The sequence below is a fragment of the Lichenostomus cassidix genome, chromosome 20 (assembly GCF_008360975.1).
Source record: "Lichenostomus cassidix isolate B80296 chromosome 20, HeHo_3.0, whole genome shotgun sequence".
NCBI classification, from domain to species: Eukaryota; Metazoa; Chordata; class Aves; order Passeriformes; family Meliphagidae; genus Lichenostomus; species Lichenostomus cassidix.
In genome coordinates this window covers 11,534,450-11,655,152 of record NC_139500.1, presented here as the reverse complement: position 1 = coordinate 11,655,152, position 120,703 = coordinate 11,534,450, and the positions used below count along the sequence as shown (strand labels likewise).

The 120,703-nt window shown below is 53.3% G+C and overlaps 3 protein-coding genes across 8 annotated transcripts; 1 reads left to right on the top strand and 2 right to left on the bottom strand.

The window, feature by feature from the left end:
• Nucleotides 1-12,011: 12,011 nt before the first annotated feature.
• On the top strand, nt 12,012-22,451 carry GSS (glutathione synthetase). 3 transcript variants are annotated; one of them, XM_085078970.1, is made up of 13 exons: nt 12,012-12,123; nt 12,554-12,689; nt 13,644-13,789; nt 15,012-15,087; nt 15,885-16,024; nt 16,140-16,256; nt 16,390-16,470; nt 16,753-16,830; nt 18,430-18,496; nt 19,066-19,260; nt 19,647-19,728; nt 20,041-20,230; nt 20,890-22,451. In XM_085078970.1, exons 2-13 carry the CDS (start codon nt 12,561-12,563, stop codon nt 21,011-21,013), a joined length of 1,425 nt encoding a protein of 474 aa, XP_084935096.1. In that variant the 5' UTR covers nt 12,012-12,123; nt 12,554-12,560; the 3' UTR covers nt 21,014-22,451. The 3 variants fall into 3 exon arrangements, with proteins under 3 accessions (XP_084935096.1, XP_084935098.1, XP_084935097.1); XM_085078971.1 differs by lacking the exon at nt 12,012-12,123 and adding an exon at nt 12,178-12,262; XM_085078972.1 differs by lacking the exon at nt 16,753-16,830.
• A 418-nt stretch (nt 22,452-22,869) lies between these two features.
• On the bottom strand, nt 22,870-54,014 carry ACSS2 (acyl-CoA synthetase short chain family member 2). Of its 2 annotated transcripts, XM_085079606.1 has the most exons (19): nt 53,812-54,014; nt 53,323-53,518; nt 36,910-37,001; nt 36,317-36,420; nt 35,984-36,056; nt 35,133-35,208; nt 34,111-34,225; nt 32,521-32,559; nt 30,624-30,761; nt 30,203-30,373; nt 29,269-29,402; nt 28,910-29,042; nt 28,422-28,478; nt 28,060-28,140; nt 27,407-27,515; nt 27,198-27,266; nt 25,918-26,094; nt 25,117-25,191; nt 22,870-24,621 (listed from the first exon to the last, which is right to left on the bottom strand). In XM_085079606.1, exons 1-19 carry the CDS (start codon nt 53,933-53,935, stop codon nt 24,494-24,496), a joined length of 2,091 nt encoding a protein of 696 aa, XP_084935732.1. In that variant the 5' UTR covers nt 53,936-54,014; the 3' UTR covers nt 22,870-24,493. The 2 variants fall into 2 exon arrangements, with proteins under 2 accessions (XP_084935732.1, XP_084935733.1); XM_085079607.1 differs by lacking the exon at nt 32,521-32,559 and having other exon boundaries at nt 53,812-54,013.
• Nucleotides 54,015-60,039: 6,025 nt separating this feature from the next.
• MTCL2 (microtubule crosslinking factor 2) lies at nt 60,040-89,714 on the bottom strand. Of its 3 annotated transcripts, none has more exons than XM_085079554.1 (16): nt 88,933-89,714; nt 81,024-81,248; nt 79,345-79,503; nt 76,771-76,833; nt 72,875-74,107; nt 71,759-71,878; nt 71,461-71,586; nt 70,905-71,135; nt 70,650-70,757; nt 70,199-70,366; nt 68,946-69,197; nt 68,768-68,839; nt 68,318-68,388; nt 66,647-68,096; nt 66,410-66,551; nt 60,040-65,466 (listed from the first exon to the last, which is right to left on the bottom strand). In XM_085079554.1, the coding sequence occupies exons 1-16, from the start codon at nt 89,656-89,658 to the stop codon at nt 65,438-65,440; spliced, it is 5,175 nt and encodes a 1,724-aa protein (XP_084935680.1). In that variant the 5' UTR covers nt 89,659-89,714; the 3' UTR covers nt 60,040-65,437. The 3 variants fall into 3 exon arrangements, with proteins under 3 accessions (XP_084935680.1, XP_084935682.1, XP_084935681.1); XM_085079556.1 differs by having other exon boundaries at nt 68,768-68,833; XM_085079555.1 differs by having other exon boundaries at nt 71,759-71,875.
• Nucleotides 89,715-120,703: the final 30,989 nt, after the last annotated feature.

Sequence of the window (120,703 nt, the reverse complement as noted above, 5' to 3'; positions counted from 1 at the left end):
CACAGATCATGGCTGCAGGGTTTGATATTCCCCATCCAGTACCACTCAGACCCCAGAGTAAATTGGCGGTGCTGAATCCTCCTGAGAGTGGGGGAAACTGAGGCAGGGAGTGGTTCAGGATCAGCTGTGCAGTGCTGTGCCCAGGCTGGATGTGGCACAGCCTTTGTCACAGCCAGAATAGCAGCACCAGAGGCTGCTTTGGGCGTGTGGCTTCAGCCTGGGCACACAGCCCAGGTTGCAGAGAGATTTTTGCAGCCCCAGCACCTGCCCTGGATCCCAGCCCCAGCCATGGTCAGACTTTCCATGCAGCACACAGCTTTGCTGCTACACCCTCCAGTCTGGCTTCCCAGTGCTGTCATCTCTGCACCTCCCTGACAGAAAGGTTCCCTGCCCTCCCAGCCTGCTCTGGAGTGAAGTCTGGGAGGTTCATGGGGTGGAGGAGGACTGCAGACCCATCCCCTGTGGCTCAAGCCCCAGCAGGGAGGATGGCTGGGCTCGCGGATGGCTTGATGTTGCCTTCACTGGCTGTGCAGTGCAATGCCAGCTCTTTGCAGGTGCCAGACTCCTCATGAATTGAAATGCTGCCATGCAGGGGAACCTGGAGCAGGAATAAGGACTTTGGGTACATCAGGATAAAATGGGATGCAGACCCCCATCTCCATGTCCCACATGGGCACTTCTCACCAGGTCAGTGTTCAGGAGTGCAGCTCCTCACCTGGATTTGTGAGCAGCTGGTGCAGAGCTGCAACCCCCTGGGGAGACCACGGGGACACCAGTCCTTAGGTCCCTCTTGACCACAGCATGACAGAGGTGCTCGGTCTTGCCAAGATGGCAGAGTTCCAGCATCCTGAAGAGCCACAGCCACCTCAGGTGGACCTCTGAGGTTACCCTGGTGGTCTTCTGCCTCTCTGTCCTGGGCTGGGAGTCAGGTTTCCACCCACTCCCTGGAGAGACCCAAGGCTCTGGTGGGTCCTGTGCCAAGTACCTTTGCCACAAGCGCCCTGGCAGTGGGATGAGCCCTTGGCCCAGACCCACCAGCTGGCCCAGCCTCACACATTCTTCTCAGGGCATGTACTCGCCCCACACTCTGCTCACCCCCTCCTCTGCCTTATCTTTAAAGCGATTTTATTTTTGGAGATTCCTCCTGCAGTTCCTTCTGTTCGCCCTGGTTTCTGTCCCTCTTTGAAGAGGTTCCAGCAGGGTCCATCAAAGGCCCAGCAGAGCTGTAGAAGGGGCAATGTGGAATGGTCACTCCAGCAGCTGCTGAAAGGCTCTTCCGCCAGGTTTGGGTGGTTTTGGCGCTGGTGTTTGTGATGTGGTTTTCTGGATGGTGGGGAGTTCATCCTCGTATGGCTGGCAAGGCCTGAGCTGTGCCCTGCACAGCAGGTGGGACAGGGCATTCCCAGTGGGGCAGTAGGATCCTCTGGACCTCCCACAAAATCCCATGGGCACAACAAGGAGCTCGTGCCTTCAGCCTGAGCAGAGGGGAGTTTTCTTCAGGTGGCTTTTGCCCAGAGTGAAGTCTGCCCAAATGATCCACCAGCCCTGAACGTCCATCCTCAGCAGTGGGATCATCTCCTCTGACCACTGAGACACCCCTGTTCTTCCCCCTGGGCTCTGTGCATGGTGTTGGTGTCCCATGATCTGATGGAAAAGGATGGGCTGGACAAGCCTCTCTCCATGGGACAGGACAGCACCAGCACCAGCCAGCAGAGCTGCCCCTTCGGTGAGTGTTTTGTGGTCACACCAGCTCCTGCCCAGCCTTGGAGAGCCAGGAGGGTGCCAGGGGCTCAGCCAGCCTCTCCAGAGAAATCCCCTGGCTGCTCCCTGACCCCCAGGAGGAATGTTTCCCATTAGCAGGCTCTGATAAGTGGCAGGAAGGAGAATTACTCTCCGTGTCGGGCAGTTTGCAAGAGGTTTCCACACTTATCCTCTCCCCACTATCAGCTCCCTGAAATGCTCTGGAGGGGGGTGCAAAGGTGGCTGATTAGATAAAGACAATCTGCAGAGGAGCTATTTCAGGCATATTTCCATGGAGTGAGAATGTCTGCTTGCAGCGAGGCAGGAGGTGACAGGCCAGTGCTGCCAGACTGTCACATCCCTCTGGCTCAGCCTGGCTGTGCAAGGCCTCCCTCAGGGTGACAGAGACAGCAGCCACCAGCCCAGCCCAGCTTTCCATGCCCCCTCCAAGTGAGCAGCAATGCTGCTGCTGGGATCCCGAAGTTAAGGTGCTCCTGTGGGGTTTAGGATGGGATGAGCTCTGAATCCCCTCATCCCACAGCTCCCTGGGCATGAGCACTGCCTGCATGTCCCACCCTGGGGACAGTGCTGGACCCACCCTGGGCTGGCTGTCCTTTGGCTGGGGGTGAAGTGCTGCCTCTCTAACCCGTTGTAACACACAAAAAGCTGCTGCTGCCATGAGCACCTTCAGGCAGTGGTTCACACCTTGCCATGCATGAGCCTCGGGCAGCACAGGTGTGTTGGTGGCTGACCCTCCACGTAGGAAGCTTCCAAAATGAGTATCAGGGATGAAGAAGTACCTGGAAGAGACATGGCATGAGAAATTCGTGTCCAGAGTTGGCAAGCAAGCTCACACACAGGCAAGGAGAGACTGAGGTCACCTGGAGACTGGGAAAAGTGGACAGGTTTTGTTTGTTTGTTTGTTTGTTTGCCTTGAATTTTCCAGATTTGAGATTCAAGGGGTTTTCTTCTGGGGATTGCCATGATAAAGCATCTGAGTAAGAATGAAAGTTGTACTGAACACTGCAAAATTACAGGAATGTAACCTTTGGTGAAGAGGCTTGAGGTTTTTGGCAATGCACTTCAAAACCATGAGAGTAAAGAGAATCTTGCCCTGTTCATTTGAATACTTAATAACACCTTAATTGCAGCTGGCCTGCCAGGACAGACCCTGGAACACTGCAGCCTTTGGAACTATGACCAGCTGCTGCCTTTGAGGCTGCAAGGGAGGGGTAGAGGCTGATCAGAGCAGAGCTGGGCTGCAGTTCTGACACTGTGGGCACAGTCTGCCCCTGAAGTGCTCCAGCTGCTCTGGTTTTGCACCAGTTTTCATCTGCTGAGAGATTTGGGGGAAGAGTTGGGAGATTTTTGGAGGAGGTTGGGTGGGTGTTGTCCTGTACAGACACACCAAGGCCACACAGCCAGCTGCCTGCAGAGCATCAGTCCCTGGGATGATCCCATTCCAGCCCCCTGCTCTCTGCATTCCTCACTCCATGGGAAGCCTCCCCCCTGCTCTGGGTCATCAAGCCTCCTGTGAGATTGAGCTCAGTCCATCTCATGGTAGAAGACAATTGTTCAAGGTGAAGTTGCAATAGGCAAAGGTGTTCTTCATGGGATATGCTCAGCTTGGACCACTCCCAAAACCCAGGAGGGAGCAATATTCTGCACATTGTCATATCATGACAAGAGATCTTCTCACCTCACTATGGCCCATCAGACAAGATGGGCTTTTCTGTCTCAAAACTGCAGCGAATGTGTGGCTCCAGGTATCCAGTCTCTAGTCTGGACTGCAGACAGCAGCTTTCCCCTACAAGCTGTCCCCTGTCCCTAAACAAGGCTCTGTCCCATAGCTTTTGTGCTCAGGGGCTTCCTGAGCACCCCAGCTGAGCAGAACACACAGAGTCGGTGCTTGTGGGTATGGTAAATGAAATAACCTTCCCTAGAAGTCTGCAACTTTCTCCTGAAAGGCAGTAGGGGGGCAGGCATGGATCTCTGCTCCCTGTGACAGGGACAGGACCCAGGGAACGGCTGGAGCTGTGTCAGGGGAGGGCCAGGGTGGAGATCAGGGAAAGGTTCTTCCCCCAGAGGGTGCTGGCACTGCCCAGGCTCCCCAGGCAATGGGCACAGCCTGAGGCTGCCAGAGCTCCAGGAGTGTTTGGACAGCACTGCCAGGGATGCACAGAGTGGGACTGTTGGGGTGTCTGTGCAGGGCCAGGAGTTTGTTTGATAAACCCAGTTTGTTAGATGCACCCTTCCAGCTCAGGGTATTCTCAGCGTGATGCTGAAATCTCCCCAGGAAGTAAGCCCTGGTGTTGGTGGGGATCTGGTCCCAGGGACCAGCTGCTGGGGCTGTGCCTGCAGGGAGCTGCTCCCCACCGGCAGAAGGGGATCAGCATCCCTGGTTGCTCCCCACCGGTGCTGCAGAGGCCTGGGCACAGCTCAGAGAAGCCAAGGTGCAGCTCAGCTCATCAGCTCCGTGTGCCACCAGCCAGTCCTGCCGCCCCTGTCACAGCCAGGCTCGGGTTATTTATACCTCACTCCACGGCCACTTCACGGTGCAGAAGGGTCTGCTGGAAAAGCCAAGGAAGTGAAATTACTTTGGGGAAGAAATGACACTAGCCGTTTATAAATAAACCCGGGTTTCATTGATCTTTTAGATGCTCTCTTGGCAGAGAGTCCAATGTCACCGCTCCAGCAATGCAGACAATACTCAGGCATTGTTTTATTCTCAGTTACAGGGAAAAGGACAGCACCAGCTGCCGATCTATGTTTAGCCCATGAGAGCACCCTTCAATTGTTCTGCACTTCAAACAATAGCCACACGTGGGGGGGAGGAGGATTGCTGGCTTTACCAGACCATTTTGCATGGAAATACAGCCTTAGAGACAATAGATTTCTGTCACGCCCTGGCTGAAGCTGGTGTTTATACCGCAGGCACTCAGGGTTCCAAAGTTCTGTCTTGTTTTTCTTGTGGATGATGGGCCAGCAAGAGGTTTTGCTCCCTGAGGAAACCTCTGAACTCTTTTCCATGAAAAAACCCTATTGTTCTGTCTTTTGTGTCTGGTGCTTGGCATCACATCATCCCCTCCACCCGTGCTGGAGTGGGTGGCTTTGGTACCACTCTATTGCAAACACTGCTTTCTGCATGGATGCCCAAATATCCTCAGGTACTCAGACTGGGCTAAATTGGTTTCTTTGCAGCTGGAAAAGCAAAGGAGAACTGGGATTTGGGTTTTTTCCTCATTAGAGGGTACCAGGGCAGCGAGTGTGCGAGTGATGAGCAGCTCCTCGGAGGCGTGCAGGGGCAGCCAGCACCCAGCTCTGCACCCTCCGGCAGCTGCAGGGTATCAAATGCCCGTGTGAAGCTCAGCACTGCTGTGGGCAAACGAGCTGCTGCCTCTCTGATGGCCCTGAGAGTGCCCACGGTGCCCGGCTGCCCCTGCCCAGCACGGCTGGGGGAGTTGGGATGTGCCACGGGCATCCCGGGTGAGGGATGAGGCTGCCTGGGGTATGTACCTGCTGCAGAGCTGCCATTCGGGCTGGGATGAGTGAGGAGAGCAGGGTCACGGCACAGCTATTCATTCCCCCCACCCCGTTGCGGCTGATGTTGTCTCGAGTTTCAATTGTCTGAGCCTTTGAAAGGGGATGCGACAGCCCAAAGCCTCAAAGCCCATCTTTGAAGGCTCTTCAACAGGGAGAGGAGAGGTTTACAAATACAAAGCGCTTTTCTTTAAACTTTGCGGGACTCTATTTTTAGCAATTAAAGATAATGGCCCAGTTGCTGTTGTTCATCTTTTGTTGCACGGAACATGCCAAATACTTACCATGTCTGCCATATTTTTTTATGATTCAACCTCCTCGGAGCTGCATCGCAGCTCTCTGACCCTGGAGCAGAGATTACAGGCAATCTGCACGTACAAATCCTCCCCGGGCTACTGGATTACTCTGAAAAAAAATCTCGTTCTCCAGACTGAATTGGGAAAAGAGACTGAAAAGGCAAGTCACAGCTCTGTATAAAAGTCTTCTCCCATTCTGAGCAGGGTACATTCATTCCAGGATCTCCCAAGGAAAGGGTGAGGTTTTTCTCCAGCTTTTTGCAATGAACTTGGACCATTTTTGAAATGTTTTGCCTAGAAACTGAAGCATTTTATGTCTTTCTCAGACTCTCAGAGCAAACAGCAGGGAGGGGAGACTCAGGACCCTGACAGGATTGAGGACTGAGAAGGAAAATGCTTCTGTTTGAGAAAACTTTGTCCTTCTGCATCCTTATTAAAACCTTAGACTTTGTTCCTCACTTCCATCCCTTGATCCGCACGTGGGCAAACAGCCCTTGCCCCATGGTAGGGTCTCGGCTGGATCCTGGCCCAGGGCAGTTTTCCACTGAGATAAAACTGGATTACCAATCCACTGCCCAATCCACAGCCTGGATCTGTATTAATTAAGGTTTGAATCCACAGTTACTGACGGATGGGACAGCAGAGAGGAAAAAGAAAGAGTAGGATTCCTGTGATCAGAAAGGAAACAAGGTGGGTGTTTATAGAATCATCAAATGGTTTGGATTGGGAGGGACCTTAAAGCTCATCTCATTCCATGTCTATGTCCCTTCCAATACCCCAGGTTGCTCCAAGCCCTGTCCAGCCTGGCCTGGAACACATCCAGGGATCCAGGGGCAGCCACAGATTCTCTGTGCCAGGGCCTCCCCACCCTCACAGGGAACTCCTTCCCAATATCCCATCTAACCCTGCCCTCTGGCAGTGGGAAGCCATTCCCTCTTGTCCTGTCACTCCAGTCCTTGTCCCAAGCCCCTCTCCAGCTCTCCTGGAGCCTCTTTAGGCACTGGCAGGGGCTCTGAGGTCTCCCAAGAACCTTCTCTTCTCCAGGTGAACACCCTCAGCTCTCCCAGCCTGGCTCCAGTGCAGAGCTGCTCCAGCCCTTGGAGCATCTTCACAGCCCTGCTCCAGAGCTACAGCTACAGAGCTTCACTTTGGTGGTAGATCCCTCAGAACAGAGCTAAGAGGCTTGAAATGACCTGGACAACTCCTGGCACTGGTAATAGGATAAAGAACCAGTCATGTCCCAGTAAAGGAGCTCTCTGTGGAGGGTGACCAAAGGTAAATGTAACAACAGGCACTGTCCAACTTGCCAGAGGCATGTCCCAGGGTCAGGGCTGCCTTTGCACCCTCCTCTTAGTGCATCCTACAGCGAGCTCCCCTCCTGGGATTTTCCTTTGCTGCCCAGAATGTTATCCTCAATCCACCCACAGCCTCTCTGTAGGTGAGATGGGTCAGAGACCCTCCTATACAGACAGGTTTGGGGCAAAGGGTTTTCTGTGGGGCTTGGCACTGGTGCAGTGCAGACTTGGTGCTGCTTTTGCTGCTGGATAACAGCAGTTCTTAGGACAGCTGGGACACCCAGGCAAAGGATAGAGTCACTGGCCCAAGGTCATCAGCAAGTCAGTGGCCAACTGAGGAAAGGACTCATCCTCCTAGGCAGGCCAAGGACACATCCTACAGCTCTGGGACAGGTCACCCAGGAGATGTCTCCATCTGAGGAGATTCTTGAGGCTTGGATAAATAAAGCCATGGCCGCTCTGTTCTTGTTCTAGGGATGGTCCCACTGGGAGCAGGAGGTTGGGTGAGAGACTAGCCACCTCCCTGACAGCAGGAAATGTCTGAGCTAATCCCTGCTGGTAGAGCAGACAGAAAAAAATAGTATCAAATGTCAGCGCCCCAGACTCAATTAAGTAATTAAAAATTTCTCAGTATTGTGACTGCAGGATCTGAGCATCATAAGTGGCTTTACTCATCCCACTCCCAAAGCTGCATTAGTAAAAACTGAAGCCCAAAGATACAGATGTGAGGCTGGTGTCCAGCTGTTTTCCCTTGGCTACACACAAGCATCACACACCCGTCTCCTCACCAGTCATCGATGGTTTCAAACATTCCTAACACAATTCCAAAGGCTGTCACGGGCTGAGCAGAGTTAATAAGGTCCTGCTTATGCATTCCCTCTCAGGATTGGGCACGAGTTATTTGTAAAATAACTTAACAAAATTGCAAAACCGCTGAGGAGGCTGTGAGCAAAGTGGCAATGGGCTCGGAGTAAAGCAGTGCGAGCAGGAGGGTTTTGGTGCTGGAGCAGCCGGAGGAGCAGGGAACCCCAGGGGCCGGGTGTGTGCGATCCGCAGGTGCGCAGCGGCGCGGGCAGGGCGGGGAAGGGCTGCGGAGTCGGAGCAGGAAGGCACTGTGTGCTCATCCCTCGGCTCTGGCGGCGCAGGGAGCGAACGAATGTCGTGCCGGAGCTGCTCGGCAGGGCAGCGGGCAGCGCAGCGGGCGGGCAGGGCTGGCGCTAACGCAGCCCCTCGGTGCTCGCCCGCTGCCGCTGCCGCTGTCCCCGGAGCCCCGCTGACCCAAGGTGCTGCTGCTCTGGGCAGGGGCTGCCCGCGGAGCTCCGTGCCTGCCTCGGCCGTGCTCGGGGAGCGCGGGGCTCTGCGGGGCAGCTGCGTGGGCAGGGGCTGAGCTCGGGCACCTGTTGGCCCACGGGCTTGTTGGAGTGGCCTCGGCTCCTGTGGCAATCCCCACCATGCCGCAGCCCTGCCCCTGCCAGCATCGCATCCCGCCGGGACTCTGTGCCAGCAGCCAGCGCTCCCCACAGCAACCCCGCAGCCACCTCCAGGCACCCACGGGGCCCAAAGCCCCCCAGCAGCAGCACCCATGGAGCCCAAAGCCCCCCAGCAGCAACACCCACGGGGCCCAAAGCCCCCCAGCCCCTGCCCAGCACAGCCTGAGCTGTCCCCTCCAGCCGTCACCCGCGTGGGGCACAGGGCCAGTGGCCGCTGCAGGCCAGCAGCAGGAACCCGGGCAGGGCGAGGATCCCCTGGCTTGGCTTTGCTCTCTGCAGCAATCCGGGCACAGGGCGATGCAATGCAGCGCGGAGGGGGAAGCAACGGCTGCAGCCTTTGGAGGCTCCAAGCCTTAACCATCAACGCCTGCAGCTGCTGAAGCTGCTCCCCACATCCTGGCTCCAGCAATTCCCAAGGCTGTCATGGCCTTCAGAACATGAACTGGGATTTTGCATCCCTGTGGCCTGATGCCGGCTCTGCGCCCAGCAGTCCCTTTGGCTCCAGCAGGAAGGGTGGCAGGAGGTTTCCTGCCTGCTTTGGTGGCGTTGTTGCAGGGGCCGCTCCTGTCAGAGCCCCCTCTCTGCCGGTGACAGCTCTGCTCTTGGGGACACGGCTCTGCAGCAGCCCAGGAACGCGAGCAGGGCCCAGTGCTGGCAGCGGCGTCAGTGGGACCTCCCTGTGCACAGGGACCCCCAGCCCCAGGGCGGCCATGCCAGCACCCACAGGGACCTCCAGCCCCGGGAAGCTGGAGCAAGTGGAAACCACAGGTGTGCAAACGCTGCCTGTGCCCAAAGGAATGGCAAGGAGACCCGGGCTGTGACAAGCAAGGACAATTCATTTACAGAAGAGCAGTAGAAACAATAAATGTATTTTCATTGTAAGAATCTTTATAACAACAACAATCTATAGAATGTATAGAATGGAGGTCTAAGAAATAACAATCTTCAAAATGTATTTACATAAGGGGTGAAAAAAAGAACAATCTTCCACACATATTTACAGAGGGGTCTATTAAAGAACAATCTTCATAATATATTTACAGAAAACTATCAAGGAAGACCCTATAAAATGTATGTACAAAATGAACATTCCTGCAGCCACCATGTCCGTCAGTCCTGGAAGAGAAGGAAGCAGCACAGTCACTCCCCTGCGGCCCTGAGGGCTGTTCCCCGTGCCCCCAGGCTGGCACACGCTGGCACAGCGGCACTCTGCCGCCAGCACTGAGCCTGGCTGGGAGCTGGGAGCTGGGCTCAGGCGCTGGGACGGGGCTGGTGTGGCCCAAAGCAAGGGCAGGGCAGGCCGGGGGTGGTGCTTGTGCCACCAGAATCCAGGGATCCCCTGGGCCACCGTGTCCCTGTGCGGTGCCACCCAGGCCAGCCCCAGCCTGGCGGCAGGGGAGCCACTGTGCCTGTGGGCAGGGCATGGGGAGCACCTGCCTGTCCTGCTGCTGGGGTCGGTCTTCATCCCAGGATCATGGGCTCCTCCTCATCCTCCTCATCCACCTCATCCACTTATATCTCCTCAGTGTCATCCTGTACATCAACCTCCATCTCCTCAACAAACTCTTCCACATCCACCTCCATAATTTCTTCATTATCTACCACCATATCTACCACCATATCTACTTCTATCTCCTCTTCTTGATCTCAGGTTGCATCAGGAAGCCCAAACTCAGAATGGAGTCCCTGTCCCTCACCATCCCCACAGGCCTGCAGCCTGCCCAGGCAGTCAGGGGGTGCCCAGCTCCCTGGAATAGCTCTGTACCTTTACTGGGACAGGAGTGCACATCCTGCTGGGATTAGTGCAGACAGCAGGAAAAGTCTAGGCAGCAGGTAGAACTCAGGACTGATGGGCTTCTCAGGGAGCAGGGGACAAGTGACCACTGGCAGCAGGTGAAGGGTGCATTGTGCTGGTTTCCAGTTCTTAGCCGTGCCATCTCGAACACTCTGGGAGCTGTGATATCACCAGAGTTCCAGGGCCACTCCGCAGTGGTGGACAGGGATCACAGAATGATCAAATCCTTAAATGATTTCAGCTGGAAGGACCCTAAAGATCATCTGGCTCCAACCTGAGCAACCTCCCACCTGACCAGGATCCTCAGGGCCCCATCCAATCTGCACTTCAACGTTCCCAGGGAGGGGGCATCCGCAGTCTGTGCCAGGGCCCACCACCCTCACAGTAAAGAAATGACATCAAATCTAAACCTATTCTCTTTTACTTTGATCCCATTCCCCTTTGTCCTGTCACTACAGTTCCCAACAAGGAGAGTCACTCTCCCAGCTTCCCTGTAGCCCCTTCACCCCCTGGAAAGGTGCTGCTCTTGCTCCCTTGGCTGCACATGAGCATCACAGCCCTGTCTCCTCACCAGCCATCCATGGCTTCAAACATTCCTAAACACAAGTCACAAAACAACTCCAGCCCTGCTGCTTTTTTTGGAGCCTCAGAGTTCTATCATAAACGTGCTGTGAAAATGCTCAAGTCCTTCTGTTACTCCACTAACAAATGTTTGCTTGTGATGACAACAAATATTTTTTCTTTTTACACTGTTGTGTTGAAGTACCAACATAGTACCCACTTACTCAGAGGGCAGAGGAAGTTAGGCCTAACAGTTCCTTTGTATATTTAAACAAAAAAAGTAGAAAGGACCTGCTTGGGTTTGATTTATTTACATCTAAATTTTGACTATTCCAAATAGAGAAATAACCCTCTTGATTTCCCACGCCGCCATTTCAAGCCCTGTTGCTGGAAGTGGAATGTCCTGCAAGTTCATGAAAGAACATGAAAGGGTTCTGAGGTCTGGTATTTCCCAGGTGCCCCCAGGCAAGGAGGCCCGAAGTGCCCCAGCCTTGGCCCTGTGTGACACGAGGGCAGAGAGCAGTCCTGTCCCCTCAGGAACCGTGGCAGAGGGAGGGCAAGTCCCCAGTGACAGGGGTAGAAAAATCTCGGCTTGTGCTGTGCGCCAGGGCAGCCCAGACACTGCCGAGCACCTGGGAGCACCTTCCTGCCCGGCACAGGGCCAGGGACATTCCCTGGGGCCACCAGGAGCACTGCACAGCTCCGTGGGGACAACAGGGGCCATCAGCCTCGTGGCTGCCCCGCGGCACCCTCAGCCCGCCCTTCCCAGGCCCTGGCGGTGCGTGAGGGAGCAGGCTGAGGAAATGGAATCATAACGGTATTTCAAATTCCTTTCACTCCCCACGGCAGGTTTGCACTTCCTCTGTCTCCCCCTGCCTGCCAGGGGTGAATTTGAGCTCCCACGAGGGCAGCAGACAATGCAGAGCGAGTGCATGGGTGTCACTGAGTTAACTGGGGGTTTTCACGGAATCACACAGCCGCTGATGTGGAAAGGGCCTAGGATCACTGAGCAGCCATGGCCATCGCTCTGCGCCCCCAGCAGCTGTGCCCCTGCATGCGGCGCTTGGATTTCATGAGCTGCATCCCCACACGGCCGACCAGCCCCAGAGCCTTGTCGCCCGCTTGATGTCGCGACATGACGTCACAGTCCCGTGACAGCGACTCGGCGCGTGCGCGCTGCGCGCTCCCGACGCGGCTCCTCCTCCTCCCATCCCCGCTGCGCGGCATCGCACACCCGCCGCGCTTTTCCCGCGCTGATTGGTTCGTTGAGCTGCCAATCCGGGCCAGAGGCGGGGCGAAGGGCGCGGCCCGTCCAATCACGGCGCGGTCCGCAACGCCTGCACCGAGTGGCCGGAGCGTGTCCGGGCGGCGGAAGCGGAGGCGCCGAGACGGACCGGGGGACGGTGGTCAGTGAGGGGCCGGGAAGGAACCGGGGAGGAACCGGGGTCAGTGAGGGGCTGGGGGCCGGGACGGACCGAAGGACGGTGGTCAGTGAGGGGCTAGGCACGGGGAGCGCCTGGAGGGACCGGGGTCAGCGGCGGGCTGGTGAGCGGGGAGGGACCGGCAGCGTCGGGGACCGCGGGTGGAGGAGGGACCGGGGGTGATGGGTCAGTGGAGGTCTGGGGGCCGGAGAGGGACTGAGGGGTGGGGGGTCAGAGGACAGCGATGGGCCGGGGGTCAGGAACTGGGTGGGGGGGGCGGGCAGGGGTCAGGGACCGGGGTTAGAGCGCAGTGACAGTCTGGGGACCGGGGCTAGGGGGTCGGGGGCTGGGAGGGGGTCAGGGCTCGGGGGTGCGGGACAGCGCTGGTGACCCCGCTGCCGTGCTGTGCCCGCAGCGCTGCCATGGCCGCGCCCTGGCAGGACGTGGTGCGGGACGCGGCGGCCGTGCGGGAGGCGGCGGCGGTGGCGGTGGACGCGGCGCTGCTGGCGGGAGTGCTGATGCGGACCGGGGAGCAGCCCAACGGCTCGGATGTGAGTGCGCGGCGCGGGGACGAGCCCTGCCGTGCCGGGGGTCCCTGAGCCCTTGGCAGGGAGCAGCTCCCGGCTGGAGCACGGCCGAGCTGGGCGCTGCAGCTCTCAGCCATGCCGCCGATGAGTCCCCGAGGGACAGCCCCCCGTACAGCTCCCCTTTGCCAAGGAGAGGGAGGGATTTGGAAAGGCTTAGGAAGCTGGCAGTTCTGGTGCTGGGAGTTAATCCTTCTCCCAGCCTCTCACAACCCGTATGAACCTTTGAACCAGAGGAGAGTCTCACAGAGGGGCCTCTGCTTTTGGCATGTTCCCAGCTACAATCAGCCTTTGCCCCATACCTGGGAGAAGGTGACGGGGTGAAGGTGGCTGGTGTGTGGGATTTACCTCTGGGCAATTCCTGGTGGCTGGCTGGGGTGGAGGGCTCAGCGTGTTGGAGCAGGATGCCATGAGGAATCCCAGAGGAAGAAGTAGTGCATGAGGGGTAGGACACCCTTGGGGACAGGTCCCTGAAGAGCCTGGGGGCAAGCAGGCAGAGGTGTGAGGAGGGAGATCTTCACCACAGCACTGCTCCCAGATGTCAGGTCAGGGCTCTGAGGGATCTCAGAGGGTGAGAGGAAGAGGTAGCCTGGGAGGAAGGGTCAAACATACTGCTAGCATCCCTTGTTTCATGTAAAAATCCACCTTTTCTTTGCCACTGAGATGTTCTGGGATCAGTGCTCCCCAGTTCAGGTGGAGACAGGAGGAAGCAGTCAGCCCAGCCCGAGCTCTGGAGCAGCAGTGTCCCATGGGTAGTTCATACAGCAGAGCCCTCAAAAGTCAGGGATCAGCAGGGTCAAAGCCATGTGTGTACCCAGGAAGAGTGAGGGTAGCTTCAGCCTTCACACAAGAGAGGAGGCATCTTTGTAGTTCCTCTTCAGCTGCCTAGCCCTGACTGCTCTGTTGCATCTCTGCTGGCAGGTGGTGAATTATGCACCCTTCACACTGCTCCCATCTGCAGTGCCACGGGCCTTGTTTGAACAAGCCTACGCTGTCCAGCAGGATTTTAATCTGCTGGTGGATGCCATCAGTCAAAACAAAGAATTCCTGGCGCAAACTCTGGCTAGGTAATGTTTTTACATGTTACATTTTAATGAAACATTTTAGATGTAAAGCGTTTATCCCCTTTGAGGCATTCCTACCTTTCCGAGGTCTCCTTGGGCCTCTGAAAATGGGACATCTGGCCAAGACCTGATTCCCTACAATGATCTTCAACTTTGCCACTGTATCAGGCTCGTGAATTCATACCTGTGAACTTGGCCCCTGGGTTTTAAATACAAATCACTGGAGTCTTTGAGTCCTGGATTTAGCAGCCTCTCTTAGTCTTACTCTGCATCTGCCTGTGTCTGTCCAGTAATCACGAGCTCTGCTGGAGCAGTGGTGAAAAGGAGGTGTTTGTTCTGTTCTCACACCCTTTACCAATTGCTCCCTGTCCTCTCCCAGCTACAAGCTCTGGATTCAGGAGGACTGTCCAGCTCTGGCTTCTGGACTCTGCTGAATTTTTCTGTGGCTGTTGCCCTGGGCTGGAGTGACCATCCCTGACTTTGTTGCTCATAATTGTAGGGCTGATGATTCCACAAATCCCTCTTCCCTTGCCGCTGCCTGTGCATGTGCTGCTGGCTCTGGCACTGGGACAGAGCAGAGGAGGCTGTTTTCCATCATCCTTTTGTTTTGTTAAAGCCTGACCCCTTGGAGCTGTTCCAGAGCTGGCTGCAGCCAGAGCTTGTGGGGACATGTTTGTACCTGTGGTTAAAGAATGCAGCACCTGGGGCCTGTGTGTGCTCAGGTGCCTGTGCTGTGCCAGGGCAGCTCCCTGGAAGTGCTGCTCAGGGATTTGGGACCCTGAGGAAAAGCCAGACCTACTCTAGCAGAGCCACAGTTTGTGGGATTTGGAGCCTGACAGGACAGGGGGGCTTGGATGAAGCTTGTGGAGCTTCTCTGAGCTGTGTGTGGAGGCACAGAGAGACCTGTGGCTTCCTCCCTGAATCTGCAGAATGCTGCTCTGTTTCTTTGCCTTTACTTGTCCCATCTCTGCCCTCCCAGTGAGTCACCTCTGCACAGCAGGGCCTTTTGTGGGGTGGCTGTGCTGGGCAGACTGGGTTTGTGTTGTGGCTTGGCACTGTGCATTCATGGGGAGGTGTTTTACAGTGCTGCAGCACTTGGTCAAGCCCCAGCCCTGCTCTTTGTGCTGGAGATGACCCTGCTAAGGGTTTTTTCTGGAGAAGATCTAATTTTTTTGTTGCTCTGTGACAGCATCAGGGAGCTGACCTGGTCTGTGTTTCTCTCTAGCACCATCAAGGTAGATGACTTCACAGCTCGACTATTCCGAATCTACATGCAAGTTTTGGAGGAAGGCTTGGCACAGGTACCTTGGCAGGGGATCCCAGTGGTCTGTGCCCCTTGGCATCGAGGTGGGAGTGCCTCTGCTCTGGCTGCAAGCTTTGGCACTGTGGACTCTGAGCTGTCCCTTGGCCAGGCTGGTCACTCCCTGTGCTGTGATGTCTTGTCATAGCCTGCGAGCTCAGGACCTTGACCTGTTGAACAGTCAAGCTTCTTGGTTAGTGCTGCTGGGAGCAGCCTGGCCTGGAGAGGGAGGATTTCATATGGTTTGTCTTCTGGGAGCCTCGGGTGTGTGCAGGGACATGTGTCCTGTCAGGCCCTGCACCAGACAGGCCATCCCTGTAGAAGTTCTTTACTCTCAGGAGAGTTGGGAACTCCTGTGCAGCACTGAGAGCTGTGGGCCCTGGGCAGGGGGCAGAGCACCCAGGGGCATGACCTGCAGTGGTTTTTATCAAACTGAGGGTGAAGGACAAGGGGGAATGGCTTCAAACTGATACAGAATAGGTTTACATGAGAGATTAGGAAATTCACTGTGCAGGTGGGGAGGCCCTGGCACAGGGTGCCCAGAGAAGCTGTGGCTGCCCCTGGATCCCTGGAAGTGTTAAAGGCCAGCTTGGATGGGGCTTGGAGCAACCTGGGACAGTGGAAGGTGTCCCTGCCCATGGTTTGGGTTGGAACTAATGATATTTAACGTTTCTTCCGACTCAAACCATTCTGGGATTCTCTGACTGGATCTGGCCTGGGAGGTTTTTGAAGCGAGGTCATTGAAGGATTTGCAGTTAAAGGCAACAGGAGAACCCAGCTCCCCTCCCTGTGTTCCAGACTGTGTTTTTGGGCATCAACCGCTCGGATTACATGTTTGACTGTGGGCTGGATGGCACAGCAGCTCTGAGGCAGATAGAAATAAACACCATTGCTGCCAGCTTTGGGGGCCTCACCTCCCGCACCGCCGATGTCCACAGGTAAGGAGCTCCTCTGGCACTGCAGCAGCTGCACTGCATGGCTCCTGTGCTCTCCAAGCTGCTCCCTGGATCCAGCTGGGCATGGACATGGCATTTATGGCTTGTTGCTCCACAGGCTGGTGTTGAAAGTGCTGGGGAAGACTGAGGAGGCATCACGCCTGCTGCCTAACAACCCAGCGAAGGGGCTGGCCTTGGGAATTGCCAAAGCCTGGGAGCTCTACGGTTCCCAAAGGTAAGGACAGAGGAGGAGAACATGAACAGGAGCAGTGCAGGAGGCCTGAATCACAGAGATGGAGACCTGTTGATCCATCTGGGAGCATGTGGTGGGTTTATGGGTTTAACGATGTCCTTGGTATCTCTTCCAGGGCTGTGGTGATGTTTCTGGTGGAGGAAATCCAGAGGAACATTTTTGATCAGCGATGTGTAGAAAATGAGCTTTGGAACAGGTAAAGGTTGAATTTCCTTGGGTTGGGAGAGGAAGGAGATGGTTCAGTTTCTGGAAAGGGAAGCTGAGCAAACCGCTGCCAGATCATGGCAGGAAGCATAGGATGGATTCCTAAACAGGGAGTTTTTTGGGCTGTAGGACTCCTCTGGCTCCATAGTACAAAGCCTGAGGTTATTTGTGAAGGAACCTACAGATCCTCCTTGCTGGAGCCACCAATTCCACCCGTGATCTGCAGCTCAAGTAGCTCTGCCCAGCCTGGTGACTCTGGCACTCCTCCTGACAGGAATATCCGTGTGATCAGGCGGCGGTTCTGCGATGTGTTTGAGCAGGGCTCTCTGGATGGCTCCAGGAGGCTGTATATGTGAGTATGAGCCAAGGTGCGCACTCCTGCCGTCTCTCGGGCACACGGGGCTGGGAGTGGGCATTTGCAGCCAAAGCTGAGTGTAAGTAGTGACTGTCTGAGAGAGCAGTTCTCTTCCTGCTCCAGGCTGCTGCTTCCTCTTGCAGCTGAAATGATTTGGTGCTCACAGTGGGGAGATTTTGCAGACACACATCAGTCCCTTACAGCTGCAATTGTAATCTCCCTCCTTCAGGCCACAGCCTTCCTTGCTCTGTGGGATTTTACCTCCTCCACAAAGATCTGCTCTGAACAGCCCTGGCCATTTCAGAGGCTTGCACAGAGCCATTTCCTGTTGACTGTTCACGTGATGCTCTGCTAGTGGGAGCTGGGTTGGGTTGTTAGTGCTGGAGGAGGAAGCATTCCATGTCCTTTGGGGATCTGTTGGGTTTGAACTCACTCAGTGTCTTGCCCACTCCCTGTGGAGACAGGACGGGTGGGTCACAGGCTCCCAGCTGGTCCCAAGTGTGACGTTTGTCCTTTTTCCAGGTAATGTGCAAACCTAAAGGAAGACATGATTTCATGCCAATGATTTTTCTGTAGTTAGGCTGATTTTTTTTCATGGTTTGACCTTTGGTGTCTGTGCTGTGTTTAATTAACAAATACATTTGTCTTGGCTGGACAGCTGAGGGGAAAGTGTATCCCCTGTGCTTCCTCCTGAGTTTCCTTCTCTGTCACTGCTGGATGTCTCTGCCTTTCCCTTCCTGCCTGCCAGCAGCTCCCTGACCATGAGCACAGTTTTGTGGCCAAAGCTCGGGTGTGTGGTGCTACAGCTGTGCTGCCAGCCCAGCCCTGGCACGGTGGTTTGGTGCCTCTCAGATTGTTGAGTTGATGTCCTGCCTTGAATTGCCACAGGACAGGAACTCTGTTCCCTGCCCCTTCAAGAATCATAGAATCAGAGGGTTGTTACGGTTGGAAAAGACCTTTGAGATTGAGTCCAACCTTTAATGCAGCACCCCCAAAACTGAGTCCACAAGTGCCATATCCACACCTTTTAAATCCCTCCAGGGATGGTGACTCCACCACTGCCTTGGGCCACCTGTCCTAGTGCTTGACAACCCTTACAGTGAAGAGATTTTCCCTAATCTCCAATTTAAACCTCCCCTGGTGCAACTTGAGGCCATTTCCTCTTGTTCTTTCCCTTGTTTCCCTGGGAGCAGAACCTGATCCCCACCTGCCTGCCCCTCCTGTCAGGGAGTTGTGGAGAGCAAGAAGGTCCCTCTGAGCCTCCTTTTCTCCAGGCTGAGTCACCCAGGCCAGTGTGGGGTAGAAGCTTTTTAAAATGAGGTTCTTACCTCTCTGTTGGGCTGGGTGTCAGAATTATTGAGCCTTTGGTTAGAGCAGAGGCCAGATGTCAGCTCCCTGTGGCTTGGGACAGGCCAGGCTGGTGTTCAGTGGGGAGGAGCCAGGGCTTGCAGTGCTGAGCTTGCTGTGGTGGAGCCAGGCAGCAGGAGGATGCCCAGAGGCCATGGAGAAAGGGCAGATGGCTGTGATCTCCCTGTGGTGCTGGGGGTAGGGCAGGGCCTGGCCTGGCTCTCTGAGCATTTCTGGTTTCCATTCCAGGGATGGCCAGGAGGTTGCAGTGGTGTATTACAGAGAGGGCTACGTGCCCCAGACCTACAACGAGCAGGTCAGTACCCACCTCCCTGCCCCAGAAACCACCAGCTGGGCCTGTCTGGGCTGGGGTCAGTCGTGCCTGGTGGGGCTGGGAGCATTGGGAAGCTGTGACTCCTGAGAGTCACATACAAAAAATGGGTGGTTTTCTTCTCCAATCACCACTCGGGGTGATCCTTTAGCAGCACCAAATTGCTTTTGTACAATAGGGGTTAATACAGGCATGAGCACCTGCTCAAAGGTTTCAGACTTGATCTGCAGATCACTCTGTGCTCTCTTAGCACAATCAGGCTGCAGGTAATAATAGCACAGAGCAGATCTTGCTGGTGTCTCGAGGTGGCAGCACTGGACAAGCTGAGGAGGGAGCATACAGCGGATTAATGTGACTGTGCTGTTCCCAGAGGTGGTGGGAAATCCCTGTCTGCTTTTCCCCGGAGTGCTACTCCCACCCCCTGTCCCTGCCAGCAGGCAGGGAGGAGACAAACCATATGTCGATAACTGCACAGAAAAGAACAGAGCAAACCTTTTGTGGTTTTTTTGTTTTTTTTTTTTCCTCACGGGGTGGTTGCTCCCTCGCTGCCTCAGAACTGGGAGGCACGGCTGCTGCTGGAGAGGTCCCGGGCAGTGAAGTGCCCTGACATTGCCACCCAGCTGGCAGGCACCAAGAAGGTGCAGCAGGAGCTCAGCCGGCCAGGGACACTGGAGAAGCTGCTGCCCGGCCACCCTGAGGCCATTGCTCGGCTAAGAGCCACCTTTGCTGGACTCTACTCGCTGGACGAGGTGAGTGGGAGGAGGCTGGAGCAGGAAGGGACAGGCAGACCTGTGCCCTTTGGTTAAGAAGAGGAGAGGGCTTTGTTGTGGTCGCTGGGGAATTTGTTGATCCTGTTCAGAGGGATCTGCTGAGGAGCCCCTGCTGCTCCCTGATGCTTTGTTCACAGAACCACTGAGGTTGGAAAAGCCCTCTCAGATCACTGAGTCCAACCTTTGACCAAACACCACATTATCCAAACCTTTGACCAAACGCCATGGCACTGAGTGTTGTGTCCAGTTGTTCCTTGAACACCTCCAGGGATGGTGACTCCATCCAGCTCATTCCAATGCAAAACCATCCTTTCTATGAAGAAATCCTTCCTGATGTCTAACCTGCTTCCATCCTTTCCTGCCAGGGTGAAGAGGGTGACAGGATAGCTGCCACAGCCATTGCTGACCCTGACCGCTTTGTGCTGAAGCCTCAGCGGGAGGGTGGAGGTATGACTGGGCTGAGCCCCTGGGGGTTTCCATTGGGCTCTGTGCTGTATTGGGGACAGGCAGTACCTGCCAGCTCCTGGTCCTGTGCTGAGGGATGGGGTGGCTTGTGGCTACAGCCGTGGGGACAAGGCATGGCACTAAGGCAGTGCTGCTCCTGCAGGAGCTCCCAAAGCTCCAGTGCTGGGTGTGGAGAGCCCAGGCAGCAGCTGGAGAGGCACAGGCTGGGTTATTTGGAGTGCCAAGGACACAGAGCTGGGACCAGTGGCTCCTGCTGTCCTGGGAGGGGCTTGATGTGCTGGTTTTGTTTGCCAGGGAACAACCTCTATGGTGAAGAGCTCAAGCAGGTTCTGGAGAAGATCAAAGACAGCCCTGAGAGAACCTCCTACATCTTGATGGATAAAATCAAACCCCAGCCGGCACTGAATTACTTGCTGAGGGCTCACAGTCCCCTCCGTGTGTCCGAGTGCATCTCTGAGCTCGGGATCTTTGGTGTCTATGTCAGGTGAGGACTGTGCTTGTGTTCCCAGGCAGTTCCCTGCTCCTGATGGGGATCAGGAGTGTTTTGCCCTCTGTGCTGCCCAAGCACAGCCACAGGACAGATGTCTGGAGATGTGCAGGGGACAGATGTGACCATTCAGGCTGTGCCCCCTGGCAGCAGCTCTGAGCACGTGTCTTAAAAATGAGGTTCTGCACCTCTGAACCTGCTGCCAGATGAGTTGTTGGGAAACCACAGGGCTCCTGCTGGCAGTTACTGGTGTAACAGGATCTTGGGATTGATGTGTTTCATTCCTGACTTATGGGAGCACTTGGGTTCTGGATGCAGCCATGTGTGTGGCTTTTCTGACACCCTGGTGATTTCTGAAATACCTGAAGGCCTAATGTGGTTGTGTTCAACCCTAAATAGTGGTTGCTCTTAAAAACCCTTATAGGCCCTGTTTCCATAGGGTATAAATGAAAGTCCTCACACAGTTCTGGGACCAAAGGTGCTCAGGTAGCACTCAAACCCTGGCACTGCCCATGTGCAGAATGGCCAGTGAGGCCACCACTGCAGAGCACCTTAACCCTGGGGTTCTGCCCTGCTCAGGGGGATGACAGAGAAGGTGCATCGCAATGCCACAAGCCCTGTGCTCTGTGGGGGCTCAGTTTCCCTTTCCTTTGCAGGCAGGGCCAGGAGCTGGTGCTGAACCAGGCCGCTGGTCACCTCCTGCGCACCAAGGCCATCGAGCACGCGGACGGCGGCGTGGCAGCTGGGGTGGCCGTGCTGGACACACCGTACCTGGTGTGAGGAGCCACGTCCCATCCCACCCTCCTCTCTCTGCTGCCTGGAGAGCTCATCTGCCACAGGGATTTCTCCTTAGGGTGCACTTGTCAAGGCCTGACGTGCTGGAGGCTGTGAGGAGGGACAGTGTGGATACAACTGCTCAAAGGTGCTGGGTGCCAGCCCCAGCTGCTTCTTGTGATTCGCCCTGCAGGGAGAAGGGATTGCCTTGCTCTGCCTGCTCAGGGGGCCCTGCCCTGTGCACAGCCCAGCTGTGGCTCCCAGCACTGCAGGGGTCAGGGTGTTCCCTTGGAGCCTGGCTGGGGACAGGGGTACCTACAGCAAAGGGTGAATGTGCCACATCAGGCCTTTGTGCTGTGTCACTTCTGAGCTCTTGGATGCTGCGTTATTTCTGGAGACGTACAAAGCCTAAGGAATGAGAGGAGAAAGGTGGATGGGCAAGTACCAGCATTCATCTTCATCCAGTGCCTCAGTGCTCTCCAGCTGAAACAGGAGAGCCCAGCTCCATACACCATGGCCCCTCCAGCCCTCCTTCCTGTGCTGCTGCTATCCTGATTTCTATTTTTCCCTGTGCCTGAGGATCCTCAGGGTTCCTGCACAAGGCACAGCTGCCCTGGGTAATTTGCCCAAGGGTCTTTCGCTTGCTTTTGCTTTGCCCAGCTCCTGTTTTGCTGGACTGGGTGCTCATCCCAAACAGTGCCTCTGTGCCACACAGGGCAGGCAGCCCTGCAGCACTGTCTGCTCCTGCTGCCTCCTGCAGTCCTGGCCAACAGATCTCCACAGGCTGGTGTAAGAATCCCTCAGAGATGGAGGCAGCTCTCAGTGCAATGCAGAATTGGAGCCTTGTGTGTGCTGATAAACCCTGAATGCCCCAGGCTTGTGCCAGTACATCCCACTGCAAGTCAAACACTGAGCATCTTCCTGTCGGGAAACCCTGACCTTGGAAATGGTCCTGCTGAGACTGGGAGTTCTGGGGTGAGGAAGCAAAGGAATTGCAGGAGAGGCTGGGCAGCACAGCCCCAGCTCCAAGCACCTTGCTCTGGGACCAGCACAGCGGATGGGGAGACATGTCTCCCTCCAGGTTTCATGGATCAGTGGGAACAGCACAGCAGTGGAGTGTGGGCTCTCCTACTCAAGGTCTCCTGCCTCTTCCTCCAGCCCCTTTTCCTCCTCAGCCCTGAAAGCTGCACCTTTCTGGCAGTGAAGAGCCCAGGCAGGCTCAGCCTGACCCTGTCAGTTACACAGAACCAGCACAAAGGCAGAATTCCTGCAGAATGGATGTGGTGACAGCCCTGCTGGCTCATTGCTGCTGTGGCATCAATCACCAATCAGTCACCTGGGAAACTGCTCCATTCTTCAAGTATGACTGAAACTGGAATTCCTGGGTGTTTTGTTGGGGGCTTGATTACCCCAAGCCAGAGATTAAAAGGAATGTGCAATCTGACCATGCTGATTGTGCCAGGTTTGTCTGAGCCCAGGGGCACCCCTGGCCAGGTGTACAAGTGGCTGTGCCTGGGAGGGCACCAGGCCTGGGGTGGAGGTGAGGCAGCCCCGAGCTGTTCTGACAGCCCTGAGACTCCTCAGCTGCTCACCTGTGTCCCTGGTATGGTGCTGCATGAGAGGGTTGGAGACCAGGGGGAAACTGAGGCACAGGCTGCAGCCCCAGAGCCAGCACTACTAACCTTGCACAAACACAGTAAATCCCAATCCATGGAAAGACATGCTACTTGGCAGGAACCTGCCCTTCCCCATCCCAAAACCCAGTCCTGGTTTAGGGCACAGCCACACCAACTGTACTGAGCACCCTGAACTCAACAGCACACAAGCACCTACTGCCCACACATACTCCAAGCCTATTTCCATTTTGTTTTCTTGAATTTTATTCCATTTTGCATTAAATTCTCGCTGTTTTCCAGCCAAAATTACATAGCTGACAAAGAGTAACAGGAGGAACAATGATGTAGGAATCCTTGTCACCAAGGTGGCACAATCCAGTGGTATGGAGCTGTGGGGGCACAGGGCACACGGGCAGGCACCGAGGTTACAGGTGACACAGGTGCTGTGCCAGTGAGAGCAGCAGGTAGCAAGTGAGATTTGGGACTTGGCCAACAGCCCAGCAGAGCACCCCAACACCTGCCCTGAGCACCCCAGCCCAGAGGCAGCTGTTCCTCCCTCCCAGCCCCCCAAGCCAGCTCAGGTTGCAGGTAATGCCTGTCCACTGGCACTCCCCAAAACAGCTGTTGCAGCAAGTTTTAAAGCCCAGTTCTCCTTTGGTTTAAGTGCAAAATCAAACAGTTTACATGCAGGTTTCAGAAAGACATTGAAAAGGAGGTATCAGCCCCAGCTCAGGCCTGGCTGGAGGTTAATGTCCTTCACTGGAAGAAGGATGGCTTTGGCAGGATCCTGGTCTTGGGCAAGAGGTTTGGGGGCCTTTAGCTCTCATCATCCTTAAGCCATGTCAGATTTAAGCCAACATTAATATTTAAACACCATTTTTTCCTGATGAGGAAAGGTGTAGGACTCCCACAGCCCTGCCTGCCTTGATTGCTGTAGCAGTGGTCATGGGACACCTGCCATGGGAAAGGTGTCTCAGCCTGGCTTGTTTCCCCACCACCCTTGGGTGTAACAGCCTCCAGTCCTGCAAAGGGAGCATCCAGCTGCTCCAGCTCTGGTTCAGCTGTGAGTTGGTGGCAGCAGGGCTGGAGAAACTGGGGCTGCATGGAACATGTCACACCAAGGCTTTTCCCTTCCTGGCTCTCTATGGTGTCCATGGCCAGTGAGGGACCCTGGATTGGGGACAACTCACCGGCTGGCACAATACAGTTAAGAAGCAGCGTATCTTGGTAACAGATTGCCCCAAAAAAGCCTGTTCAAAGCCCAGAGCTCCCTGAAGCCTTGTCCCACTCCCTTGGAGATTCTGGGGACCTGTGCTAGCTGCAGGACAGCTGGTGCAGGACAAGCTCAGCTGTGCAGGGATGGTGTGGGTGTTGCAGTGCTCCTGCAGCTTGCAGCACTCCAGGACAAAAGGAAGCTCAGCTGCTCTGTGGGCAGTGGCAGATGCACTTCCCAGGCCTGCCTGCATTGAGTAACTCCAGCACCACTTCTCCTCCAACTCCCAAAGCTCCTTCCCACTGTGCAGAAAGTGCCAGGACCCCTCCAGGACATAAAGTAAATTAACATCCTATTCCCCCCCCCACCCCAAAAATTAATTAAATTAAAATCAAGAATGAGGTGCTGAAAAGGGAGGATGAGTCCCTCTGTGCACCAGGCTGCCCCTCAGATGTGTGACATCCATCTGGAACATGACAGACACCTCACCCAGGGCATGGACACAGCCTCTCCAGAGCCAGACTCTCCTCGTTCCTATGATTGGTACATTCAATTCAACAGGTGAAGGTTTCCTTCCAGGCAGGCAGTGGCTGTTGGAGGGACCTGCTCATCAGGTGCCACTGCCACAGTTCTGCTCAGCAGGGACAGGACCTGCTGCTACTGCTTAGTGTCACATCTGCTGTTGAAAAGGTGTTTGATGATGCCTGGGTCTGCCAAGGTGGAGATGTCCCCCACATCTTGGTCATTTTTGGCAATCTTCCTTAATATCCGTCTGGTGATCTTTCCTGTAATGACAGCCATTGAAAGGAAGCAGCAATCAGAATGGTTTGGGGTGGAAGGGACCTTAAAGTTCATCTCTTTCCAACCCCCTGCCATGGGCAGGAACACCTTCCACTATCCCAGGTTGCTCCAAGCCCTGTCCAACCTGGCCTTGGACACCTCAGGGATCCAGGGGCATCCCCACCCTCACAGGGAAGAATTCCTTCCTTACATCTATTCAATCTACACCTGCCCTCTGCCACCATAAAACCATCACTCCTTGTCCTTCATTATCTTCTTCATTATCAGTATATTGTCCATATACAAAGTCCCTCTTCCCCAGGAGTCAGGATCTCTTCAGCATCCTTAGCAGAAGTGGGAAGTACCAGACCTGCACATCCTGCTTGCCCTGATCTTGCACCTCCCCTAATCTGAGCAGCCCTGGACAAGTAGTGCAGGGCTGATCAACTTCCACCAGCAGGAGCTGCCCAGTCCTCCCCAGCACCATCCCTGGCACTCACCTGAGCGGGTTTTGGGCAGGCTGGGGGCATACTGGATGTAATCAGGTGTTGCTATCGGCCCGATTTTTTCTCTGACTGCAAAAAAAGAGAGATTTTCATTGTAGGGATGAGGAAAAACCACAGATCCTTTCCAGTCAGGATGGAAAGTTAGGGCACAGAGAGCCCAGCTCCTGGGGCACCTGGCAGGGCAGTGCCTGGGGCTGCTGCACCTGAGCCTCCACATGGTGAGAGGGGACAGAAAGACATGCAATGCCAGCAGGACCATAAGCACATCTCCCCTACAGCAAGAGCACTCATTGTTTCATTCCCTCCATCCTTCAGAGACCTCCCTAATGGCTACAATCATCACCATGACCATTTTGACAGAGCAAGGGCTGATTCACTGATGGGTTCCTCCAGAGAAGCAGCTGCCACAGGTCCATTTTGTGTATTAAATGCTGCAGTTTTCAGTGAAACAGCTCCTTGAGAGCAGAGCATGAACACCCAGAGCACCACCCCAAAGCACCCAGGATGTCCCAGTCTGCCAGGGAGAGCCCTGCACTGGAGAGCACTGCTGCAAACAAAAGCCTGCTGAGCACCCCAGTCCCTCACAGGGCTGCCAGCTCCCACGAGGCAGAGATGGCATCACATGAGCAGCCAAAGGCCGGGAGAACTAATTTTAGTCTTTGTCAGCCCTGCTCTGTCATCAAGGGGCACCTTGTGGCAGTTGTCCATGCTGCATTCCCCAGACCACAGGCACCTCCTGCAAGCACCCAAGCCCTTAACCCCTCCACCTGCTCCCCGATATTTGGCTGTTGTTACCTTGTTTCTTGAGCTCATCTGAGAGGTTCTTGGTGAACTCGTGGCCCTCTCGGAGGGTCACAAAGCAGTAGAGGCACTCGCCCTTCAGGGGGTGGGGGTGGCTGACGACTGCAGCCTCAGCCACCGCGGCATGCTCCAGCAGGGCTGACTCCACCTCCGCCGTGCTCAGCAAGTGGCCTGGGAACAAGGGGGAGACAGAGCTTTACAGACTGCGGGAAGAGGCCTGAGGGTGTAAAAGGCCCTAAACTACAGGTCAGAGAGCTTCAGTTTAATGTGCCTGGGGAAGAACAACAGCTGGAGAGACTCGTTTCAGCAGTGCTCTGAAAGCTGCCAGGTGTCACTCACCTGCAGAAGCCACCTGGCTGTTTCCCCTCCCACCTTTAGGCTTCTTTCTGGAACACATCATGGACAGTTCACAGTGATGCCCTTCAAAAGCTGCATTTGGCAAGAGGAGATCTGCCCATATGGTCAGCTGGAGGGTGCTGAGAGGAAGAGGTTGGATCTGCAGAGTCCAGTCCCCAGCTCATTGCCATGGGGGAACTTCACAACTTAGGGCAAGGGCACAACTCACTCCTGCACACCTCTGCCCCCTGCACCTATGCTAAGACATCCCACCCTGGCACTGCTGTCACAGAAAGCCACAGGAAGGTGGTCAACTCCCAGAATGACCAGTTGGTGGAAAATCAGGCACAGCTGGTCAGGTGAAAGGATCTAATTTGATCCAGGGACAAGTACAGCAGCATCTCCGAGCCAACAGGACATACCTGGAGGTGCCAAGCTCCAGGAAAGCAGGGAGGGAACTATTAAATAGAGTATATGGAAAATGATGGGCTGAGAAGCAGCTGAATTTCCAAAGACTCAGGCAAGAGAGGTGGGAGAATCTTCAGAGCTCTGAGCAGCCTGATCCAGCTTTGAGGTGAGCCCTCCATGGAGCAGCAGGCTGGATAAGGACCCCCATGGTCCTGCCCAAACTCTGTGATTCTCTGTGGCCCTAATCCTTCAGCACAGAGGTGTCCTGGCTGGTTAAAGAAAATTCCTTCCCTCCAGGGCATTGTCTCCAGAAGAAATGGTGCAGAAAGTCACCAACTTACAGGCTTGTCTGTCCCTGAAATAACCCTGACCCAGCAACTCGACCACCTTGAGGACAGGTTGCTGGGCAGAATCATAGATGCAGAACCATCCCACATAAACCAGACGGTTTTTAAAAGGATGCAGAAGTGTCACAAAGAAAGGTGTCACAAAGCACATTGGTCCCCACTGAAAACAAAACTCCTTCTTACCAGAAACATTCAACATGTCATCAATTCGCCCTGTGATCCAGTAATAACCATCTTTATCTCTTCTGCAACCTAAAAATAGCCAGAAGTGAGTGTGAGGCAGCAGGGCCGGCCCTCAGAGCAACTGATAAGGGATTCTGAGGGTAGGACAGAGTGAGATTTCTGCTGTTGTCCCCAGCAGTGTGTGGCCACACCAGCCTGGACCCCCTTACCATCGCCTGTCACATAGTATCCAGGGAACTTCTTGAAGTAAATGGTTTCAAACTGCTGGTGCTTTCCGTAGAGCGTGCGCATGATCCCTGGCCAGGGCTGCTTGAACACCTGCGGGTGAAAACACAGAGCTGGGACACTGAGAGCCAAACCAACAACCCAGGGTTGCAGCACAGTGAGAGAAGTATCAGAGGCAATCATGGTAGCACGCAGACATGTGCTGCTCAGTGCTGGTGCACTGGGAAAACCTCCCCAGGTTTGGCCAGGGGGGAGGGATTTGGCTGAGTTGTTCCCATCCTCCTGCCTTGCCCACATGTGCAAGTGCATTTAGTGATCAGCTGTAGGAGCTCCCTGAAAGTTAAGGCCTTGGAGGGAGTTCCCACCACCCAAGGGGGTTCCCTGTGTGGACCAGAGTTAGTGGAGGTAAAATCACAGATTTTTTAAGGTTGGAAAAGACCTTTAAGAATCATCAAGTCCAACTGTCAACCACTAAACTATGTCTTCTAGTGCCACATCCACACATTTTTTGAACATTCCAGGGAGTGGTGACTCTACCCCTTCCCTGGACAAAAAGATGTGTGCATGCTTCCATGAATGTCCCAGAACTCACAGGGAATGGACAAAGGGAGGGTGGGGAAGATCAGCCCTTCCTTACCAGGTAACCTTCTGCTTCTCCTTCCAGCTCTTCCCCTGACTCGCTCAGGATGGCAGGGACCACTCCAAAAAAGGGGAATGTCTGCCATGAGGACCAGGGAGAAAGGAGAGATGGAGGTGAGCCCCTGCATTAGACCCCTGGGAAGCAGAGGGAGTGGGAGGCAGGGCAAGGGCAGCTTTGGAGAGCTGTGGTACATGGGGCCTGTGAGTGCAGGTGCACAGGGCCAGGCCTGCCATTTTGGGTAGTGGTCACCTCCCCATGTGCCCCACTGTCCCCCCACCCCCTGGCAGGCTGTAACCACCCAGCCATGGCACAGACTGGGCCCTGCTGATGCTCCTGGAGAAGAAAACACAAGTACTCACAGCAGAGCCTGGCTTCATGGGGGTGGCAGCAGGAAGGGGTGTCAACATGTGGCCTCCCTGCAAAGAGAGGCAAAACCAAGTGAGGTTGGGCCACGCCAGTCCATCCCACAGCTGTGCCACCAGGGAACAGCACATCCCAGACAGGCCTGCCCAGAGCAGGTGTGCAGAGGGGCCTGGGGAAGGATATGGCAGCGGATAGGGGATGTGTTTGGGCACAAAGCTTTGGAGCTGCTGGGGGTGGGAAAGAGGGGAAGGAGAGCAGTGTCCAGAGCAGAGTTTGGAAAAGACCCTTTGGAGGGGAAGGGTTCCCCTTGGAGCCTGTTTGAGGTGCAGGACAGGAAGAGCAGAAGTGGCACACCAGAGTTTTCTGGGCAGGCCAAACAAATAGTTCCCACAGACCCAAACCCCCACTATGGCAAACATGCAAAGAGGCCCTGCAGGGAGCCCAGGGGACAGAGAGGTGCCAGGGCCACCCAGCGAGGACTCACCGTCTCTGTCTGCCAGAACGTGTCCACAATGGGACACCTCTCCTCTCCCACCACACGGTAGTACCACAGCCAGGCCTCGGGGTTGATGGGCTCACCCACGGTCCCCAGCACCTTCAGGGACTTCCTGCTGTGCCTGCAGAGAGGAGGGGGCTGCCAGGGGCTCAGCAGGCCATGGAGAGCAGCAGCTGTGAGCCTGCTGCACAGCAGAGCCTGCAGGAACCCCAGGGTTACCCAAAATGGGCTTTCCAGGCACAGCTCAGAGCTTTCTCAGCACTTCCATAGGAGCAGAGAGGACACCTGGATCATTTTGGCATCTCCCACTCCGCCCTGCTGTGCACAGCCAATCTAGTGGCACTCACTTTTTGACAGGCTCCTCCCCATACTTCATCAGCAGCCGGATGGCTGTGGGTGCTGTGTAGAACTTGGTCACCTTGTACTTGTCAATGATGCTCCACATTCTCCCGACATCTGGGTAGGTGGGGACACCTTCAAACTGAGCAGGAGACAGAACAGTGACACAGCTGCTCCTCACTGCTCCCTACCTGCAGCACCTGCCTGAGCAGGAGGGGCCAAACAGCAGCTGGACCCCAGCATATCCTTACAGGGGTACCACGCAACCAGCCCAGGTAAAGGACCTCCCTTACTGCCTCCTTGGGATGGATTTGATATCAGCCCACCCCCGGTGTCCTAGCAGATGTCCCCTGACAACCCCTTGCAGCACAGGCACTTGGGTGGCCACCACAGTGACACAGTCCCACCAGCCCAAATGACCCTGCGCATGTGGCAAAGGGCAAGAGGTCCCAACACTGACAGAACCACAACCCAAAGTACCAAGAACCCCCTAAAGGCCTCCCCCAACATAACAGTGATTCTCCTGCTCGCATTTCCCTGGGGATTCTTGGTCACATGTCTCTGGCTCCCTGATCTGTTACACTGCCAAGAGAGATACAGGCACAGGAGTTAAGGGACAAGTTGTCAAATCAGCATCAGCAGGGAAAACACCACTCCCTGATCCAATTTTTCCATTAACTCAGAGCAGCCCTGGCTCCACTGGTACACAAGACTTGTACTTTTAAGGGAAAGAAAGAGGGGACCATTTGAAAAATTAACCAGCCAAAAGCCACACACAAACTAGCCCCCCCGAGCAGTCACCATGTCCTGCTTGGGGATCACCACCCTTCCCTGCAGAGCCCAGGGCACTGCACATCACCACACAGCAATGCAGGGATGCAGCTCAGCACCACCATCTCCCTTTTCCTGCAGTGACAGCACCCACTGGCAGCCAGCACTTACCAACACACTCGTGGCTCCATTTGCCAGGGGTCCGTAGGTGAGGTAGGAATGGCCTGTTATCCATCCGATGTCAGCCGTGCACCAGTACACGTCGTCAGGTTGGTAATCAAACACGTATTTAAAAGAGGCTGCAGCAAAAATCATGTAGCCACCCACAGTGTGCAGCACACCCTACGAGGAGAAGGCACAGCAGTGTCAGGGGGAGCTCCCACATGGGCCTCAGCCTGCCAGGCCAAGCTGAGCATCACTGAGCACCACTGAGCTCTGACAGCAGCTGAGCTGGAATGACCAGCATGGTCCCTTTCCCAAGACCTCTGTGGTTCCTCCTCTTAGTGGGGCCTCCCAACTCCCCCCTCACCAGTTCCCCCAGCTGAGGGGTTCCTGTGGCTCAGCTGTCCCGTGCAGAGAGCCAGGAGCACACCTTGGGTTTTCCAGTGGAGCCGCTCGTGTAGAGGATGAAGAGCTCGTCCTCGGCGTCGCACCACTCAGGCTCACACTCCGTGCTGGCACCACTCATCAGCTCGTGCCACCATGAGTCCATGGCTGGGTTCCAGGGGGTCTGAGGAAAGCAAACATTGGAAACAGGCTTGTCCAAAAACAAGAGATGGGGGATGAGCAGCGCAGCCCAAACCTCACCCCCTTGCAGACTATCGAGGGGATGTTCACAGCACAGCCTGATGCAAACCATGCACCAGAGCTGCAGCTCCCACTCCAGAAGCTCCTTTTCACAGCCCACAGCCACGAGGAAAACCTTTAAACATGGTCTGCCTGCAAGACCTGAAGCAGAGTGTCCAGACCACAGGTAACGGCGATGAATCCCTCTGGGCAGCAGCAGCAGCCAGGAGAGGCCCTGCAGCAGCAGCAGCAGCTCTGGGCTGTCCCCACAAACAGGCTCCTCCTGCCCTGTGAGGCTGCCCCGAGCTGCAGTCCCACAGCCAAGCAGCAAGCACAGCCACACAGCACCTGTCCCACAGCCACGTGTCCCACACACCTCACAGAGACCCTGACTGCAGCATAGCCAGAGACAAAGAGCAGCACGGTGCGCTCACACTGCTTGGCCCTGCAGGCCCCCAAAAATCTGTTGTCTGGGTTTTTAGGTAATTGCCCTGGTAAGAAATGACTGCTCCAATGCAGAGCCACCCAGCACTGGCTGTCTGAAGATGCCAGAACTGTGACAGAGCCAGCAACACCTGTGGCTGATGGCAGAGGTCACCCTGAGGGCTGCTCTGGCTGTATCCCTCCAGGTTGATGGCACAGTTTAGAGCAAGATTTAACCTCCCCTGACCTTCTCGCCTGTCCTCAGAGCAGCTTGGGGGAAGCTAGGCAGGGAACACACCCCGGCCTCAGCTCAGACCTCCACTTCCCACATCTCTGCGAGGGCAGGGACCTGACCCAGAGCCCTGCACATTTCCTCCACACAAAGCCAGACTCCCCACAGCTCCCTCAGCTGGGATGCCCAGAGAGCAGCCATGGGGTCACACAGTGACTCTCCACAGCCCTAAAGATGTTCATGTCATGTCTGGAGGCACTGGGACCCCACAGCCCAGCACGCAGCTCCTGCCCATGAGGTACAAGGGACGCCAGTTGCTTTACAGCTTGGCACAACCGAGCCCACTTGGAGAGCTTTCATGGACCCCCAGGGCTCCTGGCTTTACCTGGGAAAGCAGCTTCCACAATTCTGTCCCACCAGCAAGCTCCCAGCGAGGCACCAGTTAAACGAGCCCAAGGCCATCCAGCAGTTGTTTCTTACATCTCTACTTCAAGGATCCTTGGTTTAGCACCCAACCTCCAGTGCCCCAGGGAGGAGGTCAGACCCATGGCACTGTGTGTCTTTGCCTGCCTGCTCTGAGGGTCCAGAAGCCACAGCTCCCTGGATAAGGCAGGCAGAGTCCACATGGAGGGTCTGGAGCTCCAGGTTTGCTGCCTGGGGCCAGGAAGCTGCAGGTGACCCCTGCCAGCCTCCCTGCAAAGGGAAATGCACGGTGAGAGCTGCTTTTGAAAGGCAGAGAGACAAACCCTGAGCTGGATGCTGACACTGCATCCCAGAGGCTCTGCATTCCCCCAGGCAGCACGCTCCCTGTGCCCAGGGGCTCATGGATGTGGGGCTGGTTTTGGAAGCACTGGTGGCACTGCATTCACCCCCACGCCGTGGGCAGCCTGGCAAGCTGGGTGGGGTCTGTCACTGACATGCAGCTGCTGGCACCCCGGTTAGGAGGGCACGTGTGGCCGTGCAGCCAGAGCAGTTAGGGGAGGTGGGAGCTGCACGGGAAGCAGAGGGGAGGTGCCAAAAAGACGAAGGCAGTGCTGTGTGTAAATACCTTGGGATGGAGTCTCTGTGAGCTCTCAGTCTTTTTTTCCTGTTAAAAATCCACAAAGAGGGTGAGAAATTTGGGAAGCGGAGGATCCATATGGGTTTTGAAGGCAGGGAGCTGGAAGCCCACAGGCCTGGATGCTGGGAAACCACACTGGCAGGCTGGAAAATGCTCAGATCCAGGGCCAGGCCAGGAGATGCCCTCTGAGCAGAAGCCTGCCCATTTCCATCACCTTCCCTCGGTACCTGCTGCCTCCAGGGCACCCCTCCACATGGCTGGCTGGGAACAGAGGCACAGAGCCACCATGCAGCTCACAGACCATCCAAGAGCCTCACACAAGCCAATGGCACAATAAAAATGCATCCACAAGGGAAAGAATCTTTAATAAAGTGTTTGAATAAGCAGAGCAGCGAGAGCCAAAGGGTAAGAGACCCCTCCAGCCTCCTCCCAGGATATTCTGCACAAAAACCTCACCCTACCTCACCTAATGGAACCAGCATGAGCACAGGTTGCCCTGCAATCCCCCAGCCAGGGAAACCTCACACAGGAAGGCTGCTCTGCTCCAATTTTCCCCTTCCTTTGCACCTACCCTGCCCTCACAGGAGAAGGAGCAGAGCAAGCCAAGGAACATGGTCAGGCTGTCAGACACAGAGCAACACCCCAATAAAATTAACATAGCTGAACGAGGAAAAATAACTCAAAGTTAGAGAACCTGCTGGACTTTTCATTCCAGGGATATGCACAGACCATTCCTCCTGAAAGCAGAGTCTAGAGCTCAAACACTCCCCAAATACAACCCATTTCTGAGCCAGCCTGGGGATAACTCAGTGAAAATAATCACCAAACACCAAAATAATCACCAGGGACAGAAGACATCATTGCAAGACATGGAACTGTGGGATAGCTGAAAGTAACCTGCCTTTGGAGCATGTAAGGGTTGGGCACAGCAGGGCTGCTCAGCAGCCTCGGGAGCTCAGCAGGCAGCCACAGCTCCATGACACCTTCTCCTCCTTCCACCACCATCTCACCACATCCCTCTGGACCACATCCTTTCATCTGCTTTCAATTGCAAAGGAAAGGCCCAGCCTGACAGCTGCCAGAGTCCCTGTGCCAGCTGCACACACCCTGCACTGCTCTCAGCAGATGATTGCTGCCATGTCAGGGGCTGTGCTGAGCCCACACCATGAGCACAGATCTCCTGGTTTTCCTCTCCAGCTTCCAGTGTCACAGCTACAGTGCAGCACAGCACTGGTCTTTGCACAAAAGGGGACAGAGAGAAAGGGTTAGGAAGGAAAAGTCCTTTACCAGGCAGAGGAAAATAGGCATCTTGTCCTAGTGGCTTTGGAAGATGTACTTAGGGGTCCTGTGGGCTGGCAGATTGTGAGGGTGTTAAAGCAGCAGGGAGGGGATCTTGGTAAGGAAAAGGAACCATATTTTGATCACTCACATTACAATGCCAGCAAGGAGGGGAGAAAACAGGAACAGGAGTCAAAACAGGAGCATCCAGGGAATCCCTGCAGTGGCTCTGCACTGATGGATTTGCTGGTCTCAGGCCCATGGAAATAAAACCTCCCTCTCATTCCCCTAGGAACATACCTGCACATCCTGGCACAGCCTTTTCAGAGGGGGAGACTTGCTGCAGGCCCCATCCACTGCTATCTCTTCCCTGCCCAGGTGCTTCACCACGATGCACTTTTTCAAAGAGGATCCCCTGTAAAAGGCAGGAGCTGTCAGACTGGGCTGTTCTGGGGCTGAGGCAGCCCTTCCTGGAATCACAGGCAGCACTGGAGGCAGGGCAGGGGCCTGGAGTTGCTTTTTTTGAGCTGGAGCATTTGGTGCCATGCAAGTTCCAGGCACACCATGAGCTTCCAGGGACACCAGCCACAGAACAGAGCTCGGAGAACAGGAACAATCTGTGCAGAGCTTACTGGGAAGTAATCAGGTGTGAGACCCCTGCTTTCTCCCAGGAACCACAAGTCTCTCTCCCAGAACACTACTGTGGAGATGCCTTACAACTCCCAAATCTGCCTGTCTGTGACCATGAACACAACCTCCCACCAGGCAATATAAATGGCTGCTCCAACCCCTAGGCATGACTGTCTCAGAGGCAGGAAAGGCTTCCAAAGCCTGATTATATGTCAAGGAAAAGAGTGGGTGTTTGCCCCCTCATGAGGGCAAACACAGCCTACAAACTGCTGACAGAATGATCTTATTTCCCTTCAGCCCTGTCAGAGTATCAACACAGTCTCCATCAGTTAATTCCCAGCTTCAGGATCACTTCAGTCCTCCAAGGTACCTATTTTTACAGAAATATAAACATACGTTTTTAAATTGAAGGCTTTTAAAGAGTTTGAATTTCTAATGTGCAGACTATCTGCCCTGAATTTCCATGTTTGATCTAACACACAAACCCACATTCAGTCTCACACAAGCTCCACAGATGCTGTGTCTGTAAGCTTGGCAAAGGCATTTCACCATGATTATTTCCCTTTCTGTAACATCTGATGACTGTTTGTGTCAGACCTGCTGCAGAGTCTGCCCACCTATGACAACTCCCATTTGTACAGGAGCAGATTCTGGCAGCAATGCCCTTTTTTCACAAGGGAATCCAAACTTACTTGTCTTTACATTTCTGGATGGCTTCATCTGCAATCTGCTTCAGGTTCACCAGCTTGTCCCCTCGATAAAAGGCATCTGCAAAATGGTAAGGGAAAGTCAGACAGGCTTCCCTGACAGGGCTGCCTGGGACAGCTGGAGCAACAAGAAGTTTCAGGAGAGAGGGACAAGCAGAGCTCCTGCACTGAAGTGAAGGAAAGCAGACAAGCAGCTGATGGGAAAGCTTTCCTAATGCACTCTTTTAGCCTAGAGAAACAGATGCCAAAAGAAACGGTGGAATTCCTTCTCTGGGAGAGGTCCCAGTTTGACCTGACATATCTCTTGGGAATATTCTGTGGGAAATAATCCAATACATCCAGAACATGGACTGCAGTTTAGTAGGCCCTTTTCACGCCACGGGAATTATTAAAAACACTATTTCTTGCACTATTGGAAATGCAGAGTGCTGCATGCAGCCACTGCCATGTTCTCAATCCTTTGCTTTACAAGGGCGGGAGCTGCAGCAGAAATGTCCTTAAAACTGGGAACGGTGGGAATTCTTATATTACGCCTGCCTCATGACACATCTTGCAAACATCTGGCTGATTGTGAGGAGGAGCAAGGATGAGAAGTGTTTGGAAACATGCTATTAGCAGCTGGTGACATCAAGCTTTACAGGACAAACTGGGGGGTTGGTTTGAGGCTTCACCACATGTTCTGAGTGGGAAGCAGCACTCGGGCACAGCTACAGCACTGCATCCACCCTGGGAGGCTTAGCTGAGGCACTGCCTCTGCCTCTTCCACTTTCAGGTTTTTCAAATAAAGACCTTTCAGCCAGGCAGCAGCAAAGGAGACGCTCAGATGTGTGTTTTACCTGCCGTGATGAGGAGAGAGCAACCGCAGTCAAGGATCCGCTCGCAAAGGGAGTCTGCAGAGAAACCTGCAAACTGCCAGAGAGCACACAGCAGAGTCAGCAAGGACACACAGAAAACCTAGCCCCAAACCCCAGCAGCTGCTGTGCAGCTCACCCAAGGCAAATGATTCACCACCAGGCACTGGTGGAGAGAGCTGGAGGAGCTCACTGCACAGTTAATGCAGGGAAACAGCAGCACCTTTAATTTCTATCTCATTCCACTCCTCTCCCAAAACCAAGAGCTGCTGCCCTCAGAGCTCAGCACCAAGAGCAGCACAAAGAGCTTGTTCCTACCACAACAGAGTGCAGAGCTCCAATCCTGGCACAGGCAAGCATGGCTACAACCAGCTCCAGGATCATTGGCAGGTAGATGGAAACCCGGTCTCCTTTCTTCACCCCTAAGGAGGGAAAGTGAACATGGCATTTGTCAAAATGAACACGCCACATGTCAAAAGAAGAGGATATAGAAATAGATTGATGATTTTAATTCCTGATATGCACACAATAAAGCTTCAGCTGGAGTTAGGGCCGAAGCAGCCTTGGGTTTTGCCTTTCAAGCACTATGGCTCTTGAGAGATGGTGACAATGAACACTCCATGTTGTCATCTGCCTCCCTGAAGAAAGTGGAAAAGTAACCAGAACCCACTGCTTGCTGGAAAACCCCAAATCAGCAATTTTTTAGCACAGATTTTGTCCTTGTACAGTTGACACGACCAGCACTGAGCAGTTTTTTACAGACAGAGCCATGGATCAATCTGTGCATTGCAGAGCAAATTGATGAGAATTACTCAACAGACTGGCAACCACTCAAGACGTGACCCCAATGTCCAAACCCTTGCCCGAATGCCTTCCCAGTACCCCGTGCTCCTGGTTCCTCAGCTGTGTACCTTGGCTGCGGAGGACATTGGCAAACTGGCAGACTTTGTGCAGCAGCTCATTGTATGTGATTTTTGTGGAATCTCCAGGTTCATTCCCTTCCCTGGAAGAGATAAAATGTGTTACTCTACAGGCAGTACAAGGTAAGAGTGACACTCAAAACAGCTCTGGCCAACAAATATGTCCTCACGTGCCCTTCCAAGCACTGAGTAACCAAACTCCAGAAATCCAATTCTGGACTAAAGTTCTCTAATAGGAGGAAAATTTAGTCCAAAGTCCCCACCCCTGTGTAGATCACTCCTGAAAGCTACTGAATGTGTGAAATGGAAATACTGGCACTTTCAGAGAGGCAAGAAGAGACCAACAAAACCAAAGCTAAGAGTGCACAGGCTCAGGAGCACTCTGGGATTTATGGCATGGGTGCTTACGCCTGCAGATATCCCTGCATGAAACATGGGCCAATGTGCAGCAACACCCAACCTCCAAATACCTGACCTCTGATGGGCTGGGATGGGATGCCAAGGGCTGTCTTGTTTTCCAAGGTCATATATAAATACACCCGTGTATATTTGTTCAGTGTCATGCCTGCTCTGCCTTACTCCCCCTGTGGTCCTCCATGAACCATCTACAGGCTCCTGCAGCCCAGACTCTGCTGGGAAGAAGAGCCAAGGGCTGCACCCAGAGATGGGACACCAATGTCATATCTCCAGGGAAACCATTTGCTACGTGAGTAAAAACCAGCTAATTTTAATGTGACACAACATTTCAGCCCATGCAAATGTAGTGGCACTCCCAAAGGATCAGGAATAAAGAGTTTGGTATGACTTCACACTTGGAGAAGCAGCAGTCTCCTACACTCTGGAAGGACAGAGACTTTTCCAGGTCTCTCCAAGGCAGCCAGCACAGAAACTCCAGTGATCCATAGAAGAATAGGGGTATCACATCACTCTCAGCTGACAGCCCTCCTGGAAAAGTGTCCCCTTAGTCTGTGCAGCCAAATGAAAAGCAACACTGGTGCTGGGGAGAGGCCAGAAGCACATCCATGCCATGTGCTCCCTTAGGATTACAGCCAGGCTCTGCCTAGCTCTGAAACAGAAACCTCACTTCTTCCACACATCAAACAGAGCACACTAAGTACAGCAATCTAGCAAAAACCAACCACCTTCCCCAGCAACACAAACAGCAGCAAGCCTTCTGGGATGCAGAAATGTATAAAGCAACACCCTCATTTCTCATGTAATTCTGTAAATTATGCCATTGTGTGCCAGCACAACAGTGACCATGTGCTCCAGTGGCAGCCATGGTCCTGGTGGAAAAACCACCAGAGTTGGGAGAGCCCCACTGATACAAGCTCTGCTCCTGCCCCATGCAGAACAGGGGTTCCAGAACTGGTGGTTACACCTGGATCATCATTTGTGGATCTGCTGCTTACACACTTGTCTTATCCCTCTTGATACCCAGTTACACTCCTGGCTTCCACAGTGCTCTGCAGCAACTGGGTCCATGGATACCTGCAGTGACACAGGACAGGGAATCTTCCCACCACTGGCTCCTGGAAGGGTGATCCCCTGCTTGGTCCTTTATGCAAGTTTGGCCCCTTCTAAGTGCAAAGGGGAGAGACACAAGAACACAAGGCAGAAGCAAAGCATGGGAATGTGAACCAGTGCCCAGGGCAGGCGGCTCAGCCTTGACATCCCAGCAGTTTCCTCTCCTTTTCCCATCACAGCCAGAAGCATCACTTTGAGCTAAATGACATGTGAAACCATTAGTCAAGGTCCCTTACAGGAGGACTCTCAGCTAGGAAAGGGAAACCAGGAAATCAGAGTTTCCTTTTTCATTCTGTTACCTGAGGTCAAAGATCCAAGAGCTGATTTCAGTGCTGGGCTGAGCAGCTGTAACTGATCTGGCTCAAAGGAAGAGCATCTGCTTCTGCTGTGTCTGGCTGCACACCGAGTGCCTTTCCTCACCATCCAGGCTTTCCTTTGTGTACCTACATCAAGGCTGGTGCTGTGCAAACCTGCTTGTGTCCAGGCGTGCAGGATCACTGTATGTGCAGCTCTCTCCTCAGCTACGGGCCTTGCTATGGAGCAGCTCTTAAAAGACAATTATAATGCTCCCAAATGCAAGCTGGAGCATCCCAGCCCACTAATCCCTCACCTGAAGGTCACTGGGGTCTGCTGGGCACCACAGGCAGGCCCTGCACAAGCCAGCCCCCAGCCCAACAAAACAGGCCAGAGAGGAAGGATGTCCCTTTGTCCATGCTCTGTCTCAGTGAAGGATCTAATTACCGCCTTTACTAAGAAAGAAACACATTAGGAGGAAAGACTAGCACAGGCTGCCCATGGCCCTGTGTGCCATTTGGGGGCTGAGCAGCCAAGGGGAGAGGCAGCCAGGTCAGCCAAGCTGTGGGTTCTGAGGGGAGCAGCCCTGTGACCCTCTGAGCAGAGCTGCCTCCTGCACACAGTGCCCATGAGGGACAAGCAGCTGCCCTGAGCCACCCAGCATGAGGCACTGCAAGGACATTCCTGCTCTCCCTGCACACGAGAGGCACATCTCAAATACACCAGGTCCTCCTCCTTGGCAGCATTTCGGAGGGACATTCAGGCCAAGGAATGTACTCAAGCTCATTCTCAAGGCCAGAACACATAGGGCACTGCAGGAGAAGCACAGAGCAAAGTCAAAGAGAAGTTAAAACTTCTGTGAGGATTTTCAGGGGGCTTTCAAAGTCCTTTCCATTCATTTGCGTGACTGCAAAACAGCTCCACCACCACCAGCAGGCAAAACCTCAGGCTCCAGATTTTAAGAAGACCTTGTGTTCAATGGGAAACAAATCATGTCCTTGTTTCTACAGGACAAGATGCCTCCTTTCAGTGCATCTCCAGCCAAGGCCTCAAGCAGTCTCTCAAGAGCAGGCAATTGCTTTGTGTCTCCCTGCATCTGAAAATAGTCTGGAGTGCCCACAGCTATACTCAGCAGGCTACAGCAGCACTCAGACTGCTCTGCCCTCTGCTCTGGCACAAAAGCCCAGCCAATGATGTATTTTAGACAGGGCATTTAAAGGAATGCCCACTCGCATGCTATTGAGTACTCTCTGCGTCAAAAGCGAGCCTGGAAATTCCTGGCATCCAAGGTCTGCCAGCAGCATCTTCCCAACGGTGCCCATCTGACATAAGCAAGAGCTGTCAGCCCTGAGGATCTCACATGGGCTCCCTTGTCCAAATTCAATTGAAAAAGAAATAAAACTACAATTAAAACCCTCACTCTTCTGAAAACAGCACTGCAGAAGTCACGTCTGCAGTTCTAACCCTACCAAATCCAACACCCTCCAAATACGTATTTTGTTAGGATCTGGTGGTGAAAATAGTTGGTAGCAGCACTGCTGTGATTGTTCATGTGCAATCTCTGCACTAACAGTAAGGCTTCTTCTGAAAGGAAAATCCAATTCTCAGCTCCCCAAACACGCCAGATACATCATTAGATGTAATACATGGTGAAGAGTAGTCTTTTTTTCCATCTTCAAACAGAGTCCCACATTTAGCAACTGTAATCCAAAATTTTACACTATCATCTGGCTCATGGTAGGAATGTATTTAAGATTTTTAGCACTTGAGAAGCCTGTGTTTTACATATCACATGCTGCGTGAATGCTCAGCTGGAGAAAGGCAAGTTTTGGCCATATGGAATACATACAGAAGAAATTTATCCCTGTGAGGGTGGGCAGGCCCTGGCACAGGGTGCCCAGAGAAGCTGTGGCTGCCCCTGGATCCTTGGAAGTGTCCAAGGCCAGGCTGGACAGGGCTTGGAGCAGCCTGGGATAGTGGAAGGTGTCCCTGCCCATGGCAGGGGGTGGAATGAGATGATCTTTAAGGTCCTTTCCAACCCAACCCATTCTGGTTCTAAGGTCTCCACCAAACCACCCACTGACTCAGTAAATGCAAGTCTTTCAACTAAACACACAGCTGCACAACTGGATGCAGTCTCCTAGAATTTGTTGAAGGTTTCATGCAAAGAGGATAATGCTCTATCTGCCTGCAGCCATTCCTTGCCCAGAGACCCCAAGGGCATTGGGGAGCACCACACCACTGCAGTGTGCAGGATGGTAGTGCCCAGCCCTGCTCCAAATAGATCCCAGCCAACATTTGAAAGGCAGCACAGGCTCTGCAGAGCTCTTATCCTCGTGCTCTCTCCTGCTAGCAGTTAAAACAAGAGGGTCCCCACTTCAGAGAAGGTGCTGTGACACACAGTGCAGCACCTCTGGTGGCCCTGCCAGCATCTGAGCAAGGAACAATTGCATGGAGAAGTCACAGGGGCAGGGGACAAAGAAAGCATCAGGTGGGAAGGCTGAACACTTGTCACCTCTGTGGCACTACCACCCTTACAGGGAGCTCACAGACTGCCTGCTCAGCTGGAAGTTTGACCTTGGAGAGATGCAGAGCTGTTTCACCTGGTGCCCTGGTAATAAATCAGGGTTAAACTTCCCTGTTAGAGCCACCACACAGGTGAGCAAGTGATTTCATGCTGTGCAAGCATGGTGTAGTAGGGAAGGTGGTTTGTAGGAGCAGCAAGCATTTCTGCAGAGCCCCATTAGCTGAAGCACTGACCCTGTGGAGCAGTCAGGGATGAGGAGCAGCAGTGTGGGACAGGGATGCTGTGCCCAGATGCTCTCCCGGATATTTGCATCAAAGCAGGTCAAGAAGTTCCCATGCTCAGCCAAGCACCAGGGCTGACTACAGGGCTTCTCAAAGCACTGGTCTGCTTCACCCACTCATCACATAACCGAGTGAGCTGAGCCCATCTCAGCTGCAGGGTGACAAACAGGAGAGAGGGACAGGAATTCAGTGGCCAAAGGGACACACACTTCCCAGAGAATCCACACAGACCAAGCAAAGCTAACCCAAAAGCGAATCAGCAATGCTGTTTGGTTTTCCCTCTTTCACCACATTTCCAAAGAATAGTTATTTGCATCACCTGTTTGAGTAACAGATGACTACGACTCCCTACGCAAAGCTGCCCCAGTATTGGCAAGGAGCAGCAGGAAGTGTGGGTTGCATCAGTGGCAATTACACTTTTCAAAAGAAATGAGGATGATAATTGTGGTTTACAAGGGCTACAGTACCACTAAGAGAAGCTGGTATACAGGAGAAAAGAAGGAAATAAAGCCAAGCTAGCGAAGTGTTAGAAGTTTTCAAGATCTGCCAGGCCATCTGCCGATCCACACAGCGAGAAACAGAAAAATCACAGACCAAAGCTAGCTAGGGACAAAGCCAAAGCCTTTGTGATCCCTGAAAATGCTCCCACTGAGGACCAAAGGGGCTGCAGATCATTTAAGTTTCTCCTCTAAGCTCCTGTCAACACATCACTCCTTTTTACAAGGGCATGTAGTGACAGGACAAGCGGCAATGGCTTTAAACTGAAAGAATAGGTTTAGATTGGATATTAGAAAGAAATTCTTCCCTGTGAGGGTGAGGAGGCCCTGGCACAGGGTGCCCAGAGAAGCTGTGGCTGCCCCTGGATCCCTGGCAGTGTCCAAAGCCTGGTTGGATGGGGTTTGGAGCAGCCTGGGATAGTGGAAGGTGTCCCTACCCATGGCAGAGGGGTGGAATAAGATGAGCTTTCATGTCCCTTCCAACCGAAACCATTCTGTGATTGTATAAAAGCAGTAACCCAAAGTTGCCAAGCCCAGGCATGAGGCACCTGAAAGGCAAATTTTCAGAGCACAGCAAACCACCTCAAAACCACCAGGTTTCATTTTCCAGCTGGCAGAGAGGCCATGGCAGCCCAGAGAGCAATTTTTCTTAATGCAGGAAAAAGGCTCTGCACTTTACCTACGGGAAAACACCCTTAAGAAAACACAGATTCCCAGTTTGGAAAAGGTGTTAGAAGAGGGAAAGAAGCCTTTACCAGATGATGCCATGTCACAGGAAGAATTTGGGAATTCAATTCACAGTGGGGAACCACAGAGAGACTCAATGATTGCAAAGGTCTTCTCCAACCTAGTTAATTCTGTGATTGTGTGACTCCAGTAGAGCAGAGATGGGGACTGTGGGAATGTCCACCATCTCTGTTGCCATCTAAACTAAAACATGCTCAGAGCCCAAAATCCCTCCTAAGCGTGGGACCAAATGCAGCATGAGAGCTCTCCAGCTCCTGCTTCACCAGCAGCCTGTCCTCAGTGCAGGGTAGAAGGTAAAGGAAGGAATTCTCCTGCTGTGGTGACAGCTCTTCACGTGCAAGGTCACCAGGGGCGGCCAGGAGGACTCATGGCTCCCTGATCCATTCCACATCCAGAATTAGAGCAGCCAAAATGCCAGGCAGAGCTGGGCTGAGCCAGGCTCCTGCCATGTGGGGAATGTGCTCACGTGTGAGCTGCATGGGCAGCGAGAGCCCCAGGCGTGCTCGGCCACCATGGTGTCAGCTGCTCACACACCTCCTGCCACCCCTTGGCCTCGGCTCTTCTTAGGACAGCCCCAAAAACTGCTGCCTGAAAAGGGGCTGCCTGGACATATCTTGGTTTTTCAAGAACAGCAGCAACCAAAACAGACAAAAATAGGATTTCTTCCTCCGCCCCAGCCTTGCTTATGCCACTTGAGAGAGGAACAGCACTTGAGTAAAGACAGCCTTTTAAATGTGTTTTTGAGATAATAGATTACATGGAAATGTGAATTCTGGGGACACCAGCTGTGCAAGATAATCAGAAAAAGACAGTCTTTCATTAGAAAAAAATTCTTGTACTTGTATGGATTGTTCAATATGGAAATGCCCTTAACTGCACAAGCAGATGAGTCTGCAGCAGGTCTGCAATAAAACCTCCATGAGAATATTTCATAATAACAGGGCAGACTGCCCAGTCCTGCCCATGCTTAATGTCACCATCTCCCACCACAGTAATGTAAAATTCCCAAAGGAGTTCTGGGAAGCCTGAGGTTTCTTGAGCAACAGGTTCCCCAGAAAGCTCAACCCCACCATCACCATGCTCAAGTCTCCTTGCGTCACAACATGGATCAAGAAAGAAGAAGTTGTGTAATGACAGAGCTCAGCTTGGGAGGGGCTGGTGAAAAGGTTTTCAGAGTGTGTTCAGAAATATTTGGCAGCACTGAGAGAACATTGTTGAGAAAACCTGGGAGCAGAAAGCCCAGGGAAAAGAAGAATTTTACCAGTTTAATACCATCATCTCCTAAACCCACACAGTTAACTCTGACAACTGAATTAAAACCATCCATCAAGTTTCCCCTCCAGTGTCCCCCCTACACTTAGGTAAGGCCCAACAAAGCTCTGCTCTCAAATCCATCTCTGAGCCAAACAATGCCAACTTAGCTGACTGTGTACCTGGGATGAAGGGGTTCCTATTGCTGTAGAGAAAGCCAAACTGGCTGTGTCAAAGCAGGAGGCCTGTGGTCTGCAGGGCACAATGTTCCGTGTTCAGCCCCAGCCCCATCCTCTCCAGCCTGGAGGTAGTCCCAACTGACTCCAACACAGGCACTGTCACTGTGCATTTTACAGAACAGCTAAAACAGAGCTTATTTCTACAGAGACACCATCTGCTCTTCAATCAAGGCATCAGTCCTCTAATCACCTTTAAAAATACCTATATGGAAACACAGCCTACAAAGCAAACACCCAACACCCTGCATGGTTGCTACTGTCCCATAGGAAAACCCCATCCATCTTTCTGTCCTTCCTTCTCATTAATTACATTCCCAGCTACTCTTTGTATTTGCAGCCTTCCAGAAGCTGAACAAATACCAGAGGCATCTAAAGAAATAATATTTATTCTGTGCAGCCCAGCCACTGTTCACTTTACCATACCCTGAGTGATCCTACACCACAGAGCCCAGCTGGAGGTGGACACTGCCCCAAAACCACTCTTTATCTATCAACCTGCCAAAATTCCCTCCAGTTATCCCACTCATGCCAGGCTATGCCCTAAACTCTACCTCAAGCCCCCTTTTTCAGGCAGTGGGATTCTCAGACAATTTCCCTACATGCTTGACACTGAGTAACCATCAAGTCAAGAGGAGAAGTATTAACTCTAGCTCTTACTTTCTGAAGTACTTTAAAACACAAGAGCACAGCCAATGAAGAAAAATGACAGCTTTTTGCCTCATTTTTTTAGGGGAGAGGTTCTTTTCAGCAAATTTTAATTACTTTTCTATAAACAAAATGATTACATAGCGTTGCAAAAGTAGTCATGTGCAAGACTCACCCAGCACGTCAGAGAGTTTGGCTGCCCTCAGCCAGCACTTGTGACCCCACAAGACAAACCCACTGAATGCTGCAGAAGAATGTGAGAGTTTGATATGAAAGGAAACATTTTAGATGTTTACCATCAGTGAGGTTTTCAAAGGAGCATGGACTATTTTTACCAGTCCAATGGGAGTAGGCCTTATGTTCAGTGCAAAACAGCTGATTCCTTGTTTAAACAATTTACAGTTGGGCTGTGGAACAGACCCTGGGTGAAGCTTCTGTAAGTAAAATAATCAACAAGCCATCTGCAGCTGGGAAATGCCCCATTTTGGGAAATAGCTGCATGTCTGGCTGGAACATTCTGCCAAATTATGAAGAGCTTCTAGAAACACAGAAAGCCAGGCGAGGCAATTTCAATGGAGGCTCAAACAATATCCATAAAGGTCATGGCAGGAAATAAGTCTTATAATCAGATTTTTGGTGGACATTTCAACTTCATGCATCATGAACCTCCAGAAGTAATCACCAGGTGTCACCTCTGGACTGTTACCTAAGGAATATCTCTTACAAGATAGTCAGTGGCAACAGGAATGGAAAACATGCTTCTCTGACACTGAATGAATCGTAGAATGAATGGTCTGGGTTGGAAGGGACCTTAAAGACCATCTGGTTTCAAGGGCAGGGACACCTTCCACTATCCCAGGTTGCTCCAAGCCCTGTCCAACCTGGCCTTGGACACTGCCAGGGATCCAGGGGCAGCCACAGCTTCTCTGGGCACTATCAGGTAGGTAGCCAGGTGTAACAAAGCAACTAGGAAGGCCTTCAACTTCCTTGAGGGATTCCCCAGAAGAAGGGAGGTGACATCTATGAAAATGAATTCATGGAAAACTGCCAGGGCTCACGATTTGCTACCGCACCTCATTTCGACATTCACAAGTGATGTGCAGAAATGCAAAGAGAGAACTGAAACCCTGCTGCAAAAGGGGGGAGGCAAAGCTCTTGTGAAACCTCTGGCCATCAACACTTCAGCCCAGCAGCTCTGGGCACAGAGAGTCCACCAGGCGCAGCAAATGCAACAGCCCACCAGAAAAATGCCACGCTTGGAACAAGCACCCACTCACACACTTTTGGCAAAGCCTGAGCGTTTTGTCCCCTACTTGGAGCAAGTCTCATCCACGTGGAGCCCGAATCCTTGTCCACTGCTGCTCCATTCACACCAGAGTGCCAGAGAAGAACACACAAGCCATTCACACAGCTAAAATAATCAAGTTTTCTAGTCCAGTGAGCAAACTGAAGGCTCTGATCTTCCGTGTCCTGAATCCATACAGAAGTTCACCAACCTCTCCGTCCACGAATTCCATTTATCCACCACAAGTTTCAAATCTCCTGCCAATATTTGCAATATGCCATCATTGCACAACCATGGTGCCCCTCCCTACAGTAATCAAGTATTCTTAAAACAGATCCAGTTGCCTGTAATAGATGCCAGCAAAAGGAGACAAAAGTTTCACAGACATGAGAAAATCCAGGTGCCATCGTGTGTGCACACACACCCCTCATACTGCCCCAGGTAGTTATTGTACAACCACACCCCCAGAGCCATGCAGAAAGGCAGCATGGGACAGTGTATAAAACAACATTTTTGGGTAAGGGCGTAAGCAGAAATTTGTGAAAAGTTATTAAATCCCTTGCACTGAATCTACAGAGCAAGAGCCTCTGTCAGAGCAATGAGCAGCACAGGGGAGAAGTACTAATTAAGAACACAAAAGCTGTCACTGGTGTCATTTACACAGCAGCACTGCACTTGTGTTCACAGCAGCTCAGCCCAGAGCCTCTTAGACTAAAACCAAAGTGCCACGTTGGGTCAGAAGCAGGGCTGATGTTTTGCCTCCAGGAGCAGCAGCAGGAGATGCTGTGACTGGAGCACGTGAGCCCAGCCACCACCAGCAGCTCTGTTTCAACACTGTCCTTGGCAGACCTGCTGCTGACTCTGAACAGTGACCACTGAAAGTGAGGATGCAAAGGGCAAGGCTAAACCAGCTCCATAAAAACATCATTCTTCCATTCACACTTGAATTACTTTCTTGAACAACTTTTTGTGGGAAACCTCCCAAAGGTGGTCTGAAAAGAGCTGTATCCAGCAGGTCTGCAAGCAGCTCCACCACCTCCCAGCAGCCTGCACTGGTTCATGCTCATTGTGTTCTACTAGGGATGCAAGTCAGATTTACAGGTTCCCAGGACCCCCTTCATTGCCCTCTCTGAGCAAAGAGGAACTGGCAACATCCCAGCCCTTGGCATGGCAGCCCTTTGCAAACACCACCAGCATACCCTGGCCAGCATCTATGCAATTCCACATTCAAGTTCCTGCCCCCATCTGGGGCACATGCCATCTAATCCTGGGCACTTATGGGCATCCCACTTGTTTATCTGCTCAAATACTTCCTGGATATTCCCTTACATTTATATAGATGGATGTTGTATCCCTGCCAGTAGCAACTACCAAAGGTTTCTGAGCAAAAGGTTGGGAACAAACAGATCCAACAAAACCAAATGAAAGCTGCTCCCCTGATTCAAGGCAGCTGAGCTGCTCTCCCAAGCAGGAGAGGTTAAACAACCCCTCTCCCCACTCCTCTGGAGCAACCAATCAAGTGCTGCCTGAGTTCCTTCTTTCTGAACAGAGAAGAAAAATCTCACTATCTCCAGGAGCAAGATTATGTGTTATTTGAGCTCAGTAAAAACTATTTCCAGAGAAAATCTTCAATAATATGGGACATCCTCCCATGGCACAAATCCAGGGGTGCCTCTGAATGGGCAAAACCAAAGGAGAGCACAGGCACTGGGTAATCAAGCAGGCACCAACCTTTAATACCTGTCCCTCTCCTGCCTTGACTGCAGAGCAGAGCAGCACAAGGCTCAGAGCACTCACTAGCTCCCTGCTCCTGCCCTGGCATCCTGGGATAGAAAAGGCACTGCAGAGAAGGAATGGGGCTTGAAATCCCCAAAACATCAAACTGATCACCTTTCCCAGCATCTCCCTGCAAACCAGCAAGTGTACCTGACAGCGATGAGTCACGTTCTGCTTTCAAGTCAGCCTCTGGAATGGGAAAATAATTTCCAGTGCCTCTGTGCATGTGGTGCTCAACCTGCTGACTCACAGCAGCCAGGAAAGCACACCCCATACATGCCTGAGGAGGTAGTTTGCTGTTCTCAGATATTTATTTCATCCCTCTGGCACAACTGCTCACTTGGGAACTACCTCAGAGATTTCACTAGTAATGAAGAGGATGGAGGATGCAGCACATCAACAGAAATGCTCGGGAGAGGAGAACTTCGAGACATGACAGAAGAAAATGGGTCTCAGCACACACACAGAGCCCTTGGAAACAAGTTTTAGACCATGACCCCTGTGTTTTCCAGCCCCTCAGACCAAAGTGAGAACCCCAAACCCTTAAGCAGGCATCACCATGCTGCCTTGGCGCAGCACCACCTTCTTATCTCATCCACAACCAAACCCACAGTAAGACAATTAGAGCAGCTACATGAATTTAATTTTAAGCCCATCATGACCTTGTTCTAAACAGCTCACAGTTGAAGTTGGAGACTCCATCCACCTATGGAGAAAAGTCAGGGAGCTACACCTGAGGAGAAGCTATGAGTCCCTCCTGTCCCAGTTGGTATTTATATATGAGTGTCCAACCACAGTGGCTGCCTGCAGTACTGCAGAGCACTAACCACACTGCTTGGTGACTGCCCTAGACCTGGGAGAGGAAGCATTTCAAAGAAGGCAGGAAAGCACATGGCTTGGACATGTCTGAGCTACTCCACTACTCCCCGTACTCTCTGTTTTAATACCATGTTTCTGTTGATGCTCCCCTCACTCCCACTCCAGCACTACTCACACAGCTCAGTCAGGGAGGGCCCCACGAGGCAGGGATGCTCCCGTTTCGAAGGATGAGAAATGCTGTCTGAAGCATCTAATTTTGTTACCCCCTCCCACGCTGGCAGATGTCACAAAGCCCACCAGAAATGAGCTACACTCTCTGTGACAGAATCTGCAACTATCATTGCCCTTGAAGAAGATACAAGATTTACAGCTTCATAAAACTCTAACACATTCAATGTAATTTATTACCTATTTTAGGTGCACATAATGTCCCTGATTTCCAGAAGAAGAGCATTGTACTGCTCAGCGGTGCTTTCAAAATAATAATAATATTAATCTGCCAAAACCAGCAACCTATCCCTCAGCACACACAACAGGGAGATGACATGGATTGCTGAGGATGCACCCCAGAAAGGGCTGAGTGGGGTCACCCCTTTTCCCACAGAAAATCCCCACCAGAAAAGGAGCTGTGCTGAGCCTGGGTAATGCTGTGGGCATGAACCAAACCAGGCACTGGCCAAGTGTGGATCAGTACAAGCAACCTTCCCAGAGGTGAATTTTGTTCTTTGAACAAACTGTGTGATTTAGGGATGTGCTCCAAACAAGTCATGCAGGAAGTTACCAAAGAATTGAAGGGTCAGTTTGATACAGGATACCCCAAAACCCTGAAGCCAGTGGGAGCAGCAGAGCCAAGTGCATCATGAAGCTGACTCCAATCAAGCACTTGGAAAGGCTGGATGTTAACAGCCAGCATCCTCAGCCACAGCATCTGTGCATATGACAGATGTGTGGGGTGGTTTGGTTTGTTTCTTTTATTTTTTTTCCAACATGTTCTCCTAGTTGTTGGGTTTTTCTTATAGAAAGTTTTATTGGAAGAAACCTCACCACTACAAGGCCCTAAATCCATTATTACATTTTAAAGTAAAATCATATAAAGAAACCCAAACCAAACAAACCACACCTCCTCATTTTATATTTGTATGTCCTGTTTTTTCTAGGCCCAGAAGAAGAACCATAAGCACTAATTCTTTTGTTAAATAAAGCTGAAGTAAACTCTGGCAGCCTTTACTGCCTTTATTGCTTCTTTCTAGAGTGTTTTGTCATATGCCAATACAAGAAAGCAGAAAATTAATACACTCTCCCAGAGATGGCAGAAGCCAGGAGCACCCTGCCAAGCCCCATCACGTTGGCTGTAGGAATTCTAAAAACAAAACTCTACATCCTTCCCCTGTCCCTTGGTCCCACCAGGAACCACCAGCACTGGAGCTGGGGGAACTGGTTTGAGAAACAGAGGCACAGGTTACACACAGGTCAGGCCTCATCCAAGTACTTTCACACCCTGGGGTCCCATTAGAGAGTTTTGCAATAGGTGTTGGTTTTGGTTTTTTTTTTAAATTCCCACCTGGTTATATTTTTACCTCCACAGGCTGCCCAGGCTGAAGTTTATATGAGATTATTAACAGACACTTCAGCACTGAACTAGAGGGCTGTCCAAGTGGCCTAGGCATGTCTACAGCAGGGTGAAGGAATACTGTGCTCCTGCCCTAATTAACCACCCATCACAAAGTCCTCAGCACTGCTGCAAGTCCCCTCAGTGTCCCAGTAGCTGGTCCAGTCCATTTCCCCTGCAAGAGTCACCACAGGTACCCAACTGCACAGCAGCCACTGTTAGTGACCTCAGCCTTTCCACACCATTATGAAAGAGATTTCACTTTTGAGAGCAGCACTTTATCAGAAGCATTTCCTGGAGCTTCTGTTCCTTTTTTTAGGCCACATCAGCAATACCAAGCAGAGAAAGAGGAATCAGAAGCAGCAAAACCAGAAATATTTGTAACATTCGCAAGCAGCTCAAGATATCATAGTGAAACAGGCAATAGGGAAAAATCCACATTTCCTACCAACCCAGGATGGCCATTTTGAACTACACAGTCCTAACAGCACCAGGAGGATGACACCACGACAGTGACTGTCACCTATGTACAAGTTCTGCAGCATTAGGCAATCCCATGTACTGCCCTTTGTGCTGAAAATGCAATTCCATGTGGCTTGGGATTAGACCCTCTGAGTGGAGCCAATTTGGGCAGTCCTGGACTGCTGGTGGTGCAGGAACCTTTAGAGCAGCTTGCCTGTAACAAATCCAGATGAGCTGCTCGCTGCTTCTCATCCATGCAAGACTGGAGACAGCCAGAGCCAGCAGTTGTGAGTTTTGTCAGGACACATTACTTCTCACATTACTCAGCAATGCCTCCAACCATTATTCAACTTTTCCCTAATTTCTCTCTCTGAAAGCAAAGACCATGGTCCTGCATCTTTTCAGAGCTCTCAGAGCTGGACAGTCAACCGAGCCTTGGTATAAGTTCAGCACCTTGCCCATCTAGCAGGCTACAGACTTTCTTAGAAGCAATCAAGTAGCTCAGGCATTTAAAAATAAAAACCTCTTCAGCTTTCAGAGGCTTTAATTTCTTTTTTGATTTTTCATACAGTGTGACAAATCTCAAGTGCTTTAGGGAGCCAGGCTTGTTCCAGAGTGTTAAATACAAAATGTGAGAGGACAAGATGACAGCAATTAATTATTGTTTTGTTTTGAAGAGAAGCACGTGCCTGGAGAGGAGTTATTTTATGAGATGCAGCCCCCAGCCCAGCTTTCTCAAGTCCTCAGTGCCACACATGCCACATCCAGCATGACTCTTTCCATCCCTCCCATTGGCATCCCCACACAGCACTGCCAGGTCACTTGTGACAGAGCCACACTAGGAGAGTTTAGCCCAAAACAGTCAGGGGAAACTCGCTGCTAAGAAGGAAGACAGACTATTTTTTAGCACTGTGAACACCACGACTGACAGCCACCCACCATTCAAATATCCACTCCAAGCTTTGCTCAGCATTGCAAATATCCCCACACAGGCTGCCAGAATAACCAACAAGAAAAATGTTCATCAAGCCCAAATTAAAGCCGTAGGCTGCTGCCTCGCTGTCACACAAAGATTTATTTCAAGAAGAACCCAGTCCCTCCATAAACACCAGCACAAGGCCAGCACTGGCTGCCAAATGGCTTTGTTTGCTGGCACACCTTTACCTGAATGAGTTTACAGCAGCGTTTTCATTCAGAACCTGCAGTCATTTTGCATTTTACATGAGCAAGAGAATATATTTAACTAGGAGGGAAGTAAACACTTTCCAGCATTTCACCTGTGCTTTATCAATATGATTATCTGCTAGGCAATGTGTGCAATTCTTTCACTGAAGCAGAAGGGCTATGGAGAGAAACTCTAGAAACCCTCTGAACCAAATTTTACAGCCACAGCCACACTGGTATAACCATGTTCCTTTCTGCAGTGGGGTGAATTGCAGTCAACTTTACACCAGGTGACTCAGGGGGACTTTCAGCTGCACAGTAAATCACTTAGGCCATCTGATATTTTTATTGCAATGACAGTAAGATTTCTCCATCAGCTCTGCTGAAAGCTCTCACCATATCCCAATGAGTTACTGCATCCCTAACATGGGGCACATTTAATTGTGCTTCTGCCCTACCACATACAGTCATAGCCAGGTAACATAAATATCAGTTCAAGGGAAACAGCAAAATGCACAGGAGAGCCAAGCACAGCTCTGTCTGGGAACACAGCTGTGGTGCCAGCTGAGCTAGTTCAGCAGGGTAGCATTACTTCTGGAGCTCGGACATCACCAGTGAAACCTACTTTGCATCAATATGAAAATTAAGGTTTTCATAACATAGGTTTTAACACTAGTAACTACTTTGATAAAAAACCACAAACATACTCCAGATAGGGCTGGAAGTAACTTTTCTTCCCAAAGGTAGAGAAGACAGTCTTTCTGAAAGCACCACAAGGAATCTACAAACAAGCACAGGTATTAGGAGAACCTTTCTGCCACGGGAGTGGAAACTTGCCAGACCCGCAAAACATAAACACAGGAGATAATGGGGTTTATTAGCTCTAAGCCGTCAGATGTTGGCTGTTCCTCACGCCGTGTCTCTATCCACATCTACCTCCTTCACCAGGGAGCAGTGGCACCTGCCTGACTCCCGTCTGACCACTCCGAGCTCTCAGCAGGTACAACTGCGAAGGCAAAGCTGGGAGTCAGACGTTCTTCACTGCTATGCCGGGCACTTCAGCGCATCCCAGGAAGGGCAGAGAAGCTTCCCGGGAAGGGCAGAGAAGCTTCCCGGCACAGCTCTTCCCAAGGACACTGCAAGCAAACACGTGCTGAACCTATCTAAAGATCAGCCCCTCTCAGGTTTTATGCTTTCATTCACCTCAGTAGAAACCGACACTGTATCACTTTAGCGTGATATTTACACACCTTCTCCATTACAATAAAAACAGAAACTTACCAATAAAAAGCAACTTTGTCCCCAAGCTTCTTCTCATTGACATTTCTGTCCAGGAGGTTGTAGCAGATGTTGGTGGTCGCTCCTTTCATCCACTCGATGAAGATCTTCCCCTTGGTCACATCGAAGTTGTACTTCAGGAAGGGTCCCGTGTGCTGACGCTTCCAGTAGAACTCTTTGGCGATGTCCCCCCAAAATTCTGCAAAGGCAGCGGGCGCCGGAGCTCGTGAGAGGGAAACGGAGATGAGAAGCAAGGATAAGGGAAGCAGGGATGAGGGAAGCGGGAATGAGGGAAACGGGAGTGAGGAAAGCGAGGATGAGGGAAACGGGGATGAGGGAGGTGACACCGGTTACGGTAACACCGGGGACACCAAGGGCACCCCCTGAGCACCCCACACGCGGGGGTTGGCGGAGGGCTCCCCACAGCCCCGCGGGCAGCCCGGAGGGCCCGGGCAGCCGCCGCCCCGCAGCCCCGGCCCCGGCCCCGCTCACCGTGCGGCTCCTCCACGGAGCGCTGGTACAGCCGCTGGTAGTGGGGCAGCGAGGGGACGTGGGCCGCGGGCAGCAGCTCGGGCCGCGGCGGGTAGAGCCGGGCCTGCTCCCCCGGCTGCACCATGGCGGGGTGCCGGGGCTGTGCGCGGGCGGGGGCCGCCCAGCCCCGCTCAGCCGCCGCTCCGCGCCGAGCCGGGGGCGGGCACGGCGGGCACGGCCCGCCCTCACGGGGAGCGGAGCGGGGCGGCGGCCATGTTCCGCTGGGGCTGTGCTGCCGGCGGGGTCAGCGTGACAGCAGTGTCCCTGGGTCAGGGCCGGCCCTGTCTGCCGTGTCCCTGTGCCAGCGCTGTCCCGTGTCAGCGGTGGCCCCTGTCAGGCATGTCCTCTGGCAGTGGGTACCTCTGTGGCAGTGCTGGTCCCTGTGCGGGTGGTGTTGCTGTGGCGGTGCTGTCCCGTGTCAGCGGTGTCCCCCTCTCAGCCGTGTCTCTGTGTCTCTCTAGGAGACAGGTCACCCTGCAGCCATGTTCCCCTGCCCACCGTGTCCCCCCTGTCAGCCGTGTGTCCCCCACTAGCGGTGTTTCACTGTCAGTCATGGCCCCTCTGGCAGTGTCCCCCTGCCGGCCATGTCCCCTCCTTCTGCGGTGACCCCTGTCAGGGCTGTCCCTCTATCAGCCATGTCCCGCTGTCAGTGGTGGTCCTTGTCAACCCATGGCTCCCTGTCCTCCACCATCAGCCTGTCCCCCATGCCAGCAGTGTCCCCATGTAGCAGTGCTGCCCTGTCAGCCACCTCTCCCTGGTCAGCAGGAGCCGTGTCCCCTCCGTGCCGGTCCCTGCCACTTTGCCAGGCCAGGGAGCAGCGCAGGGTGCCACCCGTGAGATCCTCCTTCACCAGCCCCAGCACAAGCCATGGTCACCATGGCCACGCTCCATGCCTTGTCCCCCTGCGGAAAACAACTTTCGTTTGGATTCGCGACCCTCCACTTCCCCTCCGCTGAGCTCTGTGAGCACAGTGAGCTCCGCCAGGTCACTGAGCACCTTCCTCCTGCAAAAAAATGGTACAGCTCTTTCGAGGTAGTGAGAAATTAAACATTTTTTTTTACTTTTTTTTTTCACCAAGAAGGCAGTCAAATGCTGGAACAGGGTGGCAGCAGTGTCACAGTCCTTAGACACAGACAAAATCCAACAAGATAAGCCCCTGAGTAACCATGTCCACTGGAGTAGGAGGCTGGAGCTGGGGTCTCCCAGGGACCAACATGATTGCAAGAGTCTGGTCTTAGAGGCAGGAGTTGCCTGTGGTTGTACCTCCCACAGCAGACCCATTGTCATCCCGATCGTTAACATTCCCTGCATGGAGCCCAACTGCCCAACGGCCCTGATAACATTGCCTGCCAAGATGTTATTTCCTAGGCACGCTGCCAAAACCTCAAATTCCCCTTCTCCATTGGGGAATATCACCCCTTGGAGCAAAGCACTGCTGTGCCCAGGGAGCCACCTGCCCTGGGAATTCAGTGCTGGCTTGGGCCAGGGCCAAGGAGCACTCAAAAGATTAAAGTCCATAAACTTGAAGTTGGCACAGTGTCAGTGAGCAGGTACTGCCTACTCTGGTATCCTTGGGTTTTCCACAGTTTTGTACACTCCTTGGGAGTGTTGCCATGCTGTAGGCTGGAGGAGACATAAACCTGTGGACTGGTGACCATCATCTGTCACTCCAACCAATGTTCTCATCAGCAAAGAGGCCAGAAAGAGACAAAAGCAGCAGTGCTGGTGTGTATTTTCCATTGAAGATGCTCCCTAGATTTGAAGGGCACACCTGTGCTGCAGCTCCCTGCTCTGGTGTTAGTTTGCTGCCTGCCCACACTGCTCGGGGGCAAAGATTCTTCTGTGACTCCAATTAGGAGGACACAACTGGTTTACTTGGAGGTGAAACCCAGGAGTAGTTCAGGTGGTATCTACCTTCATAGGTTGTGTCCTATGGACAGTATCACTCCAGAGATACTCTCTACACACCTCTGACATGAGCTCAGCAGGATTTACACCCCAAATCAGTCAGCCACCCTCACACCACACGTGTGGCACATGTAACAAAGCTTCCTCAGCCATGTAGTATAAAATCCCTGTCCTGGAAAGCTGCAATGTGGACTCATATTATTAATTTCATTGTTATTAACAAAAAAACCCAACCAACCAAACAAAAAGTCACAGGAACATCAATGTGCAGGTCTCAGTCTCTACTAGTAAACCACATGGATGAAGGTGAAGTGTCCAGCACAAGTCCACATCCATTCAGATACACAATTTTAGCATATTCCTTATTGGACTTTCAGCCTGGGATCTCCAGTTTCTGAGCCCAGGCTGTCTCTGTTGCTAGACCAGTAAGGATACAGCCAAATCCTGCAAGATTTTTCCTTCTCCAACCAGCAGTATTGTTACCTCCAAGTTCCCTATTACAAAAAGCGGAGGTTTTTAAAGAAAAAGGCACTTTGGCTTTTTTACCCTGACGGGTATTTTTCAAGCTCCTCAGGAGCTATGGGAATTGCTCCAGCACTCCTCTTGGATAGATGGCCCAGGCACAGCCCCATGAATTTCTGGGTACACTTGGCACATCCTTTAACAACCCCAACTGGATATCACTCTGATCCTCTCCTGAGAAGTGGAACAAACCCAGCACTTCTCATGTCCTTCAGAAGCCACCTCAAGCTGAAAATTTTCTGTTATGAGTTGCCAGCCTTTATTTCTAGCAGGTTGTGTCCCAGGGATTTTGGATTTACCAGCAGCTCTCTAACAAGCCCTCTGTCCCCCTAAGTGCCAGGAAGGGGGCTGTCATTCACCCCAGTGCTGGGAAAGGGCTTTGTCACTCTCACTGTCACAGGACAGAGTCCCAGAGCCGGTGAAGAGGTGGTTTGCAGATCTGGGAGGCACCCTCTGCTTCCCTTCTCATTGGCTTTTTCTCTTGGTGATTTGTCTGGCTGAAATTCCCCTCCAGCCTCAGTGACAGCATGATTTCTGTCCAGCAACTGTTGCTTGCATGTGCAGGACATTCTGACCCACGAGGCTGGAGCAGCACCATGTCCCACCAGCCCCACGGCTGTCCTTCATCCAGCATTGTCCAGCCTGAGCCCCTGCATCCAGGGAATTTCGTTGTTGTGCTGCAGCTGTCCCCAGCTGTGGCCCAGGGAGCTGCCTGATGGCAAGATGGTGCATCTCCTCTCAGAAAGCACTTGCAAAGCAGAAAATTCCAAATAGCCTCTTATTGTTTTCCCAAGCTCTCTCCTCTTCCAGTAACTCTCCAAGCAGCTGCGTGCAGGGTTGTGAACCAGAGAGGTGGTACCATCAGCCAGACAGACCCCTGTGGCACAAACACAGCCCTCCTCACATCTTCATTTCAGTGTCTAACAGCTGAAAAACCACGGAATCATGGAGAGCTTTGGGTTGGAAGAGAGCTTAAAACTCATCTCATTCCACCCCCCTGCCATGGACAGGGACACCTTCCACTAGACCAGGTTGTTCCAAGCCCTGTCCAGCCTGTCCTTGAACACTTTATTTATATCTCCAGGTTTTCCTCGGTGATTTTACTTGATCTAGGGAAAGGGACCATGCTGTGTGACCATGCTTTGCTGCTCCAGCTCCTCCACTCCAGGGTAGTTTGCATCCAGCTGGGCTCCTGCCCTGGGAGCTGCTGTGTGGTGGGGCTGGAGGCAGCAGGGTTTGCTCTGAGCTTGGCTGTCAGCTCTCCTCACTCGCCAGGCAGTCCTGGAAAATCAGCTGCAGTTTAGGCCCTTTATTTCCTCTTCCTATAAAGGAATAAAAGTACTTAAAGTGTAAGCATAAGTGTATATTAAGGTCTCTTGTAGAGACTCAGAGGGTGCAAAAGAAGATAATGGCCAGGACGTGTGTTGTTGTCTTGTTCACACTGGGATACTCTGGAAAACAGCTTCTAGAAAACTTGGGATACTCTGGAAACAGCTTCTCTAGTGAAGCACCCACAGCAGCTCTGCAGCTATGGTGGGACCTTTCACCACATCTTCCCTGGTATGAAAGACCTTAGTCCTGGAGATGGTGGTTGTAGGGGAAAGAAACAGGAAACTGTGAACTGTTCTGTCCACCTCAGACCTTCTGATCCTGATGGGGTGAGCAGGAGGCAGGCTCAAGTGGGAAACTTGTGCTAATTTGGGCTCCTGGTGAGCAGGTGACTTACCTGGGGGCTCTAAGTGGGGACACGGGGCATTGCCTTCTGACTGGCCTTATTGCCAATAAAAGTGTGGGAATCACATCCCTGTTCATGCAAATCCCTGAGAGTATCAGGCAGGAAGGATGCAACCCACAGCAGTGGAGGAAGGAACCCAGCAAGGCACAGAGGTGTGTGAGCAACACCGAGGTACCAGGCTGATGGCTGAGGCTCATGGGCTTGTCTGGAGGAGAGACACCTCCTCTCTCACTGTGGGTCCACTCCTCCCAGAGCATCTCCTGGACATGGAGCCTGGACCAGAGCCTGGTGAGGCCGATTCACCAGCTGTCAGTGATGGTAATCAGAAAGTGCATCTTTTTATCATGGACTTTACTGTTGGTGAATATGCCACAGCATAAACAAGTTTATGCATTCCGTGGCCATGCCAGAGGCAGTAGGAGGTTTTATCAGAATATCCTGCAGAGAAAAGGGAAAATTTTCTTTAACTGCAGGCAAGGACAGAGAATTGAGGTGCACAACAAAAGAGCAAAGGATCTGGAAGGAATCACAAGTGACAACAGCAAAAGCTCCTGAGTCCTGTAGAGCAGGGGTGAGATGGAGTGAGAGGCACAGGAGATGGAGCAGGAGGATGTGACCAGGCTGTGGATCTTCCTGCTGGGGCTTTCTGGACTAATTTGCAGCACATGGCCAGGCTGGGCAGCCCTTCACTTGTGCTGAATGAATCAGCACTCAGCATCAACAGGGTTAAACACCGGGCTGCACTGTCTCCTGGCTGAGGACACTCCCCCTCGTCGCTGGCTGCAGAGAAAATTTTAATCAGCGCCGTGATAAGAGCCCTTCAGTCCTGCTGGGAGTTATCAGCTCCTTTGTTTGTAAATGTAACTGCTCAATACCAATACACTTGGCTCTGGGTTCCGGCACTTCCCTGCTCCACAGCCCTTTGGCTCAAGCTGCTCCTTCCCTCCAGCCGCGGCTTAATCGGGGTGTTAAAACAGGCCAGGTTGTGCTGAAAACAAGGATCAAGCCTCAGCTGCTTCCTTTCTACCCCTGCTGTCACTGGGAGAGAGCTCTGAATTTCAGGGGATTTTAAGCTTCAAGGAGTAGCTGATGCATATCAGAGCCTGGTAATTTAGCCCTCTGCAGAGTACAGACAATATATTCATAATCATTTTATATGGAGATGAGCTAGTAATGCAATCAGGCTTATAAATCAAACCCAGGAGACATATTAGTTCTGTTTGCCTGAGCTTCTTGAGCGATCTATCCACAGGAAAATGTCTGTCTGACTCTTGGATGGGGCCAATTAACTTATAAAGATGCTCTCTCCTCTCACAGTGGCTCGTTTGTTTACTTGGGCTCTGCCAGCTGGTGCAATTTTCATTCTGGGGGAGGGGGCCAGGTCGATGAGAGATTTGTTGGAAGCCTGGGCTGCAGAGGAAGGGAAGCGGCTGAGGAGAGGCAGTGCCTTCATCAGCAGAACGTAAAGGAGATTGTGGTTTAATAAACAGCTTCCCCATGTGAGCTGTCACTAGCCTTCACAGCGTGTCCTTGCACACCCATAAACGTGGCTGCCTTCTTCTGTCCCTGTTTTATTGAGCAGGAAGGGATAGCTCTGGGTCAGGCTCGGCCATGTCCAGGGAGTGGGTGTGTGGACACAGGAGCACATCCCACACTCCGGCGGCTCGGGAAGTGGCACCCCGTGGGGCTGGGAGGGTGATGACAGCACCCAACCAAGCAGCTCTGCTCTGCTCTTGCTTTGCTTCCTTCTGGCTTCCTTCTGCTTCTGTTTCCACGTCCCACCCCACAGCATGCAGGGATGTCCTTGCGCTGGGATAGGGGTTGGATGTGCTCCGAGCGAGCAGGATTTGGGGCGGTGCAACGATGCGCTGGCAGCCCGGCAGAGCTGGGAGCAAAGGGACACAGCTGGAGCTGAGGTCGGTGCTGACACCAGAGGGTGGTGTGGTCTCACGCTGGAAAGCCACCGCTGGAGACACATCCCTGCTCCGACACGTGTAAGAAGAGGACTTGGAGTCAAGCTCGTGTTTATTTTTTCATAGAGATTTTTAATGTTTATTTTTTAACGGACTTGATTTAAATTTTTGTTTTCTACAATAATTCAATGTAAAAATCCCAGTACAATATACAACAGTTTGGACATTTGGAATAAGAAATCCAGCTTGGGGAGACACGTTAAGTTCAGCTAGTTCCTAACACAGGTAGCAAATTCCCTCCACCCTCCCCCAGATTTACCAGCCAGGAAGGCATGTGGGCAGGAATGCTTTACAAATGTCACCCCCACCCCATAAAGACACTGGTTGCCCTGTCCCTGCGTTGCAGTGTGACAGTCCCTCAGCCACATCCCCTAGGAAAGGGCATTGTCCCCTCCATGGGATGGCTGAGAGCCTCCAACATTGCAAGGCAGAGTCTGAGGTGAAGCGAGGCTGGCTGGCCCTTGTGCGTGAGTGACATGGGATGCTCCGAAAAGGCCCTGCAGGTCCCTCTGGGTTTGGAGCTCCCTCGGGATGGAGAGGAGACCTGCCCTCCCCTGGCAGCAGTGTCAGCAGCCTTGTGCCCTAGAGCAGCCATAAGGCTGTTGGAAGGGGATGGCTGTGGCCCTGCAGAGCCCAGCCTGAGGGGAGGAAAACAAAGATGATGAAAGATCCCTGCCTCTTGGGTCTGAGAGGACATTTCAGGGATTGCTCCCTGGCCTGGGAGCTGGCAGTTTTTTCAGGAAGCCACTTTGGCCTGGCCCATGGTACTCAAGCAGCCTCGGAATAGTCCTGCTTGAACAGTCTGGAGTGGTCCTGCTTGGGTGACATGGGAAGAGTCTGTTCCAGCTACATTGGATGATCCTGCTCAAGCAGCCTGGAGAGGTCCTGCTTGAGCAGTTTGGAGTGCTGCTGATCAAGCAGAGTGGGATGGTCCTGCTTGAGCAGCATGGAATGGTCCTGCTGGGTGGTCCTGCTGGAGCAGGGTGAGATGGTCCTTGTGGAGCATGGGATGGTCCTGCTGGAGCAGTGTGTGATGGGTCTGCTTGAGCACCATGGAGCAGCTGGAAGTGGCAGGGATAGTTCCTCATGTCCTGCAGCATCCCAAGCAGTGCATTCCAAACCATTCCTGGCCTTTCTCACCCCCCTTTGAAATCCTTCACTGCTTGAAGTGATCCCAGAGGAATCTAGTCGAGCTCCATGTTCCACATTAGTTATTGCTAATGTTAAATCAGGACATTGGTGACTTTATCTGGCTGAGTTATTGAAGCCTTCCAAGGGCGGAGATCATCCCCTTTCCCCCATTACCAGTTCCAGCTGCACCAGCCCTAGGGAGAAGTGTTTCCTGATGTCAGGAAGGGCCCTTCCTGCTTGCATCGGGTGGCTGAGCTGGTAGTGGCTTTCCTGGGTTGGTAAGGGATGGGATGTAAGGCAGGAGAAGCAGGAAGAGAAGCAGAAAATTGCAGCTGGAGTAAGATTTGCTGGGAGTAGAAAAGTGCAGGGAAGATGGAGGAGGATGAGTGGGAGAGGTCAGGCTGGGAGAAGACTAGAAGTCAGGATGGAGTTAGGAGATGGACAATATAAGGACAGTTAGAGAGGGAGCTGTGATGTCAGGAAGGTCAAGGAGGGGTGGAGAGGGAAATCTGAGGGGTAGGTGGGACACTTAGAGAATAAAGAGGGATAGGAAGGTGGGGAGAGGTGGAGGAGCATGAGGAGAAACAGGGACACTGTGGGAGGCAAATGACAGAGGATGGTGAGCCAGAGGCCAAGTGTGAGAGGGACAAGGCAAGAGGTGAAACAGCAGGAAAAAGGATGGGGAATGATGAGAAGTGAGAGATCACAGGAAGGACTGAGGTGGAGGAAGAAGTATGAGATGGAAGATGGTGGAAAGGACAATGATGAGGAAAAGAGAGGAGGATGAGGAGACTGGGCAGATGGTAGGAAGTGGAGGGTGAGGAAGAACAGGTGAATAGTGGGTGGTGTGGGGCTTGGGGAGGGATGGAGGACGGTGGGAAGTAGAGGATGAAGAAGGTGGACAAATGGAAAACAAGGAGAGATTAGGTGGCAGGTAGTGGAGAACAAGGATGGAGGGGGGATGAAGATGATGAGGAGGGATGAGGAGACTGGGAGATGGACAAGGATGACAGGAGGGATGGAGAGACATTTGGGGGACAGAAGACAAAGACTGGAGGGCAATGTTAGAGGATGAATGAGAAAATGCTGGGAAATGGAGCGGCACAAAGAGGGGGTTGGAAATGGGGAGGTGAGGCAAATTAGGGTGATATTGGCAGTTGAAAGGATGGTGAAATGGTGGGAGGTGAGGGTGGATTTTGGGATGGAGAAGTGAAGGATGTTGAGAGAGGAGATAGGAAGAGAGAAGAGGATGAAGAAAGGTAGAGAAGATGAGGAGGTTGAAATATGTTGGGGTGAAGGTGGGAGGATATGCAGGAACAGGCTGATGGTAAGATGTAGAGGACAGTGATGGTGAGAGCTGAAGAAAAGGTGTGATCACTTGAATCTGAAAGGAAAAGCAGGGCAAGGATGGGTGGGACAGGGTGGAGATGAGGGAAGAGAAGACCTGAGAAGATGGTGGGGGGGGTGAATGAAGATAAGGAATGGAATGTGGTGGATGAAGCAGGAGCAGGTGAGATGAAAGTGTGGCAGGAAGACTGGACAGTGGGATATGGAGGGCAATGGAGGAACACAGGAAGGAGGGATGGGAAGTGGTGGGTGATGGAGGAGAACAAGGAGGGATAGGATGCAGTGTAGGTTACAGGAGCACAAGAGGGTGGAAGGGAACATGGCAGGTAATGGAGGAGCTCAGCATGGCAGGGAGGGGTGGGATAGTTTAGGACAGCACACTCTGGAAGGAGCATGAAAGAAGGATGGGATGTGAAGGGAGTGGGGAAGACAGTGAGGGACTAGAGGTGGTGACAGCGGAGCACAATAAAGGATGGAACACAATGCAGGAGGACAAGAAGGAGGAACATGGCATGGTGGTTGATTGAGGAGCATAGAAAGGAAGGATGAGACCTGGTGGGAGATGGAGGAGGGTGGCAGGGAGGGATGGGACACAGAGGGTGACAGCACATGAAGGAGGGAAGGGGTGAGACATAAAAGAAGGAGATACACAGGAAAAGGCATGGGATATGGTGAATGATGGAGCATAGGAAGGAGAGCTGGGTTGGGTTAGGTGGGTGATGAAAGAGCAGAATAAAGAGGGATGGAACACAGGGGATCAAAGAGAAGGCATGAAAGGGATGGGACAGGAAGGATGATGGAGGAGCAAAAGAAGGAAGAGTGGATTTTGGATTTGGGATGATGGAGAAACACGGGGTGGGACAGTTTAATGGAGTGAGCCTTGGGGGGAGGCTGGGACCAGCAGGTGATAAGAGAATCACAGAAGCATTAAGGCTGGAAAAGATCTCTAAGATCGTCAAGTCCAATCGAGGGGCAGGAAGCCATGGGCAGTGATGGGAAGGGGGATGTGTGCTCTGTGTGCAGGCTGGGATGGGACAGCAGAGCCATGAGAAACACCAGCATCACAAGGACAAGGCAAAGCTGACAGGAGCCTGGTGTGGGGTGACAGCACTGGCAGTGAGGCCATGGAGGACCCATGGACGATGACAAGGAGCCCTGGTGGTGTGGCACAGCTGGGGTCAGCACATGGGGATGCTGTCAGGGACACACAGGTGGGTGATGAGACGATGGGACACCCTGTGTGGGCTGGGCAGCAGGCAGGATGGCAGGGACAGAGGGATAGGATCTCATCACCCCACCTCCCTCCACAGCAGCACCACCCCAGACAGGACAGGCAGCACAGTACCCCCACCACAGCACGGGAAGGCAGCACCAAGGGTGGGGCTGAGGGGTTGCAGGGCCTTTATTCAGCACACAACAAGCAGGCATGACACAGGGGTGCAGGATGGGGTGGGCAGGGAGCCTGTCATCGGGGCAGAAGGTGCCCTTCATGCAACCTTGGCATGGGCTGGTGAGAGGAAGCAGGAGGATGGGGCAGGGGCAAGCGTGGCTTTGCCCAAAATACCTCGGGTTTCACCCCAGGCTGGGCACTGGCATGTGGGAAGGGCAGGGGCACAGTCTGTGCAGAGGCTGGAGTAGAATCAGACACCTCCACACTTTAAGCAAATTTTCCCCACAATTTTTTTGCCGGCCTCACTCAGCCCCCCTGGGAAATGCCCAGCACCGCTATTTACAGAGTAAGACAGAACTGACCAATATTACAAATAATTAAAAGGCAGTTGTAAAAATGAGAAACCACATTCCAAAAGTAGAGAGTCTTTTAAAAAAACCAAACCAAACCAAACCAAAACCCCCGATTATCCATGAAAATGCTAAAAACCACCCCGAAAGGATCTATGTACAGCAGGAGATTGCCCGTGGCAGTGCTGGACCCGACTCCTCCGTGGCAGGCAGGGACACAGCCTGGCCCCAGCTGCTGGTGAGGGTGGGCAGCACCTGCCCTGAGTGTCCCCCACCCGGGTGACGAGGGTCCCCGTGGGGCCGGCCAGGCTCCGCAGGAGCAAAAGGCCATCGGTGCTGGGCCTGCTGGGCCCTGGCTGATGCTGGTGTGTCCAGAGACACAGGCAGTGAGTGGCCGTCGCCGAGGTGCTGACGGAGGCTGCGACGTGGCAGTGATGCAGCAGCTGCTGCGGGCAGTGAGCGGCTGGACGGGAGAGGGCAGCAGCCTCGGCAGCACCGGCAGCTCTTAAGAGAAACTGCAAGATGACAATGTGCAGAGGCCCTGGAAGCAGTGTACAGAGCTCCAGAGCAATGCACAGAGCCCTTGGAGCAGTGCACAGAACCCCTGGAGCAGTGCATGGAGCTCCTGGAGCAGTGTACAGAGCCCCTGGAGCACTGCATGGAGCTCCTGGAGCAGTGTACAGAGCCCTTGGAGCAATGCAGAGCCCTTGGAGCAGTGTATGGAGCCCCTGGAGCAATGCACAGAGCTCTTGGAGCAATGCACAGAGCCCCTGGAGCAGCATATGGAGCTCCTGAGCAATGCAGAGCCCTCGGAGCAATGCACAGAGCTCCTGGATCAATGCACAGAGCCCCCAGAACAAGGCACACAGCCCCAGAGCAATGCATGGATCCCCAGGCACCTGCAAGCAGCTCCATCTGGGTGAATCCCTGCCTGGCCCCTGGCAGGCAGCTTGGAAATAGGTCAGGCAGCTGTCTCAGAAATCTGTTCTCTCCTGGAGCTGCACAGAGGCACCAAGGCTGCTCTGTGTGGGGCTGGGTTGCAGTCCCCCAGCCCCAGGAGCTCTGCACTGCTGTGGGGGCTGTGGCTGCTGCCCCCTCCCTCCCCGGGTAAGGCTTTTTGTGGTGGTGACAGAGGGACGTGCGGCGCAGACCGCGGGCCACGCTGCAGCCTCCCAACCCACAATCTCTTAATCCAATTGGTGCCTCTCCAATGTAGCTCATTTCGGTATTTTTAAAATGCACTTGGTTTTACATTGCAGGCTGTCCGGAGTTGGGCAGAGCCAGAAGTGGACAAAAAAAAAAAAAGAAAAAGAGAAAAAAAAAAAAAAGAGAAATATGTATATTCAGCACTTGGAGGAGAAATAACTACAAGTGGCCCCAAGCAGGGAGGTGGGTGCAAGGCAGGGGCACCACAGCCCCTCGGGGCAGGGGATGTGCACACACACACACACAGAGGCACAAGGCCACCTCTCCCCATGCTGTGCACCCAGCAACCCCAGCTCTGCAGCTGGAGGAGCCCGAGCAGCACCCGGACCCTTCCCAGCAGCCAAGGGCCTCAGCAGCACCCCCAGAGCAGGAGGGGGGCCAGGGAGGCACCCCCAGCCAGCCCAGGCTGGGTGACCACAGGGAGCCTCCCGCCTCCTTCCTGCCAGGGAAGCACACACACGCGGCCCCGTGGCTGATGCAACCGCGCCGCAATCGGGGCTGGCAGGATGCTGGCAGATGCACCCGACCCAGGCAGGGCAGGCAGCAGCCAAGCCAGCGCCCTCCATCCATGGGGCCAGCGTGGCGTCACCCCTCGGCCAGTGCTTCCCTACAGCCCCCGGCCCTCCCTTCGACACGAGCAGCCTCCCCTGGCTGCTCTCCCTTCTCAGTGCCCGTGAGCCCTCGGCACAGCGGGGTCTGATGTTCCCGGCGCGGCAGCACCGGCCAGGACCCCCCCGGTGCCGGCACGGCGAGTCTCTGCGCGGGCGGGAGGTGCCGCAGCCACCCTGGCGGGATGTCCCTGCGCACCCCGGGGCTACCGGCGGCCTCCGGCTCCACATCTGCTTCGTAAGCGTCCCCGGGACCGAGGGGACGTTTAGGAGACAGATGCGCCCGCGCCGCCTCCGAGAGGGGCCCTGCGGGCTCAGCGCGGGCGCTCTTCCGGCGGGACAGTGGATGGCAGGCTCGCTGCGTCCCCCGGCCCCCCGTCCTCACTCACTCGAGGCCCCCAGCTTCTCCTCTGCCCTGGGGGGCTCCGCGGGGTGCAGTTTGCACTTGGAGGGGGAGTGGCGGACCGCGGAGCGGGACGGCCGGGCAAAGCAGGAGGTGAGGGACTGGGAGCTGCAGTCGCACGCCGTGTCCTGCAAAGATAGACAGGGCACAGCGGGGTTAGAGGGGTCAGGCAGCCTGTCCCCCGCCACGGCGGGACACCCCGGGGGACTCTGTGCCTCGTTACCTCGCTGGCTATGGCCGAGATGAGGTCGGGGTCCCGCAGGGCTGCGTCCTTGCTGCCCTGGCCAGGGGACGAGGGCTTGGGGTCCTCGCAGCTGCCCTGTTTGAGGACCTTCTTGTTCAAGACACGGGAGATGTTTTCAGCTGGGTGGTGGGTGGCGGGGCTGGGGTGCTCGGATTTCTTGCTGCCTTCCTCCCCAGGGGCTTCCTTCTTCTCCTGGGGGGCGGTGGGGCTCTGTGCCCGCCCACAGACGTTCCTGAAGAACTCCTGCACGAGGCCGTACTTGGGTGCTTCGGGCTTGGCCCGGCTGCTCTCAGGGCAGCCTGGCTTCCAGATGGACTCGGTGCTCCCCGCGTGCTCCACCACGCTGAACAGGCTGGACAGGCCGTCGTTGATGTTGCTGAGGACAGGGCTGTCACGGGTGGTGGTGGAGCGAGCCCAGGCAGAGCCGTTCTGCTTGCTCTGGTGCAAGTTCCACAGGCTCCTGTCCTTGGAGGCATCCAGCTTGGAGGAAGACCTCCTCTGGAGCTTTGGAGAACCATATTTTGGGGAGCAGCACGGCCGCTCGATCCTGGAGTGGACCTTATCCAGGGAGGAGGAGATCTGCTTGCTGCGCACGGACACGAGGGAGGAGCTGCGGGGAGACCAGCTCTTGCCGTGCATGCCAGCGCCGCGGGGCAGGTCGGTCTGGAGGCCCACGCTCACCGTCTGGATGGTCTGCGTGCCCACGTGGGCCATTCCCACCGTCTGGCTGGAGGTGCTTTTCACCTTCCTCTCGAGCGAGCTGGAGCGGATGGCCTGGCGCACACAGTTGGTGATTTCCTTCATGTCATCGCTCATGTTGCCGGAGATCTCCAGGTCGTGCAGCGAGGGGGGGAAGTGTGGCACCGGCGGCACCGCGCTCTCCCCTGTGCCACCGTCCAGCAGCTCCCGCTGCTGCTTGGAGAAGTTGCACAGCCACTGGCTGTAGGTGCCCTCGGCGCTGGCTGACTCCTCCGGCTCCTTGGGCTTGGCCATGGTGAACAGGAACCCGGGCTCGATCATGATCTTGCCCTCCTTGTTGTGCACCACAGGCGCCTCCAGCCGCCGCACCACCGGCGGGCTGTAGTAGATGCGGATGCCTGTCTTGTCAGGCGCCGTGTAGCTCCTCTGGATTTGTTTCTGAGCTGGGTCGTGCCCGGAGAGGCTGCTTGCCCGTGAGTAGTCCCAGGAGGAGATGCCCAGCTTCTCCTTGGCTAGGCTGTCAGGGGCAGGTTGCTCGATATTCACATATGTACAGTTTGAGGGAGGAAGGCTGGCGCTGTCCCGGATCCCGTTGGGCAGCAGCTGGGTGGTTGAGGGTGCCTTTTTGCCACGGGCATGGTCACCCAGCCCTGGCACTGTCTTTCCAGGGAGGTAGGGAGAACAGTCAAGCAAGCTTTCAAACTCTGACATGGACGAAACAGACTTGGTCCTGTGGGAGAAGAGAGGATGGGGATCAAAAGGGGACAGGGCAGGGAGCTGGGGGACATCTGAGGCACTCCTGGCCACCTTCGTGGGCACACAGTCCTGCTCCTCAGCCGTTCCTTCCAGGACTACCCTGGAACACAGTTGCATCTCCTCATGACTCTCAGGGATGTCGCGCCCAGGAGCCCCTCTGTGTTCTAGGGACCATGGAGACACAAGCACACTCACCTCTTGAGGTTTGTTCCCTTGGCTTCTGCTTCAGAGATTGTCTCCTTGTCTGTGATTTTCTCATTGAGAGCCTAGGAAGGCACAGGAGAAAGCTCCAGGGTCAGCAAATACAAGACCAGAGCACAGAGATGGGCTGGAGGAGAGACTACATCCTGCTCTCCTCTGGCACCACCAGTTCACCCCACACACTGAGGTCCAGCATCCCATTCCCAGGGCTGCATGGGGCTTACTGCAACCACATCTATTTTAAATCAGCTTTTTATAACTCCACAGAAGCTCTTGGTGTTCAGCCATGCCCTTCACTCTCTCATTCTCCTGGTGCTCTCCCTTGCATCGTCATTTGCTGTTTAAGAGGGTGTTAATTGGGGTTCACACATCCTCCCATCCAACCCTTTGCACAGACCTGAGCCCTACCAGCATCCTGAGAGCACTCCATCCTCTCTTACGCACCTCTTTCCAGTTGCTGCCGTGCTTCTCCATTTCAGAGTGCTTCAATGCCCATGGATTGGATCCTTTCTGCAACTGGAAAATGTGTTGGTCACTCAACAGGTTTAACGTGTGCCCTTCTGGGCAAGCAAAAGCATGAAACATTCTCAGGGCAAGTGGCAGAGACTGGAGGACACCATACCTGATTGAGTTTGTTCTGCAGGTCCTTCGCTTGCTGCTCAGCCTGCTGCTGCTCCTCCTTGAAGCGCGCCAGCAGCTCCACCTTCTCCTGCTTCCAGTTCTTCTCGCTGATCTGCAGCTGCTTGGTGAGGTCCATGACGGCGCTGTAGGACTCGGCCAGGAGGTGCTGGTGTTCCTCACGCTCCCTCTTCAGTGCCACCTTCCAGTCCGGCAGCGCACGCTCCGCGATCCCTTTGCCTGCCTTTGACTCCAGCTGTGGGGACATGGTGCTGGCTGTGGGGGACCCGTGGCTCCAGCATGGTGCTGGACATCTCCAGCTAAGGGGCAGGGCTGTGGGCTTCCAGTGCTTCCCAGTGCCGGTCCCATGCTGCCAGGCTGGGCAATGAGGTGTCCCCAAGGCCGTGACACACACAACGTGGCTTGCCCACGGCACAGCCAAGCCATGGCCAGCCCTGGCTTCAGCCATGTGGTGCCAGCCAGCCCAGCAGATGGGTCACCCAGCAGGACACAGGCTGAATGTCCTGCCTGCCTGGCTGTGCTCCTGGCTGTGGGACCTGGCTCCTGGAGAGGGGCAGCATCCCCTGCAGTGCTGGCAGAGTGGTCCCTGAGAATGCAGCACCACTGGGGTGCTGCCCCACACAGCTTTTAAGGGGGAGATACAGGAACTGGGGGCACATGCTCTGCCTAGAGAAATCCTGCCTGGAAAGTGCTGGCACCCGTGCTGGGGAGCAGAGCTGATGTAGAGCCGTGGGCTGCTGCCAGCACAGTGTGAGTGGAAACCCCTCAGCACTGGGAGAGCAGGGCTGAAGGACTGATGGGACTCATCCTGCAGGCAGGAGCTTCCCCAGCGCCCAATCTGCCTTTCCTACATCTCCTGCCTTACAGACAGCCATGCATCCCTTTTGCAGCATCCACAGGGATCCTGTGCTGTGACTCTGGCTGGGGGATAGGTGAGCTCTGATGCTGCTCTCAGCTGCCTGCCCTGGGGAGGGATGCTGAGCCCCTGCCCCATCCCACCCTCCCCAGGCAAGCCCGGCAGAGGAATAAAGACCATCCTCTGCTGCTCCACAGTCAGATTTCCATGCCAGCCCCGTTGCCATGGAAACTCTCCTGCCTGAGCGGCTGCTAATTAAGATTCCCACAGTGCCACCCTGCTCCCAGCCCGGTGCTTGGCACAGGGCACAGGCAGCCCCCCCAGCCCCCCAGCAGGCACGGGGAAGCTCTGCCAGCCCCCGGGGTGCCCAGGGCTCCCACCTGGGCGATGTGGCACTTGAGCTCAGCACGCTCCATCTCCCAGGCAGCCTTGGCCTTGGTGAACTGCTGCTGCAGCTCGCTGGCACCGCGCCGCTCCTCCCGCAGCTCTGTGCACAGCTCCTTCAGGGTCACCTTCATGTCTGCCAGGGTCTTGATGCACTCATTGGGCTGTTGGGAGAACAGGGCTGAGCACAGGCAGCACGAGGGGACACAACAGCGTGGGACTCTGGGTGAGCTGCCCTCTCTGCATCCCAGCCCTGCAGGCTGCTATCAAGGGGAGGGACAAGGGAAGCCACCAGGGCAGGGAAACATCCCTGGGGGTGATGTGCCATGGGGGAGCAATCCCACCCAGCCATGCACCCCCAGAGGACCCACCACCCCATGCCATACAGCCACAGCTGGGCTGATCCTGCCCTGCTCCAGCCCCTGGGCTCATGGGGACCCTGCTCACCGTGTTGGGGGTCCAGCTGTCCCCAGCACACATCTTGTTGTCTGCCTGTTGCTGCGGGGCGAGCTCCTCCTCTTCCAGCAGCAGGTACAGCTCCTTCATGCTGTTCACCTGTGGGTGACACCATGGCTGGGGTGATATGGGGACCCACAGCCCCTGGCCAGGGATGGGGGACACCCAAACAGCCCTGGGAAGAACATGCAGACATGGGGGACGTGCCCAACAGTGTGGTCTCTGCTCCAAGGCCACCCCTCGTACCTCCAAAAAGTCCTCGCCCTCATTGTGCACCATCTTGCCCTGGCGCCAGCGCTTGAGGAACCACTTGAGCTTCATGAAGAGCAGGAGGAAGCTCTGCCTGAACTGCTGTGACTCCTGCACCAGCAGGTTCTTCTCCTGGCTCCAGAACTTCTGCTCCAGCCGCCTCTGCAGGTTCAGGCTCTGCAGCTCAAACTCCCGCCGCAGCAGTGCTTTCTGGTGGTCCTCCTTCAGCTGTGGAGAGACAAATGGCTCCAGAACAGGGGCTGGTGACAGTGATGTGGTGCCTCCCACCCAGGGTCTGGGCTGAGCCTTGTGCCACCCCATATCCCCATCCTGGGGAGCTGCAACACCCTGGGAGCATGCTGGGGACAGCAGTGCTATGGGGGAAGCCCTGCATGGCTCCACCCCCATGCGTGAGGAGGAGTGAGCTCAGCCTGTGTCCCTTGAAAATGGGACATGCTGTGTGTGCTCCCAAGTGGGACATAGGGCTGGGGGTGGAGGTGGCACAGCCATGGGTGTGAGGACACCTGTCTCCCAGAGGCAGACACCTACTCACCTGGCAGATCTTCTGTGAGAAGTTGTCCACCTCGTCCTTCCTCAGCTGTCTCTCCTGTGAGAGCTGCTCCTGCAGCCCCCGCAGGCTCTCGTTGGCCTCTGACAGCACCAGCTGCAGCTCCTTCATCTGTAACAGCCCGGGGAGGGCATGGGGAAGGTGAGCTGCACATCTCTGTGCCCCTCCCCAATGGGGCTCTGCAGCTTCCCTTGTCCCCAGCTCTCCAAAGGGTCAACCCCATCCCACAGCCCTGTCCCCAACCCCGCTGGCAGAGGGGACGTGGCTCCCTGCCGTGCCATACCTCGGTGGCATAGGAGTCGTTCTCCTCAGCCCGGCAGGTTTTGTAGCTCCGGGGATGGGCGGGGTCGGTGTCCTTGGCGTGGGGGATGCGGAAAGGGTCGGCGTCCCTAAAATCAGGCTGCTGCATGCGTGGGCAAGTTAATGAGAACAAACCAAAAGAGCGGGAAGAAAAAAAAGCCAGAAAACAAAACAATGGGTCTCCGAAACAGTAAAGAACTACAAGACAACAAAAAGGATGAGGAGGAGAAGGAGCTTCATCACCATGGCGGGAGACAATGCGGAAACCAAAAGGAAACACAGGATGAGGAGACACGTGGCCTGGATTGTTTGGGGAAAGGGGAAAAAAGAGAGAAAGAGGGAAAAAATGTGCTAACACCAGTTACGGTGCCATGCAGTGACTGGGGGAGACTGGGACCTCGGGCTGGGGGGACCACATGCAGAACAATAGGACTCTGAACAAGCGAGTGTGCTCCAGAAAGGGGCTTGTGCCTGCAACCCCAACCACCACTGACAGCTCTGCCTCCTGGCATGACCTGGGACCCCTGAGAAAAGGGGACAGCAGGGCGTGAGCTGCTCTCCACTCCTCCAAAGCTGTTCTCCCTTGGATGAAGATTTGCCCTGGAGCCTCTGCTCTTCAAATTACCCTGCCAGGGTACCTCTTGGGGCTGAGGATTCCTGCAAGCAGGGTCCCTGCAATTTGGGCTGCTTTCGGGGGCTGCTGGCTGCTCTCCTCCTACCCAGCTCATCCCCAACAAACAAAGAGCTCCCGAGACACAATGTTAGCAGCCAGGGAGAGCCAGGGAGAGCAACCAAAACATCAGCCCCTGCTAAAGTGGGACCGCACCTGAGAGCCCCTGGCCATGGGCAGGGCAGCCTTGGCACAACCAGCCTGTGCCAGGATGTCCACTGCCTCCTGCCCTGGGCACACTCTGTTGGAGCAGAGTCCTACCTTGTCCCCGGTGCCACTGGCATGCAGTGAGGTGTTAGTCTGGATTTTGCTCTGGAGAGGCAGGAGGGAGGTTACACTGGGAATCGGGGTTTGCTCCATTAAAGCAGGAGGAAACGTGGTGGCAAATAAAGCGGCAGCTGCTGTGAGGGATGTAGGAAGAAGCCATACCTGAAAGTCAGAGGCGTGCTCCTTCTGCAGTCCCTCTTTGGTGATGTCGTGGCTGCTGGGGCTGGAGAAGGGGAATGAGTCCGTGTGCTCCTTGAAGCCACCAGTGAGGTGGTCCACCTTCCTCACGAAGCAGCCCAGGTCCTGCTGGAGCACGCCCAGCCTCATCAGGAGCACGTTCATCAGCTTGGCATCGCTGGGGCTGTCACTGCCGCTGCCCACAGCCTCCCCCAGCAGCACCCCGGCACACTCATTGTCCAAGCAAGCTTTCAGCCCTGAGGTGAAGCCATTGGCATCCGAGATCAACATGTCGATCGCTTTGCTGACCAGCGTTGCCTGGTCCCGGATGCCCAGCAAGGTCTCCAGGTCCTTGGGCTTGAGCAGCTTGGTGGGACCATCGGGCACCTTCCCACTGCCCAGCCCCCTGTCCTGCCCATCGGCCTCACCGCTGCCCACGCTGTCCCTCCAGCCGGCGGTGGGGACGCACTGTGCCGAGTCACCGGCCTCGGCGTCGGTCTCCAGCATGGGCCGGGTGCTCTGGCAGGAGGCCAGGTCGCAGCGCTGCAGGTTGGACAGCAGCACCCTGTTCTCGTACTGCAGCTTCTTCACCTTGCCGCTGAGCTCGCTGATCTGCACCTTGGCCGTGGCCAGCTCCTCCTGCGAGGGCTCGCTGACCACCGAGCAGCTGTCCTCCGACAGCGTCACGTCCAGCTCGTGGTCAGACTTGTACTTGGTCAGCTCGTTCAGGAGGAGCTTGTTCTGGTCCTCCAGCTCCAGCAGCGAGCGCCTCAACAGTTCAGCCTCCTCCTCCACGAACTGCAGGTGCCGGCGCAGCTCCGCCACCGTGTCCCCCGCGTCCCCGCAGCTCGAGACGCCCACCAGGAACCGCGTGTCCTGCCCCGGCAGCTCCCTGTCCCCCTGGCCCTTCATGTCGTCCATCTCCGCCCGCAGCCCGCGGTTTTCCACCTCCAGCTCCACTATTCTCCGGCTGAGGATGTTGGCTTCCTCCTCCACCAGCTTGAGGTGGACCTTCAGCTCGGCCTCCCGGGAATGGGGGGAGTCAGCCAGCTCCTCCACGGAGAGGGAGCTGTCGAGGTCCCCGTAGAGGGACCTGTACTTCAGCAGCTCCTCCTTCATGCCGTCGTTCTCCTTGGCCAGCTTGGTCAGCTTCTTGCACATCAGCGCCGACTCCTCCTTGGCAAAATGCAGCTGGCACTTCAGGTCTGCGCTGTCCTCCTGGAGACAGAGAGGAGCTGGGTATTAGAAAGATGCTCCTGGGGCCATGGTGAGTCCCAGAGAGCCCTGGGCACATGCCACCCTCCCACCCCAGTCACCCCAGGGAAGCTGCTGTCTCTGCTCATGGAAGGGGAAGAGCTTTGGGATCCATCCTGGAGACTTCCAGGGTGAGCCTGGAGATGGGGCAGGATGCCTTGGATGAAGACACCTATGGCTCTGACCACAGGAAAGACATGGAGCCACCATCAGGGATGTGGAGACCAGGTCCAGCCTGATCCACCATAGGGCAGAGGGGAAAGTAAAGCTATCAAAACTCCACAGGGTCACCAAGATTTCCTGCCAAAAACTGGCACTGCTGCCACTGCAACACCCTCGTCAGGGCTCTGCTCCTCCCTCTCAGACCCTCATTCTCCATCACAGGGCAGAGAAGCAGCTGAGAACCTCTTGAAGTCCCAACACTCAGCCTTGCTGCCACCACCTTGCCAGGGCACTGAAACCCCGGGCAAAGCCTCAGCATTAGCTCACGAGTCCCTTCCCAAGCCCCTCTGCTTCTCAGGACCGTTTCTCCATGTGTTCCTTTTTTATTTATCAGTTAGCATCTTGGCTGTTTGCCCAGACAGACCGTTTCTCTGCTCTGGGAAGCTTTTTGGATGGAGGACCAGGATTTCCTGACGTCCAGCTTGCTGCTTCCCGTGCCCTGGGGTCACTTGAGTGCTCCGAGCTCTGGCGTGGTGACTGCCAGGAGGGGATCTGTGGGGCTGTGACCCTCACCCCACTGCACCCACTGGACCTGGGCAGTGCTGGAGGTGGCTGAGCCCTTTGGCTGGGTGGCTGCTGGCCCTGGCAGCCCTCTGCCTGGCTGAACTCATTCCCATTCCCCTCTCCTTGGCTGGAAGAAACAAGCTGTCCCCTTCTTTGGGTGCTCCAGGGCCCCCAACCATACCCACATTCATCCCAAACCCTGCACCAGTATTTACTCTGCAGACTTCCTGGACTGTCCCAAACAAGGCCAGGGCTGATGGCAAGGGGGTTGCCATGAGTTTGGGGTGCCATTTAATTGCCCAAATGTCCTGCTGTGACCACAGGAACCACCCTGCTGCCCTTCCTTGCTCGTGCACAAGGACACGACCCCACTAAGGCGCATTAAAGCTGTGCCCCCCTAATTGGGTGAGGAGATTAGGGGAGGGCTGGCTCGGGCAGGGCAGACATGACCTCAGTTCCTGTTTTTCCAGGGGAAAAAAAAGCAGCAACCCAGCATGTCCCTCTATGCCTTGGCATCGCTGGAGGGACACACATGTCCCTAAAACCACCTCAAGTGCTCCTGGGGTCTGGGCAGACCTTGGTGTTGAGTTTGTCCCCCCCAGCTCTGTTTTTGGGGAGTGCTGATGCTCACCCAGCACCGCCAGGCAGGAAAGGGGCCCAGGAAGCCACAGATGAGTCACAGCATGTGTGCCCACAGGGCCACCAGCCACGGCTGCGTGGGGACAGGGAGTGGATAGGGGCACATCTAGGGGCCTCTGCACCCAGGGAAGCCCAGAGCTGGGGCCACCCTGTAACCCCAAGCTGAAGGGTCTTGGCTCTGTGGGGGTGTGGGAAGCAGAGGGGGTTTCACCGTGGCCCAGGGCTGGGGGTGGTTTCCTGCCCCAGGAGGAGGCACATGAGGGGCTTCAGCCTCGGGAAAGGGGTGATGGAGGGCAGAGCATGGAGCAGAGACAGCTGTAGGTGCTTTCAGGGGAAGGATGCTGGGACCATCAGCTAGCCAGAAAGGGCTCTCAAGAATGGAGTTAAAGGAGGTAATTAATAAAGGCTGAAGGGTAAAGTCTTTGAGGGCCTGAGGATCCCTGTCCTGTGGCTGCACAGAGTGGGCTGTGCCAGCAAGGACACAGGTGACCCAGAAACCTTGGGCTGCTCAGCATCCCCGCCTTGAGATGCTCTCAGCAGCATGTCAGGAGCGGCTGTACAGGGTGTGCCTCCCTGTGAAGCTTTGGGGGAGCAGATCTGTTCCCCAAAATAAACCCTGCAGATCTTTTGCCTTCGAAAGAGGATTTTTCCTCTTGCCTTTCTATCCCTGCAACAGCAGCTCTGCCTCTCCGAGCCCTGGTAACAGCATTAGCGAGTCACAGCAGCTCAGCTCAACAGCAAGTGACAGCTGAAATCCTGCTGCCACCGGCAAATCCCCCGATCCCTGGGCTGCCCCAGAACTCTGCAAGGGGCAGGAGCAGCATGGCCTCCAGCCATCCCCACAGGGACCCTCTGCTCCCCCACACCCCGTGAAGCTCCCAGAGCACCCTCAAGCACAGCTGCTGGCGCTGGCAGGAAGGACACAGGCTGCAGCAGCCACAAGCCAAGTGCAAAAGCAGCTTTGCAACATATAAGCCAAACTCCTCCAGCTTCTTACACAGGGAAAGGGTTAAAGCCACCGCCCGGCCACTGCTGCTCCATTGATAAATGAGACAAGGGAGCGGTTGAGGACAAAGATGATGGCCCAGCACATCAATCCCTCCCTTATGCAGGAGCTCTGAGAGGCAGGAAAGCTCTGCAAAGCCCTGCAAGGAGGGGATGGCGCTGCCATGCCCAGATTTACTGTCAGTGTCCAGCTGGCACTGTGCCCTGGCGTGCTGGTGGGTCACTGTGGCCTGCCCGGGGTGCACAGACGCTGATACCTGCACTGATGGCTTCTTGTCAGCCTTGCCCAAGGAGCGAGAGCTTCGCTTCTTCAGGGAATTCTGCAGGGAGAAGAGAGAGTTATAACCCACAGTGATGGCACTGCACCCCAGCACTGACAGACAGACAGACAGACAGACACAGATGCAGTGTGGATGGACATCAGTGCTGACATTCCCAGATGCTCGTGGACCTCAGGAAAACCCCCGAGCCCCGGTGGGCTGAGGAAGGCCCTTTGCTTTGAGGGAACTGGACTGGCAAGCATCACATCATGAGATTTGGCCAGAAATTCCCCCTGCAGGCAAACGAGCAGTGAAAAAGCAGGAGTGAGCAGGAAATGAGCCATGAAGAGTGGAGAGGCTGAGTCACAGTCCCTGTCAGGGCTGGATGGAGTGGGGAATCCAACCCCCAGGCCAAGGGACAGCTCTCAGGACATTCCAGTGTGGGAGCAGCAGATGATGACATTCCCCATTGCCTTTTCCCCAAGCAAGGGACACATCCTTGTCCCTCAGCTATGGGGAGGGCTCCTCAGCAGGATGATGCTGATTCTGCTGCCAAGGTCACAAAGGGACACAAGGGACAATGTCCAGCCCAGTGAGGACAGCTGGGAGGTGGGAAAGGCAGACAGAGCAATGAAGGAGACCAAAAGCACGGTAAAAATGTAGGTGCCCAGAGCAGAGCCAGTTTTCTGGGGAAGGGAGCTGGGGGAAACCCTCAAGAACATCCACACCACCTCCCATGAGTGCTGGCTGATCCATGCAGCTGCCCTGGACCTATTTCCAAGCTGGTGCTGAGGCCCAACAGCCAAAGAAAGCAGCTGTGAAATGTAAGCTGCTGCCTGTGCCAAGGTGCTGGGCTCCAGGCTTTCCTATTAAGGCCACGACCATCAGTGGAGCTGCTGGAGCTGCAGAGCCTCTCCCAGGGGCTGCCTGTGCCACATCACATCCCTCACCCCACTGCAGGGACTGGGGCTGGCAAAGGGCAGCCCCAAACAGCTCCAGGCACTGCACCCTGGGCCAGGTGTGGCTGTCATTGCCCCACCTTGGGGTGGCCGTGCCTGAGGCTGAGCTCAGTGGGGCAGGCTTGGCATGGGCTACCCAGACTGATTCCCCTTTTTCCTGCCCCTCTGGAAAACAGGAAAGGGGAAAATGCCTTTGCCTTCGGGAATGATCCCCAGACAATTATCCAATTATGGGAGAAACCTCTTGGAAGGGAGGAATAATCAGCCCTGAGGGGTGAGCCCAGCCCTGCACAGTCCCTGGCTCTGGCTGCTAACAAGCTCTGCCAGGCTCTGTGCCCTGCAGCAGCAGGGAGGAGGAGAGCTTTTAGCTCACTTTGTCTAATGTTTGCCTAATTAGCACTCTGCAATCAGTGAGCAACCCCAACGCCCTTGCTAGCCTGGGGACACTCCATCGAGAGCTTGGGGACCATCTCTGAGCCTGAGCCAGCCGGCCCTGTCTCCTTGGGCTCAGGAAGCTGCAGCAAGAGGCTTGGGGAATCCTCAGTGAGGGCAAGGCAGCGGCTGCTGCTCGGAGCTGCCCACACTGACCATGCAACCATTTTCCCTGCCTGTTTTCCGAGCGCAGGAGAGCTCCAGCCCGGCTCCTAGTGCTGCCATTTGTTATTCAGCCCGCGTTGCCGGCTGCAGGGAAACCCATTTCACGGCTGTTAGCAGGGGCTGTGCAGCCCGGGGACAACACAGCCCGGTTGGGGGACACTGCTCCGTGTCACCAGCCAGGGGATGGGTGCCACCACAGCTGGATCCTGCAGCTTCCCAGGAGCTGGGCTCGGCTTTGGGCAGAGCTGGCCCCAGAGATAGCAAGCGTGTGCAGGAAGCACGGTGAGGGAAGTGAGAGCTTCCCCTTGGCTGCCTCCTCCCCCACACTGATGGCTCCGGCAGAGATGCTTCCCGAGGCTCCCCCGGGACCAAAGGCATCCCGGGCAGTAGGGAAGTGGGTTACAAGGGCTGCAATGGATCGCAAGCCCATGCTGTCACGAGGATGCCTCTCCTGTCACCGAGGATGACACTGATCCTGGCCAGAAGCTGGTCCCAAACGCAGCATGACATGGAGTGCATATGGTTCATTTGGCTGCCCGGGACACAGAGGGGATTGTGCACCCACCCAGCTCTGCAGCACTGCTGGGACACCACTGGGACACCATTGGGACAGTGCTGGGACATCTCAGCCCAGTCTGAACCAGCAGGATGTGGTCATGCTATGACCAGCACCGTGCACTCTGCCAGGGACACAGGGACCTCCACATGGTGCACAGCTTTGCCCAGATGGAATTGGGCACAGCCCAGGGGGCAGGGCTGAGCGAGTGGCCAGGGCCATATAAAGTGTCCCTAGTGCAGTGGGGAAGCCCTGTAGCCCCCCTGGATGGGGCAGAGGCAGCCCATGCCTGCAGGGTGGGATGGAGCATGCGGAGGGCAGGCGCTGCTCGGGTTTCACAAGCATCTGCAGCACGGTTTGGGTTTCAGTGACTCAAGCAGGGCTGGGGGATCCCACGAGCCAGGGCCAGGACAACTGCTCCGAGCAGAGCCTTGGGGACACCTCCCGTGTCCCACTCACCTCTCGGAGCTTGTCCATCTCGTTCTGCACCACCTGCTTGGCCAGCTCGGTCTCGATGAGCCGCTGCCGCAGGTCCTCGTTCTCCTCCTCCAGCCTGATCCTCTTCTTCTCCACCACCTCCAGCTCATTGTGGAGCCGCACAGAGACGTCCTTGGCCACCTGGGGACACGATGGGGGACGTCAGACCTGGCACAATGTGCAGGGAGCTGAGATCACAGCTCCTGGGCACCCACATCCTCATGCAGAGATCACCAGGTGGTTACTGAGATCCTCTGGAGGAGACACTGTGGTGGGTGACCCCCTGGCCCCTGTGTCTGTCCTCTCAGTTGTGTCCTGTGATGCTGTTGTCCCTTCACCAGCCCCATGTACCCATCCCCTGGCCAAATCCTGCCTTCCCCAGCCCTAACATGATGGTGAGAGGTGTTCATCACCTTTTTTCCCATGCCATGAGAATGGAAAAGCCCCCAAAAGGCTGGAAAAGCTGGTGGGCAGCAGCAGAGCAGGCAGCCTGTCACTGCTGGCAGCAGCTGTGGCGGTCAGGAGAAAGGCGAGCTGCTGCATCACGTTACAGAAAAACCAGCAGCTGCCCCGGGGTGAAGGGTGCCTACATCCACCCCAGAGCTCCCCCTCTCCAGATCCCTGCATGGGAGCAGTCCCCAGCATAAAGAGAGCTTAATAACATCAAATATTCGCTCCTGCATCTGCAGGAAGGCAACAATTGTCCCCAGTGCCACTGGTCTCCTGCACAGCTTGGGATATCAGTGCTGTGGAGGCAGCAGCAAACCCAGCTGCAGGGCTGGGGGATCTCAGGCCGTGGGGTCAGGCTCCTGTTCCTCCGAGGATGGGCTGTGCTTTCTTTCCCAGAAAGGGAGAAGCTGGAGGGGGCGTTTTTGGCAGCAGCCACCCAAGCTGGGGGGAGGTGATGGGTGGTTTGGGGAGGGATTGGGGCCCCAGCAGGGCTGGGCAGCAAGGCGGGTACACAGCCCCACACTTGTGGCATGTCTTGGCTCCAGGACTGGCTGTTTTCTGCTCAAAAAACAAAGTTAGTCCTCGAGCTGCTGCACATCCATCCCGAGCTGTCTCTGACTGCCACTGCACCCCCCTCTTGGCAGCAGCCTCGTCACTGAGAGCCCTCAGCAAACACTCACCAGGCTCCTCGAGGGCGAAGCAACGTCACCCTGCAGAAATTCCCTTGTCCCTGCCCCAGCCCCACGTGCCACCATGACTGGGGCTCTGCAAGGTTTTCCCGATGGCCGAGAGGAGCAGCTCCCGAGTCTGCAGGATCCTGGTCCCCACACTGCCTCCCTGCACACTCACGATGCTCCATCCCGCTGTGGTGGCTCCATCACATCCCCATAGCAGCAGGATAAGGGAGCTCAGCCCCAGGTCTGGGCTGGGCTCCAGCCTGCACATTCTCCAGTAGTGCTGACCCTACCCTCTCCACCACCAGGACCTCCTCAGACCACCTGTGAGCTGAAAGCACTGCTCCCCACTTCCCACATCAGCCCTGCTAGCAGGGAACTATGATGTGTCCAATAACAGCCCCACAAACTGCACATCCTTATGGAGCTTCCTGCACCACAACATCCCTGCCACCTCCACGCCCACAACCCATCCAAACCCACTTCAGGGGCTCTGGGAAGAGCTGCCTGGGTAGGGAGATGCCCTCCCGGGCTGACCTTGACGTCCTGCTCGAGGCTGTGGATGAGCTCGCCGTCCACCTGGCCGGTCTGTGCCACGCGCAGGCTGCGGCGCTCGGCCTTGCGCAGCCGGTACTGCAGGATGCGGCACGTCTTGCTGGCCTGGTCCAGTTGCTGCCGCAGCTCCTGCAGCTGGTACACGTCCTCCTCCATGTAGACATCCCGCATCTCCAGCATCTCGGCGCGCAGCTCCTCGATCTCATCCTGCGGGGAGATGTTGTGTTAGACCCTGCAGCCTGATCTGCCCTCTTCTTCCCTGCCACACCTCCCCACCATGGCTCTCCATCCATCCATCCATCCATCCATCCATCCATCCATCCATCCATCCAATGAGCCATTTGCACAGGTCTTCAACCCCTCGTGCCAAGCCCAGCCCTTGCAGGAAAAGGCTCAGAGCCAGTTGGGTGATGTCACCCACGGGTGAGCCAGTCACCCAGAGGGGAACAGCCAACACAAGCGGCTGTGAGCATTTGTGGTAAAAGAAAGAGGAAGGTGGGGGAGGGAGAGCTGCAGGAGCAGCTCAGGCAGCAGCCACGGGGAGAAAAATTAGGTTATCTTTGGAAAAGATGTGTCAGGGAGGCAGGCAAGGGAAGGAGGAGATGGCAGGCGAGGACAACTCCTGTTAGGGGAGGCAATGTGGGAATTATGAATGAGATGCTAGCAGCGCTGGGGACCAGAGGCTGCTCCTTGTTTTGCCACCAAGCAGCAGCCCTGGGCTGTGTCCCCCATTCCACCTCTTCCCAGTCTCATCAGCTAGCCCAGTGACCTCTCCCAGCACAGCAGAGCCTTTGGCATGGAGCAATTGTATCACTGTCACAGCAGGGCCAAGTGTGACATCCTGCTGGCACCAACACCAACCCAAAGCCTCCCCCAGGGCTGTGGCACACAAATACTGTGGGGTGCCCAGTGCCACCTCCCCATCCAGCACAGGACTGTGGTCACTGGGAATGCTCAAAGACTGTCCCCTCTGGTCCCTGGGGACTAACAAAACTCTTTTCACATCACCATGAACATGGCATCAACCCAAATCCTCCAAGCAAACGCTCCAGCCACCACCGGCTGTTCTCCTTGACAAGATCTGGTGGGACCAGCACACTCCTGGGAAGGGATCAAGCATCTGCTTTCCTGCCAAAACCCCCTGCCACTAAAGACCTCCTGACACAGCCAAACACAACTGCCACTTGAGAACTGAGGGGCACCATGGCATGGTCAGGGAAGGGACAAAAGGATCAAGCACAGGCATCGGGAATGCTCAGCCCTGATTCACCCCAGGCAGAGGGGACAGGGGACTGCTCCCCACATTGCTGTGACAGTGACCTACAGCCTGAGATGGCAGCTCTGTGCTGGCTCTGCCAGGCGCTGGCACAGTGGCAGCCACAGTCACCCGGCCTGACAAAGCCCCAGCTGCAAGAACTGCCCAAAAGGAGAAGCCAAGCCCAGGGAAGGGGCCGGCAGCTGCAGGGACAAGTCACAGTCGCTCACTGTTGGCTTTAAAGCCTTTGTGACAAAGAAGGAACGTCAATTAGACAATCCCGGATTATCTCCCGGCCTGGGCTGCTGGAGCCCGGCGGCACCATGGCCACCAGTGTCCTGTCCACCCTCTGCTGCTCTGCTTCTTGACAGGGGGTCTTGAGAACAGACCTGGTTCTGTTCTGCCTCACAACAAAAACAGCCCCGAGCCTTTGAGATGAGCAGCAGGGGTCTCAGGGACAGCCAGAGACTGTCCTGTGAAAGGGCATCACTGCAGACATGTTTAAGAAAACCCCCTGAACACCTCAGGTGTGAAACCCCCCAGGGATGAACCACATGTGCTGGCAGACAGCCCTGCAAGGGCTGTGATGCACCCTGGGGTGACAAACTCGATGGGAACCTGCCGCCAGCAGTGCCACAGCTCTGGGGACACCAGCACAGCCCCCACGAGCCAAATCAGCCTGGAGAGCTGCTTTGTGGCATCTATTCCTTGGGAGCTTTGGCAGGAAAAAAAGGCATTATGGATTGCAGGTGAGCAAGCGCACTGCAACGGGTGGGGGAAAACAGCCTTTCACCACCAAAGCCAGGCGAATCGTGGCCTGAATACAACTGCAATCCTGCTACAGCACTGACCATTCCAGCTCTCATCTGCCGTGTGGCTTTCCCAGGCAGCAGCTGAGCAGGGCAGGGAGCAGGGACCTTGGAAAAAGCCCAACCAAACCTTGCATTTGCTGGAAGGAAGCCTGGCCTTGCCCTGCTAAGAGCTCCTGCTTGTTTATCCCTTGGGTTGTAGCAACCGTTATTTTAGGGGGAAGCCGTGTCCAGAGTGTGCAGCCTGGGCAAAGCCTGCAGGGACAGCCAGGGAGTGGGGCTGGGGGGATTTGCAGCACTGGGGGGCTGGGAAGGCAGTGCCTGTTTTCACTCCAGCTGCAGGAATTCACCCACATCCCATAACACCAGTAAATCCTCAGAATGGATGCAGCCTGGCAGGCGCACAGCCTGCCCCAGTTTGCCCCACGGAGGCAAGCCGTGCTGCTAAGCCACGGTAAAGGGATTAGGGTTGGAGAGTGGAAAAATGCCAGCGAGCTGGAAGAGAGCTTGGAGGACAGAGCTGATCTGCTAAGGCAGCACGTGGGGTGCATTGGTGTCCCCTCACAGCTTCAGGGGTTCATTAACAGGCATTGAGCCTCGCCCTTTGCATCTGCACGTTTTCTGGAGTTGATGCCCACCTGAGCAAAAAATCTGTTTGGATTAAGGTGAGAGCAGAGCAAGGAGACAGGGAGGAACCCCACAGAAACTCCCAGATTCAGGGGGGGCAATGTGAGCACAAAGCACTGTAAATGATGTTAAATGAAGTATGAAATGGTGACGGGTGGGCATCCCTGAGGAGGAGATAAATGACTTCTCTCCAACACAAATGCCCCTGGGGACTGCTGTGCTGGGCCACTTGTCCTGTAAACAACAGGGTGCCTATCCCTAGCAGAGTCACAGCCTCTCATCACCCATGGGTGCTCTGCTTTGTCCCCTGGGATCACCCACCACTGCATCCCACTCATCCCATCTCTGCAGCAGCAAAGATTTCTTGGCGTTTTCACATTAGAAATCGCCTCGCTTGGAAAAAACGCTGGGAATCTGCAGTCCAGGGAGACTCATTTGAATGCCCCAGGGATTGTGTGCAGAAGCAAACAGCCCATTTCGTGTCTGCAGGAGCCAGGTTATGCTCGGTGGAGGAGCTCAAGAGACAACCTACCTTCAACCTCCTCTCTGCACAAACCTCAGAGACACTGTCTCTCCCTGGGGAGATTATTAAGGAGACTAAGAAGCGGAAAGGTGGGATGCAAACTGCCTGTTTCCAGTTCGGGAAAAAGAAACCATGCATTTTTAGAGCAGGAGGAGGCACCAGCTGTGTCCACACTTCCACTTGAAGGACATCAGCTCTTTCAGGAAGGGCTGGGCTGTAGGGGATGACCCAGAGCGGTGGCAGGGCAGGAGAGGGATGAATGGAGATGGCAGGGCACACCTCAGCATGCAAATCACAGCAGTTACAGGTTGCAGAAGCAGAATTAAACCCTCGGATCTCCTGCCCAAGGGGAGCTACACGCTGACTTTGGTGCCTGCAAGAATGCAGCAAGCTCTGAGCAGAGCAGGGGACTGGCACTGTGCAACACCAGCAGCTCCCCAGCAGGACCTGCTATCTCCAAGAAGCAGAAACCAGCAAGGGACACAAAACAGGCTCATGCAAATGCAGCCCTGGCTAGCTGTGGCGCTGCTGGCAGCACACACCCCTCTCTTTGGCAGCCCCAGGCTCTGGGGTGCAGCCAAGCAGGGGATGGGCAGCCTTTTGAGGGGCACAGCCCTGGCCTGCACCCTCCGGCTGCACCCCCAAACCTCAGCAGAGGAGGAGGAGGAAGGGTGGGAGCCGCCTGGGTGTTTGGCAGTGCCGCCTTTGTGCGGAGCTGGGGCTGTGCTGGCAGCCTGCGGCTCGCCGCGATCCCAAAGACGGGATTACCGTGCAGGAGAGCAACAAGCACGGCTTCCTCCGAGATTACAGCACAAAAGCAGCAGCTTTCAATTAACTCTGAGCGCCCGTCAGGCAGCACGGGGAATTATGCTAGAATTTGCTAGGGAAAAAATGAAATCAGAGGGGATTTTTAAAGGAAACCGCTCAGGGTGCTCAGGCTTGTCCCCTGCCAGTGTGGGGATCCCAGAAAATGCAGCACACCACAAGCCCTTGCCAGGATGCTGGGGGTGGAAGGGTGGACAAGGCACACCCATGTCACACACAGGGGTTTTTTGGGTGCATGAACAGCAGGTCAAGCCCAGCTCTGACAGCAAACACCGGCCATCCTTCCCTCCATGTCATGCTGGAGCTCAGTGCAGCAGCCTGTGTGCTGATCCCTGCCCCTGGCTGGCATGACAGCTCCCCCTTGGCAATGGGAGTGAGGGAAAAATCAACATTTCTCAGCTTTACACCTGCCCCCATAAATTACCAGGCAAACAGCTGGGGGCTCTCTGCAGCCCAACCCATGCTGTGCACCATCCGAAAAGGCAGGAGGCTGCAAAGCCCCTTGCAGGGTGGCTGAGTGGGGTAATACCTGGCAGAGCCCTGTGGCACTGGGACTGCCAGGCATGGTTTCTGCCCCTGTGGCCAGCAGGATGTGGGCAGCAGCAGAGCAGGGAGCCAGTGCCAACCAGGCTGCCCAGACACAGCCCCAGTGCCCCTGTGGGATGCTCTCAGAGAGCCCTGCTAGTGGCATGACTGCCTTGGGGGAAACAAGGCACCCAGCCACTCTAAATGTTTCTCCACAGCGCTGGGAAATGCATGCAAACCCCAAGGGATGTGGGATGACTCAGGGCAGGGAGCAGGAGGGGGACAGGCAGCGGGGAAGGGCAAGCAGGACTGTGCTCCCAGCGTTCCACGGCTCTTGCCTAAACCCCTTCCCGCAGAGAGGAAAGGCTTTGCAGGCATCCCCTCCCCTCGCTCCAAAGCCTCCCGTGCCCACTCTTTGTCTGCCTGTCCCTCCGCAGCTGCTGCCGTATCACATCTCACATTTTCCAGCCTGCTGAGCAGGGCTCAGAGCTGCTCTCCATCGCACGGCTCAGCAACAGCGAGACGGGACAAGGACACCCGAGACACCTCCTCCCTCACCAGCCTGCCAACCTGCCGGGGAGCAGCAGCCCTTTTTGGGGAAATGCCTGGAATAACCCGTGCAGGGGGCTCACAGCAGGGGCAAGAGGACATCCCAGCCCTCCTGCTACACCCAGAGCGTGAGGAGGAAAGCAGAGCCTTGCACCAATGTGGGTCGCAGGGAGAAATGGGTGCTCAAACAGGGGGGCTTTATGATGGCAGCCGAGGGAAGATGGGACGTGAGCTGGCACTGCTGGAGCACTGCTGGGAAGCTCCCAAACCCAGCGTGCATCACACGGGCGTAGTAGCACCACACACGTCTGGCTCGTGCCAGAACGTCACCAGAGCCCTCCCACCCCCAAAAATCCTCATCTCGCTCTAAATACGCACTAGGATTTAGCCAGTGCCGATGAATGCCTGAAAAAAATACTCATTTGCAGCTATTTGAGTGAGTCTTAGGAAGTAAGTCACCTCGGATAAGTCTGATTCATCCACACCCGAGGTGAGGGGAGCCGCATGGCAAGATGGGCAGGGCCAATCCCTTGGGTTAGGACTTTATTTTTGCCCTGAGTCCTGGAATGCCTGAATTTTTAGCACAGATGGCACAAGCCAGCACTCTGCTGCAGCCCAGCCCAGTTTCCAGCTCCGTGTTGGAGAAACTAGGCAATTCTTCCAACATTTTTTGGAGCACGAGAGGCGTGTGCTCTGGGCTTCTGCCCAGCTGGAGCCAGGGTACCACCCCAGCCATCCTTCTCCAGTGTGAGGAGAAGCCAGCTACAGCACGGAAACATGGATATAAGCAGGATGCACATGGCAGGGAGGAGACACAAGTGCTGGCAAAGAAGGGAAGATGCCACCAGCATCCCTGTGGCCATTCTTGGTGCACACCTCCAGCAGCTCTCTGCTCTCCCACTGCTCCTGGCCAGGGGATTTCAGCTGCCAGCCCTCCTGGCAGGTAGAACACTCCCACCCTGCACTCCTGCAGCCTGGCAGGAAGGAGATCACGTGGAAATGGAGGAAGCACTCGCTCTGTCCGCAGGAATGGCAGCGCTTGCACGCGCGGTCTTGGAAACCGGAGGGGCCTCATCTGTATTTTTCCAGCTCCCAGTAAATCAAAGCCCTTAAGCTGTTGCTGCTAATTCTGGCAGGAGTTGGGACACCAGCTGTGAACTGGGGCTTTGCTAATGGACAAAGGGCCTGATTGAGCATCTTTGAGCGCTTCACCCAATGCCCACCTCGAGAGGTGCCATCCTGGCACTTTCACAAACTTGGGCACAGCCGAGGAGAGCTGGCCTGACTTCCAACCTGCTGCACCCAAAGAGCAGCTGAGGAGCCTTGGTGCCCACGGCTGAGCTCCCCACAGGTGACTGCCCAAGCAGCTCAGCCACAGCTCCACCCTGGAGGAGAGCAGAGGGTACAAAATGCCTGCAGCCCCTTCGGGATGTGGCACGTGGTGGGTGCTGGTGCCCTCCCTGCCAAGGTGCATCCTGCTGATGTGTGACCAGAGGTGGGATGGTTCTGTGTCCCTGTCCCCTCACAGCACGTCTGCCTGGCTTTACCATGCTCCCATGAACCAGGCAGATCCGGAAAAACGCCCCAGGGAGCACAGGAAGCAGCGGGAAGAAGAGAGCTGGAAAATGTCCCCAGGGTCTGGCAGCAGCAGCAGGCAGGGAGAGCAGCAGGGAGCCATGCCCAGCTGCCAGGCCATGCCCGCTGCACAGGGTCAGGTTATGCCATATTGTGTCCCAGGACACCAAAGCAGGCTGAGCCTTTCTGAGCTGTGCCTTGCTAAGCTGTGCCAGCCTGGGCTGTGCCAAGCCTTGCCATGCCAAGCTGGGTCCATGCTAGGCTTGGCTGTGCTGCACCCAATGTGCCGTGCCAGGGCAGGCCATGCCAGGCTAAGCTGGCCCATGTTGTGCCAAAGCCTGTCCCGTGCCAAGCCATGGAACACTGAGCTGAGCTGTGCCCAGCCATGCCACACCACACTGGACCATGGCCAGCTGGGCCATACTGTGCCAAGCTCAGCTCTGCCCTAAGTCCAGTGGCCATGCCAGGCTTGGACAAGCCAGGCCCTACATCCAGCCATTCCACACTGTGCCAAGTCAGCCCAGCCACAGCATGCCAGGCCATCCCTGGCTGTGCCATGTTCAGGGATGCCATGCTGGGCTGAGCCATGCCAAGCCCTGCACCCAGCCATGCTGTGCTGCCCAACTGAGCCAGGCCAGGCTGAGCCAGGCCATCCTGAGCTGAGCTGTGCCCCGTGCCCAGCCATGCCCTGGGGTGCTGAACTGCACCACACCGTACCCGAGGGTGTTGTGCCACACTGAGCAGCACCCTGGGATGCCAAGCCATGCCATGCTATTCCCACAGATGCTGTGTCATGCTGAGCCATGCTTTGGGATACCATGCCTTGCCATGCCATGCCAAGCCATTGCCAGGGATGCTGTGCCATGCTGCACCGTGCACAGGGATGCCATGCTGCGATGACAAGGGATGCTGTACTGTGCCCAGGGATGCTAAGCCGTGCTGACCCTTGCCCTGGGATTCCACACCGTGCCATGCTAAGGCCAGGGATGCTGCACCATGCTGAGCCATGCCCTCAGATGCCCTGCAAAGCTCTGGGACGTTAAACCACGCTACGGCCAGGGATGCTCACCCTGGCTGACCCACGCCCTGGGATGCCACGCTGTGCCACACTCCTTCCCAGGGATACCATGCCACACCGAGCCGTGCCAGGGGTGTCACTCCACACCGAGCCGTGCCCGGGCTGCCGCGCCGCGCCGTGCCCACCTTGAGATAGTCGTTCTCGGAGCGCAGGTCCTCCAGCTCGCGGAGCAGCCCGTCGGTGCCGGCGTCCAGCAGCTCCTCGGTGAGGTCGGAGAAGGCGAGCGAGGTGCTGAGCTGCAGGCGGCTGCTGGCCACGGAGGCGGCCGAGGGCTCCTCGGGCAGCGGCGACGCCTCTCCGGCCGAGGGCGGCGGCGGCGGGGCGCTGCTCGGGGACTCGCCATCGCTGCCGCTCAGCCCCAGCTCCAGCGACAACAGCTTCGCCTCCTCCGAGGCGCTGCAGTCCGACACCTCCGAGCTGCTGTCGGTCAGCCCGGCCGCCGGCCCGGGCCCGGGCACCGAGCGGGGCCCCGCCGCCGTCCTCCTGGCCCCGGGGGCCGCCGTGTCGGCTCCGTGCCGCCGGCCCTTCGGCCGCGCCGCGCCGCGCCCCGCCGGCCCCTTGCCGCCGGCCCGAGCCCCCGCCGGGCCCCGCTTGTCGGGCCGCCCGTCCTTGCCGCCGCCCGGCCGCCGCGGGTGCGGGTGCGGGTGCTGGTGCGGGTGCGCGCCGCCCGCCGCCAGCCGCGGGGCCGCGCCCGGGTGTCCCCCGCCGCCTCCGCGCCGGCTCTTGGCCAGCGACCAGCCGGGCACCTCCTTGGGGCGGGCGGGCGACGGCGCCCGCTGCGGCTTCTTCTTCCTCTCCGGGAGCGGCGGCGGCGGCGCGGAGGGACCCGGCTCTGCCGGCGCGGCCTCCATCTCCCGCTGCGCTGCGCTGGGCTCGGCCCCGGCTGCGGCTGCGGCCCCGGCCCGGCCCCGGCCCCGGCTCCGCCCGCCGCCGCCGGGCGGGGACGAGCGCGGGCGGCGAACAAAAGGCGGCGGAGGGAGTTGGGGGAGGCGGGGGGCGGCCGTGCTGGCGGCAACAGCGACCCCTCCGCCAGCCCGGAGCCGCACGGTCCCACCCTGCCGCCGCAGCACGGAGCCGCGGCGTGCCCCGTGGATGGGGCATCCCAGATGGATGGGGCATCCCCGGGGTGAGGGGTCCCCCCGGGTGTCTTCGGCAACGCGTGTCCTTAGGGGAGCCATAGCATGGCAGGTTCACCCAGCGGGTCCCTGGAGCATCTCTGGGGACATCTCTGTCCCTCGTGTGTCCCCTGCAGAGCAGCTCGCTGGGAGGAGGGTTACTCCGGAGCATTCCAGCTCCTGGGACACCCCTGAGGGTAAATGTCCCCCAGGACAGGTCTTGGGGAAGGAGGTCCTCAGGGTGTCCCTGTAAGTGCAGGTCCTCCGGGGCAGCCTCAGAGGTGACGGTCCCCGGGGTACACCGTGGGTGACAATCCCCCGGGGCACCGCTGTGCCGGGCATCCTCGGATACAGAAGTCCCCAAAGCACCCGTGGGTGGGAGGTCCCTGGGGCCTCTCTCGGCGACGATCCCCTGGGCCACCTCGGTGGCTGGGGGTCTCCAGGGGCTCCCCCACTCTGCCCAGAGCCAGCTCCAGCTGCCTTGCGAGCAGTCGGAGCCGCACAGTGCCTCTCCAGGGGGGAGCCTGGAGCAGCGAGTGCCTGTTCAAGTCTGCTCCCACCCACCCGCCGCGTCTGTCGTACGTTACCAGCCGGCCCCAAACCCACTGCCGAGCATCCGAAGGCTGAGTTTGAAAAATGCTGCTCGGCTGCGTTTGTAAAATGCTCCTCTGTGCTTTCCCGCTCGGCGGCACAGCCGCCGTGGCCTCGGCATGGGAAGCGATGCTCTGCTGCATCACACAGACCCTGAGACTTCATCGCTGCTCAGATTCCATTTCTAATGCTGGGCAGCACAACCCCAAGGCAGCTGCTTCTCTAGCCCAGGGGCAAACCCGAGCCTGGCCGAGGGCAGAGCCCACTGCACGGCTCCATTGTGTTCTGCCCGAAATAAACTCACAGAAATAAACACACTTGGGTTTATGAGTACATTGTTCAACACCCCTCTCTGTTCAGCACTGAGCCCCCTGCCCACCTCCCCAAGCACCAGGCACCCTCTGGACACAGGCTGGGATTGCAGCCCTGCTCTGCCCTGTGCCAGCTGTGCAGCCAGCACAGGAAAACCAGCACTGTGCAGCAAACCCAGGCTTTTGTTGCAGGTATCACTCCCTGCTGCTCGTGGCCTGAGCAAGCGCTATAACCGGTGTGTGCCTCTGGCCACAGCTTGCTGAGCCCCCCTGTGGCTCCATAAATCCCTAGGTGGTGTCTCCAGCCTGTCAGCAGCTTGTGAGCATGCCAAGGGGGGTGTGGATGGAATTAGGGACCCCAGGAAGATGAGAAGGGCTCTGTGTCCCAGCCTCACACTGTAGCAGAGCCGCTGCACTGGGAAAGGAAGGTTCCTGGGCATCCTGCCCGTTCCAGGATGAATCGCAGCCACAGGTGCCACTTTCCAGGCTCTGGCACGTTGCCTGGCACCACACCTTGCAGGAAAGCAGGCTGAGCAGTCCCAGGGCACAGCGCAGGGCACGAGGGATGGATGGATGGATGGATGGATGGATGGATGGATGGATGGATGGATGGATGGCACAGACCTGCCCTTCCGTACGTGCGGCAGAGCAGCCGGTGCCCAGGGCTAACGGGAAGGAAGGGTGCTCTCCCCGCGCCTCGCAGCATCATTAGCAGAGCTGTGACTCAGTCCTGCTGCATGACTGCACATGCCCCGAGCGCCACGTCAGGCCTGACCGACAAGTGCTGCGCTCGTTAATGAAGATCATTAGTTTTGCTCTGAGCAGCGGCTAATTGCGTAACGCCGGGCACACGGTGGGCTGCCCTGGGGGAGCTGCAGGGCAGCGAGGGATGAGGGCAGCATGTCCCCAGCCTGGGCCTTGGGAACTGCCCCCAGGATGCCGTAAGGAGGAGCAGGACATGCCCCCAGCTCTGCTTAGGGCTGAGCACGGAGTAAATTAGCTTTCCCAGAGAGCAGCCTCCCTCAGGGAAGCCCACCTCCGAGGATCTGTCAGCTCTCATCACTCACAGCCTGCTTGCTGGAGCTGGGGACTCATCCCTGCCCTCCTAGCCTGGCTCTGGCTTGTCCCCACTCCTGTCCAGGATTGTTGTACCTGTATGGGGCTTGTGTGGCCAGGTTTTGGTAGTGGGGGGAGGGCTACAGGGGTGGCTTCAGTGAGAAGCTGCCAGAAGCTTTCCCCATGTCCAGCAGAGCCAATCCCTGGTGGCTCTGAGCTGGATGTAAACCCTGGCTGTAAACCTGGCCATGCAAACCCAGAACAGCACCCAAAGGTGGGCAGGAATCCCATCACAGCAAAGTGTGCATCCAGCAGTACCTGTGCATCCCCACAGGCAATTGTATCTCAGCACCTCTGCAGAGCTGGCAACAGGCTTTGGAAGCAGCTGGGGGCTGAGCCAGCCCTGTTCTGGGACTGCTGCCCAAGGGAACACGGCTCAAAGGCAGGAACAGGTTTGGGGTGGAAGTGGGAGGGATATTATCAGACCTCAGAACACCCCCTGGGGCTGGAGGTGATGCAGGCAGCCAGGTTCAGAGCTGAGCCAAGGCTGCTCTGGGCCAGGCACCTGGCCTGTGCTCACCATCGTCACCTTGGCAGTGCCACGGAGCTGTGCTGGAGGGGACAGAGCACTCCATGGCCAGGGCTGTGCCAACTGATCTCATTGATGGTCTGCTGCAGGGCTGGGTCTCGAACTAGTTGTTCCCAGGAGAATTATTCAATAAATTTGAATTAAATGTGGGCAGGCGGCTTTCTGAAGCCTCTGAAAGGAAAGCAATGAGCTTAAGCAGCCCCTTGGGCCCTCGGGAGGTCTGGCTGGCAGCCAGCTGGAGCCAGGAGCCTGTGCATCCCTGAGCAGTGCTGAGGGAAAGGTCTCCTTACTGCCATCGTGCCACTGGAGATGGGGCTGGGGCTGAGCAGGATCCTCCTGGCCACCCAGCCTGTCCTAGGGGCCACCAGGGCCTGAAAAGGGGACACAGGAGAGGTGGCCAGAGGCAAAATCACCCTTCTGGACTGGAAGATGCTGGCTCCTGGCAGGGGGACACCAACCCTGCAGATCCCAGCTGCCACCTCCAGAGCCACCAGCTCAGGGGGTGCCCTGGAGTCAATGGCACCACTGGTGTGGAGAAGGGCAGGAGCACCCCAGGGGTTCAAGGGAACATATCCAAAAATGTGTGTCCCCAGGGCAAAGGGCAGAGGCCAGGGGAGCACCAGGAATCAGCAGCAGGTGTTCACACTTGAACAGCTTTCCTGATCAATCTCTGGGCTCTGCCACGCTCTCTGCTGCTTCTTTGGCTCTCGGTGGCAGTGCTGGCTTCTGTCCAGCCCTCTGATGAGGCTGTCAGGTGCATTTTAAGGTAGGGTGCTAAAAACCTTGTAGCAGGGAGCAGCAAGCCCTGGGGCGTGGCAGGAAGCAGAGCCTGAGCCTTCAGTCTCCCAGAGTGCAGCCCAGTGAGCCTGGCCCGAGCTGTGTTGAGCACAGCCAAAAACCCCCTTCCTTCAACGGATGATTCTACAATTTCTTAGAGAAAAATGTTTAGAAATGGTTGTCATGCTCAGCTAACATTCAGCACTGCCCTTGTTCAAACAGTTTGCATTTGCTATCCAGCACTTTCTATGGCCACACACACACTGGAGTGACAAATATTCCAAGTGCATTATTGTTAAACACCTACATGCATGGTTTACTGTCAGAGCCATGCTCCCCTCTCCCAGTGCTGCTTCCATTGAGGGGATTTTTGCTGCCAGGGAGGGTCCTGAATAGGGACACACAGCCAAGCACCCCAGGGGAGGCTGTGGGAGCACAGAGGACTGTGTATGGCCTGTCATGCCAAGCTCACACCTGGTGGAATCACTTGGCTTTCCAGCTGTGGCACATCTGCTTGCAGAGCTGTTGCATCGAGGACGGTCTGTGGCAACCATAGCAACGGGGCTGCCTTGGATTTCCAGCCTCCCCAGCAGAAATAATACTGATTTCTCCCAAACTTGCTGTTGCCTGAGAGACGCCAGCAAAAACCTCTGGCCAGGCAGGAGAGAGAGGCTGCTCTGTCCCTGGGAAGGAGCCCCAGGCAATGCCAGCTCCACCAGTGTGAGCCTGGGGACAGGACCCTGAGCTGCATCCCAGACCCTGGCTCTCTCTATCCAGCAGGGTGGGAAGCATTGCTTTTCTGCCCCTACAGTCTGGATCTCACTGCTGAGGGCACCCTGGGATCAGAGCAGCACTCAGTTTCCATGGCACAGCACACGCTTTTCACTGACCTGCAGCAGAGGATTAAAAAACTGCAGATGTAGGGAAAAAACCCCCTGGACACCCTGACCTTGAGCTGCAGCCACTCCTGAGCCAGACAGGATCAGAGCACCCACTGCTCTGGCAGCCTCTCCCTGAGCCAATCCCACCTTCCAGCCCTTTGGACTTTGCAGCTCACGATCTCCAGTCATCACAGGTGATTCCCTTGGTTGCTCACCCAGCCCTCAGTGCAAGCCCAAGAGCTTCTCAGAGCCCCCCAGCCTCTCCTCTCCTCTCCTCTCCTCTCCTCTCCTCTCCTCTCCTCTCCTCTCCTCTCCTCTCCTCTCCTCTCCTCTCCTCTCCTCTCCTCTCCTCTCATCGGGCTCTGGGATGTCTTGCTGCTGCTCAGTGCTCCTGGGAGCTGCTTTGGGGAGGATGTGGGTGGGGGTCTTGCTTTTGGGGTACAAGACCACCACACTGAGGTCCATCCTGGCCTCCCCTTGCCCAGCTCTGCTCCCCCACACCCTCAGCAATCTGGCTCTGCAGGACCCCCAGCCTGGCTGTCCCCAACACCAGGGACACTGCAGGGTGGCAGGATGGAGATGTCCTTGAACAGAAACTTGCTCCAGAAACTCAATAGGGCACTCAACACATCCCACTCGGGTGGGACCGAGGCAGGGCCACTGCACTTCCAGGAGCTTGGCGGGCAGCCTGGCTCTCCCGGGCTGTAGATGGCTACTGTGGTCCAGAAATGGCTGTGGGAATTTAGGGCATCAGAGCGGCCCTAGAGATGCTGAGGGACCCCAGGGTTCCCCACCAGGGACAGGGACAATGACCATGGGACAGGTGGGCCCTCTCACCCACGAGCCTTCTCCTGGCCCCGCACTAACAGCAAAATTCTGCAAAAACCGCCAAATCGGGGTTTTTCTGCCCAATTTCTGCTGGGTGGCAGCTGCGGGGCTGCATCGCCACCTGGTGGCCACAAGGAATAGCGCAGCCTTTGCGCTGCTCCCGGGAATGGGGAAAAAGATGGAGAAAAAGATGGGGAAGAGGGAAAAAAGGTGACAAGAGTTTTCAACACTCAGCAGAGTACACGTATAAGTACAGTTATAATCATTATCCACATGAATGTTATTATGTTTGCCTTTAAACAAAAAAAGTGATACAAAGTTCCCTCAGACTTTACGCAGAGTTTAATTTGAATTTTGTATCCCTGTGCTGGATACCTTCAGTGCCTTTCCCTGGGAGCAGCGAGGCACACAACACTCCAGCCTGTTCTGGGCACTACCAGCAACACTAGCAGGACAAAAACCTTCCCTTGGCTCCCCTCCCACTGCTGGGTTTGTGGTAGAAAAATTGACACTGTGGAGACTGGGCTCAGGGTCCAAGCTAGGGAGGGAGGAAGGACAGCAACTCAACCAAAAGCTTGAGAATACATAAAGAAAAACCTAAAGGAATTCTTTCCTTTTGTTAACCTAGCCACCGAGAAACATAACCCCCTGCTATGTGAGAATTTTCAGGGTTGGACACTTTCATTTATGTACTGACCACTAACTGGCTTTTAAGAAGTCTCCATTATGTACAACAAGCTTTAAAAAAAAAAAAAATATCTGTTAGAAATGAAGGAAACAAACCATCAAAGCCTAAAATTATAGCAATATTCTGAAGCCATGGCAGCATTCTGCAGCTACAGCAGTGCTCAGAAACTCTGACCCCAGTGCCAGCCCAGCTACACTTGCACTCACCCTTCAAAAAAGACTTTGTGATGAAAAACCCAGGGCAGGACTTGAACTGTGATAAGGAAGAGAGCTACTGAAACCATCAACGCTTTTCCAAGGGAAGATCTGCTAAGAAAAGCAAAAACTACACCACGTAGCTTTAAAAATAATCAACATTCACTCATTAGATAGAGACAGCAAGAAATCACAAAGCAGAGGGAAAAAAACCACTCATATTTAATCTTTTTTGTGATCCCCGAGGTAACCGGGCTTTCTCTACCAGCTGCACTCACCATTATGGGGACTCAACTCACCCAAACAGAGTCTCTACCTCACCAGCTCCCAGTGGGGTGACCTGAGAGCACTGAGGAGCCTGAAGTCCCAAAGAGCCTCACCTGGGACCCCAATCCCACCCTGCCCCTGCACTGCTGCAGTTTCCCTTAAATACAAACCCTCCTCTCAGTTCTTGCCTGTAGCCCTTCCTGGGCTGGTTTCTCTCTCATAACTGTCCAAAGCTGATGCTGTGAGGGAATTTTTGTGCAGACCTTGTCTACCTGTGCTGCTTTCCTGGAAGACAGTGAGTGTTGACCTAACCCAGCTCTGTGCCAGTGTTGTTTCTGTGGAAAGCCCTAGAGAAAAGCTGTGTTGCAAGGAGTGATCTTCCTAGAAGGAGATATAGCCCTGGATGGGAAATTTGCTGTGCTGCTGCTCTCCTGTTTGGGGAGCTCTGGACAGGCTCATCCTGCCTGCTTTGGTTTGGTGGTAGTTTGGGTGATCAGAGATCAAGGGAAATCTGGATACAAGTTCTAAGGAGTCAGAAGAAGCAGGGAATGGTTCTCACACCCCCCTGGGTGAAGCTCTTGGTGGTGATGAGGCTCGGAGAAGAAACTTTCTGTCACCTTGTGGGGAGGGAAGAGGGCTGGGACTGAAGGCTGGGCCAGCAGCTTCCTGCAAGGAGGAGAGCAGTGAGGGAGTCCATATGTGAGGGGAGACACTGGCTACATGTGAAAAGCAAGCCAAAAAACTTTAAATGAGTTGTAAATTTAAATATGGCAAGGATGTCTCTTTGATCAAGTGAGGGAGCCTTTCACTGCTCCACTCCCTGTGCCCTGGATGTGCTGTGTCCTCCTCATTGCTCAAATCTGTTTCATGTCTTGTTTAAAGACTGTTTCTAATTAACAGGGCAGAGCTCAGACAGCAAAATCCAGAGGAGAGCCAGTGAAGAGACCAAACCCTCAGAGTTCAAGGGGATTTAGTCCAGCCACAAATGAATGGCACACTTAGAAAGTTCTCCTGAGTTTGAGTTTTAATCAAAAAAACTCGACCCAAAGTGACCCAAAGTGCTTGCATTAGGAGTGTGAGGAAGGCTCTGGCTTTGGCAATTTGAGTTGTGACTCTTCTCCCTTCCCTCTGGAGTGGCTCTGTCCTGCATCCCTGGAGGAGCAGTGCTGGAAATGTGGCTGCACCTCTTGGCCTGTGCTCTCAGCTTCTCTCTCCCAACCTCCTCAGCTTGCTGTCAGGTCACTATTAATTGGGAGAGCTGGGATTTCTTGGGATGAGTGCCTCTTCAGAAATAAAACTTACAAAGGCATCGCTTTTGCCCTGAGAGCTTGAACAAAATGGGGTTTTAAAAAGTTTGAGACACTGTAGAGCCTTCAGAGTGTGTAATATCAGTGAAACTGAGGTAACCTTTAGGCAGTGGAACAGAATCATGTTGAATAAGCAGCAGGTAGTTAAAATGAGTTAGAGTCCCAGTTTACTTTACCCCTGGATCACCTGTCTCAGCTCTGTTATTCCATCCTGCCCACCTGGCAGCAGCTCTGGGCAGTGTGGGGAAGGTCACACTGCTGCAGGTGACAGGGGACAGCCTGAGGTACTGTCTGCCCTGAAGGTGGCAAATGAAGCCTGTAATGAGCTGGCTGGGGCACAAGGGCACAGCCACCACCTCGGGCTGGGCTCAGAATTGCTTGGCTCCCAGCAGCAGCCCTAATTACTGCTCGTTAATGGAAACCCCATTCCAGTTTAATTGCTGAGAGCTGGTGTGGCTGATACAGAGGCTCTGGGCTCTGATCTGCTCCAAGCAGGTCCTGCAGTCTGGGGAGGAGCTTCAGTGTCCCATCTGGTCACAGCAGACTTTGAAATGTGATTGAAGTTTTTCTGTGTTGGGCTTGAATTCCCGAAGATCCAGATGCTGACAGAAATCCTTTCCATCTATGCCTCTTAGCCACTTTTCTGAAAAACAAAGCATAACCCAGGCTTGATTACACCGAGTTGGAGGGGTGGAAGCACTGGGAAGCTGCTGGTGTGATAAATGGGTTAATAAGTGTTGGAGAAAGCCATGGGATGGACCCTTGGAATGTTTTGGGAGGTTTCAGCTTGCAGCTGGCTCCCTGTGCAGGCAGGTCAGCCTTTCCTGGGTGGGAGACAGCACAAAATGCTCGTGGCTGAGATGGAAATCTGTGCAAAACAGGCTCCAGACATGAGCTAAATAAATGCTTTTCAAAGAAATCCAGGTCTTTTCTCCCAGGTGACAAGTGACAGGACAAGAGGAAACAGCCTCAAGTTGGACCAATGGGGTTTAGATTGGGTATTGTGAAAAATTTCTTCACTGGAAGGGTTGCCAGGCATGGGAACAGCTGTCTCCAAAAGATGGAAGCACAAATAGAAACGTGTTTTTGAGATGGTGAAAATTCAGTTCCTGGGCTGGTTCCTCTGGGGATGGACAGAGGCTCTGCCCTGCTGGGCTCCTCCTGCTCCTGAGCCACTGCAGGGCCAAGAGAACCAGGTGAGGATGGAGAAAACCCCTGCAGAGCTCTCTGCCTGCTGGCTCTCTCCCCAGCCAGGTCTGAAAGGGCAGCCAGAGGGGTTGGCTCTGCTCCCTGTGCTGCTCCTGCTGTGGCACCAGCGAGCACAGAGCTTTCCCCATCTCCACCTCACTGCTCAGGAAAAGAAATCATCCTGGATGTTGGCTCAGCAGGACACCTGGGAGCTCACTAGCTGCCTGACACACCACATTCCCAACGTGCTGGCACAGATGGAGCACATCAATAACCCTCCAGGCTGGGAGCTGAGGAGCTGGAAGCACTGAGATCCTACAGCTCTGAGCTGGAGGCTGAGCTCTGCTTTTGGGTCTGGGGGTGGGAGGTGCAGCCAAACATCTGGGGCTGCTGCCTTCCTGTGCAGCCTGCTGCTCCCAAAGGGGATTCCCAGAGCTGGGAGATGTGGAGGGAAGAGGAATTAGCTGCTAATTTGATGTGCTTGATGTCAAATGTTTGCAGCAGGGAACAGCTGTTTGCTACTCCCACCGTTCTCTCACTGCAGCGTTGGCTAAGAAGGGTGAGAGCTTCTAAAAAGAGTGACAATTTTATTAAAGATGCAGCAGAAGATGTTTTTGTGGGAGATCTGGGCCCATCAGGAGAAGCAGTGCCCTTGAAAGAGGCTCTGGTGATGCTTTTCTGGCAGGTGGAAGGTGCTGGTGTCTCCATGACCCACAGTGGGACTCAGCTGGTGTTCTGCAGCACCCAAGGTTGGGAACAGAGTTTCCTCCCCCTTTCCATGTATCCCAGAAAATCTGCAGCTGCAGACAGGCTGCTGAGACGGAAATCATGCTTTTTCCATGGAGAAAATAAGTGAAGCTTAATTAAAAAATGGTTTTTAATGTGATAATTCCACCTTCCAACGTGCTCTCCAGGAAACCTCGGGAGGAAGGACAGGCTCCAGGTCTCAGCCTCACCTCTGCCCAGTCTGGTCCCTCTTTTCCTTGAAACCAGCAGTGCTGGTGAGGGAAATCTTGTAAATATTGGGAAAATCATCCCAGTGATAGATGAGCCACTTCAGCCATGATCTCCAAAAGATGGAACCACAAATAAAAAAGCGTTTTTGAGATGGTGAAAATTTTATCTGGTCTTCTCTTACATATCCTTGAGGCACATGCTTTTAAGGTCATTGAAAGATTACCCAGACTGCCCCAAAAAAAGATTTTATGAAAGTTTTTTTGTGGCTTTGGGGATTCTTTTCAGGGATATTTGAGCTCAAGGAAGGTTGTTGCAGCCGAGGAGGAGAGGCTTTGCCAGCTCTTGGACACAAGCACAGGACAGGGGCTGGCATGGACTCTTCTCTCACTGATTTTCTGGTGAGAGCTGAGCAGGCAGCACTGGAAGGTCTTGTGGGAACTATGGAATTGCAATAGGACCCTTCACAGATGGACTACATAGTTCATAGAATTCAACAATTCAATTATAATTCATGTAATTCAATAGTTCAATAACTCAGTTTGGAAAAGCCTTTTGAGATTAAGTCCAGCCATTAACCCAGCACTGCCAAAGCCACCACTAAACCATTGTCCCTAAGCACCACATCTACACTTTTTTAAAAAACACTTCTAGGGTTGGTGATCCTATCACTGCCCTGGGCAGCTGTTCCAAAGCCTGGCAACCCTTTCAGTGAAGAAACATTCCATAATACCCAATCTAAACCCCACTGGTCCAACTTGAGGTTGTTTCCTCTTGTCCTGTCACTTGTTACCTGGGAGAAAAGACCTGGATTTCTTTGCAAAGACCCAGGTGCAGTTCTGCACTTCTGCTCCTGGAGAGATAAACTCGGGGTGAGGCTGTGCTGAGGAGATGCTTTCATGTCACTCGTTATTTTGGAGGAAGCACAGCAAGACCTGCAAAGATGAAGCATTTATCCTGCTGGGCAGAGATTTGGAGATGTGGGAAGAACAGCGGGATTCTTGGAAGTGTATTTATTCCAAGCTGGTGGTTTTGCTGGTGGGTTTTCTCGAGCTACAGTCTCCCACGAGATGGTGCTGTGGGATAGGGGACACTGGTGGCTGCGGGGACCTCGCTGCAGCTTCTGGGCACAACAGAAAATTAATTGGTGGCTTCGTCAGAAACTGAGGATTTGCTTTGCAAAGTCTCTTCGGGGAGAAAAATGGGGAGTGAGTAACATCAGCTGCAGCTGGGAGAGTCCCTTCCACAGGAAAACCCAATCAGGGGAAAGTAGTCACTAAATCCCACTAAACAATTTGCAAGGGACACCTTGTACTGAGCCCCTTTCAGTCAGAAATTATTGCTGATAATGTTCTGCTCAATCATGGAATCACAGAGGGTTTGGGGTTGGAAAGGAACATTTCAGATCATCCAAATCCACCCCCAGCCATGTTCAGGGACACCTTCCACTATCCCAGGTTGCTCCAAACCCCATCCAACCTGGCCTTGGACACTGCCAGGGATCCAGGGGCAGCCACAGCTTCTCTGGGCACCCTGTGCCAGGGCCTGCCCACCCTCACAGGGAAGGATTCCTCCCCAATACCCCTGTCAGTGTGAAGCCATTTCTTCTGTCATGCAGGTGAAAAGGAAGCACATTTAACAAGTAAGTAAAGCCAAAGACAAATTACTGGGGTGTGCAGTATCTTAGTAGTAAGATAGGTTGTTACACAACAATAATTAAATTAAAATATTTATCCATGCACTTGGATTTTACCCTTTTTGTGGGGCTTATGCTCATCCCTGCCTTGTTCCCCTGGCTCTTGGTGTTGGTGGATTCATTCTGGGAGAAGTGAGGGATGTTACAGCAATTTCAGTGCCTGAATCCTTTGCTAAGGTTGTGATGTTCTCAGAGGTGATTTTAGTTTCCTTGCCCTGGCTCAGTTCTTTGTTTGCTGATACACCTTTACACTTTTGCTCTTTCTTTGCTGCCCAAAGAAGCCTTTAGAGCACTGCTGCTTCATGGTCTGAGTTATATCCCCACACCTTTTCATGTGGTAGTTGCTGGTTCTGTCTTCTGTGTCACTCCTAAGCCCAGCCCTGCCCAGCTCCAGGTGTGCATTTCTTTATCTGAGCATTACTGAGCTGTCACAGTCCCCAGTGCCAACCTGTGCCCCACTCCTGTCACCCCATATTACCCTGGGGGGTTTCTGTCCCACAGCCCTGTCAGTGCCTTTCTGCTCCACTCACAGTACTTTGTGCATAGAACAGCTTTTTGGGGCATTTTCAATGCAAGATCTGAGAGTCTTGCTAGGGGAAAATGGTTTTTTTGAACATGCCCTGTCCAGTGATGCTCCTCATTAATAATGATACCTTTGATCAGTGCCATGGAAACTGTGGACACTTCTTAGAAGATTTGGTATTTTACAGAGAAACTGAAACAAAGTGAGTGAATGGACAAATACTTGCCACAGGGATCCTGCTTTCTTTTCAAGCAAACATCTGGGTTATTCTGACTGGAAAAAAGAAAAGATACTGTAGCAAATACAAAAAGATTCAGGAACTGCACGTCAACCTGTGTTTGTATTTTTTAATTTCAGAGTCTCTCCATTTAGAAATAAAAGTATTACTGTGGTTTGATCTGGAATCCTCTGAAGTCAAAGGAAGATTTTTCCTCAGAGTGCTTCAGTAATGGTAAATACTGGACTGGGAGAGGCTGAATGATTCAGGCAGCAATTCCCAGTGCTGAGTGTCTGCTGCCCAAACACACTGAGAGCCAAAGGTGCCCTGAGATGTCCATGCAGACAGAGATCCTCTCCCCTTGCAGAGCTCTGGCTGCTTCCAGCAGCAGCAGCTGAGCCCCTGCCAGCATTCCTGGCTCCTTACACCCTCCTTGGTGCAGCTCCTGGGTTCTGTCCCTGTTCCCACCCTGGGGATGCTGTGGGGTTTGTCTGTCTGGGTGCAGATTGATGGTGAGCAGAGCTCTGTGCTCTCAGCCAGGGCAGTTTGTGTCTCTGAACCCCAGGGGTGACTGCCAGAGGCAATGTGGTTGCACTGGTGCAATTAATTCATTCAGTTAGTCGAATTTGCCTTTTTCTGTTTGTTTTTATTCTGAGGAATAGGCTGGCCAGCTAACAAGTAAAACACAAGTTGCAACCTACTCCTGTGACATGCCAAAAGTGAAATAATCTTGCTTTGGGGTTTTTCTCAATTGGCAAGACCCTTCAGTACTGTCCAAACAATGATTTTAAGCTGTGCTTCTACAGGAATAAAAGTGATGATCAGTTGTATTTGTCACCAACAAATGTGATTAATTTATCTCACCCAGTCACCCAGGGGTGACCTTCCCCCAGTCTTTCTGTGATGAGCAGTTTGGTGATAAATGCACCTCTGCTGCAAGGCTGTAGTGACTTGTTACCTGCAGCAAAGGTGGTCATGGTGATGGGACTTTGATCAGCCTGGGCTAGTGGAAGTTGTCCCTGTTCATGGCAGGGGGTGGGATGAAGTGAACTTTACATTCCTCCCAATCCAAACCATTCTGTGGTTCTAAGAAATGCTCAGCACCTGATTCTGCCAGATGAATTCTCTCTCTGTGTGGTCACTCCAGCTCTGTTCCCTTTATCCATACAAAAATCTCAGCCTGTCTCTTTAGTGTCCTCTGGAGTTCCAACCATCAGCTCAATCTCCACATCCAGAGAGTCCTCAGCCTCTTCCCAATGCCCTTCCCTCCCTGATCTGCTGCCAATATCATGATTATCATTCAGGTCAGCTCCCTGTTGCTTCCTTAGACTCAAATCTCCCTCTGGGTCCTGATATTGAAGCTGCTTATGAATTTTGCAGACTTTCTGCCTAACATTTCTGTAATTCAGCCCTTCTGATCCACCTGTGCAGGTGTGCTCTGTGTGCCTGTCAGCTTATCCTGGAGTCCTGACTTTCTTCTGGTGCTGCCAGGGACACACAATGCAGGGGGAGAAATTAAAACCTTCCACAGCCACAGTGGCTCTGGGGCTTCTCCAACTGCAGGTTTGGAGATACCTCAAGCTCTAATAATTATTATATAATTATTATAATAGTTATGTGACTCTAATTATTTCTCTTAATGGATTTCCAGAATAATGCAAACCTGGAAAATGTCATTAATCCCATTTTCTTCTCCTCTCTAAGACTTTTTTCATTGAGATGGTAAAGAACAGCACAACTAGGTGTTCAGCTAAACCCAGACATGTCAGAAAACTGGGAATGTGACTTCACCTCTGCTGCTGCCCTGTTCTTCCCTCAGCAAACACAGTCCTGCCCCACTCTGCTTGGTTAAAACTTCCCTGAGAATCTTGTTTTAGGAAATTTGTTAGGACCACTCTGCCTGCAGCCCTGCTGCGCCCCTTCCCTGGCACAGCACCATGTGCCAGCAAAGCTGTTTTCTTCACTCTTCAAATCTCTCCAAGTGCATTCCTTCCCTGATGCTAATCTACCCTCTGACCAAGGTCTTTCCACCTCTCCTCAGAATTCTCCCAAAGCTGGACAAACTGCCTGTAAAGAATTCCTAGATTCCTCACCATGGGCCTTTTCTTCAAATTTTGACATCGAGTAGAGCATCCTAATGGAGTTTTTGTCTGTGGGGCTCCCTGGTTCCTTAATGCTCCTCTCCTCTCCCTGAAGCCAGCAGGGGGAATGAGTGATCATAGAATCACAGAATGGTTTGTGTTGGGGAGGATTTTAAAGATCACCTTGTTCCAGCTCCCCTGCCATGGGCAGAGACAGCTTCCACTGGATCAACTCCTGTCCAGCCTGCCAGGAATGGGGCAGCCACAACTTCTCTGGAAAACCTGTTCCAGAGCATCACAATCAAGAATTTAATCCTAATATCCATTCTAACCCTGCTCTCTGTCAGTTTGAAGCCATTCCTCCTTGTCCTGTCACTCCAGGACCTTGTAAACAATCTCTCTCCATTTTTCTTGCAGGCTCCCTTCAGTCACTGTAAGGCTGTAATTAGATCACCCCAGATCCTTCTCCTCTCCAGGCTGAACAATCCCAGCTCTCCCAGCCTTTCCTCCCAGCAGAGCTGCTTCATCCCTCTGACCATCCTGGTGCCTCTTCTGGGCTCTCCAGCAGCTCCACATCCTCCTGGGAGGGAAGGAGGTCACACCAGCTCCTGCTGCTCCCAGACCACGACCTGGAGAGCTGCTCCCAATTCCATCTGCCATCCCACCAGCCTGGCATGGGAAACCTGCACCCTGCAAGGCAGAGGCTCCTCTGTGCTGAGAACAACCGAGGCACAGCCCAGTCCTTCCCAGCATTTGCGCAAACTGCTAATTGCATCCCTGGGATGGCTGTCCTGCTTCCCTGCAGGCACAAGGCTCCCAGATCAGCATGCAGAGGGAAATTGGTGCACTGGACAGGGCTGGTGGTGGCCCAGATCCCTCTGATGGGCTTTGTGTGTGCAGCTCTCAGGCTTTGTTTGTTAGTGCTAAGTCACGATGCACAGCGGAGCAGTCCAGACTTGGGGAAAGTGGGTCACATTGCTAAGGAGGAATACAAAAACCTACTGTGTGAGCCTGGGAGGGCAGAACAAACAGGCCAGGGCACAAAATGGTGAGGGGAATGGGGAGGACAGAGGGGAAGACGCTCTGATCAAGTGCATTAGACACAAGAGGCAGTTGGACAAGTGTTGGTGCTCAGAGAGGAGGGAAAGTTGTGGAGGAGCAATGCCCAGCTCATTAGTGTTTGTGTTAAGTTGCTTCAGATTCAACTCAAGTATGCAGCTGCCACCAGGCAGACAACACAGGGCAAAAAAGGAAGGAAAAAGTGTGGATTGTTGATCTGAGATCATGTAGGTGCTGTGGAAAATCACTGTAAGGTGATTCGCTCTACCATGGTGCAAACCTGGGGCTGCTCACCACAGGTTTTGAGACATTACAAAGTGTGGGTAATGTCTCTTGGCAGAGATAAAAAAGTAATTCCCTTTCAAATGGGGTTAAGGAAGCTCCATGTACAGAGCAGCAGCTTAACTTTATCTGCCAGGAAAATATTGGAGCGAATAATGAAAATGTTAGCATGTAACGAGGAGGTCAGCAGCATCCCGTGGGCTTTGTCTAGAACAAATGGCTTCCAAAACATTTTGATTTTTCTCCTGTGACAGTATAATTCAATTTTATGGGCAAAAGAAAAGATGTGGTTATTGTATAAATCAACATTAATAAAGCTTTTGATTTTCTCCAAATATGTTTTCATAATAAAGGTAGTGAAAACTCATTAGAAGAAAATTTTCTTTTGATGGTTGCAAAACTGGTTGGAAAGCCACGCTAGAAAGTTGTGTCTTATCAAAAGAGAAGGCTCTGCAAAGTGGGGTTCTGGAAAGGCTTTGCTGTCAATCAGTGTTTTCATTAATGATCTCGAGGATGAGATAGAGATTGCTCTTATTAAATTTGCAAATGAGGTCAAGCAGAAAGTCTTAGCTGCAAATACGTCAGAGAAGAATTAGGATATAGAACCGAAGTGCTCTCCTTGCCCACTGTTCATGGGAGAAGTCATGGGTTTAGGTTCAGCATTGTGTGTGACTGCCCAGCAGGAAGGGTAATCAAGGACTGCCATCAGTGGCCTCAGGGCACTTCAGTACAAGCATGATGTGAGAACAGGGAGTTAAGATGTGGGTTTTGTGAAGATGATCCTCCCCCAGTGCACAGGGCTGGCCTTTGAGGTCTCTTCCCACCTCATTGCTGGTCTGTAAGGTGGGAGAGGTGCTGGGATGCTGTCTGGGCTCAGTCCCTCCATCAGGAACCAGCCCTGTGTGTGGATGCTGGAAGGCAACAACCTGCACATTCCCCTGCCACTGACTTCCAGATCTTTTCTTCTTTGCACAGAACTTCTTCTGCAGCCTTGAGGACCACCAGGGTATTTAAAACTGCGTTTGCTGTTCCTCCAAATTTCTTTGGTTGTGGGGGTGAATGTGGGAATTCATAATGTGTTTTATCAACTGCACAAGTTAATAATGTGGCTCTTGTGTAATTTGGAACCCTACCAAAGGATGAATCAATGATGCACAGTTCTAAGTTCACTAAATTCCCAGAAGTAAAACTCGTTCAAAATATATCTGTATGTGGAATAGCGTTGTCTTATCCTTTACACTTGTGTTTCTATTTCTGCACTGATACAGCTCATATAACATTTCATTTCCAGTTTTGAACTTGAAATGCAGCAAGATGAAAAACCGATTTTTGGTAAACAAGGGATTTTTATTTTGGATTCTACAGAGAGAACAAAATTGGCTGTGCGTGGAAGCGCTCGCTGCTTTGAAGTGGTTAATTTGCCTTTATCTTCGAGACACATGACACCAGCTTGGATCCAAGTGTGTTCCTAAGCAGAGAGGGATCAAGACCTGACACCCCCTAACTTTGGGTTCATCTACAGCTGGGTTAGACCTCTGCAGTAGGAAGCACTTCTCCCTAGAGCCAAGCAAAACCTGTGAGGCTTCCCCAAAACCTTGGCTTAAGTGGGTTTTTTGAAATTGGACCTGACCTGGGTCCTAATTTAGCACTATTTTTTTGCTCTTAAAGGGAATGTATAGGCAAGGAACATATTGTGCTCTGTTGTAATAAGATCTGAGTTTCATCAATATTCAGTACTAGCACATGCTGGGTGGTGTTAGGGACTGAGCAGATATTGCGAGCACCAGCTGCTGCTTTTATGGCAGTTTTTCGTGCTGAACAGTAGGAGACTAAACTCTAGCATCATGCAGAATGGAGAGCTATCACGAGCTGGGAGCAGCACAGGGAAATTCATGCAAATCTCCCTGTGCTCGTTAATGGTGTCTGTGATTGTGCTGGAGGAGCAGCTCGCTGGTTGTGGGGGGCAGAGCTGCTTCCCTGTGCTGTCACAGTGCCTGTGCCACCTCGGGCATGTCTCCAAGGCATCATTATTTTGAGATATTGAGGTCCTCAGAAGCCTTTACTTTAAGGTTGACTAATGCATTATAATGTCTTTTAAAACTCTGGCCCTCAGGCTTCTTGAGGATGAGTCATTTGACTAAAAGCATCTGGCCATGCCTTATTCCCTCACTCGTGGGAGGGTCTGTGGTTCTCTGGGCCCTTAGCTGGTGACACAGAGCTCCCCAGAGCCTTGTCACAGAGTGTACCAACCCTCAGGGATGGTGCAAGCAGCCTGCCCAACCTGCAGGCATCTATTTGTCTTAATTCTCCACCCTCTGCTTTGCAGAAGTGACCTTGTTAGTGTTTTTGCCCTTTTTTCAGGTGCTTTGAGAAAAGATCTTGCAGGTCTCCTTACCTGAGATAACCCCAAAAAACCCAACAAAGTCTTCAAGGATGACAAAGCTGAAGGTGGAGGCTGCACTTTGTTGTGGAGTGAAGCCCAGAAATGACCTTGTGGTTGGCACATCAGGAAAGATATATCCAATGTCACCAGGATATTCCATAGTTGTGTTGGTGATTTCTTGGCTGACACTGAACAAGCCATCCAGCCCCGCACAGCTCTCAGCAGATTTTTGTGAAAAGCAAGAGTTCTCATTTTCTGCTCTCTCTCTGCCTTGAGCAGGCAAATTGAGACATCCCACAGTGGGATGTTCTTTTCTCCTTTCAGTGGTTGATCCATGGGGAAACTCAACCCTTGGTGGCAGTTGGTGCAATTTTAGAGCTCCTGGGGTTGAAGTGCTGGAATTAATGTCTGGAGAAGAGGTTTTTGGTCCCCTACAATCCCAGCACAGCTGTTCATCCTCTTTCAAATTTGTGTTTAGAAAGGATATATCATAACCTTAGGAAATGCTGTTTGGACTAAGAGTAGAAGTTGCTGGGAGGCTGGAACCTGCTTTGGTTATAAATCTGTAGTATGGTCAGAAATCTCAATCTGTAATGATTAAGGCATATTCCCCTCCAATCCTGTTGTTATTGTTACTGGCAGCTCCTTGCCATGATACAGAATCTCAATTTATGTACATATATTTGTTCAGAGCAGGTTTCCATGTTGAATGCCTTTAGGCTAACTGAATTCAGTCATCAAATTATAATTAAATCAGAGCTCAGAAATGTCTATAATTAAGACTCTTTAGTGGTTATTATTACTATTTTTTGTCATTCATGACATAAGAGTGACTCCTAGTACAATGTTAAGTTTTACTGTTGATTTTCCCATACTGAAAGACAGGAAACGTTGGATTTTATTCCTGATTTGCAGGAGTGAGGGAGGTGGCATCAAACAGCAATTTCCATCCTGTCTGGTCCAATGACAAGATGGGGAATCTGCAGGAGTGGGAGCACACTGGGTTATGTGCCATTTGCCAGGGGAAGAAGCAATTTCCCGTGGAGACTTAAGGCCTCTGTTCCCCCAGCAAGGTCAGCAGAAGCATTCTGTGCCTTTGGCTGCATCATAATTGCATTAATAAAGACAGCAGCTCCCGTGGGGCAAAGGCTGCAATTAGAAGCAGCATCAGAGGTTTCATCCCTGCCTTTGCAGTGTTCCCTGCAAGCAGAGAGGTTCTGTTGGAATTTATTGATGCCATTCCCTGCCTTTGAATGAGCAACTCCCACCGTGCTTTCACCACCCAGCAAATCTCTCCATGGCTGGAAATAGGCTCTGGGGGTGCTGATGTGGGAATCAGGGCTGCTCCCTGCAGGTCTCAGCTGGGGCAGCTGGTGGGAGCTGCCCCCAGCCCAGCACTGAAAATCAAATGATGTGGAGAATCAGCTGGTGCTTACCAGGAAGGGGATGAGGATCATGATCACTGTGTTGGGGTTGTTGGACTCTGTGGGGTGTCTTGGTTGAAATTGTGCCTGCTCTGCCTGCCTTGGGTGCTCTTTCAAATTCCAGGTTGGTCAGGAATGCCAAGATGTGCCCAGACCAACCTGCAAGAGCCACGGAATCCCAGAGTGGTTTGGCTTGGAAGGGACCTTAAAGATCATCTCATTCCACCCTCTTCCATGGGCAGGGACACCTTCCACTGTCCCAGGTTGCTCCAAGCCCTGTCCAACCTGGCCTTGGACACTTCCAGGGATCCAGGGGCAGTCACAGCTTCTCTGTGGCTACAGCAATCCTTCACTCACAGGGAAGAATTTCTTCCCACTATCTAATCTAAACCTCTCTGCCAGTTTAAAGCCATTCCCAGTGTGCTGTCACTCCTTGCCCTTGTCAAAGTTCCTCCCCAGCTCTCTCAGATTCCCTTTAGGCACTGGAAGATGCTCTAAGGTCTCCCCAGTGCCTTCTCTTCTCACATCTGTGCCTTCACAGCACCCACTTTGGTGACAGTTCCTTGGCAAACCTCTGCTGGATCGACATGTTCATTTCATTGCAAAAATACATGATAGAATGCAATGTTTGGAGATCCCCAATCCACATCATTGGCTGAGATTTTGGAAGTGTGGGCCTGTTTAAGCCCCCACAGACTGCTGCACACACCCATGCACATGGAGAGAGGCACAAAACCACACCAGACTTACATTGGGAGTGTTGGTGACCTGCCAGCCACAGCCCCTGCCGTCCGTCCGTCCATCCATCCATCCATCCATCCATCTCCAGGAGAGCTCTCCAGGGGAGATGCTGCTCAGCAGAGTGAGGCAAAGCTGCCACTGAGCTTTTCTCCCCTGAAAACTCCTTGCTCTCTGCTCCTGCCTGCTCAGGAGCTCATTAATCTTCTCCAAAAGTTGAATGTACTGGGGAGATCCTAACCAGCTTCCCAACCTACCCATTCCACTTTGTGGAGTTGTTGCTCTTCAACATTTCAACTTCAGTGAAGTTTCTTGAAGAAAAGGGAAAGGAGTAGAGCAGTGTGGTGATTTACTCACTGCTTCCACGTGGGAAGTGTGGGTAGCGAGGAGCAGCGTGCCGAGAGCTGCTGGACTCACGTGTTTGTTAGCACTCCCCTCGCAGCTCCAGCGAGCAGGGCCACAGCAGGGATGTGTAGGAGACTTGGACTTGACCCATATCTGGAGCAAATCAGCCAGATCCTTTGTTGGATTGAGTGGAACAGAGGATGGAAAAGCTTCCATCCAATGGCAGGGATGGATTCACAGCCAGGACTAACTTTGGTTAGCCTGCAGTGCTGTTTCATTCCATGTCATACTCCACAAGTGCAGGAAAATGCTCCTGGGTTCCTCCCCTGCCACATCACCACCCACCAACCTGCTGCACCACACCACTCCTCTCTCTCTGCTCCCCTTGCCAGTCTGAGGAACTTTAAATGGGAAAAAAAAAAGAAATCATAAGCCACCATCTGGTGCCCACAAAGAGGATCAGATCTTGGGCCATTTCCTCAGCACAAGCTGGCACAGTTCCCTCCTCTGCAGCAGATCAACTCATCTTGCTCTAGCTTTGGGTCTGCTCCCATATGGTCACTGCCTAAATTATTGATATTATTTATACTACTGCTGTGCCTCAGGTCCTGGACATTTTTGTGCTGCCTGCTGTGAGGAATCAAACAAAACCTGTCTCTGCACTGGGAAAGAATACATTAGTATTATTAGTATCAATTGTACCAATTATTAGTATGTGTTTTAGTATTAGTAGTATCAGTTTAGTATTGCTATTAGTATTATTTTAGTATTTAGTATCAGTATCAATTAGTACCAATTGTACTCAATACACGATTGGTACTAATATATTGTGTATTTTTATAAAGTAATGTTCCAGAAGGTTCATGCTCTTCCTCCAGACAATCCCTGTAGCTCACAGCTTCTCTTCTGCAGCATTTGACCATTTTCTTCAAGTCCCGGGAGAGTCATGTGCTCATAGGAAAATCACTGCTTTTAAAAAGGGAAATTGAAGTTTATATCACTATAATTTTTGTTATGAAAACTTCACATCCTAAAGACTCAAACCTCAGGGGGTCCAGCAAACTGAATGAATTTCTTATAAGATTTTCAGAAGACATTGACTTTCTCAGTCTCAGCCTCAGATGAAAATTGGAATTAATAAAGACAATTCTCTTCCAAGAAGGCCCGGTAATTTTGGAGTTACACACAGCTTTTAAACTATCTGTTTCCTTATTTACCTAATAATTGAAGAAAACAAAACCCATTTAAATGATGTTCATCAAATGAAATATCTGGAACTCTTTCCCCTGCAACAGTGAATGGATAAACATTTGGACATGAATTCTCACTAATTCAGGGTATTCAGGCTGTGGTATATCCATTCTTTCAAGATGTCCATAATAAAGTCATCTGGACCACTGGAAATTAAATGGGAAAGAATTCCACCCTTTTGGTGGAAATCTGGGACCTCCTGGTGGTGACAGCCACAGCCCAGGAACACAGAAAGCTGTTTCACCACAGGAGCTGTTTCACCTCAAGGAACCATGTTAGAAAAGATGATGTCCTCACTGTGCAGAGACTCCTGAAGGACCTTGCTGACCAAACCTAGAACTTGTAACCAGGGTTGTCTTCCCCTTTTGGAAGGATGGGAATGGGTAGAACTCATGACAATGAAGCAGCCAAAGCCAAGCTGATGCTGCTCAGGAGATTAATTGAAGCCTCCACAGGCATTTGGGAATGAGGAAGTTAATCCTGGAGTGAGAGGAAGAAGAGAAGATTACCGCAAGAAAAACTTCTCAATAGTTTTATTATTTTGGTGGAATGATCAAATTTAGTGCAGTTAAACGGTGTTTATAGCTCCTGCAAGCAGCAAAATAACTTCAAATTAAATAACCTTTGATTTTTAAACAAACACTAATAATACTGGATCAATGTGGGAAAGTCAATTACAGTTCAGTTAAGCTGTGCCCTTTGAAACCTCCCAGAGCTGCTCTGCTGTTCCCTCCAGTGTCACATCACAGCTCCCAGGGCTGCTCAGACACTGGGAACCCACCTTTATTTCCAAAAGTCAGAAAAAGACAGTCCTAAGGGTCTTTTTCTTCTGTCTTTGAAAAGAGGAAAGAGTTTCTTAACAGCTGCAGAGTTGTCAAGGAAAGAGGTGATGAAAAAACCATGTGGCCATCTGAAATGGAATCCTTTGACATGCTCCCCTGCCATTTCCCATGGGTATTTCTATAAGTGACAGCCACTTATGCCTTTAGAAATGAAACACAGTCACTTGACAGGGCACAACAGCGCAGAAAGGCTCTTAAAAAAAAAAAAAAAAAGGAAAATAAAAAATATTATTGACCTTCTGACCACAGCCCTGCTGTATAATCTCAGATTCTACTTTTTGCCCTGTTGTGTTTATTTACTCCATGTTCTGTAGGTTGTTATTGAAGCTTTTCAGTGGTGGCCAAATCTTTCCTTCATGATGGAAGGCAGAAAAACCTCCTGGGGATGCAACTGAGTATGTGGAGGTGAAAAGGTTGATATCAGGATATCTCCAACACACTGTTTTATGAACAACATGAAACAGTCTTTGTACACCTTGGACAATTTTTTTCCATATGAAATTATATTAGGAATCAGTCTTATAACTCATACACTGAGGAACCGAAATAGAAGGGGAGAACCCTGTGAAGCCCCCAAATTAAAAACTGATAATGGCCTTGTGGGAAACTTGAGTATACCCAGCAAAAGCAGAAGTGTTGTAGTGATGCAACAGAAAGCACAAAACACAGATTTTCTTTGTGCTGTTGAAATATCAGACAATCAATTCTGTTGTATGAGCTGCATGTAGGAAAGCTCAGGGGGTGATAGGAGGAATGGGGCACCTTCAGCCTGAAGTGTGGTGTTTCCCTCAGTTTCATTCTTGTGAACCATGAAAATCCTTTTTCTTTGAGTTTTACACCACAAAGAAGCCACAAAATTCTGTTTCAGAGGACATCAGGGTTGAGGGACTGCATAACTGCATTTGCAATTACCATGAGCCAGCAAGTGCAATGAGGTTTCTGCTAATCCAGATGCTGAATTTTATCTGTAAATGAGGGGATAATACAGATATATAAAAGTAGTAGCATGTTACAGTGGAATGATTTTGTGGTTAAGCTTATTAAACCACTGTTTCTCAGCCTGTTGGTGTCCCAGGCTGGATTTGCTGGGAGCAATGGAACATTTTTCCATTTCCATATCCTTGTGTGCATTGGTCAAGATGGAGATATTATTACATGTGTGGGACAGGCTGGGTCTGGGTCACCATCCCTGATGCCTTTCATGATAAAGGGGAGAGCAGAAAGATCTCTGAGGCAGAAATAGTTAATCCATTAACATCCTTTAATTATGCTGCTGCCTCCCAGCCTGTCTGCACCTGACCAAGTGAAGCTGGGATGCTTTTTATGCAGCAGAAAAAGAAGCTTCTGGAAAATGTATCTGCTGAGGCTTTCCAATTACTGCTGCCCTTTTTGTGCTTTGTTCATTTTGCTTTAATTTAGATGAGTTCAGAGATATCAAGTTAGCCGGGATGATAAATAAATTAACCTTTATTAATTAGACTCTTTAGGACTGATTCATTTGTTTTGTTTTGGTATTTGTGATTCACCACAAATGAATGTGCTCTGTCTCTCTGCCTCACAATCTGTTTGTCTTGAATTTCAGTTTATTGTTGCATCTGCTTGGGATCTTTCAATATGGGAGTGAGCCATGATTTAAAGATTATAAACATGTATAAACAGTGTAGGAATAAAGGGAGAGGCTTGGCATGTTGCTCTGGGCTCTGTGCCATGCTGACATGACTATCAGGTTTATCTGGTGGAGAGCTGTCTCATGTCTGTCTGCTCTGGAGAGGAGATGGTAATAACAGGCAGCTGGCTGTGTCTGTCCCTGCTGAGTGATTCCTCCCTGCCAGAATTCGGGATCACTCCCTGCTGAAGCATCAAGGGCACAGGATAGAGACCAGGGTTCCTTTCGAGGGAGCAGAACTGGGTTCTGGTGTTGGTTGGATGGACATTCATGGTGCAGTTTGTCTGTCAGACACTCCTGACACTGAGCAGAGCCTTCCTGCCTCTCAGTTTGGCAGAACAGCAGAATTGGGAGCAGAACTGGGTTCTGGTGTTGGTTGGATGGACATTCATGGTGCAGTTTGTCTGTCAGATGCTCCTGACACTGAGCAGAACCTTCCTGCCTGGCAGTTTGGCAGAACAGCACTGAGGATGGTCTGAACTCTGCTTCTCCTCTGAGAAGAAGACCACAGCTCTGATTTCCTCTGCCTGGATACCACCCAAGCACCCCAGAGGATGGAAACAAGCAGACAGAATGGCTGAACTGCCCATTTCTCCTGCTGCTGGGGCTGAAGCTGTCCCTCTGCCACAGCCACTATGTCTCCAGCATGGCACCAGCTTTGTGCCTTGACAGCCCCTAATAAAGCCATTTTTCTTTCACAGCCTTCACCAGGCAGGGCTGCTCTGGATGCTGATCAACAATTTAGCTTTACTTGGGTGACTTGGAACAATCCTGGCTCTTTCAAGGCTGAATGGAAAAATGTTCCCAGTATGTCTGAGAGAAGACCTCGAAGATTTGTCTGTAGATCTTATTGCTGGTGCATCCCAGTGGGCATTTGATTCCCATGTTTAAATTCTGAGCAGATAGCACTTAGTCTTCACCAGAACACTTTTTTTTTGCAACTCCATCAGCATATCAGAGAGCAATATTAATGCTTTAAAGTGCAAGTCCCTGACACCCCAGCTCTGCCTGGAGCAAGCAGCAGGCTACAGCATCCAGTGGTAAATAAGCTTAGCAGATTCTTGATAGAAAATAAGAGAAAGGGCATGTTGGAATAAAACAACAAAATGTTTATGCATCCATTTGACTTTGTAAATTTCTAGAAAAGGACATGATTTTCATGTGGCACTTTTGGTTTGTAATTCGTGTGACTTCAGCTTTCTGGTTTGCTTCTGTCAGTGTTGGTTTGTCTGATAGGAGATGTATTATAGCTTGCCAAAAACTGTCTCACTCACTCTTCAGGCAGCACCAGTGCCATTGTGTCAGTGGCCAAGCAGACATTCAGGCTTTGTGTGTGTTCTCTCTTTCTCTGTCTTTAGACATCCCCCTAAACAAACAGGTCTAAAATATCATGTTGCCTTTATGTAGGGAGCAACTGGGCATATTATGATATAATGCAAATTTCATAAAATACTTCTGGGATGGGCATCCCTATTCCCTCTGAAAGTGGATGGGATTAATTACTTTTGGGTAGCAAGAGCTGCTGAGCTTTACCTCAATCAATGACTCTGTCTCAAGCTTTGAAGTGTCTATTTCTTATTAAAAAATTGCATAAGGACACAGCTAGAGTGAACTTCTCAGAAACCTAACCTTGGAAAAGGATTGCTTTCTTTCCTGGAGAATACAGTGAATTCACAATTGTTTACTTTTATATGGATAGCCTAAAAATACATTTTAAATACCTTGTAATCTTAGCTCTAAACAATTTTTAAAATTACTTGTAAAATTTCAAGGTTGCTTATTGTCAAGACAGGCTGGTGACACATGAGCTTGTATCAGCCATGCTTCGTAGTTTTGTGTGTTGAGTAGGTGAGAGAGTACAAAACCCATAATACCAAATGCCAAACTACTAGAGGTAGTTTGGGCACATTTGTTAATGGGAGTGGTAACTTTCCCCCACCCAGTCCTCCCCTCCCTACACGCTGTTGTAGGCAGAAGTCACAAAAGAAAGATATTTTTCCTCTTCCTGCCTGTCCTTTACAACTTACCTTGAGCTGTGAAACCATCTGGAGCCATAAAACAAAGAGCAAATCCTCATCGGAGCTCCTTTGCTTCTGTACATGTCACTTTTATGGGCAAATAATTAACGCCACGTGGGATTTGAAAACAAAGGTGATAGTTGCAAAAATATTTGCAGGCTGGGCTTCATTTCCAGCAGCCTCTGCTTTATGGCCCTGGACTCAGCAGCAGAGATTGCCCCTCTCCTGAAATAGCCACAGCCAGACATGCCCGAGGTGTTTCAGCAATGCTGAGGAGGAAATGCTGATGTATTTTTTCATCTCCAGAGCAAGTAGCCTCTGTTGCATGTGCCTTGCAATTAATAGGCAAAGAGACACCTTGAGTGAAGTTGGCATCCTCAGACTTAAAACACCACCGCTGTTAACCATTCTGCTGCTGCATTTGGATCTGAAAGCTGCTTCAAATCATGCAAACACAGACACAAACATATGCTGGGACTCAAAGGAGCCCTCTGCCTCACACCCTCTCCCTCCCGCTCTGCAAACCCGCTCTGCAGAAACAAAGAACACGATTTTGATATGCAAATGGCTCCTGTCATTAAAATATAATGCTGGCTCGTCCTTTATCAACAAGCTTGTTCATCTCTGAGGCTCAGCTTGTCGTCCCTAATCGTGTGCTCTATCAGCTGTCCTCTGAGGCTGCTGCTGAGGGGGAATACTGAGACCAGGCAGTTGGTGTTGGCCAGCCACATTTACTGAGATCTCAAATGTTTCTGCCCAGGCCAGCAGCAGTGGCCTTGTGGAATGTCCCTTTCTGGCCTTGCTGTCTCTAACTTGCTTCTCTGGTTTCAGGGAGTTGTTCCTCCCTTGGCTGGAGCTGCTCTGATCTGTGTCTGCTAAAGCCAGATCGAACTCCAGCACTGCTTTTGCCTCCTTAATTTGTTTGATCTGCCCTGAAGTTTCAGAGGAACCAACTCTGTTCTTGCAGAGGGGTTTGTCATCTAAGAAATTCCTCTAAAAATCTTTTTGGTGGAGTTTTTTGGTCTGATCTCCTTCAGACACAACAGTTCCCAGTCTCCAACACCACACACCTTAGGGAAAACTGGATTATTCTCCTACCACAACCATTCCTTATACTTTCCTCTGGCCTCTGCTGTGATTCCATCACATGATACAGACACTGCATAGAAATAATTTGTTTTATTAAACTCCTCCATTTTTGGCTGCAGAAAGCAAATCAAAAGCTTAAACTTCTCATACAGATGTGATTTGGGGAGCAGCACATCCACCTGCCACCAGCTCTCCAGGGATAAAATCAGGACAGCACCAAGTAACATTTCTTGGCTGATTTTATCTACTGGGCTGAATTATTGGAACAGCAAGATAAAGGCAAAGAAAGGGCTCAGAACACATTCCCTGACATATACATTGTGAATTTGCAATGAGTGTGTGGAGTGGGATTATTTTAGTTCATGTACAGTGAGATTTCCAGCTCCACATTTTCCATGCTGATATTTGTGACAACACTTGTGCTTTCTCTCTCTCTCTCTCTCTCCTCTTTATCTCCATCCAGGCTAAAGGCCACATGTGCTTGGTGGGTTGCTGGCATCCCAAATGCCTGGCTGGGCACCAGGAGCTACACCCAAAATCCATCTTGCAGGGCCTTGTCCTTCGTGTCCTGGCTGAAGGTGGGTCAGGCAAACAGCCAAACAAATCCTCCCTGGGAGCAGCACGTCGAGCAGGTCTGCCTGGTGCAAAGTGCTATTGATCCCACATTAAGGCACTTAGGAATGGCTGTAATACAAAGGAATAAATGTCACACTCATAAATAAAGAGTTGAACTGATTTAAATTACCCTTGCAAGACAATTAGAAGCTATTCCAGCTCTGGATCCACATGCCCCCTGCTTGAGATATGTAATTTGGAAGCAGATAGATCCTTTCTTCTCTATTTGTATTTTTTTGCCACCTTTCAAGGGGCACAGCAGTAATATTGGATGGAAATGAGAGAGATGCTTATAGCAGGAGTTGTGCTTTCCTACAAGGCACCTAGGAAAAGCTCTCTCCTCATTCCATGTCAATAAAAAAAGCTAAAGACAGAGGGCAGAGAAACAGCCTAAAGCTTTCAGAAGCAATCTTTCTAAACTTGCTATCCCATGCTGCCTTTTTAATTAAAAATTTATCCTCCAAATTACTTCTGGTTTCCATCAGAATTTGGGTTTTTATTTACCTTTTTTGACTGGCACGTGCAGCAGCACAGGGAGGGGTGGGGGGTCAGTCTCTCCATCAGTGTTTGTGTCTTCCCTGTTTACCTCCAGCCTTTCATCTCCCTCCTCTGCTGCATATGCTGAGCATCTGGCTGCTACCCAAACATGCTTGACTACTGTCTGCAAATAACACCATTCCAAATATAAAATATTCTGTGACTCGCATTAATTACAAACAGAACAAGAACAAAAGGGGGGAAAAAAAAGAAAAAGAAGAAAGGGAAAAAAAAAAAGACAAGGAGGGTTCTAAGGAACTGGAAGTTTTCCCGAGAAGATGAAGATATCTATGAGCCAGCTAAGGAACAAGATAAATCCACAGAGGAAAAGAGAAGTCTCAATTACAGTCTAAAAGACAGTGAGCTATGTATTTTAGATAATAGATTTAAAATTATACTGTTTTACAGCAGTTTCTGATCGCATCCCACCTTGCCTTGCTCTGTGCCCTTTTCCAAAGCTGACAATAAGCTCAGTTTATATGTTGGCATTTGGCAATGTAGATACCAAACCATGTCAAACTTATTTTGTGCACCCACATTCCTGAAAGGTTGGGGTATCATGCCAGACTGCTGCTGCTGCCCTTTCTTCTGCCCTCCCACAGTAGGAATTGTGACTTTTCTCTGGCCCTCTCCCTGCCTGCCTGGGCTACCTGTTGGCAAGGGAGTCTGAAATCCCCACAGAAAAGCACACGGAGAAGGTCACACTCGGTGAGATAAATGCAATTCCCAAGCTTACAGTCAAGTACTGCAAATAATTACCAAACAGAGCCCTGTATTTATGCAGCTCAGAGTTATTTTAACGTGCATTGATCAGCGCTCGCTCCAGCTCTCTGCGTGGAAAATTCTATGGAGGATAAATGCTCATTCACCGCTGTTCTGTGGGCAGAAATAGATGCTCAGGTGATACACCCGTGATGAGCCGCTCTGAAGAGGGAATTATGTGCCTCTCCAAGGCTTGCTTGCGGAGGGAGGAGGAAGGAGCTCTGTGAGACAATAGCGAGCTGATTCAGGCGAGGCAGGCTGGAGGTGCAGCTTTCCCAACCAGCCAAGCATCCGCAGCCTTCATGGGATGCAAACCGTGTGGATGGAACGGGAACGACTCACAGGAACAAAGGAGAGACCAGCGAAGGCCAATTAAAAAGGGATGGATGCAAATCTTGGCGGGGATTTGGAAGGGAACCAGGACTGAGCTGTTCCATCAGCTTGCAGAGCTGTTTGCTGCCAGATTGACAGCTGGGACAGGTAGCTGGAGTGTTGATCTCTGCTGGAAAATGCATGTTTTTGTGGTTTTCTGGGGCTGTTTGAACAGAGTTACACGACTGGATGAAGCAGAGACTTGTTCTCCAAATGAAGTACCAGGTCAGGCTTCCTCTCCAAGCACCATTGAGCCTCAGTGGACTGTTTTTATTCAAGGAGGAAACAGCCAAAAATGTGTTTAAAAGGCCACTCTAGTTTGTCTTGTCTGTATCACAGTACATGAGCCTCTCCTTGAGCTGGGAGTGCTTTTCACAGGATCACAGAATGGTTTGGGTTGGAAAGACCTTAAATAATCTCATTCCACCCCCTGCCATGGGCAGGAACACCTTCCACTATCCCAGGTTGCTCCAAGCCCTGTCCAACCTGGCCTTGGACACTGCCAGGGATCCAGGGGCAGCCACAGCTTCTCTGGGCACCCTGTGCCAGGGCCTGCCCACCCTCACAGGGAACAATTCCTTCCCAATATCCCATCTATCCCTGCCCTCTGGCAGTGGGAAGCCATTCCCCCTTGCCCTATCACACAATGCCTTATAAAAAGTATAATTTTGGAAGTGGAAGCAATAAAAATGCATCCCAATTCTGCACGACCCAAAATACCACAGGGGAATGGCAGCACTACACAGAGAGGTGATATCTCCAATGTGCAAAATCCATGGAGGTATTTTGGGAAAGCTCAGGATAAACCAGGTGTGAAACTCTCCCTTGAGTCAATTGCCACTGAATGAAATCCTGTTTTTCTTCCCTAAATGCCCTTTACTTACTGAAGTAGTTCATGACTCGGAGGGGGTGAGACAGCGAGGATGTAATTAGAAGCACATTCATCACTCCTGCTGCTAATTGTTTTCTAAGAATGCATGAGAAGAGCATCGATTGCTTTCTCAAGTGCCTCATCCTGCTGCAGGTAGCACTCACCAAGCACGTGGAGCTGGAGAGCCCAGCCCAGTCCCTCCTCCTGCTCATCTCCATGACAGATCCCACTGCTCTGTGTCTGCAGGAAATGGGGGAATGGCAGGAGCAAGGAAACACCACTGAGAGAGTTTTATAGCAGCTTTCCAGTACCTAAAGAGGCCTACAGGGAGGATGGAGAGGGACTTTCTGCAAGGACATGCAGTGATAGGACAAGGGGG

Excerpts from the sequence above, each read along its gene's own strand:
- GSS (XM_085078970.1), top strand. The coding sequence starts at position 12,561 with ATGGCCGCGCCCTGGCAGGACGTGGTGCGGGACGCGGCGGCCGTGCGG. Across the intron at positions 16,025-16,139 it reads CGCACCGCCGATGTCCACAG|GCTGGTGTTGAAAGTGCTGG; the intron begins GTAAGGAGCTCC and ends GTTGCTCCACAG. Across the intron at positions 16,831-18,429 it reads GGCTCCAGGAGGCTGTATAT|GGATGGCCAGGAGGTTGCAG; the intron begins GTGAGTATGAGC and ends TTTCCATTCCAG.
- ACSS2 (XM_085079606.1), bottom strand. The coding sequence starts at position 53,935 with ATGGTGCAGCCGGGGGAGCAGGCCCGGCTCTACCCGCCGCGGCCCGAG. Across the intron at positions 34,226-35,132 it reads ATCCAGAAATGTAAAGACAA|GGGATCCTCTTTGAAAAAGT; the intron begins GTAAGTTTGGAT and ends TGCCTTTTACAG. Across the intron at positions 30,374-30,623 it reads GCTCCACTGGAAAACCCAAG|GGTGTGCTGCACACTGTGGG; the intron begins GTGTGCTCCTGG and ends TTCTCCTCGTAG.
- MTCL2 (XM_085079554.1), bottom strand. The coding sequence starts at position 89,658 with ATGGAGGCCGCGCCGGCAGAGCCGGGTCCCTCCGCGCCGCCGCCGCCG. Across the intron at positions 76,834-79,344 it reads AGATGGACAAGCTCCGAGAG|AATTCCCTGAAGAAGCGAAG; the intron begins GTGAGTGGGACA and ends TTCTCCCTGCAG. Across the intron at positions 71,879-72,874 it reads AGCACGCCTCTGACTTTCAG|CAGCCTGATTTTAGGGACGC; the intron begins GTATGGCTTCTT and ends CCACGCATGCAG.